The 144,179-nt window shown below is 36.6% G+C and overlaps 1 protein-coding gene across 3 annotated transcripts; it reads right to left on the minus strand.

Moving 5' to 3' along the window:
• Nucleotides 1–4,148: 4,148 nt before the first annotated feature.
• Nucleotides 4,149–121,207, minus strand: Prp4k (Pre-mRNA processing factor 4 kinase). Of its 3 annotated transcripts, none has more exons than XR_014132136.1 (19): nt 121,040–121,207; nt 106,817–106,978; nt 100,144–100,543; nt 93,082–93,269; nt 88,496–89,050; nt 81,199–81,297; nt 78,742–78,829; nt 74,677–74,991; nt 70,888–71,120; nt 66,635–66,788; nt 62,060–62,197; nt 58,659–58,773; nt 51,930–52,036; nt 48,278–48,409; nt 40,686–40,927; nt 37,629–37,728; nt 34,491–34,538; nt 23,258–23,611; nt 4,149–5,076 (listed from the first exon to the last, which is right to left on the minus strand). XR_014132136.1 is itself a non-coding variant. In XM_081764489.1 (15 exons), the coding sequence occupies exons 1-15, from the start codon at nt 121,042–121,044 to the stop codon at nt 40,724–40,726; spliced, it is 2,895 nt and encodes a 964-aa protein (XP_081620615.1). In that variant the 5' UTR covers nt 121,045–121,206; the 3' UTR covers nt 40,268–40,723. The 3 variants fall into 3 exon arrangements, 1 of the variants encoding a protein (XP_081620615.1); XR_014132135.1 differs by having other exon boundaries at nt 34,451–34,538; XM_081764489.1 differs by lacking the exons at nt 4,149–5,076; nt 23,258–23,611; nt 34,491–34,538; nt 37,629–37,728 and having other exon boundaries at nt 40,268–40,927; nt 121,040–121,206.
• Nucleotides 121,208–144,179: the final 22,972 nt, after the last annotated feature.

The following is a 144,179-nucleotide window of genomic DNA, read 5'->3' on the forward strand; positions in this document are numbered from 1 at the left end:
GTAGCTAACAGTGAGACGTAAAAATATTTAAATTACTACACTATTAACGTTAATTTACCTGCATTATTTACTTTGTCGAGACATTGGTCGCCTTTGTAATGTTGTCAGTAATTTTGACACATATGTTGCTAAATTCATACTCTTTTTCACGCAATGAATGAAATTTCTTTCGAGTTTCATATATCCCTAACATTATCTTTGCATTTTACCAGGATCTATTAAATTATCGTATACTTTCTTATTATCGTATATCACATATTGTACATCGTACGAGTGATAAAATTATCGTATGATTCGATAATTATCGTACATGTTGGCAACGCTGGTCGGTGCCATCTCAGAATGCTTTGATGACCTGGCGGTGTAGTTGCAAACTGTTTAGAGAATTCAACACTTCTCATATTACAAAACAAAGAATGCTTTCGGTTGCATATATGCCATTTTGGAAACTAGGGTTGTGCTGCCATATGTCGCCACGAGCAAAGTTCACGAATATACGAAATTAAACTTTCAATATGTTCTTCTGTTTCATCATTAGCACTAACGTATTGTGTTAGCAGTTTTTAAGATGAATCATTTATAATTACCCTATATTTTTCTAAGTTTTACAGTAAAACTCTAAATAGTTTTTAAATTTAATTGTAATGCGGTTATGCTATGAGTTATTTATGAATAACATTGTTTAGGGATGTATGTGAGATATTGTAGTTATAACAATAATTAACTATTTGTTAGAAATTTAGACATTCATAATTTTTACACCAATACTTATGAAAATTTTGTTCAGAGTGAAATGAAAAGAAATAAGTTTCGGTTAATGCTTTTAATGCGTGTAATTTAAAAGGTGTCCCCCAAAAGTCATGAAATATAATTGTTTGCCACGCAACTGCAACACGTTCGGACATGTTGAGTTAGGTAAATGGGACCTTCAGCTTTGCAGCGCACGCTAGGTCAGTTTGCTCCGAGTATCGGTGGTGTCAGGATCGCCGATTTAGTGTATCCCTATTTTGAGACACGTCACGGCGGATACTTTCGAACGAAGTCGGGAGATCAAGTTCTGCAGAAAACACGACAAAACGGCTGCAGAAACTCATGAACTGCTTAAACAAGCCTACAAGGAGTCTGCTCTTTCGTATGTGCAAGTTACACATACGAACCAGAAAAGGGTGGACGATGACCCCGTTCTGGACGGCCACCACCAAGCCAAACTGGTGAAACTATGACTCATGTGCTTGAGCTGTTCAATACTGACTGTTCGGCTGTTAGCTGACACTCTGAACATTCCGAAAGTCGTTGTGCCTCGCATCATTACGGAAAAATTGAATATGAGAAAGGTGTGCACTAAGCTGGTCCCCAAATTGTTGACAGACGAGAAAAAGGCCAATCAATTGTTGATCGCGAGTGAACTGAAGGAACGTGTTGAAACTAAACCGCATTATTTGCACATTATTATTACCGGTGATGAAACGTAGACATTCCAATACGACCCAGATAAATGCTCCAGAGTGCTAAATGGCACACCTGGCGTTACCGAAACAGAAAGCGAGGATGAGCAAATCAAAACTGAAGACCATGTTGATGCTAAGAGTGTGGTTCACACAGAATTTGTACCTCAAAAACAAACAATTACCACTGCCTCTACGTGTATGTTCTGGAAAGATTGCGGAAAGGGGTGAGAAAAGACATCGCCGGTACCTGGCTGCTGCATTACAACAATGTGCCCAGCCACAAGTGTCTGCCTCCGTGAGTTCCTGGGGAAGCGTAACATGACAACGCTGCCGCAGTCACCCTATAGTCGTAACCTCGCTTCGACCGACTTCTTTTTGGGCCCCAAAATCAAGCAAGTACTCAAAGGGCACCGTTTTGACAGCATTGAGACTATCCAAGTAGCTGTAACAATACCTTTAAAAGAGATCCCCGTCGAGGCCTTCGAACGGGATTACCGGGCATTGGAAAGTCGGTGGAAAAATTGTGTAGGTGCTCATGGACAGTACTTTGAAGAATATTAACCCTTTGCACAGCTTGTTAATAAATTAAAAAAAAAAAAAAAAAAAAAAAAAAGATGACTTTTGGAACACACACTGTTTGTTTATTCGTATTTACAGAAATGTTTCAAGTACCGCATTATGACTCAGCACTGCCAAATTATTAACAAGTACATACTTTATTTTATGTTGAGTTTTCAGATTGTCTTATAGCATGAGCTTTGTAGAATAATGACAATTATGATTTTAATATTCAATTTGGACCTAGGTTGGATACAGAGTGTTTTTTATTTATTTATTTAGAAATTGCAATGCCACGACTTAGAGATTCTAAGTCGTTTTTGTTTTTTGACTGATGCTTAAGTAGACTTACTGTATTAGTGGTGAAATAGTAGGTACGTACCTCCAGGAAATACTTGTATAATTATGTTTTTTCAGATACAGATAGATATTTAAGACATTTCACGTTCTTTCGTCAGCAGAAATATAAATAGTGTAGTTGGTAACGATGAGAGTCAAACAGGGTGTAACGAAAATTATACAGTGGTTGTTTCCAGTCCATAGTGCCACATGACGAATCTGACAAGCGGCAATAGTATACACGTTGGTGAAGTGAACGATGTCCGATATATATATTGGACTTCAGTTTATACGTGATAGATGACGAGAACGTTCGTGTTGAAGGATGCCATCGAAGATCGATTCCTACGGCGCTTTCCGATGTTAAATGTAGTTTAGTGCCATTATCAACCATTATCAAGATTTGGAGGGAATAAGGTTCCATCATGTCGAAGACGGCATAGAACGTGTGTTAAATGAGATAACAAGGGTGAAGAGTGGGGTGATTTTTGTAGGTAAGAAACAAGCTAACCTCCATTGTGCTACAGACTGTACTAGCAAATATCCGAAAAATCCAGGCTCTTGTCATACGGAAGAATCCAAATACACAGAGATAGATTGCATAATGATATTAGAACATTCCACAAGAAAATTCACACATCAAAAGGGACGTGTTTAGGAACTCTGACCAAAACATTGCAGAACGTTCAAACTGTCAATGGCATTACGGGCACTACCTACGAGGCGACGTGAAAAATACAATCACAATGGACGAGGCATACATGTACTTTGCTTGCTACTCTTTACAGAGAACATGATGTTGAAGACTTGCAAAGATGGCACAACGAATGTAGGGAAAGTTGTGACACGGAATTCATGATCGTTGCTGATTTTTGTAACAATGGGAAGTTGCATGGTTTTGGACACCGTGTCGCCAAAATGCCAAGGCGAACTCCAATTATCAGGTTAATGTGACACCAGTTTATAGCTATGACATTACTAGTCTGTATGAGAAGGAAACAAATCGGATATGGTTGCATCAAGACAAGGCATTAATCATACCTCTCATTCGACGGTTCTCTTCCTTCAATAAACGACAAGAAATTCCTATCTGTGCTATTTCCTTCACCCATATTCCCAGTGAAAACTTCAGATGCGTCACCGATGGACTACTGTTCTACTTTCTCCTCAAACGAGTCATGGCACAGTGGAGACACCGCACCATGTCAACTTGAGAAAATCTATGAAGAGGAGTCGTTGCAACTGGACAAATATACACTGCAAACTAGCCTCCTCCAATGGAAATTTCGACGGCAGATAGTCAAAATACACGGGCATCAAATAGAGCGTCTGAGGTAGGTGCTTATCGAAATCGTCGCTATGGACCGAAATCAACCTCTGCACCTAGTTGCTTAGCATGAAACGTTGTTTTACTCAACTTTAGTACGAATAGGAGTTTCTTTTATCATTTATTGAAGGAAGAGGACTCGAAAGGTATGATTGATGCCTTGTCTTAATGCAGCCATATCCGATTTGTCTCCCTCCCATATCGACTAGTAATGTGATAGCAATAAACTGATGTCACATTAGCCTGATAATTGGAATTCGCCTTGGCATTTTTAGTAACACGATATATCTTATTTTCTCACTGTTGTAGAAATCAGAAAGGTTCATGAATCCCTTGTCACAACTTTCCCTACACTCGTGATGTCATCTTTACATGTCTTCAGTATACTTTTAGTTAAAATAGTTAACCCGGAAATTAAACTATTTGTGGTACCTTCCTTATATGCACTAGGGATGCAGAAATAATAAAACAGTCTTAGCTTACTATACCATCTATAAGTGAATAGATGATATTTTTTAAAGTTATTACCATCCTTTATCAGAAGGTACAATGAAATATTTTGAAAGCTTTGGAGAGAAAATGAACAATCAAAATTTTAAAACTGAGCAATAACGAGCAGATTTTCAGCAAAATTATTGAAGAAATTACATTCAATCATACACCATGGATACGATTAGGTAAGATTATTTTGTTATTTTTAAACCACGGTAGTCTTGGTTTGTGCATATGTACTTGGATTTTGAATGGGGTCTGTTCAAAATAACTCTCTCAAGTATGAGCCAGATACGATAAAGGCTATATAAAATTATGGGTCATCAAAACCTGTGGCACATTCTATATCTTCATGTTACAAGAGCTTCTTACAAGTCGTCGATTATAAAAAAATAAATAGTATTACAACAACACGAAGATTAATTGTAAATATCACATAAGTGTTATTAAGTTATCATATGGAGCTTCAATTTTATGCTGCATACAATTATTCCACAATGGTATTATTTATCTTGTACCTTCTACAAAATACGCCCCGACTTCCATTCAGTAATCATATACTATACAACCGTATAAGAATGGTGTAAAAGCTCATTTGCTACACTGATTATCATCCATTATGGTTAAAAGACTGACTTTAACACATTCGTAAGAAATAAACTAAAATGCTTCTGATCTTTGGTTTATTATACATCTCCAGTAGTACTCGATCAAACCTGCTTTCGAAGTGCTTAAATCGCTGCTTAGAATTAAGTAAACGAACAATATTCCGATGATCAATATTGCTCTATGTGCAAATGTCTTCGCTTCATCAATCATTTGCTGACTTTGCTTCGCACCATGATGAGGATATTTTTTTTCTAGGTTTAAGTCATCTTGCTATACCCTTAAGAATATATCTTCAACATTTACCTGCAAATAATAGAAGACAAAATATAAGTTACTCGGTTTATTATTATTATTATTATTATTTTAAAGAAAATAATCTTAACTAAAGGTCTTTATTACACTTCCTGATCACTTCTTTGAACTTCAGTACAACTTCAGACATTTTCAAAAATTTATAATGGAAATCATATAGCATCTACAAAATGCTACGAGGGTAAGTCAAAAATTATGCGTAATGTAGCTATAACTTTTCTTACATTATTCATAGCTGACCTCTGTCCTAGTTTATTTTATTGTTTGCTGTTGTGGTCATGCTATGAAAGTTTTATATTAATTCCTCTATTTATCTTCTGTTTGTTGTAGATAGATCATGACCACTCCATTCGACGCTTGCACCAAAGAGGAATAACGAGCAGTGATTCAATTTTTATGGTCGGAGGTTTATCAGGGCCGCAATCCATCAAAGAATTTCGGCAAGAATTTCGGGAACAAGTGTCTTGCCACAATGGAGTATGTACGAATGGACTGAAAAATTCAGCAATGATCGCACAAGTGTTACGCACGAGGAAGGAGCCGGACGAGTGACTTTACGAATTTCAAGTCTGTTGTGGATGATTTCGTACGCTGAACCATGACTACTATCCAGATGATGTGCCACTTCATCGACAGTCACTCGTCTGTCTAACAGAGCCATGTCACGTCACTGCTTGTTGTTCCTCTTTGGTGCAACCTTCTAATGGAGCGGCCATGATCTATCTGCAACAAACGGAAGACAAACGGAGGAATTAGGATCAAACTTTCACAGCATGACCACAACAACATAACAATAAAATAAACAAGGACAGATGTCAATATGTACAATCAGCGGCAAAAAACCTGCAACATAATCATGTAAGTTTATTGTGAAATGACGAAGTCTTTTGCTCCAAAATAAGTGTTCACGGGAGGACGCCGAGGTTTATCCTGGCGTGATTCGTGCCACTTAGACGTTATGTTGATTCCCTGTGCTGTTAGGCGTAGTATCACAATAAACTTACATTCTCATGTTGCAGGTTTTTTGCCGCGGATTGTACAATGTAAGAGAAGTTATAGGTACACTCATGTCCAAAATTATTGTCGCGTGTCTATAAATATGTTGTTCTAGGAATATAATTTGATAACGAATTCGCCCGGTATTTCTTATAATGTTAGTATGTGTATAATCGGCAAAGACATGTATGTGGCAAATTTCATGTCAAAAGAGCAGTAAATACGAATAATAAAACGAAACTAAAATTTGCTTGTCCATTTAGCAACATTTTATTTTACTCATTATAATTTTCGTATTTATAATTCTTTTCCTATGAAATTGAACACAAATATACATTTCCCGATTATACACCTAGTAACAGTACTAAAAGTACCTTGAAAAATCATTACCAAATTATATTCTTACAAGAAGACAGTTATAGATATGCGACAATAATTTTGGACATGAATGTACATAGAGACTAATTTTTAACTTAGCCTCGTACTAAAGGCTTGAAAGTTACAAATATATATGTAATACAGTAGAAAAGGGAGCATAGTGAAGATACAAAAACTCAATCTGTACTAAACTCAACCTTTTATGATTTCTATCATATAAATATTGTCTAGACACTGTCCATTTTTAAACAACAGGAAAGTTGTCTTCGTCCGTACTTGAGGGAGATATGAACCATAACTACAAAAGGGACATCACAAAAGTGAAACTAAAATAAATAAGTACAGTAAAAAAATAAAACCAGTTCCGAGTCCCAATTGCAGGAAAAATCGTCTATTAACCCTTACAATAATACGCATGGCAATTTACAATATAGCTAACGAACTCTTCATTATTTACTTTCTTATGGCTCGATTAACGTTTAACAGTACACATTAAACTCTCACTAATCTGGTACAAAGAATAGTGCTGCATTATCGAAAGTGCCCCAGAGTGCTTCGAGGGTAAATCAATAATTATGCGCAATGTTGCGTATTGTTATGTTGTTATGGTCATGCTAAGAAAGTTTTATACTAATTCCTCCATTTGTCTTCATTCATGGCTGCTCCACTAGAAGTTTGCACCAAAGAGGAATAACGAGCAGTGATCCGGTTTTTTTGTGGTCGGGAGGTGGGTGTATCAGGGACCGCAATCAATCAATGACTTTCGGCACAATACGGAAACATTGTATTGACGCAACGGAGTGTCTACGAATAGATTGAAATTTAAAAAACGCACGAGGAAGGAGCCGTAGATAGTGGAAGAGCTCGTTGTTCCTCTTTGGTGGAAATTTCTAATGGAGCGGCCATGATCTATGTACAACAAAAAGAAGAAAAATTGAGAAAGTAGCATAAAACTTTCATAGCATGATCACAATAGAATAACAACAAAATAAACGATGACAGAGATCAGTATAAACAATATAACAAAAGTTATAGCTACATTGAGGATTTTTTATTTACCCTCGTATAATTACTGCTTCAGTTTCAAATGTGTCTCCAATACTGTTTTGCTCCAAATATTTGAACTACAAAGCTAGACGAATGACTGCTCAATTCCGTGAATAATCGGACTGTGACAATTTTTGTTTTGCTGAAAATTGATTCGCTGTTGCTTTTATTATTATTATTATTATTATTATTATTATTATTATTATTATTATTATTGAGCCATCCGAAACCTTTTTATTTTTCCAAAAACTCATTCATTATTTTCATTTTTGTTTTGTAGGTCAACAGCATCAAAACGACTGACTAAAAAATCGAATTTTACATACAGATGTGGTAATGACTAAAATCACAGAGCTGACCGAAAATATAGACTGAAAATACAATATCTCCGAGGTACAAAAGTAAGTCTACAGACACTTAACGTTTAACAAGTTTGTGCTATGCGTATTTGTTCTACGAGGGAAGGCTAGAAAGTTAGTACCCTCACTATAAAAGAGATGTGCTGATAATGTAAAAATCTGCATCATGATAGGTTGGCATCTCAATAATGTGTGTGCTAATTTGTGTTTTTACAGGTCCTGTTGAACTTACGTTACAGCCACAGAATAGGTAGCAGCACAAACGATACAAGAGATAACAACTGTATATGATGAGAAATGCCTAACTTCTAATGACACAGTGAAGCGCTGGAAGAGAATATTCAAATGTGGTCGTACAATCTACAGGATGACCCAAGAGAGATAATCATCCCTCAATGGCTACAGGCTTAAGTGTGGTGGCAAAAGTTAGAGCTAATAGTGATGGAAGATCGACATGTAACTATCACTGTTTAGCTAGGAAGGTGAAAATAGTAGGAAGTCCACCCACACCATATTGCATGCCATACTGCGTCTGAGCAAGCTGGCAGTATTTTAATGTCCAATGTAATGTGGGTCCCTATCACAACGGCATGGCGGGTCCTAAGTTGTGAATCGAGAAGACGGCACCTAGAAACAGAGGTTAGCTGCGAATATAATTGAATAAGCAGTTGCAAACAGACGGCAAGGAGTAGCCCTCCAGCTTGGGGGTTTGGTGTGAGGCTAAAAAAAACTCATCCTGTAAAAAAAGTCACTTGTTCAGAAACATTCATAGAAGCCTCGAACCCCTTTTAACTTGGCACGACCTTAGCTAAGTAAAATTAACATGAGATTTAGAACATAGAATATAAGAACTCTATAGAGCAACCATGTTAAAATCCGCAACAAGTGAGTTAGAGAAATATAGGATGGATCTAATAGGAGTTCAGGAAGTTAAATGGGAAAGAGAAGGTGCTGTGCAGTCCGGAAATTTTATGTTCTTTTACGGAGATGGAAAAAAAAATATCAACTAGGAACATGCTTTTTCGTTCACAAACGAATATCAGCAAATTAACAGATTGAATTTGTTAATGACAGACTCTTTTATTACTCTTAAGGATCGGTGGTGTGATATTATTGTTTTAAATGTACATGCTTCAACAGAAGACAGGGATGACGATATAAGACAGTTTTTACGAAAACGGGTATTCGACCGATTCCCGTGATACTGTATGAAAATTCTGTTAGGAGATGTCAATGTAAAGGCAGGACGAGAGGATATTTTCAAATTATAATAGGGAATGAGTCTGCATAAGTAATGACAGTGATGAAATGAAATGAATGAAATGGTGGAATGAAGAAAGTGGGAGGAAACGGAAGAATCCCGAGAAAACCCACGAGCACGGTGTTTGTCCACCACAAAGTCCACACGGCGCGAGCTGGGATCGAACCAGGGACCCCAAGCACCGGAGGTGAATGCTCTACCACCCACCGCGCCCCCCGTAATGACAATGATGTTAAACTCGTAAACTTTTCAAACCCTTATCGTGAAGAGTATAAAATTCCCGCATCGTGACATTCATAAATATAGTACCTCGACTTCACCAGATGGAAAAAAACATAATCAAATTGATCACATTTCAGTAAACTGAAAAAGACAGCATAATTAATATTCGGTCATTTAGAGAAGCTGACAGTGACACTGATCACTACCTAGTAGCAATGATAACAGGGAGATTATCGTTCAATAAAGGAAATACTCAACACCTTATGACGGACGAAATTAGAGGAGAGCCACACGAGGGAGGAACACTGAAATGTCGAATAGATTCTCGGGTTTTAGAAGGTTCGGAAGGCACTAGTGTTGAAGATACTTGGGATGAAATTAGGGATAACATTAAAATTTCAGCAAAAGAAAAATTGAGGCACGCGGAAAAACGAAATAAATGAAAATGATATCTTTCAGATTTACGTCCCACAGTTATGATGTGAAAGCTAAGGGAGACGGTGATGATAAATGAATGAAATTGTGGAATAAAGGAGGAAACTGGAGAACCCCAGAAAACCCACGCACACGGTGATTGTCTACCACAAAGTTCACTTGGCGTAAACTGGGATCGTTCAGGCACATGGAAATACGTAGGACAAACTATGGTTCCACTAGGAATGCACTAAATTAGCAGAGAACAGAAAACAGGCAAAACTGCGTTGGCCACAAAATCCGAACGATATAACTACACAACATTTCGTTGACATTAGGCGGGAAACTTACAGAACTTTTAGAACAAAGAAATGCCATTTTTGAAAAGATAAAATTAATGAATTTTCAGATAGCAGTACAAACAAAAACATTCCGGACCTGTATAAGAACATCAACGAATTTAAGAAAAACTATCAACTTTGCGCTTATATATTAAAGAAAGCCGACGGAACAATTTTCACTGACACAAATAGCACTTTGAATAAATGACAGATTTTTTTTTTTGACGATTTACTAAACACGCAGCCAAACACTAATATTCATGGAGAAAAGAAAATGTACACAGCAGAATCGTATATTCCAGAGCCTAACCGAACAGAAACAGAAACTGCTATAAAGAAATTGACGAAATACAAATCTTCGGGTGTATACGAAATTTCGGCTGAGTTAAATTTAGCTGGAGGGGAAAAATTGTGGAACGAGATACAAAGTCAATCTCCTTGTCTGTAACAAGGAGGAATTGCTACAAGAGTGGAAATAATCAATCACTGTTCCAATTCACAAGAAAAGCGACAAAATTATTGTAATAATTATCAAGGCATTTCTCTTCTGCCAACATCCTATAGGATTCTCTCAAATAATCTGTTAGCAAGATTGGCCCCATACGCAGATGAAATTATTGGAAACTATCAGTGCGGATTTAGGCGAAATCGATCAACTATTGATCAGATGTTTACCATTCGACAAATACTCGATAGAAATGGGAATACACTACCTTGATACATCAATTATTTACTGATTTTAGAAAGGCCCATGAGTCGGTTAGGAGAGAAACATTGTACAACATTCTTACAGAATTTGGAAAACTGAAAGAAAGGTTAATTGAAATGTGTTTCGATGAATCCCAGAGAAAAGTCCGAGTAGGAAAATACCTGTCTACGAGCTTTTACGTCGAGAATGGCTTGAAACAAGGAGACGCGTTATCGCCATTATTATGCAATTTTGTTCTGCGGTACGCGATAAGAAAACCAAAGATAGCAACTAGGGCCTAGAGCTGAATGCTCTTCACCAGGTCACGGCGTATGCTGTTGTGAATCTGATAGGGGATGATAGAACAACAGAAAGAAATGCAGAGGTCTTACGCTTGCAAGGACATGGGTTTAGGAGTAAATGCAGAGAAAACTAAATACATGGAAATTCGTCGGGATCGTAATACGGCAAATTATTGATGCGTTAAAATATCACATACTTTTGATAAAATGGATACTTTCAAATATCTAAGATCAATATTAACAGACCAAACCCATATCCACGAAGAAATGTTGACTGAAAGCAGGGAATTCATGTTATTATTTAGTTCAAAATCTTCTGTCGAGGAATTTGAAGCGTAAAATATATAAAAGATAATCATGCCTGTTGTGCTGTATGATTGCGAAACATGTTTGCTTACTCTGAGGGAAGACCGCAGACTGAAAGCATTTGAGAATGAACTCCTGAGGCGAATATTAGGGCTCATGAGGAACGGGAATGGGAAGTCGTGGAAACTTTATAATGAGAACTGCATAATTTATACCATTTGCCAAACACTATTCGGATCATCAAGGCTTAGGTGGGCAAGACATGTAGCCAGAATGAATGAATGTAGGAATGCTTTCAAATTTTTAACTAGAAATCTAATCGGAAAATGACCTTTAGGAAGACCTAGACGCAAATGGGGGGGGGGGAGGAACAATATTAAGATGGATCTCGAGAGAAACAGAAGTACAAAGTAGAAACTGGATCAAGTTGGCATCAACGGAAGTCAACTGAAAGCTCTTGTGAACGCGGGATAGAACCTCCGGGTTCCATTAGCCATACAGTTATGTAGTAATATTCTAATGTCTCAAAACTACGAAGACAGCAAGGCAGCTGTAAAAAAATGTTGGCATCTTCAAAATATTATTTGGTTTGTTGAAAAATAAGCTAAATTGAGCTGTCTGTGGTGTTTTAAAATGTTTATCTGTTTTATTCGTGGTGTGCGTGTTACGGGTATGCATGACATCACACCACCTCCATATTGTGGAGCCAACTGCCCTGCGTATGTCTAGGGAGCAGTATCAAAGTAGTCGCTAAATACTACTAACTCACTCACTCACTCTATGGGCTATAGAATCCGGAGGTTCAATGCCGAATCTTTACACATCTTATCATCTTAATCGTATTTCTTACATTTGTAGTCTTCCATACAATCATTAATTACAAAATCAATCTATCTTCCAAACTGTATCTTCATAAGCTCTACTTTACAAATAATGAAATCTTTGTTTTACGTCCCACGATTACACCGGCTAGGCCAAAGGAGACTGTAATAATGAAATAATGAATGAAATGGTGGAATGAAGAAAGTGGGAGGAAACGTGAACCCACGCACACGGTGTTTGTCCACCACAAAGTTCACTTGGCGCGAACTGGGATCGAACCAGAAACCCCAAGCACCAGAGGTGAAACCTCTACCATTGAGCCACCGCGGCCCCTCTCTACTCTTATAATCTATATCTTCAAAATCTCTATTTTAATCATCATACTTATTTGCACAGGCTATTTCTCATTACAACGCAGCAGTTTGTGCCTTATTTGTGAGCACTTTTTTGATCATTTTCATATCCTAACAGACTACAAATAACATTGTCTGGGGAGGATGTTGCTATGCTACTTGAGTGATTGACCAAGGACTACTACACGATCACACTGCAGAATGTAGCCAAGGAAGTAGATATTTTGGTAGAACACGCCCATTACGTAATGCATGATATTAGGCTACAGGAAAGCGGTGCCGAAATTGCTATCCGAGGACTAAAAAGTCATGCGATTAGGCATCGTTCTAATTTAGCACCAGCATTATCTTGAAAGGCATCCTCACGGGCAAGAAGACACTGATTCATTTCAAAATCATGGTCACAATTTCCTGGGACTACAGAGGTGTCCTGCTTGTGAACTTTTTGGAACGTGTTGAGATTGTAATGCTAACAAACACTGGGACACCCTCGCACATTGCCTAATGCCATTCGACGGAAGCAACAGGAACTACTGTCGGACAGTGTTATTGTTTTGCACGACAATGATCGTTCAACGTGCCAAAGATGACTAAGGACTGGCTGCGGCGTTATGGCTGAGAGATACTGGACCACCCATTCTACAGTCCCGACTTAGGCCCTAGTGACTTCCATATATTTGGCTTCCTGAAGCGTCACCTTGAAGGAACATATTTGCAAACGGAGCAGGGAGTGCGTGATGTCGTGACAACATAATCAATAACTCTGTCCCCCACTTTCTCTACAATGGAATCTTTGCATTACAAGAGCGATGAACATTTGGCTTGATCTTTGAGGTGATTATGTGGGTCATTAACGAACATGATATCCTCCATGTGAAAACAAGATATTTTGTTCTCGTACGGAATGTACCTACCTTACTTTTCAAACAAATCAAATAATAGGAATAATTTAAGACGAGGTACGTAAAGGATTTCCGTAGGAAAAGATCCAACACACGCATACACCTACTGAAAAAATTCTGAAGCAAATGATCACATCATTTACATGTATGGAAAAATATATGAAATTATTAATCTCAAGTTTCTGTCCTCTAAGTTGAAGCAGCAGCACAACACATACAAATAAATGAGGGTGACAGAGTTGGTGAGATGAAGAAAGAAAAAAAAAAGAGAGAGAAACGGATAAACCTCAGAAAACCCAGGAGTACTGTAAAATCCTCTTCAAACTCTGTAGTCTTAGATCGTACTAGGAGATCTCATCAACCCCAACTTGAAAGTTTTCTCAAATATAGAAGGTGGTAATGAATGAAAAGGTCCATTTCAAATGTGAGTTGTGTGAGACTGTTACTTGTGCCGCAACACCTACAGGCGTATCTGATATGGCAATGTCAGGGCATCAGCGCAGGCGCAGGTGGTAGTGTGCTATTGACTTCTTCACCCATGGACGTAACATAGAAAAACAATTAGGTGCGATATGCTTTCTTCACGCTGAAAGTTCTCACACCCAAGAGGCATTTACCGGAGAATGCAGGCTGTATTTGATGACAAATGTGTATCGAACAAAAATAGTGAAGCACAATTCGCGGCCAGAACAATTGCTAACTATCATTCTTGATACGACAGTGACTCTTATTGAAAATCCTTATTCAAAACGACAGACTAACTTTCCGGTCAGCCATTAGTGAGCCAGCGCAAGTGTTATAATACGGTAGTGTCCAGAACAATGCCAAGAACACACTGGGTTACAGAGAAAGTATGGGTCCAATAGTTGCCAGTGTTTGTTAGGGAAATAATATGTAGAACTGAACTATCATTGACCTATTTAATGGGATACAAAAATCAAGGTAAAAACTTCATTTGTAATTTGGTTGTCGGAGATGAATCTATATGCTCCCATTACCAACCGAAATCAAAACTGGACAGTATGCAGTAAAAGCAGTCACCAAAACCAAAGAAACATCAGTATGGTGAGCGTATTCTTCGATGACCGTGGTTCCTGCTAGTGGAGTTCCTTGCAAAGTGAACCACGATTAACGCAAACACGTACTGCAAAATACTTCATCGTCTGAGAGCAGTAATAAAAATAAGCGACGCTAAAAGATCAACACAAACAGTATTTTGCTTCACGACAATGCTCATCCCCACGTAGCAAAACAAAAACAGGACCTGTACCAATATTACATATTTTACTGCTTTGCGTGGACACGAAACAAATATTTTTTGTATCAGACAAGCAACTCTTGCCATGGCCGGTCGCAAACCCGTGCTGAGAAAAGGGAAGGGACCCCAGGTAAAACACCTCGTATAATGCATTCCGTTAATACACCCTGTCTATCAGCACCCTGGGGAAAAAACGTCGCTCTGTAGAAGCACGGTGCTTCCTTACAGTGCTCGGTTGCAGGGTAATGGACATAGGTAAAGGTGTTGATGAAAATTCCTTACCGAGGGAGGTGAGATGTCAGCATTTGGTGTCACTAGCCTCCCAAAGGAGTCTAACATAGAGCAATGGGCTCGGTAGTGTATGTCATATCTCACAGCCAAGTTGATCGGAGAGAGGAAGGCAATTATTACAACCCTTACTAGGGGAGAGCGATTGGTGCTTCCCAAATGGCAATATCTTTCTGGTATAGATGGTCTACATCAGATACTGGTTCTGGTGTATATCTTCTGTAAAATGAGGTAGGCAGGCCATTTAACACCCTGTTGAATCCTACCGGGAAGTGAAAACGTTCGGGATATCTCCCATATGGGTGAGTAATGTGTACCTTTGGGTCCAGAGAATGAAGGTTGAACGAATGTGAAGTACCCCTTGACGCTGTTGAACGACGAGAGGTAAGTGGGGCCAGAATATGAACCCCCTGGGATAGCCTAAGAGTTCTTGTTTTGGATGGACTCTACCGTGCTGTGGCCATACCGTGAAATCGGTAACTTGGAGACGTACTCCAAGGGAGAATTGAGTTCACCTTATAATGCTAGGGTGCCAACCTCCTCATATTAGTAGGCCTCTACTCGCTAGGGAGGCTCCCACAACCAGTAAGTATAACTGGGAAACACTAAGACTAGTCTCGAGCCGTCTATTTGAGCCGTGGAGTCTAAAGGCTTAACCCATTACCCTCATCAAAAAGAGACAAGTCCAGGTATGACGATTGGTTAACCAATCGTACCTGTGAGCCGTGCGCAGAAGTGTTGACAATCATAAGGCAGTCATTAATTATGAAAGGTCGGAACGGTGAGGTTGGTAACCATCCTAAAACGGGTTAATCTGAGTATCTATATCACAAAGAAGTATGATAACGAAAAGCGAAGTAGACAAAGATTACGTACAATTACACACTACTGTTTGAAAACTGTAACACCCAGAAAGCGGCCTAAATGAGACCAAACTCTGAGGATTAGTAGATCAGTATACCAGCAATAAGCGATTAAGTTTGCAGTGAGATAGTGGACAAGTAGGACCAGCAGCGCTCTCGCTTGTAGTAGTGTTATGCTACGCTCAGTCAATGAAGAAGCCAAACGAAGTGAAAACATCAAAGCAAATGTCAATAAGCCTCGCCGACGTCAAAGAGCGCAATATCAGCATATGAGTACATTCAAACGGGGCAAAATGATCAGTCTCCGAGAAACGTGTATGTCATATTGCGACATTTCGGTTCGTACAGGGCAAGCTGTTATGACAATGATGCGTATGTGGAAACAGTACACAGACGACGGTGGTACGAGGCAGAGAACGGGTACTGGACCATGCAATGCGACCACAGCATGAGGTGACCGCCATCTTCCCACATGGCCGTAACAGATGTAGACTTTTGTGCGTCAACGGTTTGATGGTGTCGGTGTGGGAGGGACTAGTGACACTCCTGCCACTACGTTGCATGACCAGAAACCACAAACGGCTCAGACTACAATGGGCACGAACACTATTGCTAAGTGGCGAAATGTTCAACCTATCCTACATTTTGCATTCAGCATGACAGAGACAATGTTATAAAACAGCTACATATATCACTTATGAACCCCTTAACAGAGCCTCTAAAAAGCTCTGAAAATACGAGAGAGAGTACTGGTAAAGTTTCGTGCTTTGACTTGCGATCAAGTTTTCGAAAAGCTGACGTTTTGAACCTTAAAAATCCACTGATGTGCTTCATCTTCAAATGGAATTAAATTAAAGTGTACATGGTCTTTTTGTCCTCAATTCTACAGCCAATCTCTAATAATATGGTGTTTAGTCCTTAGCAGATTTGTCTGCTATTGAAGTCCTAAAAGAAACATTAATAGTTACATTATGTTCTCGAGTGCACTTAACTTTTAACGAACGAGGACTATTTCATCATGAAGACAAATTATATACTTTCTTTTAGTACCCCCCAGCTTGTCTAGTGGCTAGCGCGTACGCCTTTCGTAGGCCAGGTTCGATTCCCATTAGGAGAGCCTTGCAATCTGAACGAATTACGGTGGTTTAGATTTCATGTTAAACTGTAGGTACAATTGTCAAATAACCTCAATGCTGAAAAGGGGTTCTAAACTTCAACAAACACACCAATCGAACTTTTTCTTCCACAATAACTTACTCCGGTAACAAACTATGATTATAACTGCATCGCATTTTCGTTTGTATCGCCTTTCTATGTTTTGTGTGGCAAATGAACGAACTGTGATGTGATATCGCTTTAAAAAATAGCTCTTTACATATACAGGGTGGTTGTAAATTCAATATCTTTTTTATTTAGATTATCCTGGAAACTAGCATCAGCTCTAGCTGGCATGTAATACTGTTTACTAATGTGAGGTTCACCATTTACGATTTCAGAAATTGATCCATTGAAAACCATAAAGTGGCTGGTGTATACAGCGTAGAAGACAGAGCTAAAATTGCCACCACGTATGAAGTTTGGAGGTTGATGGTGCGTCCGGGACCGACAGAATGGCCTGCACGCAGCCCCGATATAACCCCATGCGACTTCTTCCTTTGGTGTTGAGCTAAGCAACGAATGTACAAGTTAAAACCAAGGGATACTAACAGTCTTGAACAAAATATCCATGAAGTGTTTGCAAATGTTCCAGTTGAGATGCTAAGAAGAACCGTGGATTCTGTTCCTAAAAGATTCCAGAAGTGTGTGGAAAAAGCGGGTGCACACCCTATTAATGTATTCGATGGAAATAAAACTCTGATAGGTTGTTTACTTTCTGAAATATTCACTGTTACAAGTAGGCACTGACTTTACAACCACTCTCTATGTATCAGTTTCTTCTACAGTGCACACAAAAATTAAAGGAGTTTGCTAATGCAGGGAGCACTGGTTGATAAAACTGGAAATTTCGGTATTTCAGAGCGCATTGTGTTACCAGATTATCATTTATCTAATCAAAAAATCGTTTTAAGGCAACGTTTCCTTTTCGAGCGTCACATATTCTACTTTTCCAAAATATCAAATCAACAATACACGAAACTACTTAAGAACAAATTACAATAATAAATACATTAACAACTTGCAAACCGTCAGTACTTAGCAATGTTTGGATTCATCGTATCAGTCATTGCATATATACCTGAATCAAAATTACGGAAGTCTTTGCTAAAATTTTAATGAAATTCTTACAAACGTATTTCTGATAGGGGCTTACGAAGTATTTTACGTTTTATATCCACCTTTTACCTTTATCCAACTTTGCTGATGTGTGAAACATTCTCACAACTGCTAACACTGTAAGGATTTAAGTTCCACGCAGAATCATATTCAGCAGTAGCGGTTCGTGGTCTGTACAAGCACCGGTTGCAATGTTGCAATATCAAACGTAGGTAGGTACGTGCAAACAGGGATGAATTCAGGGGTAGCCCGGGGGGAATGTCCCCCCGAAGAAACTCAAAATTTCAATCACAAAATGTAGAAATTACTTCACCCAAACTCCCCTTCACCCTGAGGAGTTTACATTCCCCCCCATGTGAAAATGTCTGAATTCAACACTGCCCGCAAGTGTTCCCCTCCCCCAGCATTCTTGAGTCTTATCCAAAAAAAAATCAGGAAATATGAAGGGGAATACTTTTAAGCTCTATTTGTATATTATTGATTAAAGTATTTCTCTAATATTGATTTAAAACAGAGGTTCAGCCTACGTTTGGCCGATTTCGTTCCTTCCCCCTCCCGGGCAGAATGGACTCACCCGACCTGGCTCGTGGCGTCCTGCAGTGTTGTGCAGTGGCTTCCTGGGAACGGAGTTGTTTCGCCGCGCGGACGACAATAATGCACAAAACAGGACCATTGTTATGAGTGTTGTGTTAAATTTGTTTCCGTGTGTGAGTTTTCGCTCTGTGACCAAAATGCCGCCCAAACTAAGCCGATTTTGGGTAGGATATGTTGCGGCTTTTTATGACGCCCACTTTAGTGTTTCTCTCATTAGAAAACAGTGCAAGAAGAATGGTTGCAACATCAGTTTAAGTGGAATAAAAAATGTTAAAAGCTCCACCATTTGGATAACCAACGAAGTTGCCTAGGAAGCGGAAATGCACCAAGGCTATCTCCACCATGCAGAGGAAACTTCGCAAACTAGCAATGCAAGAAAATCCGTCAACACAAAGGTGTATGACTAATCGTCTTGACGTGTCTTTGGGGACTGTGAGCCGGACATTACACCATCAACTCAAGCTGGAAAAAGTCATGAAAGCTCGCGGCCATCTTCTCACGGATGCCCACTAAAAGGAACGAAAGCGTAACGCCCGGAAGCTGTACGAACGGCATCCGGCAAAACAAAGGTGGATGTACGTCGTAACGCTCGATGAAGCATGGGTTTACCTTTCCGACTGCGGCAAACCGAGAGCCATCATGTACCGAGAGAAAGGCGCCAAGAACTTCAGAAGGTGGGTCCGTGTCTGTAAAGAATCCTTCCCAAAAGGGTTCATGGTCGTTACTGGCTACTGTTACCGAGGTAAACTGAAGATTCGTAGGGTGGCGAAGAACTGCAAAATAAATTCGCAGTCTTTTCAGGAGCAGATCATGTGGCCGATCTACGAGCATGAGATTCCAACAATGTACGGAAATGACGCCAATCTGGTGCGCATTCACATGGACAAGGCCTCATCACATACCTCACGATCGTCCTTCGCATTTTACAGGGAAGCAGGAGGCAAGTGGTATACAGGTGATACCTATCAATGATATACCTTTTAAATCTGCAGATGCAAATCCTATGGACTATTGTGGATTTGAATTGCTGAAGCGGGCTTTGGGAAAACTGCGTGTAACAACTTGGAAGGACTTTGAAAAGCAGTGCAAAGGGAATGGGACAAGATTTCCCTCCCAGTTCTTCACAGAAGCCTATTACAGTGGAAATTACGCTGTCGAGTTATTGTTAGGAACCAAGGGAAACACATCGAGCACTTACGGACCTGGTGTCATGAATTCTTCTAAATTTTTAGGTAAGTCGAAATTGGCCAAATGTAGACTGAACAACCTCTGTATATAAGCTATTTCCTTTTTTTTTTTTTTTTTCAAACAACCACTATCGATGTACGTCTATACATTATTTATATACCAAACTTCTACACTCATGTTATTAATACGTAGCATGTGCTGTAAGCCATGAATGTTGGCGTTAACCCAAAAAGAAGAAAAAAAGCAAGAAAATTGCATATATTCTTGCACGCAGTTAAACAACATTATTTAATCATATAAACTATGCATTATTTTAAAATGGAAGTTCTTTCCTCGTTCTTTTCGAGCTTCTAATTTTTCTATGACTTCATTGAAATCTGAAATGCTGCTCGTCAAGTTTTTCTGAATAGAAAGCATCGCTACTGCAAATATTTTCAGCTTTCTTTTCTTTAGGGTACAGAAACACCTCTCTCCTCCAACAATATGCATTTTGTTACCATTTCTTTTATGAATATAAGGAACAAAAAGTTCATTTTCAGAAACCACGTATTTTTGTCTGCTGTTCTACTATAAAGAAGCATGAAATCTTAGATGTTTTTCTTCGAAAATGAAAAAAAAAAATAATAGTTTAACATTCCAACAAATTAGGCTAAAGAAGACAGATGATTATTGAAAGTGAATGATTTGAGATTAATTTTTTATGTTCTCTGCCGGAAATCGAACACGGGATCATGTGCACGAAAGACACAGAGCCAGCAACCAGTGGTAAGATATTTTCTTCTTCGAGATTCGATCCCCCCCCCCAAGAATAGGATATTTTTTATTTTAAAAATAAAACTTATCCCAAGAATTTTCACCTTTGTATTATAAATGTTAAAATCTATTGACTTCGAACGACCACCCCCCCAAACTTTCAGCCTAGATCCGTCCCTGCTACCACCAAATCTGTATCTGTTCTTTGCGAGTTCGCGTTTTGTGAATAACTCCTTTCTTCCGAGCGTCTGTATCTCTCTCACCCTGTCAACTGAGTCAAGCGCTGCCAAGCGGAGGAATTCGTAGCTATTACAGAAGCTGTCCAGTTTCAGAAGGTGCAACTGCAAGCGGGCAATACGGCAAGATAATAGGAACGATGCAAGAATAAATCTACTTCTCCATGTTAAGAGATAGGAGCTCGCTTCCATATGCTCAATGTTACTGCTTCCAGTGGCAACGCTCTGCAACTGGAAATGTAAATCATTCTCTTTCTTTCAGTTTTTTAATTTATTTTTTAAGAAATGCATCAATACTGTTTTGGGCTCAAGAGCAAAGGTTTATTTTTTACTGATACACTACTTTAATACTTAAAAATAGTTTTAGTATTAAAACAAATATACGGTTGCGCAACCATGCAACATATGGTACTAGCCGCCGCTGATATTCAGCTGACTTCAAATTAGTTTCTCCATTCGGTCTATTTATTTATTTGCAGCCTACCTTTCCCTTATAGAAACGAAACTATGTTATATGGACATGATTTAGAATCCGAATAACATGAGCCCCTATCAGAAGTCGAATCTTTCCCTTATAGCAACTAAACTATGTAATATATGGTCATGACTTAGAATCTGAATAACATGAGCCCTTATCAGAATTCGAATCGAAGCTGGCTATACACCCCTGAAGATAAACACACTGATAAATTAGCTGCGAAAAAAAAATCTCGTATACGTTAAAGAAAAGGACAAAAATTAAAGCTTCTGTAGTTTATATATTATATGTATATATAAAGGGTGCGGCAGAAATAGTTAGACGATGTAAAATGAACATAGAAAACGTAACCCGATAGATAACGTGCTCATTGTTGTTTTGTTTTGTAAAGTGGTTTAAAGCATTGTGTATGCATGTAGGTTTGTTCGACTGTTCGGTGCGCATGCGCAGTATGGGAAGAATTACGTAAGCCTTCCGTTAGTAGCCATGGAGCGTTGGTAGGACGAACATCGCGCTTTCGCAGTGGAGTGTTTCTTCAAGAACAAAGACTCTGCAACAATTACGCAGTGTAAGTTTCGGAGTCATTTTAACATTGGCAGAAATGGACAAGTACCGACACGACAAACTATTCTTAATTGGGTGAAAAAGTTCCGAGCTTCGGCTTCTGCAAGATCAAAGAAATTCCCAGGTCGTCGATGTTCAGTGAGAACACCAGGCAACATAGGAGTGTGCCTGAGGCAACATGTCAGATAGGAGTGTGCGGCGAATATTACACTAGGACCTACACTTCCACCCATTCAAAATTTAGATGATTTACAAGTTGCTCCCTGAGGATTTTAATGCTCGCGTACAATTCTGCAATACAGTGTTGCAAATGATTAATGAGAACCCAAACTTTCTACAGAGATTAATCATGTCCGACGAGGCTCATTTTCACATTGATGGGTGTGTAAATAAGCAGAATTTCCGTTACTGGGCACCCAGAAATCCAAGGTTGTTGCATGAGGTGCCCCTTCATAGCCCTAAAGTAACAGTATGGTGTGGTGTTTATTTTGATAGGATTATTGGACCATACTTTTTCAACGACGAGGATGGTAGCACTGTAACTCTCACGTGTGCTCGATATGTGGACATATTCGAAAACTTTCTACTCCCAGAACTGCGACGGCGTCGCCTTAGACAGATGTGGTTCCAACAAGACGAGGCCACGTCACACACAGCAATTGCATCGAACAACATTCTTGGGAGGATGTTTCCAGGACGGGTTGTCTCTCGTCGCGGCAATGTTGCTTAGCCTGCACGCTCGCGCGACCTATCGACATGTGACTTCTTCCTATAGGGTTACTTGAAGCAACAAGTGTATGCAACAAAACCTGCAACATTTCAGGATTTGCGTGAATCCATTCAACATGCAATCCACCAAACCCCGCTGGACATGGTTCAACGAGCTGAGAGTGCTGTGAGGTGACGTGCAGAGATCTGTTTGAATAACCATGGTGCACACCTCACTGACAATTTTTAAGACGTAGTTACCATATGTAATGCTTTTGTATGTACATTCTGGACATGTAAAACTTTTGTTCATAAAAAGTCATTAAAATATTTAATTTGCAAAAAAAAATCGTCTAACTATTTCTGCACACACACACACACACATATATATATATATATATATCGCTAATTCTGAATCTTTACTGAGAGATTCATATATCATTGAACACGGTGAATTTGAACTTTACATGGCTAAGAGCTTACAATTTGCCAGCAAACAGGAGAACTGTGTCGGAAAACAAAACAACTATCAAATCAATTTCATTGCAATATAAATAAATTAAAATCATTTACTTACCCAAATTTTAAATCATATCAAAATGCCGAAAACATCTTGAGCTTTTAAACTCCTCTATGGATTTCCTTAGAAAAAGATTGTTCTCTCTCTCTCCAATTTTCTTTGAGGTAGAAGGCATCCTCTTGGCGAATTATTTAACAGGTTTTGTACTATGTGCAGATTTATTATGTGCTCCTGCATTTGTTTTCGAAACGAAATTCAGCAGAATTCAGTTCAGCCATTTTATCTTCAAACTCTTTTCACCAGCACCAGCTAGCAGATTTAAACGAAACCATCTTGAACCTTTCTGTATCCAAAACACCTATCAACCTGTTGGATGTCGTTATCTTTATGCCAACAACGCCTTTTGTGTTGCTAAGAGAAAACAAAGTATCAGCTAGAATTTCGATAGCAAAACAAACCTCAGTTGATAATAAAAAAAAAACATGAGATCGATAGGTATTTACTATTCACTTCTCACGATTCACAAAGAGCTTAAAACTAGAATATAAAATAGAAGTACTACTATTAACAACTCATCGTAAGGATCAGTTGATATATATATGCGAGAAAAATAATAAGATTTATAACACATTTTCAACAATACATCAGAACAGCCACAATAATGCACCGCAACCATACATCCATTCCATTTTGTATCAAAAGGTACTTCGATATATATTTATAAAACTTCTTGATAGATAGAGCTAAGTAATAAAAACAAGGTCCGAAATCGACTCCCACTACTGGTTTATATATAAAGATTCACTATATAAAACAGTATTTACAGAAAATACTACAAAAGTGCTTTCATCTAATTTATCAGGTTGAAATTAGGTAATTCTTGACCGTGTGGTCGAGAACAGGATCTCCATAGAGCCCCAAAATAGGCAGTGAAACGGGTTAGAAGTCACAGAGCCCCGGAGCAGGCTAAGCCAGGAGGAAAAGGTATAGCCAAAAGTCCTGAAGCAGACTAGAGGCTCTGGGTGTAGGTTAGTCTAATAAAGCAGTAGGAGGGACACCAGAGAACTGATACTGGTCTGCTGGTTGCTGCCGAATTTATAGGCGTCCAGAGCACAATGGCGCTGCTGCAGTCCTGTCGTCATGTGCTTTGTAGGAGGTGCCAGTGATTGAAATGAAATGAAATTTTGAGTTTTACGTCCCACGGTTATGCCGGTTAGGCTAAAGGAGATGGTGATAATGAGTAATGAATGAAATGGTGGAATGAAGAAAGTGGGAGGAAACGGGAGAACCCCGAGAAAACCCACGCACACGGTGTTTGTCCACCACAAAGTTCACTTGGCGGGAGCAGGGTTTGAACCTGAGACCCCTAGCACCAGAGGTGAACGCTCTACCACTGAGCCATCGCGGCCCCTGAGGTGCCATTGGTCTGCTGCTCGTAGTAATCCCACATGGTGTGTAGTAAATCCATGTGGTGATGTTCACAAACAAGAGTACATGGCATTGTTTGTATACATAAGCATGCGGTACATTACAATATAAAGATTGACAGATTTGATAGTACGAAGGTTGTTGCGAAAGCTCTAAGCCTAACTGAGAAATATTATAAATAGACATGTAAAACTTTTCGCGCATATATACAAGGTGGCCCAAAACAGTGGAAACGCCCTAATAAATGGTAAACTATGCAAAATATAACCAAAGTAACAGTGTAGGTGGGGAATACGGTTAAGAGAAAATGTTTTAAGACAATGACTCCGCCATCTTGAACGTCTTTAACGAAATGGAAACCGTAACACAACACATGATGTCATTTTACATGGTATCTACTGAAATTCCAAAATGAAATTTCGTGACCTTTCCTTTACCAAACCATAAACATTCGTAACATTCTCAAGAGCGATTTTGGATGCGAATTAGGCCGAATTTTCATGAATGCGATAGAAGCGCGCTTTACTTGCGATTTGGTAGCTTCTAAAGCCGACCATAGACATTTTTGGTGGCGAATTTTGACGTTTTATAGACCAAAATTTTCAAGTCTGTACTTGTATTTCTACAGATTAAAAAATAAATAAATAAATAAATAAATAAATAAAAATAAATCGTGACCCGAAAGCTAAATTTCGTGACTTTTTATTCACTTTCATGACCGTTTTCAGATTTCGTTACTTTCGTGGTAAGAGAACGAAGCACCGGAGTGACAGCAGACTATTTTAACTGCAGTCATGCGGAAAAGACTTCCATTAGCAATGCTATTGTGTTCAAAGTGCTGAAGAAATTCCACGAAACCGGATATGAGATAGATCGACCCAAAACTAGTACACCACGCATGGCAACAATTGTGGCAGTGTTGGCACCATTTGGTGAAGTTCCAAGAGAAACACGTGTAGTGTAGCTCTGAAGTGATGACATTCGTCGCACATTACTCATGCACATTGTGTCAATGAATACGGGGCACACTTATAAGCTGCAATTTCACCAACACCTTACAGAAAATGATCCAGATTGTCAACCGGAATTTGCTCGAAGGGAAACAGAACAGGCACGACAAAATCCGACGTTCGACTCTGTTGAATTATTTACAGATGAGGTAAACTTTTCAGACAAGATTAACAAACAAAATGTGCGGTACTGGTAAGATAGTAATCTGCATTCGCTTTACGCATCCGCAGGTGTTCCCGGCGTGTGCGAAGTCGCGTTGTGGGTGTGTACTTCATCGACGGGATCCTAACAGAGATGAGTTATCGGCGCATGTTACAAGACGGCCTCTTTTCATCACTGTTGTCGGAGGATGCTGTTTTCTAGCATTATGGCGCTCCACCCCACTGCGGTATCTGTGGGCGTGAGTACATCGATTAGCAGTTTCCTAATGAGTGGATTGGTCGGCAAGATGCTGTAGAAGGGCCACCTCATTCCCCTGACCTAACCCACTGGTTTACTACCTGTGGAGCTATGTGTAGTCTGTTGTGTATATGGTGAAAATTAGGAATGTTCGGTATCCAAAAAAAATGAACTGTGGACCGCCAACGGTTTGCGTAAGGTTCTGCGTGACTGGAACTCAGAATGCATCTGGCAATCGACCATAATGGGGAACACATTGTACACGTCCTGTAACAGTGATTTGTCCTTGTCGTATAACTAAGGAGGTTACATATGTAGGATCGACATGGTGTACGACCGACACCGGCATAGGATAGAATGCTGCATACGATTGAAATTATGATTTAGAAAAAATATTTTTTATAATAACGCAATATTAAATAACAATCATTTTCCTGAAGATATATCGGGGGAATAACGTACGATCGACACTGTTTGGGATATCTCCATGCCCTACACTTTGAATATGGGAGTATAAAAAAAAAAAAAAAAAAAATTGTGATGAATAATTCTTAATAGTTGATTCAAGCTCTTTGATACCGACGAAATAATATTTGTATGATACTTTTAAAGTGATGCAAATTTTTATGTACGCTAAGTTGGAACACACAAAGCACCTACATCATTACTTAGGTTATATTCTGCAATGTTTATAACCTATTACGGTGTTTCCACACTTCTGGACCATCCTGTATATTGCATCTTCATATCATACCAAATTTGGTGTTAATATCTACTTTTCCTATGTTATTGCAGGTAAAGAAAGATAACAGAATGAGCGATTGTGACCAAATGGTGAAACTAAAAGCAAGACCTTTGTTGATTACTTTCATGTGGGTTTAACGCTTCAAAATATCCAAGCAAACCTGATAACTACATTAGGCGACCCTTCTTATCCCTTAGTTAAGAAACAGCTGAATTTCGGAGGGAGGCAACCAGCATTGAAGATTACTCTCCACCAGGAAGGCCCGTAGAAACACCAATCCACGCAAATATTGACGAAGTCCATGGTAAGTGACATACATTACCTCTGATTGACTGTCAGGCAGATTGCCGAGACAGTTGGTTTGTCAACTGCAAGCGTTGAAAAAAAAATATATCACCCATCATTTGGGAATGAAAAAGAAAAGTTTCAGTGAGACAGGTACCCACATTTTTAACCTCTGACCAAAAGAAGATTAGGTGTAACATTTCAAAGAATAATCTTCAGATTTCCAGGCTAATTCAGATTCCTTTCTGACTATTCGTAACAGTAGATACAGATCTGGTTCCAAGCTGAGTCAAAGCAAAGATCTAGGCAACGGAAACAACTTTTTTCGCCAACCTCCAAAGAAGTCCCAGTCAGTAGCTCACCAAGAAAGGAGTGGTGATGGTAGATTATCTGCCAAAGGGGGAAACAATAACTGGGGATTATTATGCTTTGCCTTTCTACAAGGCTGCGTGATAACATTCGGAAGAAGCATCGTGGGAAACGGATAAAAAAAATGGTGTTCTTTTTGAACAGGACAATGAGCTTATTTACAAGTCGGTCGTTGTCATGGCAGCAATTCACAACTGCGACTTCGAGAAGGTCTTCCATACTCCTTAATTGTCCGATTTGGAACGTTCTGATTTTCATGTGTTCCCAAACCTCAAAAAGAAGCAGTAAGAGTCTGACACAAAAGATGATATTCTGGACCGCTTCCGACAAACCTCTTTTACCAGTGACATAAACGCATCTGAGTATCGACAAGTAGTGTTTTGAATAGTCAGGGACTATGCTAAAACGTACCACTATAATTGGAACTCAAAGTTAGTTCTTACGTTTGTTAGATTTAAAACTTTTGTAACAACTCTCGTATAAGGGTAATTATACAATCCAGTAGTTGCATTACCGGTCGTGTAGCTCGGTAGCAAATCACCCAGTATTATGCTTATGTTCCTGATAAGTGAATGGATCCACTACCGCAAGAGAACGTTCGCACGTCTCTCAACAGTTGTCCATTTGAAACAAAAATCTTCTACAATTCTCTCCCGGTGAAACAGTGGGAACATTTAAGTCAAATTGATTTATCACCTGAATTTTAAATACAGACGTAAATTTTGTACTGAAGTATTTTTAAAATGTCCCGATTATTTAGACAAATATAATGTGGAAATTCATGCTTCAGTTTCGTTAACAACACTCTCCATGGCTTTGGATTGGATATTTTAACAGAAGAAAGAACACTTATCAAAGCTTTAACACACTGTATTTTACACTATAATGTGTTATAGTTTCGGATTATAGTGTCTATATAGTACCTGATGAAGGATACGTTAGATATCCGAAACTGTAACACACTATAGTTTAATATACAGTGTATTGAAGCTTTGGCCAGTGTTTCTTCAGTTGCGTCCCATACGTTCGATGTAGAAGACAATATTATCTTCGGGGAGATAATATCAGCATTTACCTAATATAATCGAAACTATATATAACCAACGATATAGAAAGTAGAACTCTCCATTGGTCCCAGAGTAAGAAGTGAGTCCATGATAGTGGTTTTCGTCTCTGAAGCGAGAAGATGAAGGTTCAATTCCAGGCTTGTAAGACTGAAAGCTTACATTATCGACTCTCACTTCCCATTATCATTTACTTTCATCTATAATCCATTTGTCTTCAGTTTACAGAAAACAATTGTGGAATGTTAAAGGTTTTATTTAATTTCACACAGCGAGTGTTATCATATTGCCTATGTATTAGGACTATAAAATCCACTGTACTTATCAGGGGCGGATCCAGGATGTGATCAAGGGAGGGGCTAAACCATATTTTGCCGTTTTATCCAGTGTAAAGCAGGATTGAAGCCCATTTTATCCAATGTATACCTGAGCGTCAGGGGGGGGCTATAGCCCCTATAGCTCCCCCATTGAATCCGCCACTGGTACTTATTATATATCAGGTTGTCTAAAAGTACTGAAATATTTGCACATGCGGTGTTGTTGTGTCCCAATTTCAGGGTATATGAGTCGCAGCGGGTCAGGTATAACGTCATTCAACAGCTAACAGTTGAAGCCAGTAGATGTGCAAAGTGTTGGAACTGTTGTAATCAGATAAAAGCTATTGCGCTGTGAAGATGAAGAAACTACGCAAAACTGGGTGCATTTTACAATTTTATTTCGATAAAGGCACAAAATGCTGTGCAGGTCCCATACATCACCAAAAGCAACAGCCAAAAGATGGTTCAGTCGATCTGATTGGAAATTGTGATGTCCAAGATGATCCCTGAGGGGTGACCAATCACTGCAAAAGTAGAGCAAGACCAGCCATAACATCGCACTGCAAGCAATCATAACGTCGCCATTGACCTAAGCACTGTTAAACCATTTTGAGAAAGCTGGCTACAAAAACAGCTCGACGTTTGAGTGTTACATGATCCGACTCAAAAACATTTACTGGATTAAATTTCTAGCTGCAAATCTCTACTGAAACATAATGAATTCGAGACATTTCTGAAGCGGTTAATCACGAGTCATGAAAAGTGGATAATCTACAACAACAATATGCGAAAAAGATCGTGGTCGAAACGAGAAGCTCCATAGTCTGTGGCAACGCTCACACTAAGAGCCCGGAAGGTTATGCTGTGCGTTTGGTGTGACACCACAAACTGCTTCCGAAGGGCAGAACGATAGACTCGAACATGTACTGTCAACAATTAGCCTGAGTTCAAAGTAGCAACTCAAAAGAAACAGCCAGAGCTAGTCAACCGAAAGGGTGTCGTATATGATGCTGACAAGGCAAATGAAATGAAATCTAAGTTATGCCATGTGGGCTAAATGAAACGGCAATGATGAGAAATGAATCAAATGGTGGAATGAAGAAGAAAGTGAGAGGAAACGGGAGAAACCCGAGAAAACCCACGCACGCGCTGTTTGTCCACCACACAGCCCACTTAGCGCGAGCTGGGATCGAATCAGGGAACTCAGCACCATAGGTGAACGCTGTATCACTGAGCCACCGCAGTCCCCTTGGGTAGAAATAGTAGACAGAGGTATGCACGGATGTTTGACTTGAATATGATTGATGTCACAGGATACAGAAAACTATAAATGAGATATTTATAATTATTTCGTTAGAAACTAATTTGGAAAATGTGATTGTTACAGAACAAATAAGCTCTATATGTATTTATTTAAAGATTTATATAAAAGATTATTTGACACATTTTTAGCTTAATTTTTAAGGAAATAAGTGAAAGACTTACTTTGGTTGTCTTTGTGAGAGCTTTCCCAACAATTTTAATCACTTATTCCGTGGCTCTGTTCAAAATCGATTTACTTTTTAAACACATTTTGCACTTCCGGTCCTAAAATTGCACGAGGACCTCTTGCTAAACTGGTTGTTTGTGTAGAAACGTTTTTCACGCCGATTCTTTATAAAAGAACTGAAGATTTAACTAGTTTTTTGTACACACTAACACTGTGAGAAACAAGTAGATACATTAAATCTTCAGTTCTTTCATAAAGAAATCGGAGTATTTTTCTTTCCTCTCTTTCTGCATGAACAATGTTAATCGAAAGGTCTTATTTCTATTTTAGGATCCTTGTACTAGAAGTAAAAAATGTGTTTATAAAGTGAGTTGATCTTGAACAAAGACACAGTAAGTTACTGAAACTGACTGGAGAACTCTTCCTGACCCAATCAACGATGTTAAGTATTTCACTTATTTTCCAATAACAATATCAGGGCTCATAGTGGTCTGGTCTCTTGTAAATAGTTGAAAAGTGACCAAAAGCACACGAAAAAGTGACCAAAATCTCATCATGCCCCTTTTTTCCTTTGCCAATTTCTCCATCCTCTCTCTCTCTGTTTGTTGTTTTGTTTCATCTTTTCTTCTTTACTTCTTCTTTTTGAGCTTCCTCCTTTCTTAGGTTTTCTACGTATGCTTTGTAGTTACGGTAAGCAGACTTAGCAGATGTAAGAAGCTTCTGAGTAAGTGGAACCAGTTCTGGCCTATTTCAGAATTTCTTCATCCCAGACATTATATTTAACTTAGCATTGAGAGTTCTCAAAGCCATGAAATATTCAAATTCATCACCTACTCTTAAGAGGAACATGCAAGAAGCATAACAGAAGACGAACATGATGAACCGCACAAACGTACATACACAACGTTGAGCGGAGCGTTAACTATTACGAAAGAAAACTAAAAGACTAGTATGATAAAAGAAAGAAAACACAGAAGGATTCTCAACCCCACTTTGAGAGCTTAAGCATCCACCAACCATCCACTGTGCTTTAGAAAGAATATAAGCTGAAGTGAGAATAAAACTGACTGGTTCACATGTGGCAGCAAGTACTGAAGCTTTCAGAAGAGTAATGACTAACAAGTTTCTGCCTTTTTCCATTTATTTTTGTTAGAAAACTGCCAATGCAAAACATAAATCACACGAAAAAGTCACTTTACCTCCCAAAAAACTAACTTTTAGTGACCAACTTGAAAAAAGTAACTTTAGTTAAAAAAGTAACTCGCTATGAGCCCTGCAACAATAAAAAGTATACATTTGTTTCTTCATTACCTGCGGATGCAATATGTAATTTCCGCACAGACCTCTAGGTACAGAGGACCCACGGACCGAAATTACTTTGCCTATTAAAAATTAACAAATGCAATTAATCCGTTCTAGCCACAAAAACATTTTTTTTTTTTTTGTGCTGATTAGTAGAGTATGAAAATAACCTTTTTAAAATAACACTAAACGAAACCAACTAGTATACGGGCTAAAAACACCAGAAAGTACATAAAAAGAATGAAAAGTAGTTTTTGATTACAGTAGTTTGATAGATAACGTTTACCATAAACGTGAAAAAGCACTACTGGATGCGTGAAATTGTACGCATACGCGTATGTGCGCATCTATACGCCGAAATATTGTTCGCAAGTTCAGGGAAAAATTGCTCATTAAACTTGTTCGCGAACCGAAGAGTTCGTAAACCGTGGGTTTCTGTATAGATTTTTGTACTTATTTGTGCAATTTACATTTTTAAAAAAATCTCACGAAAATATTTCGTATCACTGTAAAAAAAAAACTTCTTCCCATTAATACAAGTGTAATGTTACTTTCTTAAAAGGTTTTCATCAGTCCTGAACCCATTTCTTCACGCTCTTCTTCAAAATATTACGGAAATCAGTGAACACTAAACTTTTACCGTATAATTATTAATTATTTAGAAAATCTTACAGTAGGGCATTTTGTGCTGTCCATGTATTCTTCACTGTCAAAGAGTATATCTTCATAGGCTTCCACGACAAACGGAGAAAGAACAAATATCATTTAAAGAAAAAGATTACTTTATTTTGTAGAAAATTACGAAAAAAAAAAAAAAAAACGTTTTCTTCTGATTTCTGCAATACATTGTAAAATTGGAAGTAAACCTGATGATCACCTTTCAAGAAAATCAGCAAACCATCTACTTCACTCATATCAGTAACAAATTATTTGAATTGCTGCCTATAAAAATAATGTCATCTATATACGGTGTGGCCCATACGTCGCTCGACATTAGCACTTTCCTCACTCTTCACTGACTATCATGTTACCTACTTAACAGAAACTACATGTATAAGAAGTTATATTAATGTTAATAATGGAAGATTTAATTAATATATATATATATATTGTGCATTGTACAGTTTTCTAGAATTTCTTACCACATTTCGATTCACAGTAACTTTGTAACGAACATATATTACAGTAGAAAATGAAATGAAATATTTCAGTTTAACGTCCCACGATTATGCCCTTCAGGCTAAGGGAGACGAAGATTAATGCAAGTGGATGATGATGGAAGAATTGGGAACGAGAAAGTGGGAGGAAACGATAGTACTCCTAGAGAACTCATGTGCACGATGTTGTCCACAACAAATTTATTTGGCCGGGGATTGAAACAAGAGACCCACGTACCAGAGGTAAGCGCTCTACTACTGAGCCACCGTGCTCCCCCCCCCCCCCATTTTCCCAGATATTTCAGCAGAATTAAGCTGTATTGCACACCTATCTTTAGTTTTACCTGACAACACTATGCACGTAGAAAAATGATATGTTCTAACGCAACGGTAGTTGAGGAGCGTGTTGCAAAAAGAGGTCTTGGTTGCAGAAAGCATACGGAAGCAAAGTTTCTAGAGACAGGAAGTATCGCTTTACGATCTAGATCAGGAATTTGAAGGCAGCTGGATTGGCTGCAAAGGACTAACATTATGACACGTAAGGTCTCCAGACCCAACTCCCGTCAGAGTTGGCTGTGAGATATGTCACGACAAAAATATAGGCGGAAAAGCAGAAAGATCGAATGACCTGCGAACAGATGCCTGCAGTCATAGTGAGCATTTCGACTAACCGGTGCCGGAAAACCTTTCTGGGTTTCAAATCAAGACCGCAGGCATATACATACAGGGTGTTTCAAAACAACACCGACAATGTTTGGGAGGTGATTCCTGATACCAAGGTAAGACGAAAAGTATAGACCGATCTGGGTGCACAAATGCTTCCTTTCGGAGTTATAGCCTGCCAAAAACATGAAAAAATTGAACATTAAAGTTCCATAGCTTCAATACTATGGGACCTACCGTAGTCGGGTTAATACTTCACTTAAGAACTAGTATGTGCCCTATCCAAATATCTGTGTTTCAGAATCCTGCGGTACTTCCGGAACAACTTTTATAGAGGTACTTGGTGAGTACTTCAAGTGACATGCCCCTAGCCAAATTACCTCTATAAAAATTGTTGCGTGAGTGCCGCAGGATTCTAAAACCTGTATTTTTGAATTACTCACATATTAGTTCTTAAGTGAAGTATTGACCCGACTACGGTAGGTCCCGTAGTATTGAAGCTATGGACCTTTAAGTTCATTTTTTCATGTTTTGGGCAGCCTATAACTCCGAAAGGAAGCATTTGTGCATCCAGGTTGGTCTATACTTTTTGTCTTATCTTGGTGTCAGGAATCACCTCCCAAACGTTGTCGGTCTTGTTTTGGAACACCCTGTATATGTGAATGGTGAGGCAGAGACAGACTGAGAATGTCAGACATGAAATGTTGCCAGGCAGAACTTAGTACCAACCTAATTTCACTGAAATATCTTACAGTAAACTGAAATGTAGGAAGAACTTCTGGAAAACTCTGTATACTACACAAAGGAGAATAACATTATTTTTCATATCTATTACATGCATGTACTTACATAATTTCTGTCAAGCGACTATGAGCTGCCCTGTATATTATTAACATGCAACTAAGATTTAGAAAAAATATCTTTGCAAAACAAAAAGAGGTACATAATTTAGAACAATCACTTACAACATGCAATTGATAATAATAATAATAAAACAAAAATTAAGATAAACGTGGAATACCTAAACAGATCGCTCCCAGGTGATTGTTTTTCAAACTTACTTTACATTACGAGCGTGACAACGTATCTCCTATGTAAGCCTGGCGAGCCTGTGGGAAAGGGAAACATTTATTTAGTATCATGGTACAAAAACTACAATATGAAAAACAAAATGTCCTTGTTTTGGAAGGGTAAACCTTGTTAAAAGGCTCTTCTCATTTACACATAATGACACATACTATACAGACATCCACACATACACAAATGCTACTTAAGAGTACAACTAAACTCACACATAAGCACCACTCTCTACCACACACTGCAATTAACACTCTTAAACCTTTGTATAGTTTCATAATGGAGAGAACAAATTCGTGAAAAGAAACAATATCGAAACATGTGTGTCCAACTGTTGATAAATACTTGTGTTTTAAATAAAATTAAACCATATAATTTTTATGTTATCACATATATATATATATAATTCACACCTCCTCTCTTGTATCAGAAAGATTGTTGATAAACTACGGGAAGTAATATAACAGAAACACAATACTTGAAAGTGAATTAGATTTTCACGTTTACTATTTCGTGAACTACCTCTGACTAACACTTCATTAATTTTCTTCTTCTTGGTATTTAAAATTTAACTCATGTGACAAAGAGCGAAAAGGAAGGTAAATACTCCGTTTTGTCTTTTTATGTGATCGTATTTAGATTCTGTATCCTCATATAATCCCCTTTTGTGTCGCTTACTATGAATACAACTAAAACAAAGTCATTTACTGAAGAAGTTCATCTACGAATATTAAGAAACTGATTTTAACGTAATCCTTTTCAAACTAAAGTCAAGTGAAATATTTCAACTTTACGTCCCCGATTATCCCGACTAGGCTAAAGGTGACGGTGGTGATGAGAAATGAATGGAATGGTGGATTGAATAAAGTAGGAGGAAACGGGAGAACCCCGAGAAAACTTCCACGGTGTTTGTCCACCACAAAGTTCACTTGGCGCGAGCTGGCATCGAATCAGGGACCCCACGCACCAGAGGTCAACGCTCAACCACTGAACCACCGCGGTCCCAGAAGTTTCAATAGAAATGAAATCATACAATATTGTGACAGTGACTGTTAAAAACAGTCATATAATGTACACTTATTCACCAAAACTTATCATTTTGTTGGTATGTTAAAATTTCTCTCGGAATGTACACATAGTTAATGTTTGTTATACAGTCATCTTTTCACCCAAAACACACAAGAAAACAGTACAACGTCAGCTTCGAATTTTCCTCCCAAACCTGCAAACTGCTATTATAAATTAAAGTTATTTGCAGCTCTGATATATGATAAAACAATAAAATGTAACTCCATTGAGGCTCTGAAGAGCTTCAAGAAATATATCGATACTTTAGTAACTAAATTTACGTACGTAACGTACATTTTTGAATATTTTGCTCAATTTAAGTGATATAATTTATACTCTTTAGTAATATAAAATATACACAAAAAGGTGTTTAGCCCGCACTACTCTGTTCAAATATAGAATTCATTCAAGAATTAACTCACACCTGTAACAGACTTGCAGTAGGAAGTAGAATAGCGATCAAGATTATTTTCTGAAACAATCCATACCACGCATTAAGATAAGAATTTGTAATGCTTTATATTATTATTGTTATTATTTTTACAATCCGCATTACTTCACAATGTCACATTTTGAATAATTAATTCGACTGACAGGCTCTCCAAATAAAACTAAACTAACTCTATGGCCTATGGAACCCGGAGGTTCAATGCCGCATTCACAAAAGCTCTCTATTGATTTCTATCCTCAGCCAAATGGATCCAGTTTCTACTTTGTATTCCTATTTCGGCGAGATCATCTTAATATTATCTTCCCATCTGCCCTAGGTCTTCCTAATGGTAGTTTTCCAATTGGACTTCCAGTTAAGACCTTGAAAGCATTCCTACTTTCTTCCATTCTGGCTACATAACCTGCCCACCTAAGCTTCCTAGACTTGATGACTCTAACAATGTTTGGTAAACCGTATAAATTATATAATTTCTCGTTATAAAGTTTCCATCACTCCCCATTCCGGTCCTCTTGGGTCTTATTCTCAAATACATTCAGTCTATGTTCTCCTCAGTGCAGGCGACCATGTTTTGTAACCATACAGAACAACAGGCACGATTATCATTTTACATATTTTAAGCTTCAAATTTCTCGACAGAACTCGCGGTCTCGAAGAGACCCTGAACCGAACAACACGAATTTCCTGCTTTTAGTTGATATTTAATTTATTCGTGAATATGGTTTTCGTCCGTTAATATTGATCCTAAGTTTTTGAAAGTATCCACTTTATCAAAATTTATTATTATTTGATAGTTTAATGCATCTATAATTTACAGTATTACGATGCCAACGAATTTTCATGTTTTTAGTTTTCTCTGAATTTACTTCTACACCCATGTCTCTGCAAGCGTTTAATAAGACCTTTGCATTTCTTTCTATTGTTCTCCTATTATCCCTTATTAAATTTACATCGAATACTTAATTGAATACATTGTTCTTAGTTCTATATTATACTGAAATCTAAAAAAGCGATAAATGTAATAAGGTTTGCCTCTTACTGAATGGTTATAAATTCTTGAAGTTCAATATACTAGCAGTGACGAAGTATTTGCATATAAGGTTAATTAGTTGATTTCATGTGACTGATAGTAAAACATAACAAACAAGAAAACAAAACATGTAAAAGTCTAACTGCACATTAGCTGTCATATCGAAGCTCTCAAAACTGAATTCCTTACGCAATATATAATATTCATGCTTCATTTCGGATTTCCCATAATTATTGCAACGTTATTTTTCCCTTTTGTAATGATATCGCAATCTGTTCAATATGTATCAGTCTAACATATACTAAAACTATAAACAAAAAATAAATAAATAAATAAATAAATAAAATAAAATAAAAAATAAAGATACATCTATTAATTTCTACATATGGCTCTCATATTTTGTAAAAAAAGAAATAAATAAAAAAGTTGCAATTTTTAATTCAAAATATGTTTTCATCAATATACTGTTGGTTATTTCTCACTTTAAAAAAAAAGTAGTTTTTTTTTTCTTAAAAAATAATACCGGAAAAACAGTCAATGCAAGAGGTCTACCCTTCCAGTTACTATCAAAAATACCTTTAAACAGCAAGTAACTGATACTTCTCGCCTGAAGGCAGCACACGCAACCATGATGAGTAACATTTAGGCATAGACACTCTCATGGCTGGCTTGTTTCCTGGAAGAAGAATGCGTAAAGTGAACGTAGTAATATAATATTCAGCACATAACAAAAAAAAGTACACTAATAAAGAAGAAGAAGAAGAGGAAAAGTATAACAAGGGCAAAATGTAACCATTCGGGAAAGAAACGTACAAATCATTTCAAAAACCAGGTTCCCCATTCAGATAAACACAAATTCCATTCAAATATGCTTGATAAGTGCACCTCAACGTGATTGCAATTGCTATAGACGTTACTGTAACGTGTCAACGTTATACAGGGTGTTACAAAAAAAACTGTCATAATATTTCGGGAATTGACTCCTCACATCAAGAAAAAAAGTTCATATGTATCTGTGGTCGGAAGTGCATAGTTTCGTAGTTAGAAAGTGCCGAAAACGTGAAAAAATGAACTTTAAAGGTCCATAGTTCCACTACTATAGGACCGATCGTAGTTGGGTCAAAATTTCACTGAGGAACTAGTATGTGAAATATCCAAATATCCATCTTCCAGAACCTTCCGTACTTGCACATCATTTTTGGAGAGGCTGTTTGGGAGTACTTGATCACTCTCCATCTACCTCTCTAAAAATTTGTGTGCAACTACTGGAGCATTCATAAACATGGATATTTGGATAGTTCACATACCAGTTCCTCAGTGATGTCTTGACCCGGCTACGATAGGTCCCATAGTAGTGGAGCTATGAACTTTTACAGTTCACTTGTTTTACGTTTTCGGCACTATCCACTTTCGAGCACAAGTCTAGATGATTTCTTTTCTTATTTTGATATGAGAAATCTGTTCATAAAATGTGACCCATTTTTGTAACACCCTGTATACGGTTGATACAGACTATATTTACTTAATCCTTTAAGATATCATGGAAGTGTCAAATTAGTAATATTTAAAACATGTCTTAACAAGAACCCAAATATATAGTCTTACTTTGTATCATGAAACAGTTGTACTTTAATCTTACAGTTTAAGTTGCGCTGACACCTTTCTCTTAAAAAAACAGGACACATGACTGATGAACACATGTATGAAGGCTCCTGCCTACTTGTGAAACCTTTCTGAGAAAAATAAAATAATTTCACTTCGTAAACATGAAATTTTACTCTAGAAGGGACAACGAATTAGTATCATTGATAATACTACAAACATTAGCATCATACCTTCTGTAAGAAGCCTACTTCGTTACAGTTTTGAGAAGTGACATTATTTTACTTTTCTTCACATGTGTCCCCTTTAGCAATTTTTTATAAGTCATCGACAAAAGTATTAGCGCGCACAAACTTTTTAATTTAAATACTATGCTTCGCGACACAAGGTATGACTGTATATTTGAGTTATCCATCATATATCCTATAGTATCTATGAATTATTATGCTTTGATAATGTTTCTCTGATTACAACAAACTTCTTCGGCACTGAAACATATCTACTACTGATTACTTTCGCAACAATCACGGCGTACTGAATGAAATATTTTAACGCCCTACTCTTATGATGATGCTACAGACATCGTCAGTTTTGTTTCAAGTTGTTTGTTTTATTCTTCAAGCAAACAACTGTAGTGCCATCTGTTGACGAGGAACGAGTGGAACGCGACACAGGAAGTTATCCTGAATTGTCAAACTTTTTGTCGTGCTCCACTCGTTCCTCGTCAACAGATGGCACACTGGTCGTTTACTTGAATAATATAACAAACAACTAACGATGCTTGTACAGCCTTCAAAGAGTGGGGGATTGCAAATACATTTTAGAAATTGTATTTGCAATAACTCCTTCATTGTTCGTTTTCAGCTACAGAACAGGCACTATTATTTTGAACCACAATCTCCTAGTGTGCCCAGTATGTTTTTCTTGTGAAAGCGAAATAAGGACACGTAACAAGCATATTTTGCAACACACACAGTAATCTTTTAACTTAAACCAAAAACAGAATGATAAAAAAATACATCTATTTCTAACCCCACACCCATGTACCAAAACTCACCCATCATGTCTCTTTAGTTACCAGACATTCTACACTTAATTAATGTGCTGAAACTATAATCAGAAAGTCGAAAAGTCTTCTTGAGCAAGCTGATACTTTCAAGCTTAGCGCTTCACATATTCAAAACACTGAATAGTATTAGAAAAAACATCTACTACATACTCAAAACGTTCCTTCATAATGATGCTTCAATGATTTCCATGTAACTAAGTCAGGTTTAACCTATCTCTAGGCTTTCAATCATGTCAGCCACAAAATCAAGGCAAATTTCTGCTTAATTAGCATTTAAGTTAATAAAACTTGCTTCAACCCAAGGAAGAAAGAAGAAAAATATACGAAAGAATTCATAAGTAAGAGAACGTTCTTGGGAATTAAGAATACTAATACATTTCCAATAAATATTTTTTTTATTAATTTATATACCAGTAAACACTTATAACAGATCAAGGAGTTTACGATCACGTTAGTTTACATGAGGTATACAAAAAGAATTCATCATTTAGCATTATATATTCCGATTGCATATACACATTTAAGTTCAAAATGTGCACCAATGTTTCATTTGTTTTTTTTTAAAATCCCTTTTCCTTTGAAAGAAAAAAAGACTGAACACTGTAAAATAATACAACGGTATCATTTGAGCTGATACACTGTCAAATATTCACTACGAAAATATATATGTTTGTATATTTATATATTTATACTTAAGTATAATGCGAACTGTATTTTATTATGCTTAGACCTTTGAAAATTATTTACAAACACTGGGTTTGCACATTTTGGAGATTTTGAGTTTTAGGTTTATATATTTAATATATATAATATATGTTTTAAAAAAATCAGGAACGTTCCACGATGAAGTACAAATATCCTGAAATAAACAGAATACCAATCGCCACCATCTAACAATACTACAATACAATTATTATTATTTTTTTTTTCTTAATTCCAGGCACTCGTGAGGCAGTAGTTACCTCGGAGTCAACATTCAACCCAACGCCACGCTTCACGCTCATATTTTCTCTTGAATGAACGGATGTGTCAACGCGTGGTTGATCGAGATACGCTTCGATGAATCAAGCATCAAGATCCTTTCGAGCAAGTCCTTCAACTGTCCCACTTTCCGCATTTGGTCTTCCGGGAGATTTTGGTGGCCAATCAGTTCATTTAATAAATCCCTTGTTGGGTTTATCGTTGACATCACAACCACTTTTTCCTAAAAAGAAACAGAGAAATCAAATTAGAAATAATAAAATTTAATAGCTCAACATTTGTACAACGGTAACACTGAAGTTGCTAGATACGTTAACAATATTTATTTTTTAATTGGTGTTCTTCACCACCAAAGCTAAGACATAAATTTTAGAACAGTTTAGAATGGAAGAAACACGTGTACTACCAGTGAGAATCAAACCCAAAAATCCTACATAGAAATTCAGCAAGCTAAACATATAGCCACAAGAGAACCGGCCCGTGGGTGGGGAAAGTGGGATAGTTGGCCCAAGCTCCACGCTATGACGAAAAATAGATAGGAGCTTAAGAAAAAGTAACAAGTTTACTATTTCTAATTCGTTCTAGGAATTCAAAATATTTTGAGATGATGAACCATCATTTAGCACGACACTTTTATGATTGTACACCATTAATATCCCGAAGTGCACTCATAATATTAACCACGGATACATTACAGATAATTCTGAAGTGAATGTCCGACTTAAACTTTAACATGGTGGGAATTTGTTGAGAGATTAACGCGCAGCTACATGAATTTGTATTTGTAGATTTTTCAATTCCAAATACATGTGTCCTATATTCAAAATAAAATACTAGGTATTAAAAGGTTTCCGAAAGTACATGTTCGAATATTTGGAAAATACCATGTTGTATTGTATAACCTGCGTATTATAAAGTCAATTCTTTTCATTATTGTTATTATTTTTCCCTTTGTTTTAAATATTTAGTGGGATATCACTATTATTGATTTGAAAAATCAAAGTTAGCACGAAATAATTTCTTCATGCTGGATATTGGATTCTAAGCTGCATCATTGATCGCACAATTTACTTTCACCTCAGATTGTACAAGCCAAGAGGAGACGGCTTTGACCACAAAAAACCTACATTCCAAAACTGTATAACGTAGTTAAACGCCGTTATCATGTGAGTAACCAATAGTATTGCCGTTATACCTGATTACAAAAGTTTGTGAACTTCATTCTATACGGTGTCCCAACAAGAATGCTGGATTTGATATGCCCAAAAAGACCACAGGTGAAAATTCCGATATAAGAATGTCGAGTTTGATATTGAACGCATGTAGTTTCACATAAGATGGCGCTACCTGCCAATCCTCCCATGACACAATTATTTTGCTTCATGAGAAATTCCCGAGCCGAATACGCGCTCGCAACGGTGATCAAAATTGGGCACCAAGGTCATGTGACCTTACTCCTTGAAACAGCTTCTTTTTTTTTCATTTATATATATATATATATATATATATATATATATATATATATATATATATATATATATATATATATATGGCAAATTCATTGCAATTTGCTCACAAATGAAAGGTAAAACATTTTAGAACCCGACGAGAGAAAAGGTCTTGGCCTATTGTGGATGAATTAAGAAAAATAAACTTAAATATCGCGCCGCTGTGATGGTGCATTATGTACGCGTGCGATACAAAACGACCATTACCCTGCAAATTGAAGTTCAAACACACAATAAATGCCTCATAGGTGTCTCTCAAGCTGCTCTGTCTACTTCTCTCTCAGATCTCACTTTTGGGAGTTGTCTATTGCATGCTAGTTGTGTGTGTGTGTGTTGAAGTGAGGTGTAAAGTATTCCCTATTAGTCAGCATAATGCCCCGTACGAAAAGGGAATTGGGCACCGAAACGAGAGCAAAAATAGTTACTTTACGTGAAGAAGGTTATACAATATGGGAAATAGCCGCAAAAGTGAACACACCTTATACTACAGTGCATGATACCTTAAAACGATTTGCTGAAACAGGGGAAAATCGCTCTCGAGCAAGATCTGGAAGGCCTAGAGCTACTACTGCAAGGGAGAACAAATACATTATAGTGACAAGCAAACGCGACAGGTTGAAAACAGTGCCCCAAATACATGGTGAAGTGAACGAAACTCGCGAAAAGCCGATCAGCTATGAAACTGTCCGGACGCGGTTAGTTAATGCGGGACTAAACGGTCGTATGGCAACTAGGAAACCGCTCTTGCGCCCTCAAAACAAAAAGGAGAGATTGCTGTGGGCAAGAAAATTTGAAGCTGGGGGCCAGAGCAGTGGAACAAGTGCTTATTTACTGACGAATCAAAGTTTGAACTCTTCAGTCATAGACGCACGGTTTTCGTGGATCGCTCCAAGGGCGAAAGACTGCTTCCATCGTGTATTTTGCCAACGATAAAGCACGAGGGTGGTTCTGTGATGGTGTGGGGTTGCTTTGGTAACGATCAAGTGGGGGATTTAGTGCAAATAGAGGGTACAATGCAGAAAGAACAGTACCATCAGATTTTGATCAAACACGCAGTGCCATCTGGGAAGAGGCTCATTGGTCGTGGTTTCATCATGCAGCAAGACAATAACCCAAAACACACATCCCGACTTTGTAGAGGGTATTTGTCAGCAAACGAGCAACGGGGAGATCTCAAGAATATGATGTGGACCCCACAATCACCGAATTGCAATCCAAATGAGCTACTGTGGGATGAGCTTGACAGGGCAGTTCGAACGATGCGTCCCTCTAGTGAGAAACACTTATTTGAGTGTCTTCGCAAAGCCTGGACAGCAATCAAGCCCGAAACTCTACAGAAACTCATACGCCGAATGCCCAAAGTCTGTAAAGCTGTTATTACAGCACGTGGAGGCTACTTTGATGAATCAAAGATTTAAGTTTTTTGACAAAACAATGGTCCATTTCTGTTAAATTTCTTTATTTTCCTCTCAAATACCTATTGTGAGTTCCAGATAAAAAATAAATTCTATTGATATGTCTGCTTTTTCTCGAACACACGTAAAGTATACATAAACCTACTTAGTACGGAAACTTTTCGGGGATATATTTCTGAAATCACAGCTTTACACAAATAAACCCAGAACAGTGCAAGATCTTACAGAAGAAATTGAACGTGTCATTAGCTAAAGGCATACGTGTGAAAAAGTGATTATGAATTTCATCAAGAAAGTATGATGTTGCGGAACAAGTCGTGGAAGACCTATGCGAGACATTTTCCATTCTTAAATCGGAACATTTACTGATGTAATTATGTAAAAGTGTTTTCCATTGTGTAAAAGTAAAGCACTTATTAGGGTATATTAAACCTGGCGTTCTTGTTGGGACATTCTTTATTTAATAATTCAAGCATATCCAACAGCAGCTTGGTGAACGAACCGTCAAAAGGTCGCACACTTGGGCAGCAAAAACGCCTTAAAATTACAATGTAGAGCATCATGTGATACAAAAGGACAACAAATTAACTTGCACTGTACCGCTCTAAAGTAATTGACACGGGTCAAGCTCAAACGCTTTTGCATAAATTTTCGTGATGCAAGAAAGAAAGTGACAGATTTTATTATCGTTTCTAGATGATATATCGTCATTGATGATTAAACATTGGTCATTGTTACGAAACTGAGGGGAAAACAAAAACCCAGCACGAGAATCTTTCTAGATAATGCTCCATAAGGTGAACTATAAAAGAGTTCTTTTTTCAACCTAGTCAAACAAAATGTCACATTGCCACGCTACGGAGAATATGTAATCAATCCGAAGAAGAGTTCTTTTTTCAACCTAGTCAAACAAAATGTCACATTGCCACGCTACGGAGAATATGTAATCAATCCGAAGAAGAGTTCTTTTTTCAAACTAGTCAAACAAAATGTCACATTGCCACGCTACGGAGAATATGTAATCAATCCGAAGAAGAGTTCTTTTTTCAACCTAGTCAAACAAAATGTCACATTGCCACGCTACGGAGAATATGTAATCAATCCGAAGAAGAGTTCTTTTTTTCAACCTAGTCAAACAAAATGTCACATTGCCACGCTACGGAGAATATGTAATCAATCCGAAGAAGAGTTCTTTTTTCAAACTAGTCAAACAAAATGTCATATTGCCACGCTACGGAGAATATGTAATCAATCCGAAGAAGAGTTCTTTTTTCAACCTAGTCAAACAAAATGTCACATTGCCACGCTACGGAGAATATGTAATCAATCCGAAGAAGAGTTCTTTTTTCAAACTAGTCAAACAAAATGTCACATTGCCACGCTACGGAGAATATGTAATCAATCCGAAATGGTTCGGTAGTTGGATCGAGTGATCTTAGTGAACGTCCAAGTCGGATTAATATTCAACAGTTCTCCTGGAAACACGGCCACACAATCGAGTTTTAAGGTCTTTAAACACTGAAGAAATGACTTCTGCCTGTACCTGTACCTCGCGCATCATGCTTTCTTTTACTTACTACAATTAGAAGACAGAGAAATGAAGTATCACTTCCTACTTTGATGATGTATCTTAGTGGTTTATATGTTTCAACTAGGGAAACACTTAGAACCAAGATTTAAGAGATGGTTTCAATGAATGAAAAAAGTACATAAATTATATCAAAAACCGTTTTAAAACGTATTAACAGTACAGCAATGCTCTCCCGTGTTTTACTTTTGACTAAAAGTTTCCAGTGTTACCTTCGTATAGTACCAACCAAATACATACAAAATATACATGTACTAAATAAATTTTTATTATACACTGATGGAAAACCATTTAATATCTCGTATAGATTATCCGATTCGAACGAAATTTGCACCACAGAATGTGACCTGTAGAAGGCATGCTAATCATAGTGACTTTAGAGGACACGCGGCTTGTAATTTGAAGGTTATCGGACCACATGACGAGTATAGTTGTGTGGGATCATAGTCTGTATCTGCAATGCCAATGATTTCGAACGTGGTGCTGCGTGAGGGCGAGTGGTCCTTCTACAAATTGTCGCTCAAGCGGGCTGTGACGTGTCAAATGACCCATCGATAGCGTACACGATGAAAAGCAAAAGATTTCATAGCGGAGTACCTTTTCCCCTTCTCCAGTGTCACTGAGAATCACCGAGCAGAATGATCATTACACTTTTTGATTTGGTTTGAGTTTAGCGTTCTCTTCAGCAGCGAGGTAATCTGAGACGTGGACCTATAGTTTAATGGGATCCAAATGACATGCACTCTCGCCGGGAATCAAACCCGGGTCTTCCACACCAAAGGTGAGCACGTTATCCACATTGTCACGAGGGAGATCGAAACATCACCAGCTGTCCTAACTGATAGCACAGGAACTGTTAATGCAGCTGTTGTGGTTTCCACCTGCGCACACGAACAATGAACAAGAGGTTGTTGGATGCGCGTGTTTCACACTGAAATTTTCCGATACTGATTTCTTTGGCCTTCCATGGCTGAGTAAGTAATTTTCCCTGACTCCCGACACTACCATTTATGGCGAGGTTTACGAAAAAAAAAAAAAAAAAGGCCTCACCATTCCCTCAACCGTCCACCGCTCTTTTTTCCTTCCTTTTTTTAAATACAGTACAAAATTATCACTGTAATGTAAGCAAAAAGCTAGTACTCGCCACAAAAACAAAATACAGGGTGATTATAATTAAAGTATCACTTTCAAAATGCGGTATTAAAAAAGGTATCACTTTCAAAATGCGGTATTAAAAAAGGTATCACTTTCAAAATGCGGTATTAAAAAAAAAAAAAAAGAACTGGTACAAGGACTTCAAATTTGAACTGAATATCTTGAAGGGGAAAAAGGTATGGCATGCGAAAAAAAGAAGTTCCAAAGTGTACCAATTGATGGCGCTGTACGTGGCATAACAAGAGTGGATTCGGCTACAAGTGACATTTTGGATCGAAATACGACGGCTTTGGCATAAGTTGAACATTAAACCAACTGTACTGTTTAATGTGCATGATTGTTTCGGTTTTGTAACGGAAAAAATTGGTTTCCAAGTCATTCAACAGTTGTAGCACTATTTGTGGAAAGCCCATCCACCACGGCAAGGTCGTACCACATTGGATGGGAAAAATCGGGCAAAATCCGCATAAAAAGCATATAATGATTCGGTTTTTAATTGTCCTTCGGCCAAAAACCACATAAAAAGCAACAACAAAAACGTGTTAATTATCGCTAGGCTTGCGCAAGACATGTTTAATATGCTGTCCACCATTTTCCGTCCTAATTTGAAATGATAAACACAGCATGTTCCACAATAGACCGTAGTGTCTCAGGGGTCACGTGAATGTGTTGCCTTCAATTCAGATAAATTTGCAATTGGGTCGAACACATTTTTAAGATAACCCCATAGCCAGAAAGCACAAGGATTTAGGTCCGGTGATCTTGCAGGCCAGGCTGTTTGAAAATGACACCTGCTAATTCTATCATTTCTGAAATGCCTCTTGAGCAGTTGTATTACTGGCTTTGCAATGTGCGGAGTAGCACCATCTTGCATGAAAATGATTCTGTCCAGACATACACGCTGTTGAACTGTTGGAATGAACGGCTGCGCAAAGGACTCTCACAGAGTTTACCATTGATGGTACAGGTAATGGGACGCGCAGGATCCATCTCGAAAAAAATGGCCCTAAAATAAATGATGCCGTCAACCCACACCACACAGTTACCTTTGCAGAATGAAGCGGTACTCGTGCATGTGCGAATGGACCGTTGCCTATATCCTGCAATTTTATGTTGACAAAGCCCTGAAGATGGAAATGGGCTTCGTCTGTCCACAAAATGTTTCATGGTCATTCAATGTCCACGTTCATGCGAGCAAGGAATTCTAGCGTAAAAATGTGTCTTCTGGCAGGTCAGCAGGAAGCAACTCCTGAACCTGGGTAATGCAGGATAGGAAAGGATATTGCGTACAATTTTATGCAACGTGCTTACAGGCATGTCTAAAGATCGGGCAATTCCCCGATCACTGCACGTTTGCATACCACTGCTCGTCTCTTCCTGTAATGCTGTGGCCACACCTACTGGCGTCGAAGTAATTGATTTCCTCCCTCTGCCAGATTTCACTTCAAAAGAACCTGTCTCTTCGAATTTCTTAATCAATTTCTTCAGACCCTTGGCAGACATTGGACCACAGCCTTTTTTTCGTAGCCTTTAATGACCAGAATTTCTTTAAAGCTGCTAGCGCACAGTCGCCGTTCTTGTAAAAGAGCTTCACAAACAATGCGCGATCCTTCATTGAGAGACTCATAACAAACGAGTCAAAATGCAATATAAGGAGAACACCACGTACGTCGCGTTTTGATAAATGCAATGTGTCGTGCGCATGAGTGTATTTTAATATGCACAGTATATCGCTTACAGCGCTATCTACTGCTACACTGTGGAACTTCGAAAGTATATCAATACATCCAGATCAGATTAGTTCGGTTGACTTGTACGATGCATACCACCCTTGATTTCTTTTAGAAAAAAAAAAAAAAAATCAATGAAGAACGAAAATATGTAATTACTAATATAAAAGTGCTTACCCTTTCCGTCACTTTGTCAACTTCATGATAGAGAAAGTTACAATTTCCATCAAAATGTTGATCTTTGAAGGCTCCTTTTCTGATAAGTTTATTAGGCATTTTGCCTTTTAAGTCCATAAAAAACTTTAACATCTGAAAAAAGAGGACTAAAAATTAACACTTATTTTAACTAATCCAGAAAATTACGATCACTTTCACCTACTAAGCCATCAATAATAGATTAACTGAGTTAATAACATATTTCTAAATATTTTTTTATAAAGCATACTCTTGTTCAATAAATGACTATTTTGCATACAGCATGCTTTTTTTTTTTAATACTGCCTTATTCAGTTTGCTACTGATTGAATACAATCAGTTCTATGCTGATTTTCTTCCTTCTTTCAACCCGACGAGCGTCATGATACAATAGCAGGCCAAAAGTACTTTGGAAAGAACAGGAACGGAACCGAGTAGTTTTTCTTTCTTTTTTCCCTTTATTTATAATAATAAAACAATGAATATTTTGTACGAACGTTACATAAGGGACTACATATTGAACACATTGGTCTGGTATAAGTAGACACTTGCAAATAACACGGTTTCGTGGATACATCGATAGAATGCAAATGACCGATAACTGTAACATAGGTGATGTGAGCATACAGTACAACAAGTAGCTCTATGGCCCGTAAACGTGGCAGTGAGGAGCTGACAGTTCGTCGAAGATAGCATAATTGACAATTAGAATGTGGCGGAAGATCGCACGCCATCAATGCTGTATTACGTATTCCGTTAGCAACTGTTAACATGATTTTAATGCAGCTAAAACAAAATGGAACAATATGTGTCGACTCAATTACAAGTAAACCGTAACCAACCCTGAAACTTGCAATAGTCTGGAATTAAAGGAGACACATATCCAGATCTGCGAATAACGTCACATCCAAATTTGGTAAGTCATCGCAGACCGTCCAATGGTATTTGTATAGTGCGAATATGTACCGACGTGTAGCGAAAGAGAAGCCTCTGTTTGCAGAACTACAAATAACACGGATGCATAATTAAGTCACCGCCATATGCAGCTAACCACAACACTTCTGAAATCATACTGCGTTCTTCGATGAAAGTTGATATCGTTAATTCTCAACAGGGATGAAAATGGTCAAAAGACCTCAATTTCACCATTCTACAATGAAATACGATATCATAGTGTGGAATGCGTTTTAGAAAAATGGTCACAGTAAATTAATTGGTTGCAACGGGCAAATAAAAGCTGAGAAATACATCGAAGTATTGCAAGAAGGATAGCTACTCTTCTTTAACACAAATGGACTGTTACGAAATGCCTACAATTCACTGATGACAAAGCACCATGTCATACAACAGCAAAGCTGACGATCCGCTAGCAGAGGCAAAACAGTTAAAACTCTGCCGTGTATTCGGGTAATTCCCGAAAAATAAACCCTACAGAAAAATGTTTGGCATTTCCTACAACTAAACTGCACTAACGGCAACATAGATCAGCAAACGAACAGCAATTACTTGAGGCAATTTGTGACGAACGGTACCATCTGTCAGAATATAACACGCCACGTAGGGCTGAAGCTTTACAAGCTGCCAACGAGGGCTAAAGTAAGTACTAATTCCAGCATCTCGGATGGTTCTTCTGTGCACCTGTATGTAACAATGGCTACGGAGTTTCACTCGTCTAGCTCAAAATATACAGGTACAAAAAATGATGTACAAAGGTACTAAGGAATTTGTTTCCAGAGTTTTGCTGAAAATCTTTCCTTCTTACAACATAATTTTTAAATGCAGATTGTGAGCAACGCAGCTTCAAGTGGCTAGGGTACAGAACTTCACGATTACCGAAACTATCGAAAATATCCATATTAACAAGTTTTAAATGAGCAAAGCAATAATGCGAATAATTCAATAATTATCAGTGGTCATCAAATCAGATCTGATCAGATTTAAGATGGTAAGGGAAATGCAATTAAAATAAAGCATACCAACATGATAATTACGGATAAAAGCATTCTGGTGAGATTAAAAATACACACCATTAAACTCCTTGTTAATAAGGCATAGAAGAAAGAAGAAAAAAAAATATTCGGTCACGATTATCGGTTGCCCGTTTGAATACTTGCACATATGGTCGATCGTTAATCTTTTTTTTTTTTTTTTCCTCTTTCTTCTATACCCTGGGACAAGACAACAGCTTAAAAACTTGAAAATATGTATTTAGTCTTTTCAAAGAGATTTTGTCCATATCTATTAAACTTTTTATTCTCATTTCAATTTATATATAGCATGATAGTTGTATAATTTACAGAATTCAAACAAGACACTGGTAAATAAGTTAGTAAAAATATTTACGTTTAAGAACTGCTGGTAGTTCTCCCCGCAAGAAAAACATCCAAGTATTATATTGTTAGATTATTATTTTCCAAAGTGGAATGATGAAATATAATTTTTGAATCTTTAGAATATATTAAATGAAGACCTACTATTTATAGAATATGTTCCCAGCGTTCTATTTCGTATTACATTGTACTCAGAAGAGAGATTAGATTTAACATATTAAGCAATTTATTTCCATTCACAAAGTATTGATAAAAAAGTATTATATACACTTAAATGTGTCCGATTCGTACCAAGAGGCTCTAAAGAAGTTAAAAAGTTTACTTTACAATAACCATTTTAGGGTGCTTACAAACCGTATGTAGGACAGAGAACAACTGGACACTAACATTGCCTTTTAAAACATCTTTCTGAAAATAAAATCGCATCATTGCCAAAAACCGAATTTGGTATTAATGAAACTCTCAAATAGAAAGTCAGCGTATCTACACTTTTCAATTTTATTATTACACGCATTTACAAAAACCTTTAAACAAGTTTCACTAAAATTACATACCATATCTTGTCAAAATAACATGAATATACGTGTTTCAAACATAATTTTACCTTCCGCAACTATGCGTGCTTCTTGCTACAAAATTAGCGACCTGGAAATAATGAACACACGGAAACAAACCACATAAGTACTACAAGGAAGCATCGCGTCTTAGTAATGAAAATCTTTAGTTCTTGGGTTATTCTATATCTAATTAAACATATCGTTTCCGTTTGGCTCACGCATTATTAGAGATTAAAAGAAAGAGGATACACTAACAGGGTTCTTATTAATGTGAAAATTTAAAAAAAAAAAAAATAAATAAATAAATAAATAAAAATAACTTGCCCTGTTTCACTGAGTCTGAAATTTACAGCTTTGAAATTTACAAAACATCTGTACAAGTTACCCAGCGTCCGAAAAGATGAAAGAAAAAAAAAAATGTTGCTCATTAGAGATAGTTTGATTGCATATCCATAAGTTATTCTAGCTTTCGTTTCAAACGTTCAACCCTTGGTCAAGACAGGGCAAAATATACATAAACAAAATTGCGATAACATGGAAACCCATATTTAGAACTACACATACAACTTTTTTATTTATTTATTTACGTATTCAGATAACGAAAATTATGTAGGAGAAATGATATGCGAAAAACATAATTTATCAATACAAATCTCATAGCTTTCCTCTTATTATCTCTTAAATCTTGAGGTCTGTGACAGTACTTATTACGCGCATTTTATTATTAAAAGATAAAAGAATACTCACCTGATTATTAGTTTTTCCAGGAAACATGATTTTACCTGTATATAACTCATATATGGTACACCCAGCTGACCACATATCTATTCCAAAATCATATGGAATGCCTAAAACTAAAAACATTTTTTTTTATTAATGACAGTTATGGGATCACTAACACAAGTAGATTAAGAAGAAAAGAACAATGATACTAACTTAAGTGGTATTAACAAGAAATAATTGCAGTTTTCTTCAGTTTGTAGTTTTTTTTAGTTGATACGAGAGTGCTTCAGAAAGTAATGCCTCCAAGCCCACTACTTGGCCAATAGTACTGCAAACATTCTAAACTGTTTATCATTAATACACTGAAGTTTAAGCTATAGAATGTCACTTGTTTCACCTTCCTATCTCTTCTCGTTAAAGAGTAATGGAGCAATCTATGGCATCCATTGGTGATGTCCGGTTTAAAAAGCGGGTTGTTATGAAATTTCTGACTGCGGTAGGTTGTGCACCCAGGAATACTCATGGCCGGCTACGAGTCGTGGATATGCCATTAAGACCCGGAAACGAAGCGTCAGTCGATGGAATACCGCCACACGTCCTCTAATCCGCCAAAAAAATTCAAAGTTGTCCCATCTCCTGGCAAAGTGTTGTTGACATTCTGCCTCATCCTGCCTATAGCAAGGATTTTGCGACCTGCGACTTTTGGCTCTTCCCGAAACTTAAGGGTCACCTTAAGGGGAAGCGATACAGTTGTGACGCTGTGGTGGAAAGCCGCAGTTCGGCAATTGTGTCGCCGGTAGCCACTACAATTCTTCCCCAACGGCATGAAAAACCTTGTTTCGCGTTGGCAGAAGTGGCTTGCCCGTAATGGGGACTATGTTGAAAAATGATGGCACCATTTGTAGTTGACATTGCACGTTTTCCACTGATACCTGTATCGGTGCTATCTGTCAAACATAAATAAAGCTATCACCTCGGAGGCATTACTTTCTGAATCACCCTAGTATAAGAACCTTTCAAACCATTATATCTAACTTATTTACAGAACTGAACACAGCCCTTACCTTACACGTAACATGTGTGTCACTGTTAAAAGTGTATGTATCGCCCTTAGAAGACTAACAATTGTGGATATGATTACAGTATTATCATTCTCCATATACAGGGCGACCCAATAAAACCTTCCACATTTTAAAAGCTAATAAAACAAAAAGTATTACATCTAGAAACTTGTTTATTCGATAATATAAAATGGTATTGATAACAGTTTGCAATTACTTTGTTCTCTTGTGTACTGAAATGACATATCAACTGACAATACAATTATTGTCAATAATACCCAATAAAATCACTTAAAGTTCGCTATTCCAAGTGAGATTAACTTGCATTGGATCGAGAAGTTCCGAACAATGGGTTTAGTATTGAAATAATAATAATCTAGCCAACCTAGAAGTGCTCGTATGTCTGAGAATATTTAGCAATTACAAACTATAGTCTTCAGAAATCGTCTTCAAATTGTACAGGGTGGGCCAAAAGTCAGGTGACAGATCTTTAACAGAAAAGTCAGGTGGACTAGAGGTCTACATTGGTCATAGATGATGAGTGGGAGTGAAGAACCTAAAAAAAAAAGTGACCACCACGACCGCCATTTTGAATATCAATTTTTTTTTTTAATTGGAAGGTAGGCATGTGGTACATGTTTTAAGACTGCTTTTTGATCAGGAATGCAATGCTGCTGTCCCATTTTATCATATTACAAACCGTTGATGAATTATGCCCTGTTTTACCGTTGCAGATTCCAGTGACTGAACAATGGTGCGACGATCCAGGAACCTACTGAGATCATCCTGATGTGTGGAAATCGCAGCTCGCGTGTGGTGGCTGCGGAATTTAATGCGTTAAAGCCCGAAAGGGAGCCCATATCCCACAAGGATGTGGCCAAACTCATTAGCAGATTCCGAGAGACGGGTTCTATGGTCAACAGACATCGTAGTGGTAGTCCGAAAACGTCTACAGATGAGAAAACTACAATTGCTGTCCTCGGATCTTTCAGTATGTGATAAACTCATTTGCGCATTATTTTTGGTGTATTTAGTTCCTTTTTATTTTTAAAAGGACTGCTATATTTACACCAGCGCTATGCATTCTCGCACGGATAGCAACATCCTGCAGACGATGTGGCTATGGCCTTGGCAACCAACGGCAGCCAATCACAGCCCTATCTGCGATTACGTCATCTGGTAGGCGTAGCTCGCGCAAACAGCGAGAACAAGAGAGAAACCGCGGGAAGCAGCATTCATTGGACGCGAAAGTGTCAACTAAAGAACTGTATAAAACAACGCTGCTGAAATGGATTGATTTGAAAGTTAGAAAATTAGTATCTGTTATTATCTCACATTTTAGATTAACAATACTTTTTTTTTTTTTTTTTTTTTTTGGCATAAAAGACCTATTCATTGTAGAGGATATGTAAGTATTATAATTTTATTAAAGAAATACGCCTATATTCCTGTGTATCATTTGCTATAGTTGCGTCTGTGAGATTATGCCTCATGTTCTTTGCCTTGTGTGCATGGTGCAATATATTGATACAAGTGAATTTTTAAAGTGTTCAATTAATTTTCAATTTCAAATATTTGTCGATTTTAAGTCATTACTCGAATTTTCTTCTATGTGTAGTTAGCGGTGAAGGAAGATATCATTTTGTGATAACTTGTTTCTTCGTTAACGCTCGGAAGAAAAATTCAATTAATGGCTATCTAATGTGATGTTTGCTCTACTTGGATTACCATCCTATGGAGTAAACGCTACAAGTAAAAGCCCCCAACGAAGCACACGGCGTTTATCCTAGGAATGTGGAGTTAGTCGAACGTCCATTCCGAGGATCTTTCCATTTACAAATGGCACCCATACAAGTTTCAGCTTCACCAGCATCTCATAGAGGACGATCCAGACCGTCGGGTGCAGTTTGCACAATGCGCAACAGCAAAGCTGGCAACCAATCCAGATTTCCCTTTGTCTGTGCTGTTCTCCGACGAGGCAAATTTTTACGTCAACGGAGAAGTAAACAAACAGAACAACCGCTACTGGAATGACAATAACCCTCATTGGTTGGATATATTAGGGATGGTTGGTGGTCAGAAGCTTATGGTATGGTGGAACAGGCGTGTGGTACACATCATTGTGCATAGGGCATTGTGTCCGAGCATGTATCGTGATGGTATAAAAAAGGGATAAAACAAGCCATAATTCATCAACGGTGATATGACAAAATGGACAGCAGCATTGCATTCCTGATAAAAAAAAAGTCTTAAAACATGTGCCGTGCCTACTTACTCAAAAGGGCGGTCGTGGTGGTCACGTATTTTTAGTTCCCCGCCCCTTATTCATCATCTATGCCCAACAGACTTCTGTTACTAGACTGTCACCTGACTTCTGGCTCATTCTGTACTGTCAACTCCGAACAAAGTGATTACAAACTGTTTTCAATACCCCTTTTATATTTTTAATAGACATTTCTACCTAAAATACGTTTTTGTTTTATTAGCCTATAAAATGTGGGGGGTCATATTGAATCACTTTGTATAATACACAAATAAATAAACGATCTGTTCCAAAAGAATAAAACCTATAACTAATTATTGACAATAAATGATATATTTTCTAGCGTTATAAAAATTCATTTTTCACGATAACTACGCATGAAAATTTACCCTCAATTATGTCACTTGGTTCTGCTTCGTATCATTTACTGACTGATGTACATCTTATCTTTAAATAATATTGCAGTCAAAACGAAAATGAAAGTTTACGACTTAATCACAATTAAGGATAGATACACTTCAGTATCAGTTTCATATTCATAAGTGGCATGGTAGTCATATAGAATCAATATATATATATATATATATATTTATATATATATATATATATACAGGGTGGCTTAAAAGTAGATATTCACCTTGCATTGAACAAGTATAACATTCTAGTTTAGGGTTTATTTGCTTCGGCTCTTCCAAGCTTAAGATAAAAGTAAAAACATATTACGAACAAATAATAAAGAAACTACGTCTATCAGATGGATAATAATGAGAAATGGTATAAAATGCAATGAGCTGATCAGTACTGTACTGTATACCTACTTTTGGGCCACCTTGTATATATACAGGGTGGAAGGTAGCAACACCAAAACACTTTGGGAGGTGTTTCCTTATATGAAATTAAAGAAAAAAGTTCTAATAAACATGGGTCGAAAAACGTCTCCTTTCAGTTATGAACCGCCGAATATTTAAAAAAAAAAAAAAAAGTTTCAAAACGCCCTGCCTTAGAAACTATAAAACCTGTCCCAAGCGGTTTAAGGAATTACTCAGGAACTAGTATGCGCTCTATCTAAATATCCATGTTTTACCATCCTTCGTTATCGGCAAAACGAACTGTAAAATGGAAGTTGAGGTATAGAGATACTTCTTTACGTACTAATGGTGCGTTCGTTTCTCTGGTACCGGTGAATTCTGAAACATGGATATTTAGACAGAACGCATACTAGTTTCTGAGTAATTCCTTAAACCGCTTGGGACAGGTCCTATAGTTTCTAAGCCAGGGCGTTTTGAAACGTGATTTTTCGAATATTCGGTGGTTCATAACTCTGAAAGGATACTTCTCGACCCATGTTTATTAGAACTTTTTTTGTTTCATTTTATATATACCGTATTTGCGCGAGTATAGGCCGCACTTTTTTCTTTTCTTTTTTTTTTTCAAAATTTTGGCTTGAAAAAATCATGGCGCGGCCTATAATCGAGGCCTACATTTCCCCTCTCAGATCATAAATCGTCAATTTAAAAATAACATGTAGACGTATCTTGTGGATTGAAATGAATACCATTACAAATTACTACAGTTACGTTTGTAAACTATCAAAGACTTAAGAAAATAGCAGAAAAACATTTTGTTCACAAAAATTTTCATTTTGTACCGTTAACACTGGAACAAAAAACTTGTACACTTAATACTTTTATTAACAGGAATACGTATCTTTGTTATAATATACACAGAATATTTATATACAGTGACTGTTCTTGAGAAGAAAAAAAAAAAAAAAAAAAGCAACTTTGTTTCGCAAAACTGGGTCAGGTTGTTTGTACCCGCCCAAATCAAGCATAATCACTTCCCACCCTCTCAGCATCACCAGCGTCTGATTCTTCACAGTTACTAGACGATACAGAATGCTGCTCAGTCACTATTACAAAAAGAGAAGGTGATCTTCACGAGTCACCCTTAGTTATGCAAGAGTTAAAGAAGAGAGATGCATCTCAAAGTACTGTGTAATTGAACTTCCTCATAAATTTAGTACTGCGGCCTATATTCGAGATTTACTTTTCCCATTCGGCTTATATTCGCGCAAATAAGGTATATATATATGTTTTCGTTCATTTTTCTGAAACCTAGTCATGGGAATTTACACTCACCCATATCATGTTCAGCTCAATCGGATATATCGTTTGCTAGTCTCATTTCCGGATATTTTTTTTTTTTTTTCGTTACACATTAATAATATTGCATTTTTGGTAGAATTTTCGGCCCTAAGCCACAGAGCATAAACATTGAAATGTAGCTCAGATAAAGCAAATTACTTTCAGATATGTAACATAGTATTTTGAATACTAATTATAATTCCTCTTACTTTTTCACTACTTCCTGAATTTTTCAACTTGTATCAAAGTAATATTCTTTCAAATACTCTTCACGCATTAAAGGATGTTTCAACTGGAACCAAATGAAAATTTCCCAGTAAGTGTAAATGAACTGCACTTCCCCCACTGCCAACGACATGCGAATTCCAGAAACTGATGAGCAGATACGAATGACGACAAATCCCACCATGATGCGACTATTCGCCCGCAATTTTGCGAATAAAACATCGTCTGCAGTGGAACGGATGCAGTTTCCAGAGCGGAAAATGCCTACAGAAGTACTGTTTAGGGAAAAATACATGATGAAATATAAATTTTCCTAACCCTGCAGCTATAATGAAAGTGGTCATAAAAGCACAGCAATTTCTCCGGCGGTTTACAGGTGCATCACTTCGTTTTGTTGATGGACGAAAAATCTTCACTATAGAGAAAAATATTGGGGAACATCCAAAATGCAACATCCTACCGTAGTGATGGTGTCGTAGGGTTTCTTATTATCAAACCACAAAGCTCCACTTCTGCGTAACTCGAGTGGAAACGCGTAATGTGAATTATCAGTCTGATGTTCTGATACCTGTAGTGAAACTTCCAAGGCATATCCTCTTTTTCAATAGAGTTTCCCAACAGGATTAAGCGCAAGTCCATAACGCAAAACAATGATCTGTGGTAAAACTTGAGATGCCAAGGTTTGCTCAATGTGACATCATGATACTGTGTCCCTGAAAAGTGCCCTTAGGCGAGCAACAACAGCGTTATTTTTGGAAGTATTACCTGTACCATTAACAAGTTTACGGGCCCGGGTGACTGCTCGCGAGGACATTTTGAATAGCATGTACCTATCGCTTGTACGTTTAGCTGTAACCAATAAACTTCTGTATAGAACATCCATGCTCCACTTGTTTGTGCGTACCACCTACTGACATGCGCATCAAAACCTTTGCCTGCACTAAGTACTTTAAAACTGTATTGTCTATAAGGAACACAAAAACAGTATTCTTTCTTTCTCTTTTATATATATGAAAATACCAAAGGCTTGAATAAATTGTAAATTAATAATACTTACTGATTTCTGGCGCTCTGTAGAATCTGCTTACAAGATATGGTGTGATTTCATTTTCGGCTACATGTGACGCAGAGCCAAAATCACAGAGTTTTAAAACCAATTTACTTTCACTAACCTACAAAGAAAGAAAGAAAGAAAGAAAGAAAACTTATATTAACCAACTTAAATAAAAATAATTTTTAATAAGATATAAACTTAACATAAAAAGAATCGGAATAAGTTCACACTTGTTTGCGAACACACATTTCTCCACTGATCCACTTATTTTCTCAAGTTTGTTTCCACGAGTTACTTCTTCAACTGTATGCATATGGAATTCTGTGAATAATGAAATTTTACTACCTATATCTTTATATATCTGTTTGTTGGTATATGGTGCCTTTTCTTGCTAGTTTGAATTTAAATGATCACTAAACACACATGACAAGATGTGTAACTTCCAGGAACTACACAAAATGGTTAGGCAACCGAAACGACATTTGGGATATTTGGGTTGCACAACTTACCCTTCCTGACAACCAGTGCAATGCCTGTTTGAAAACCAATCAAAATAGCTACCCCGAAACTGAATATAGGACTCACAAATATTAAATGTTGTATATGCACTTTCTTAATTGTAGAATCCACTACAGGAAAGCAAAGGTGGTACTTACATAAGAAAATCACAAAAAATCCGTTTTTTCCCAAGGGCTTTTTATGAGAGAAGCCTACGTCCCAAAAAAAATCACCATAAAAAATTACAAACAATACAGATAAAAGTATTAAAATCTCCTTTCAGTATTACAAACAAAGGATTAATTTTAAGATGGTACCCTTAAAATAATGATGACTTAAATGAAAATGATTATGAAATAAATTATTGGAAGATGGAAAGAAACGAGAGCACCCACAAAATTCTATGACCGGATTAGTCCACCACAAATTCATATTAATGAAATCCTTTCTATAGTCATGACTTTTTTTATTACATTAGTTGCCACGGATCAATAAAAGAAAGTCCTAAAATAATTCGATTAATTGAAAAATTATTAACAAAGCAGAAGTTAGGATGCCGTTTATACCACTTAATTCACTGCAAATTCGACCGAGAACGGATTTCACACACAAAAAAGTCAATATATTAAATTAACAATTTCATTAATTAAAAATATATTTTATAAAACAAATTATGTAACTCCTATTTTCAGAGCAAATAATTTCAGCATAAAAATAAATATTCAATTTCCAGAACAAGAAATTTGAAATTTTATGAGAGAATACGTACACCACACAAGTGAATTTTATCTTGTACAGCAGGTTGTGTGTTTTAGCAAATGGCCAGCCCTACAAAAAAATCAAAACCCTCCAAATTAATGACAAAATCATGTATAAAAGGGGCAAATGTTACAGTACTTTGCGAGCAAGAACAACAGCCTCACAGAAACTACAATTATTGAGTATTTAATAAGAACTTACAACAGATTCTAATTGTGGCGCTTATCTAGTGCATACAATTATACAATTTTTCCCATGCCTATGAGTAGGCAAGTTCAAAATACAACCTGTATCTTACTTGACCTTTTTACTACCTCAACGAGTGACATGTAAAAGTGACACCATTATTTCGACAATATCCCACTTCACACTATTCAAGTTGAATTGCATACAAAAGCACATATTATATTGATAAAGATTTCATTGGTCGTTGTCTCATTACTAATGTACCTATTCTGGTACATACACCTGTATTACTCGTTAGAATAGTGAGCTCAGCAAGACTCAAACCCATTCGATCTTGTAAAGTCCGCAGCAAAAAAACCTGCAACATGAGCATGTAAGTTTATTGAAAAAACGGCAAAGTCTTTGCTCGAAAATAAGTGTGCAGGGGATTACGCTGATGTTTCTTCTGGTATGATTCGTGCCACTTGGACGTTATGTTGATTCCCTGGGCTGTTAGGCGCAATTTCACAATAAACTTACATGCTCATGTTGCAGGTTTTTTGCTGCGGACGGTACATTCAACGAGTGGAAATTATTATTATTTAACTATATAACTCTACTAAATGAAAATTGAAAAATCACCGAACATTTTACAGGTTATGCAGTAAGTATCTGAACTTTCCGTTTAAATTTTAATGGAATTCACCTTCTGTGAATTACGTGTTTAAAAATGTCAGTTGTTTAGTCATATTTCTCACAAGAACGGAGAAAAGAAAAAAAAAAAAATCTTTTGTAACAAAACTATACAATGAAGTGAATAACACTATTTAAAGTAATAATACGAGTTCAATAGATTAAAAGAGCACAACTTTTGATTTATTTACTTTTTTTTTAAAAAAATCGTTTTCCACCATTCGCATACCGTCCTTTTTATTTTATTTTATTTTATTTTCAATACAATGTAGGCTTACTCTCTTATTGTAAGTACCTGTAAGTAAAACTTCCTGCATTTAGAATATAATAAAACATTAGTACCAAATAATTGTACACTAACGTCATATATATATATATATCAGTATTCTGAAAATACTGATAAACATGTAAAGGTATATCATAATTTGGCCAATCTGTTTCATTATTATCTACGATCAATAAACCTATCTTATTTTCTTCTTCTATAGCACCCAAGATTTTTTTTTTTTTTTAATTTGATTTTCTTTCAAAGCTTTAACACATTTTGGTATTTCTCTAGTTTCTTTGTTTTTTAGGATAATTATCTTTTTATAGCCTTTTTGATCATAACTTTTTTGAATTTGCATTGATTTTTTTTTAAGTATTATTCATACCTTCTACGAACAGCCGTAATACTTGTTAACTTCTCTTAAGTAACATACTTTACAATGATGTAACTAGATCAATACTATTTAAAGTGATAATACGAGTTCAAAAGGTAATTTTTCACAGAATTCTGAAATTTAACAAAATTCTTCTTTTCTGTATTTCCTTGCAATAGAAGTATCACTGAAAATTAAGACTGAATCCTTGAACTGAACCTCAGCAGTGTGCACTTCAAGAGGAAAACACCGAATATTTTCGTGAAATCCGATTGCATTCCCCCTGACTTTTTTGAGAAGCATAGCAATTTCTCTCACCCTAGTCATATTTCGAACCATTTCTCTGACTTTCCATGACCCTTCTTGATTTTGAAAGACAATGGGAATGAAGATATGGAACTTAACCTTCTACAAATTGTGAAGATCTCAACTTGGAAGATGGAAATCAGAAAACTCAGTTGATTTTCCTTTACAAAGATCTTTTGACTTATTTTCGTGACTAGAATTATGGTGTAACATCAATTTTGAAGTATCCTGTACACATACATACTATTACTTGCTAAAATTAAATACCATATAAATGCTTATGACATACCTGTGAATATAAATATTTAAATTCTTGTGTGTTTAGATATTAAAATGACTTACCAAAATATTGTCCGGTTTGATATCGGCGTGCAAAATATTAGCTTTCTTCATTAATTTTAAGGCTAAAAACAGCTGCTGAGTATACGACCTTACAGCTTTAACATGTAAACCAACATCTTTCCCGTACTTCTTCAACACCTATAATTGAAAATAGTTTAATAAAATCACAAGTTAATTCAATACCCAAATTTATGGATACTGTTTATTTTATTTTATTTTATTTATTTATTTATTTATTTATTTATTTATTTATTTTTTTTTTACTCCATATGTTAAGAACTAAGTCAAAACAAAATCATGGATTGACAGTATCTTCTGGATGATTTATGCTACACTACATGACGGTCACAAAAGATACTAAGAACATGTGACAACTTTAAACAAAACTTCCTACTCATTCCTTAACAGATTATAAGGAGTCACGAATAGTACTTAATGTAAGAGCTGTTCATAAGTGGAATGATTATATTTAAGTACACTGTCACCAGCAGAACTACAAAGGACAAAGCCTACAGTTTAAAGTAAAAGGAGTGCAGTTCGTTTGATACTCTCCTATCAGGAATCTCATGTACGAATTATTATTTATACATATTTCTGGGCATTACTGGCATTATGGCCTTAAGCCCGTCATGAATGAGGGATGACGTCCCTTGGCGAGTATACTATCCGGGGACGGGGAGAACAAAAGACTGTCTGGAACCTTACGTTACCCGGCATTTGCCTGCTGTGAATGAAGAAAACCCAGAAAAACCTCGCTCAAAATGACTCGCTGAAAAGTTGTATACCCTGGAATTGAACCCAGGATCGTTCGCACTTCATGTACCAAAGGAACACGCACTAGCCATTAGACTAGCGAGGTTACCAGTTCACAAAATAACATATACGTAACTTTTTTTCGCGTAATTTCAATAACCCAAGTAATTGTAAATATATATATATATATATATATATATATATATATATATATATATATATATATATATATATAAAAGAGAACGCACAAATCCTTTGTTCCCTCATCACGCTAATACGGCTGAACCAATTTCTTTTATTTTTGGGGGGTTATTAGGATTTGGACCCTAGATGGTTTTTATCATATCACTTTAATTTTTAATTACCAGTGTCTTGAGATAATTGACCATTCAAGTGTCCATAACGTACAAATCCTTTGTTAGTTCATCATAGGTAAAAATAAACGTATTTATATGCAACCCGCATGACCGTGTCACTCGGCGGGTTAACATAAATGACAGGCGATATAATGTTAACATTTACTGCAATCTACTATGGTTTTTATCATATCACTTGAAAGCGAAAAAGTAAAAATTATCTAAGTAACAAAGTTTATTGCGTTCCGGGGTGACCGCAGCGAAGCGGGGCGGGTTAACATAAATGACAGGCGATATAATGTTAACATTTACTGCAATCTTCTATGGTTTTTATCATATCACTTGAAAGCGAAAAAGTAAAAATTATCTAAGTAACAAAGTTTATTGCGTTCCGGGGTGACCGCAGCGAAGCGGGGTGAACGCTGCTAGTATTATATATATAAAGTACAATAAGAAAGGTATTTTTTTAATGTACGAGAAAGTACTCAACAAAGCGGATTAAAAAAAAGAAAACTTTTCCTTAAATATACAAAACAACTTATAATCAAAATACTCTCCACTACACTTCTTTAACCTGTAGTTCAATTCACAGAAATATTCTTCAAGCTCATCTGTTTTGATGGCTGACAGCTCCTCCCTTGTTATCTCTTTGGCTCTTTTACGTACTCAACTGGCTGTCCTTTCATGATCCTCTTTATTCTTTTTTTTTATTATTTTTAAGTCTCAGTCGCTTTGGAGCTGTTCTTTTAAAGTACGGTATATTTCCACTTGACGCTCCTTGTGCATATTGTCAAAACCCGAGGCACAAATTTCGCAGCGGCCTTCTTCATTCCCAAACCTTTCGTTAATCTTCACTGAACCGAGCTCCAAGAAAGGTAGTCCAAGTAACTTATCCATCTCTTCAATGGTCCGTCGTTGGTCTTCAAGTACAAGTGCATGAGTTTTGTCGACATTTTCGTCCATTCGTAAAGTTAACTGAGTGCAAAACGAGGTCGGTCATTAGTCTATATTTCACTTTGTTTGAAACGAGAAAACCACTCGTACACTTGAGTGTTTCGCATTGCACTGTCCTTGTAAGCAGTTCAATATCATAATTTCTGCGGCCTTTTTTTCTAAGCAGGAAACAAAATTTTACACCTGCACGCTGTTCTTTTAAATAGACCATTACAAACAAAGTGAGAGCGAAACTGCTTTCACGAAGAAAGAAAGAAAGAAAAAAAAAAAAGACTAACGAGAAACATCCCAGGCGAAATCACTGGGTGTAATGAATTCAGAGCGAATTGCTTGACACAGATCGCCTAGCGAGGAAAATACGTACTACGGAAGTTCCGCCCAGCACAGCGTTATTCCGGTTTCTTTTGGGTACCCCTCGTACTTCTATAAGTGACGAAGTATTTCTAATCACAAGTAAGATAAACTTTTCATCTAAATGAGTCCACTGAATGATTACGTCGTTTCACGTCATTTCAAGAGATTTCTCTTGTGTGTTCATTCTTCTTGCACATCAGCAAGTACATTTGATGTTACTATTCTATTTTAAATGTACTACTTTTACAATTCAATAAGTATACGAAGGGTATCAAAGACTTGGTGCAGTCACCCAAGAGAGGAACCTCGGACATTGTTTCTTCTTAGCAAAGCATTTATTTAACAGGTAAATCACTCAAGATGCAATGATTGACAAACTTGAAGCACGCCGTGTTATCAGGTTCTTGTCTCCAAGGGAAGTCAGCGAAAACAAATTCAAGAGATAAAAGCAGTTAACGTAAATGGAAGTCCATTCTATAAGATGATACCCAAGTGGAAAGAGCAACTTCATGACCACTTTGGATGTCTCGAGATCTGAGAGACCATCTTTCACAGATGATACCATCATGGTGGAGATCATACTGGAAAAGAGGAGGATGACATTGAAAGTGTTATGGCTGCAATAGATGTTAGTTATGGATGCGTCTGTAATATAATTCTTAACCAGCTGCATCTTCAGAATATGTCAGCACGGTCGGTACAACGCTGCTTACTCCTTTTCCACAGAGAATTTGAGAGGAACCGTCAACGGAAAAGTTGGATCGATGTAAGCGAAAGAAGAGATTTTTTAGGCCAACAAGTCACAATGGATGAAAGTTGGGAATATCTTTATGATCTAGAAACAACGGAAATTAGCAAGCAGTGGAAACATCCCTCCTTCCCCATCCCCAAAAAGGCAAAAGTCTGCAGCCAAAGTGATGCTGTCCGTGTTCTGGGAATATGAGTGCGAATCATCGTGATAGACCACCAGTCAGATGGTTTAACTATCACTAGTAAATATTATTCTTATCTTCTAACTCGGTTACAATAGGAAGTGAAGATCAAAAGTCGAGAAATGATCAACAAACATGTAGTGCTGTTCGCGGAAAATGCACCGGACAGCTTATTCAGCCAATGCATTCATGGTGAAGGTAGAACAGTTAGGTCATGAAATCTTGCATCACATTCCATATTCACTGGATCTACCATAACTTATTTCATTTTTTTTTTTTTTTTTTTCAGAAAGAAGCGTCCACTTAAAGGACACGATTTTAACAGGAGGGATAACGTCATTTCTGAGGCTGAAATGTGGTTTAAACCTAAAGTGCAGACTTCTACAAAAATGTCTTACAAAAAGTGAAGAATTGCCGGTAAAAATGTCACAAAGCACGATGACTACGTAAGAAGGATTAATACCATCACTATCTTAAAAATATGCACAACTGTTTTCTTCCAGGTAATTGCACGACTTTTTGTTACCTCCCCCCCCCCCCCTATACATTATACACATTTCACACGTAAAATGAAGAATCACTTTACACAAAAAATAATGATTATCTTTACTACTTTTGTTTTAATTGAACTTCAAAATTACTAATCTTTATGTTCTCAATGATACCGAAACGACTTTAGTCCGCGTCACCCGAATTGGTGTGTGGCATCAGCCAATAAGCTCGCAGTACGCTATTACTAAACCATCGGGGAGGAATCTAATCATTTATAATTGATTTTGTTCGTATTTGTGGACAATTATGTATGATTAGATTCCTTCCTGAAGGTTTAGTAACAACGCACTGCGAGCTAATTGGCTGACGCCACACGGGCCAATTCTGGTGACGCGGACTATAACTGCTTCTACATATTTCGAATAACGATCCGGTCATTCTTCGTCAACAGAACGAAGTTTACTCAGTCACGTAGAAGGTTGTTTCAACTTCATGTGCAATTCCTTAATCAGACAAATATTAATACTGAGATTCATTAAGTTGAAGCAAGGAAATAATATGACTTGTATCTTCCACATAACTGAAACATTGTTCTCCGATGAAGGATAATCGGATCGGTATCCGAAACATTCAGAAGCAGTTAATCGTTTCGCATGGTCACTGGGAACATGAAGCTTAGTAAATTTGAAGTTAATTTAAAACAACGTTTTATGCTATACATTGCATAACCTTACCTCTCGCAAATTCATGCTCAATGGTTCGAACACCATGCAGAGATGTTGTTTATGAAAAAAATGTCGAAAAAGTCTTAAACAGTGGAATCTATCATCTGGATCGGCATCGTTCAGTCGTTTCAAAATTTCTAATTCCTTCAGTCCAGTCTTATGCCTGAAATATAGAACAAACACGATTAAAATTTCCTTCAGGATAGGATAAATAATTTACCTATCTAATTACTTAGTTTACTAGGGACAGTTTTTTCCACCGAATAGTAACTTAAGTGTATGCTTACCGGGTCGGCCTTAAGTCACCTGGCAAAAATGCATTTGAAATGAATTATTTATTAACTACAAAACTATTAAATTCTTACAAATTATAACATTAATTTAGGTTAACCAAATGAAGTGTTCGAAGTGTCCCCTATTATTTTCAATGTAAAAGTTTCACCTTTTAAAGAACAGAAGAACATAACTGAAATTCTGGTACTAATTTCCCCGACTTTCAGTGAATCTGCATGAAATGCACCGCCAACTTTGCCGGCAAGCATCCAGAAATATTCAAAAGCAGGGTGTCTACTAAAATTCAAAAATTAAATTTCGTGACTTTTTCGTGACCTTTTCTTTACCGAACTATAAAATTTCAAACTTAATAACAGTACTTAAACAGTAATAACAGTACTTAAAACTTAATAACAGTACCTATAATCTTTAGCATTTATCTTATTTATACTGTCAAAGGCTGTTCCCTACAGCGATAAAAACTTAGTGCCTCCTCACAGTTGAATAAACTGGTTAGAATAGGAATCGCCACTGCTCAATGGTGTCAGCTGAAGGACAATCTCAGGTGCGGATTACAGTCCATTTTATACAACTTGTCCTTTCTAACAGTTGCTTTCTGTTTTTTTCCTTCCTGCACGTGGTCATAACAATGAGGCAAGAACTGTTTCTATGGCAACAGCACACGTTCAGCCAATTACAGTGGCTCATTTCTCTCGCTCCGTAATGGTAAACTTTCTACCGTTTCCGCACGTTGCCAATTTGAATATAAACAAATGCACATTGTTTTAGTCGAATGTCAACTTGAGTAGTGGGCCTCCTGGTTATTGAGAGCATTCTTTTAGTTATCTTTTGTGTTCTTTAACTTTATAAAAATGGGATTTACTTGCAGTGAATAATTTCGTATTTCAATATCCAACGCGAAAGCTGGGAACACAACATTGAGCACCCCGTGCGCGCAGCGAGCTGTCAGAAAGGACAAGTAGTATCAATTGCACTATAGGCTGAATTTTCATGTATGCGATAGAACTGTGCTTTACTTGCGATTTCGTAGCGTCTAAAGCCGTCCATTTTAGGCGGTGAATTTTGACGTTTTATAGAACAAAATATTCCAGTCTCTACTTCTATTTGTACAGATAAAAAAAAAAAAAAAAAAAAATCGTGACCCAAAAACTAAATTTCTTACGTGACCGATAGACACCCTGTAGACCCGTGGACGGGGCTTCGTCTGAGAAGCGGGAAGAATGACACAGTATTGCGCAAATGGAAGACCATTTTAGGCGGTGAATTTTGACATTTTATAGAACAAAATATTCCAGTCTCTACTTCTATTTGTACAGATAAAAAAAAAAAAAAAAAAAAAAAAAAAAAAAATCGTGACCCAAAAACCAAATTTCTTACGTGACCGATAGACACCCAGTAGACCCGTGGGCGGGGCTTCGTCTGAGAAGCGGGAAGAATGACACAGTATTGTGCAAATGGAAGAATAGCAATTAGATCTGTGTTGTATCTGTCGTTTAATTCTTCTTTTCTTTCATTCATTATTTAAACTTTTTGTTAACCTATAATAAAGAACGTAAGTATGTAGCTGTTATTAACTTGTCAAATATAATTAATTGAGCTGAAGATGCATTGAATTCAATATTCCCTCGTTGTTGGTTATAAGCGTAGTTCTCCTATTATAGTTTTTTTTTTTTTTTTTTGTTTTGTTTTTTTAATGTTCTTTACAATGAACTTATATTGCTAAAGTTATTGCTTTAATATAACTTCCAATATTGTAGTTTTTTGCGGTTGTTTGTGGTGAGGTTGGAACAAAATTTCGTTTTGTTTGAACCACATCAAAATTTGCGGAAAAACAACACTTGTGTCCAGATAGCTTTTTAAGCGATTAGGTTGCCATTAGTGAAGTTATCAATGAACAGATGCTGGACGAAGTCCAAGTTCGATTCCCGAGTTTGGTTATCACATTGTCTTCTTTTGCCACCAGCAATAAACATAATAACCAGGTATTGTAGTTTTCATACTTTTGGCTTTTGGAAATGACCCACTTAGGATGGATATTTCATTCACACTAGCCTAATATTTTCTTCTTTACAATAACTTATTAATAGCAATTAACCGGTCATTGTATTTTTCTAGCTTTATTTTTTTTTATCCTTCTTTCCTACAATCCAATAATAAGCCATTATGGGCACAAAGTTGTATTTTTATTTACTAATCTCAATATATAAGTGTATGAAGAAATAACGATCATGAGAGTATATATATACACAGAGGGTTGATTAATTCGTGTGTCAATTTCATTTGTTCACTGTGCAAAAGTGGTATGAGGTAAAGCCGTGTAATTTAGTGTAACTTTAGACGAAGGAAATAAGTTTTGTTTCGCCATAGAAACATATTACTTGTACTAAAGATTGAAGAGATATAGGGTCAAAGGTCAAATTTCGATTTTTTTCCTTATGGGATTGCAATGGTAAGTTCTGAAAGAGCCTGAGAAAACGTAAATCGGAGTGATAACAAAGAAAAAGCTGTATGTTATGATTCTATGTCGCAAGCCGACCAAATATGCGTCAATCAAGTGTCATGGTCAGAGGTCACTGTCAGATCAAGGTCACAGGTCACCTTGAGAACCCATTTGACATGATGAGGTACGGACATTGCGTTGCGTTCAGTGTATTCAAATGGTTTCTCAAGATGACCTGTGACCTTGATCTGACCGTGACCTCTGACCATGACACTCGATTGACGCATATTTGGTCGGCTTGCGACATAGAATCATACCATAGAGCTTTTTTTTTATCACTTCGATTTACATTTTTTCAGGTTCTTTCAGAACTTACCATTGCAGCCCCATAAGGAAAAAATCGAAATTTGACCTTAAATCTCTTCAATCTTTAGTACGAGTGACATGCTTCTATGGAGAAACAAAACTTATGCCCTTCATCTAAAGTTACACCAAATGGTACGGCTTTACCTCATACCACTTTTGCACAGTGAACAAATGAAATTGACACACGAATTAATCAACCCTCTGTATATATATATATATATATATATATATATATATATATATGAAACATGATTACTGAAACATAAACATACTGAATATATCAGAAATACTATCAGTAAGTTTTTAATTCAAAGCACAATGATCTGTTGTATGATATAGTAACGAGTAAAAAAGAAAATGAACAAATGCTCCGTTATATATCACTAAGTTATCTAAGTTTATGCAAATGCTTAAAGCAGCGTTTCCCAACCTTTTTCAAGTTGCGGCACACTACAGGTGTAACTTGAATTCTCGCGGCACACCCATATATATATATATATATATATATATATAATTATTACTATTATTATTTGTAAATATAAAATACGGTGGTATTTTTATGTGATTACTGATCTTCTTCTTACAGAGAAAAAAGCTCGATCACTGATTTTCCCCCGTGGTAAATCATTATGCTTATTTTTTATTCTAATTTTAAAATAGAAAACACTTGCAATGAAATATAAAACTCGGGTTTTTAAAAATCCATTTTCTCTTTTGAAAACTGTATCTAACCTTTCACTAAAAGGGAAGATCAGTAAGTAAGAAACAAATAAACAAATCTCCTATACTTTTAAAACACAAATGTAGGTAATTTGTGTGCATGTTTGTTTTCTTGAATTTATTGAATGATATGTTAAAATTTCAAGTTACGAAATAGTCTGCAACAACAAAGAAGCAATAATGGTCATGACAATAATAAATACGTTTTTCAACATTAAAAATGTACAGAAAAGTAAAGCAGTATGAAACTTAAAATTGTAGATTTATATTTTAGTAGAGGTTCATAGTAATGTGAAATACAAATATACATTTTCCTCTATATCTTGGAATTTGGTTCCTATAGAATTAATAATTTGTTTCGATTTCCTCGCGGCACACTGGTGTGCCGCGGCACAGCGGTTGGAAAACGCTGGCTTAAAGACTTTCCACACAAAATACTTACATAATTTCATTGTTGCGTATAATCTTCACAGCTACATCTAGATTCCCTCTTGCTCCATCTCTTGCACGTATCACATTTGAGAACACACCTTGTCCAGTGTAACCATACACAACATAACGTCCATCTAGCACTTCACCGATACGAACTCTGTAATAACCCTCAGCGTCATCCCAATTATCTGTTAGACTTGGATTTTCAGGTGCTCCGTGCAATTTTTCCACTGCGCCAGGACTCTGAGAAAAAAAAAAAATCAATTAATTTATTTGCATATATTTAGAAACAATAAATAAAAAGGAAATCTTTCTGTTTTACATCTCACAGTTTGACCTGTATGCCAAAGACAGGTGATTAATGAAAGTGAACGAATACAGGGTGTCTACTAAAATTCCAAAATTAAATTTCGTTACTTTTTCTTTCCCAAACCATAAAATTTAGTAACATTCTCAAGAGTGAATTTGGGTGCGAACTGGGTCGAGTTTTCATGCATGCGATAGAAGCGTTGCTTTGCTTGCGATTTGGTAGCGTCTAAAGCCGACCATAGACATTTTTGGGGGTGAATTTTGACGTTTTACAGCACAAAATTTTTCAGTCTATATTTGTAGATATATATTTTTAAAAAAAATCGTGACTCAAAAGTTAAATTTCGTGACATTTTCTTGACTTTCATGACCGTTTTCTGATTTCGTGACTTTCGTGACCGATAGGCACTCTGAAATAATAAATAAATGGTGGAATGGAGAAAACCCATGAACACTGCGCTGTCCAGCACAAACTTATATGGTTTGGGATCGAACCACGATTTCCAGGCACCAGAGGTGAGCGAACTATCACTTCGGTTACTCTGTTTAAGGAATAGGATTGCATTTGCAAAGGCAAAAACAGTGAAGCCTGCAGTGTCTCTGGAGGTGTTGTGGAACGAGTTAGTGCAACCTACTGATACGAGTCCGAAGAAATCAATTCATGCTAGATGAAGGGAACTTGAAATTCCACCTAGAACGTTATGGCGTATTCTACGTAAACATCTATCCACGAAGCCATACCGAAAAAGTTTCACTCAAATGCTAATACCGGATGATGACAACTTTTGCGAGAACCTAGTTTCTACAGAGGAGGTGACGTTCCATGTAAATGGAAAAGTAATCCCATACAATATGAATACTTCGGGAACGGAAAATCGACAAGAATTTGTTGACTTAGTTCAGGACTACCTTGCAATGAACATATTTTGTATTACCTCCTTAAAAAAAATCTCTTTCATGGAGGAAACAGTTACGAGATTTATTTTCCTTGATATTTTAACGTCAAGGTAAGCTTATGGCATGTAAGGTTGAGTGGGTCCCACAGAGATGGTGTATGTAAATAGAGCTGCATGTCTGAGCACGTCCCGAAGTTCAGTAGGTGAGCGAAAATGGTCCGGAATGGAGGTTACGAAGAGTGAACAACGTGTGAGTGGGGATGGGAAGTTCTTCCACACCCGCCATATTTTCCTGATCTTAGTCCATGCAATTATGATCTAATCCCCAAAGTGAAACAGCCATTGGTGGAAAATGTTTTGCTAACAAACCAGAGATTGTGACTGCATTTCAACGTGAGGTGGCTCATGTTAGCGCTTCACATAAAACAGATGGTATCCAACGGACCATCGATGAACTTAGAAATTACTTTGAAGGTTGCTAAATATTCAATGTAACTTGTGAGACCTATCCTGTGTATGATTGTAAAGTATATATACGTAGTTTTGTATAACCGTTGTTCATACGATTATAAACCAATGTTGAGCGGTTGCCCATGTTTTGCTTGTTCCCCAAGAGGGCCCCTTTCATCCAGCCTTCCTCTGGTAAGGACATTCGACGGCCCATTCCATAGCTTTCCAATGTGTATCTTCGATCTGCCTGTTATGTTTCATTTGAAAGAAAACTAAATCGTCGCTAACTACTACCATTTTTAGTTTATGAGGATTAATATTAAAATCTTCAGTGGTGTTATGCTTCTATTGCTGTCGGTTTCAATAGAGATAAGAGCAGAGATTGAACCTATTTTTAAAGCTGATGTCGGTTTCAATAGAGATAAGGGTAGAGATTGAACCTATTTTCAAAGCTGATGTCGGTTTCAATAGAGATAAGAGCAGAGATTGAACCTATTTTTAAAGCTGATGTCGGTTTCAATAGAGATAAGGGTAGAGATTGAACCTATTTTCAAAGCTGATGTCGGTTTCAATAGAGATAAGGGTAGAGATTGAACCTATTTTTAAAGCTGATGTCGGTTTCAATAGAGATAAGGGTAGAGATTGAACCTATTTTTAAAGCTGATGTCGGTTTCAATAGAGATAAGGGTAGAGATTGAACCTATTTTCAAAGCTGATGTCGGTTTCAATAGAGATAAGAGCAGAGATTGAACCTATTTTCAAAGCTGATGTCGGTTTCAATAGAGATAAGGGCAGAGATTGAACCTATTTTCAAAGCTGATGTCGGTTTCAATAGAGATAAGGGTAGAGATTGAACCTATTTTTAAAGCTGATGTCGGTTTCAATAGAGATAAGGGTAGAGATTGAACCTATTTTTAAAGCTGATGTCGGTTTCAATAGAGATAAGGGTAGAGATTGAACCTATTTTCAAAGCTGATGTCGGTTTCAATAGAGATAAGAGCAGAGATTGAACCTATTTTCAAAGCTGATGTCGGTTTCAATAGAGATAAGAGCAGAGATTGAACCTATTTTCAAAGCTGATGTCGGTTTCAATAGAGATAAGGGTAGAGATTGAACCTATTTTCAAAGCTGATGTCGGTTTCAATAGAGATAAGGGTAGAGATTGAACCTATTTTCAAAGCTGATGTCGGTTTCAATAGAGATAAGGGTAGAGATTGAACCTATTTTCAAAGCTGATGTCGGTTTCAATAGAGATAAGGGTAGAGATTGAACCTATTTTCAAAGCTGATGTCGGTTTCAATAGAGATAAGGGTAGAGATTGAACCTATTTTCAAAGCTGATGTCGGTTTCAATAGAGATAAGGGTAGAGATTGAACCTATTTTTAAAGCTGATGTCGGTTTCAATAGAGATAAGGGTAGAGATTGAACCTATTTTCAAAGCTGATGTCGCTTTCAATAGAGATAAGAGCAGAGATTGAACCTATTTTCAAAGCTGATGTCGGTTTCAATAGAGATAAGGGCAGAGATTGAACCTATTTTCAAAGCTGATGTCGGTTTCAATAGAGATAAGGGCAGAGATTGAACCTATTTTCAAAGCTGATGTCGGTTTCAATAGAGATAAGGGCAGAGATTGAACCTATTTTCAAAGCTGATGTCAGTTTCAAGAGAGATAAGGGCAGAGATTGAACCTATTTTCAAAGCTGATGTCAGTTTCAATAGAGATAAGGGCAGAGATTGAACCTATTTTCAAAGCTGAACCCACATACGCGTAAAAATAGATTTTATTACCAAGATTTATTACCGTTTTCCCTCTATATCACGATCAGCGTTGATGCAACAAGAAATGGCAATTTCTACCAATTCCGACTCAATACAGATTTAAGAACAGAGATGAAACCTCCTTTTAAATATTTAAACCAGGAGTATCGGATCTGTACCACTTCCAGTATTAGCAGAAAAAAATACCGGTGGAGATAGAATCTATTCTTGACACACTGGACTGCTTCTCGCTATTACGCACTGAATACGTTGGAAGTCTTAATATTTTGACGTGCAGAACATTAATGGCGCTGTCTCGTTTTGTCCGTGGACCGAAAGACTTATATGAAAGCTACATTCTATCACCAAATACTCTTTGTACTTACATTGTACTCTTCACTGAAGATATCATTTTCCGCAAACATATCCCATTCGCTTTTCTTCACTCCATCCTTGCGGTCCTTCTCCTTTTTCTCCTGTCGAGTCTGTTTATCCTGTTCTGAAATGTCTTTAGCGTCTTCCTTCGACTTCACGCTTTCTTTCGTTTCATCCTTATTGTTATTATTATTACGCTGCTTTACATGATTCGTCGCACTGTCTTCCATAGCAGAGTCAGATAAATGACGAGCTTCCAATGGACTACTAATGCCGGACAAATTTGTAATGGACATGTTAGAATCTTCACTTCCTGCCCCCAGTTTCTGGAAAGATATAGTTATAACATAATTACTTTCCACACACATGCATATTATTGCATACAACTTAACGATGCTGAATACCCGAGCCATCTTCGTTTGTTAGTTTATTCGTATACATGAAGCTTCGTGAAAATTAAATTTTATTACGTATAATAAATAATAACCAAATCTTAAATTTATACAAGGCTACTACAAATGATGATCTTGATTTCGTTCGCATTTTTTTGTTGAAAGTATAAGGTGTAGAGTATTGGAACATAGCATAAAAACAAACTAAAAACCTCACAAAGTTCTAGTTACACATTACAAGTGCTGGTCTCCTTTAGTCACACGATAGCTCCAACTCCATCGACACACATCGGAGCATATCCTGGTCAACCCTACCCACAACCACTCTAATCCGATTCTTCAGATCATCAATATTATCTGGCATGGGTACTTCCATATGGTACACCAAGCTCTACGCCTGCTTGTACAGTAGGTTTGCTGGGACTTCGCACATGAGCTTTCCTTATGCGTGCCTACGGTCAAACCGGTGTACTAAGGCCTCTCGCGATATCTGAAACGAAACTTTTTTTTTCATACTATAAAAGTTTACAATCTTATACTTTCAGTGCGCTTGAAGAAGAAATCAGTAAAATCATACATAACTTAATTCAGATTCATTAAAAAAAATCCCCATATAAATCAATGAGCTAAAAAACCAAAGATGGCGATGGTACCCTACACTGTTAAGAAAATGTATTTTTTCTTTTCAATTTTATACGATTAAATATTATAACTAGAATCATATATACAATATCAATATATATATATATATATATATATATATATATATATATATATATATATAATCAATTCACAGAATGTACAAATCGCACTTGTAATTCCACGATCTACATGGAAAAACATCTATAACACTTTATCTCCCATAAATGTCTGTCTTCAAAGAGTTGTAACATGTTTCCTTCATTTGTTCATTGAAATTTTAATGAAGTTATGACATGAATAACAAACGAGTTTCAATATTTGTAGTACAGAGATAGAAGTTTGATACGTTGTTTAAATAAATCTTGTTTTCTGAGTGTCTTTTCAGGTAAGCATAAACGTGTAGAGATTTTTTTTTCACGCTTCAACAACATAAAGCGTTGCTCCCGAATAACACGTAAAGAAATTCATTATTTCACGTCTGCATGTCCAGTTATTTAGTAGAGTATATATTTCTATTAAACTGTACTCAACTCTTGCCACCGTTTGCATACTATTCAAATCTAAAATAAGTAGCCCTAATGGAATTCTTTACTGGTCTTAGTGAAAAAAGGATTTCTAGCAAGCAATGTATGTAGTTTATCTCGGTGCCACGAGTTCAGAACTCAATCCTGACAGTTTTGTTTCTGCTGTTTTCCCTCAGTTCCACCAGGTGAATGTCGGAGTTGTACCTTTAAATATAAGCCATGGCAGACTTCCTTCAATTCACTTCTTTCCCCATTGTTGTTGCTGTTTGTTGTTGTTTATTAAAGATTCAATTGTAAATTGGCCCTGTAGGCTGAATCTGGAATACGTTAAATAAACAAATATAAGAACACTAAATTCTAACAAAACAAAACAAACAGTTCAAACCACCATACGAACACTAATGATCTTCATTCACTCAGAGAACTCAGTGAGTTAATTCTTAACAAAATATCCCTTGTTTGTACTGAAAGGTGCGATCGTGAATAACATTTTACTACTATTGATCTTTACTAAGAACAAATTCATAGGAAAGAGCATACGAACAGTCTACAATGTAAGAACTACCTTATTTACCTAGAAAGAATTGACCTCGCTTTGTCAATAAGAGTAAGGCGACAGTAACCCCTACTAAAAGCATACACGAACAGTAATGGCAATTTAACCTCTTTCCTGTCAGACCGCTTCAAAATCTATCGTATGAACCACGAAGCTCAGAAGTATTTTGTTGATACTAACTATGTATAAAATAATAAAAATAAAATAATAGCACAGGGTTTACACTTATTTTGCGAGCACAAATTCCCTGACTATTCCAGTTTTTTCAGGTCACAATTTACAAATTTCCAGGTATATATGTAGTGTAAATATGCAACTATATTTTCCCTACCAGAGGTCCCTCTCTATTATGCATGTACATATATAGTGTTTGAATGTGTGTAAATGGAGAAGTTTTGCAAAAGTTGACTAATTTATTTCATGAAACATCTCCTACTAAACAGCAGGGTGAGGTAAAAAAAAGAAGTAGTTCAGACAAATAAAATTTCGTTCTTAAAATCCCCTGACTTTTCCGGTGTTTTCAGCTTTTCATGATTTTTTTTTTTTTTTTTTTTAATAATTATAACGATAAGACGACTTTTCTGATTTCTCAAGGATTTCCAGGTTTTTAATTGAAAAATTGAGCTAAACGAGTTTACCAGCAACACGTGCATAATATGCATATTGCAGTTAGCAAACGCTTCAGTCCATTGAAAGAACTTACTGGTCGCATTTTTCAAGCGCACGAGCGATCCTTGAAACGAGTATCTTAGAGTACAAAAGGTAAATGAACAAACCTAACAAGTTTTGACCTATCCTTCACTATGGATACATAAATTAGTTTAATGTTATGTTTTTGATCTCCAATATTGACCGTACATTCAACGGAATGGCGAATCTAGACGGTTTTCTTCGTCTAATGTACTATTTTTGAAATTTAAAAATTCTTCACTAATTACAGAAACAATGTCTACTTTATCCCAAATTAAATATTCAGGTAAAAGTGATATATCAATATTTCAAAATTATTTTTGACTTTATCAACGGTATTAATGGCGATAAATCCACGAAGTTGAAAGTTAAGTCGCAAAGCGGCGAGAACCGGTTGCCGCAAGTAGTAGTACTGTTGTATGACGAAACGTTGAAATAAGTTATAGGCGCGGCGACACATTACGGTAAGTACAGTCATCGATGAAAGAGATAGTAGCACACTTTACGTACAGATTATATATAAATATGCCATTTTATTTTGTCGCAGGTCGTACATGCCGAAGTTAAGTATAAGGAGCAGTTCTTAGGCCACTATTCCTCAATGATGTGGCCGTCTCGACAAATCTTGCCGTAAAAACACTTTCCCAATACTCTGAAGTCTGCTCGAGAAACCTACGAGTTTTCAAACAGAAAAGCCTAAAACGAATTTTGCTCCCTCGGCTCAACACATAAAAATGTGAGTTACTTGAAAATAGCATATAAACTAACTAACTCTATGGCCTATGGAACCCGGAGGTTCAATGCCGCGTTCACAAAAACTTTCCACTGACTTCTATCCTTAGCTAACTGCATCCAGTTTCTACTTTGTATTCCAATCTCTGCGACATCCATCTTAATATTGTCCTCCCATCTACGCCTAGGTCTTCCTAATGGTCGTTTTCCGATTGGTCTTCCAGTCAAGACTTTGAAAGCGTTTCTACTTTCTTCCATTCTAGCTACATGACCCACCCACCTAAGCCTCCTAGACTTGATGACCCTAACAATGTTGGGTAAACCATATAAATTATGTAGTTCCTCGTTATGAACTTTCCGCCATTCCCCATTCCCGTTCCTCTTAGGTCCGTTCTTCCCTCAGAGTCAGCGACCATGTTTCGCAACCATACAGAACAACAGGCATGATTATCGTTTTATATATTTCAAGCTTCAAATTCCTCGACAGAATTCGCGACGACAAGAGATTCTGAGAAAATAGCATATACTAATATTATTTACCTTAAGCAATTCTTCTCTTTGTTTTCTCCTCCTCTGGATAATTTGCTCCTCATCTTCCTCCTCTTCGTCTATGTCAATGTCACCAATTCTGCAATAGGATTACAAGGTAATAAATCTGTCTTTACTTAAGATATGTAACGTTTAAAACTACATTGAAATAACATATTTAAAAAGTAATAGGTAGAGACTGCGTCTATGAGAGGTTTTCTGAACTGTTTCAGCTATTTATTCTGTGGTTGTTTCAACAGATATGTCACTAACACGAAGATCGAATCACTTAATGAAAAAATGAAGACAATGCTAATTTGCTGTAACTGTACCACAGATTAGATAAGTGTTTGCTTTGGTTAGATTTTATTTATACGGGGGCCGTTCGGAAAGTAACTTCCGATTGGTTAAAAAAGAAACACCAAAGTAAATAAGAATAATTCATTATATGCATTTGAAAACTACTTCTTTGCTCTATGTTTCAACATAGTTTCCACAAACATTCAAGCAATTATTATATCTCTGCAATTCCATTAGCATAAAAATCTCTCGCCTGTGCCTTGGGCCAGCCTGTGACTGCATCCTTCAGCTCTGTGTCAGTACGTCATTATAAACACGGTCCTGCAAATTTGTGGAAATTCGTCGGAAAGCTCCGAGATTGTGAAACGTCGATTTATACGAATTTTTCCATCAATTTTCTGAACGAGTTCTTCAGTGATCACTGATGGCTTGCCACTTCTCTCTTCGTCATGAATGTTTGTTCGCCCACTTTTAAATGAAAGAACTCATTCACGAGCAACTCCTTCACTCATCACACTTGGTCCATACACGACATAAAGTTCCCAATGAATAACTGCTGGCGAATATTGTTTTGCCGTAAGAAAACGTATAATAGCTCACACCTCGCACTTGGAGTTTTCTTTAGCAGCACACATTTTGAGACACTACAAAAGTGGAACTAGTGATCAGACAACCTTCACTCTACCACGGCTGGATGCAGACTGATCTACCGCGAACGTCTGTGCAAAGATAGTAGCGTTTCTCCCACTACTTCACGCACAGTGATTAATAAAAGGTTACTTTCCGAACACGCCTCATGTTTAAGTAGCATACATGTATGTAAATACTTTATTTAAAGGATATGTAAGTCAGTTTTTCTTTTGTTATAATTCTACTTTTCATAGCTTCGGAGTTAAAGTGATATAAACCTGTAACGAAATTTTCAGGAGTACGAAAGGCCATGAAAATGAAGAAAAAACACACAACATATCTAAAGTACTAACCTATATGTATTTCTTAATGCAGAATAAGTTTTCCAAAATTTTGATTATATACACGCAAACCTTAACGATGATTAATAAGGCTTAATACATGTTGTATATTGAGATCTTCACTTGCTTATTGTTTTAGTATCGGTGAATATTTCAAATTTACATTCCAAGTAATGTACGAGGGTGATTCAGAAAGTAATGCCTCCAACCCAACTACTTGGCCAATCGTACTGTAAACATTCTCAACTGTTTCTCATTAATGCACTGATCTTTAAGCTATAGAATGTCACTTGTCTCACCTTCCTATCTCTTTTCATTCCAGCGTAATGGAGCAATTCAAGGCATCCAGTGATGACGTCCGGTTGAAACAGAGAGCTGTAATTGAATTTCTGACTGCGAAAGGTTGTGCGCCCTACGGACGAGTCGATAGTGACGAGTCGTGGATACACCGTTACAACCCGGAAACGAAGCGTCTGTCGATGAAGTACCGCCACACGTCCTCTCCTCCGCCAAAAAGTTCAAAGCTGTCCCATCTGCTGGCAAAATGTTGAATTACTGCCTTATCCTGCCTATAGTCCGGATCTTGCGCCCTACGACTTTTGGCTCTTCCCCAAACTTAAGAGCGAACGATGAAATTGTGACGCGAAGTCGGAAGCAGCAGTTCAGCGATGGTTTCACCAGTGCAAGAGTGTTGCCTGTAACGGAGACTATGTTGAAAAATGATGCCACCATTTGTAGCCGACACTGCAAGCTTTCCACTGATTAGGAGCTATCTGTCAAATACAAATAAAGGTATCACCTTGGAGGCATTTCTTTCCGAATCACCCTCGTATTTTTTGCTTGAAGAATTTCTCTTTCTATCTAAAGGATCATCCAAACAATTAGCAAGCCTTAAATTGATGTGTGTACCCCCTCCCCCACGCACACACTTTACACACTGACTGAAGCGTATAAAAAATAATTATTATTTTCCCCCGTAATCTTAATGTAACTTTCTGTCTTCTTAAAACCACCAACATGGATTCCAATTGCAGCTTTAGTTATACTGAAGCTTGTATTCCATGTGTTCTATCAGTCAATAAAAATATATCACGATTTTAAAAAAGAGACGAACTTTTTAAGACCTTGTGTATGTATATTTTCATACAAATTAAAACTTTTTATTAAGAAAGGAGAATAGAGAAACTAAGTTACTTACTCTGACGACGACGACGATGATTTTTCTTCTTTGAGACCTTCAGATAAACTGTCTTTGAACTTATCTGATTTATCACCCGTTCTACCCTTATTTTGAGATCTGGAATACAAGAAGAAAGTAAATAAATATACAGAAAAAAACTGTCATTAGCGGAATCGAGCGGGACTTGCAAAAATTTCCGTTAAAGATAGGTTTCCGATTAACAAGGTAGACCTACGGAAAAAAAGAATGTACATATAATGAACGTACTGAGATAAAATAAGATGATATACGTAGCTACCTTACTCAATTCACAGTACTTATTTCTACTACAAGTTAATACATGCAAAACTTACAATGAACAGAAAGAAATAATGTACACAAGTTAACTTATTTTTCCCAATAGTCAAGGAGAAGTTTCAGTATACACTACTGCTTGGCTACTCGACTTTGCAAACACACTTTAGCCTGAGAAACCTCATTAAGCTTAATTATCATTGTCGTTTCTGCGTAAGGCTAATTTTTGCAGTTCGTTTGCACTTTTGACAGCATCTTGGTAAGTCTTTAGCCTACACTTTTCTTTCAACGCAATGCCGTATTTCTCCTCTTCTCCTATCAGACTTTTCGTATGTTTCTCTATTAACGGTTCTATATCCGTTCTCTCTTTTTCGGTTCGCACATCACTGTCTTTCTGACAACTGGTATATCTAATTTTTCATTCTAAAAACTTTCTAAATGCCGCACTTCAAAACTTGGAATTCTCCGTTAAAGGACTTATTTTGATTTCCGATATCCACGTAACACAGTTGTTGTTTAATAGAGGAAATTTAACATGCTTTTCGCCCCTAAATTTATGGGACCGTGATATATTTCCGTTTAATACAGGGTCCGTGTAAGACAGGTTTTACTGTACTTCCCTCATACAAATGTACCGGTATACCAAAAAAAATCTGAATTATTTCTCATGCTAGTATTACGTAAAAAACATAGTGTTAATTCTTCCTTCGTCACTATGCATTTTGTATTACACTATCTTAGACATACAAGATCAGTGGCGTCAATATGAATTCAACACTAGAGGCTTAAATCTCAATACACGTTAATTTAAATTTTTGGTAGTAGGATCAAATCCTGTTATATTATACTTTGGTTTGTGTTCACTGGAAAGTTTCTACATCAAAATACAATTCTGCTTTGTAAACTGTTTCTTCAACACAAACCAAATTTTTATTGCTAATAAAAATTGGAAACATAAAGATTGGAATTTCTCTGAAAGCGCTTAAGTTTTTCCATTAAAAAACCCTGGGAGGCCACTACAGACTGTTTAAAAAGAAATATCAAACTTATTATACCTAACAGAACTAATACCTCTGTACATTTACATTAAAATGTAAATAAATAAAATCATCTAGCTGATAATAAATAAATTTAAAAAAATTCGCTTAATTCATACCCTTTGTACAGCGTTGTAATTCAATTTCTTCTTTGATGTTTTGGGTGTTGTGTCTGTGATCGGTAATAGTCATCGACATGCAACTGTTTTCACTTCGTTATCCGCAGAAACAGTGGATTTAACTCGAGTAACAGACACCATCACACATATTTTAGGTAAGTATTTAGTAGTTAGAGATTGATGTAGTGTCAGCGCTGTATATTCAGGTAAAGACGAATGGAAAGGATTGCTGGAAACAATCAATGCAGTGAGCAGTGAATGTGGTTTCATTATTAAATCATGGCAGCGAACAGTTTGAGAAAATGCGTCCGTCAAGTTAACATCCACAGAATTTGGATCAAAGCACGAGCAAATATATTTTTGGTTCCTATTTTATGTGCCCAAATAAAAGTTAACGTCAAATTTTTGAAGAAATGGCATTGCAGGCGCTATCTACTATTTCATTTCATGAAGAAAAATTGATGAAAGTAACGTGTTAATAAGTTTGAAAAAAATATCAAATGTACTTTAACTATACTAAACTATTTTAGTTATCTTTGTCGCCTTCTTTAGTAGCTCTAGGAACTTCACAAGAAAGTTTTTCTACTTCTCAGAATGTCATTTACAAGTCTTCGTATGCACAGTTAAAAAAAATAAAGTTTAACTTATTAAAGTAAATTCTTACCGAAACACCTTCTTTTGAACAATCTACTACTGCGAACATTCCACATTAGGATTTCTTTTTAATGACGTACGCCGTCCGTCCAAAAAGTTCAGAGACTGGATTAATGAAAACTACAGAAAACTTTAAGACGAAGGTTTTAAAGCTTCATGTATTCTACATAGTCTTTCCTACTCGAGTACAACTCTCAGAATATTCATACAACCATATGGAACTGTCAAAAAAGTCCTTCTTCGGGATGCTATTCAACTCGTGTGTCATTGTGACTTGAATGTCAATTGCGTCGTCGTAGCGTTGACCCTTCATGTGAAGTTTGATTTTGGAGAAAAAAAAAAGTCATTCGGCGCCAAATCAAGTAAATATGGAGGATGGTTTAGAACTAGCACTTGTTTTTTCGCTAGAAACTGCATCAGCACTATCTTCTCTTCATCAGAACATTTCAGGCAATGTGTTGAACCCTTGATTTACAGTTGTTCAGTTCTTCTGTGATAGCTCTGCATGAAATATAACGGACAGTTTTCAGAAGATTTTCTCAATGTCTCCGTTGGCCGAACTTGTAGTAGGATGACCTGTTGTTATAGTCGTCGAGCGAAATCTGCCTTTCTTTAAAATATTTAAACACTGAAACATTCATGCACGACTTAAACAATTATCGCCGTAAGCCTTTTTCATAAGACTCGAATGTCTGCGTAGCTGTTTTCCCAAGTAAAACATGAAATTGATTCACTACCTATTGCTCCATTGCAATTTCATGACAACAGCGTTGACCCACGAAGCTCATACGTCTACTACTTAACACTGCTGATCATAACTGATTGACCAAATGTACTGTTGTTTACGTGTTAGTTCAAGCTGCCACCGTAGTTACAACGCTGACGTCGCTTTTTATGCCGGAAAGAAAATCAGTGTCGGAACATTTTGGACAGACGGTGTATATAATGTAGAACCACAATAATTTTGAAGAATTGTGTTCACCATTGAAAAATACATGTAAGGTTACTGTTGCAGTTATAAACTTATAAGATTACATGCTCTTTTTGATGTAATACTCACGTGAAATTCCTATTGTTTTTATTTTCTAAACACGATGCTTCCAATAACTTTCTGATCTGTAATAGCATTAAACCGCTGCAAATAAAAATTGAGGTCAACTGCCGTCTACTCGACTAATAAAGTCGATTTTATTTACGTTGTATGTAATTAATTTGTTATATTGATAGATTGAATAAATAAATAAATAAATAAGCTTATTTTATGGTTATTAAAAGTTGTTGCTAGACATTTAGTAGGGATGTGGTAGCGGACAATACATTGTTGGTTTGATAAATTTAAGAATGGCCACGAATTCCTTCAGTATGAACCGCAAACGAGACCTCCACAAACCGAACTCAACGAGGCACTGTAGGCGGCTATTAAAACTGAAAATGACCAAACATACAAGACACTGAGCGAAGTATTCAAAACTGCAATGCAGCAACCACTCGTCAACAGCTGCATCAGCTTGGGTAACAGTAAAGTGGGAGAATGATTTTCACACTCGTAGACTGTAGCTCAGAAAGCGACACGAGCACATGCCTGAATTTCTTTTGTCTCGTTAGGGGAAGGATCCCATTTCTGGCCAGTGTTTTCACTGCAATGAGAAATAGGTTCTATACGATACTCCACGGGAGTGGTTTTCAACCTTTTCTGATTGACGACACATTTTATTCAACATCCACAACATCGCGACACTGTTGATTTTTATTAATAATAATATAAATTATAACAGCGTGTAAGACTGCAACTGTCTATAATGCAGTGACTATAAGGATCGAGCAATGTGGCTGCCGCTGGAGGCGCTGACTGGTACAGTCTGTCTCAAAGTTGTTTTTTAAATAATTATTAAGTCTTCATCCCGGCGAAATTAAAATACCGCTAATTTTACAGTAATTATGTGAAATCTTCAAATAGATAAAATATAATCGAAATATGGAACAAGAGCGCCCTAGACAATATTATTTTACATGAGAAACCGTTATCACGACTCACTTATCTGCTTTCGATTTCGAGCCATTTTGAAAATCGGCATTTATTTTCGCGTTTCTAAACAGCTGAAAACGGAAAGCCACTAGGTGACTTGTGATAACGGTACCTCACGCAAAATAATAATATCTAGGGCGCTCTCGATCCATATTTCGATTATCTTTTATCTATTTGAAGATATCACATAATTACTGTAAAATTAGCGGTATTTTAATTTCGCCGGGATGAAGACTCTTATATGTTTCGTGATTTTTAACTTGTAGAATTTTGCGGCACACCCTATGGAACTGCATGACAACTCCTGTTTCGCGACTCACGGGTTGGGAACCGATGTTCTACAGCACTTTCATTATTTACTGTTACATCATCATCCCACTTCCAAACAATCAAACTCACTACTTCATCAACGGAGGGTATGTTTTATGTCTGACTGACTGCTCGAAGTATCATGCATCGCAAACTGCTGTTACCTGGACAGATAATCAATGTAATTGTGTCCGATCTTGGTTTAGAGTTTAGCGTTCCTTTCCAGCACCGAGGCTATACACGACGTGAAAGTACAGCTTAACATAGAATCCGAACCAAGTGAGATCCCACCGCAAATTGAACACCGTCGTATGCTAACCATATGACCACGAGGAACCTCAATTGTGTTCTAGCAGCATATGACATGTGCTCATTTAGATGTGATAAACGAAGAAATAACGGATTTTAGACCACATCAATTCCTCTATATATATATATGAATTCAATATTATACATCGGCACGGTAAGCCCAAGATCTAGATTCGAATCTCGATCGAATAGTTTTCTTCTTCTTCTTCTTCTTCTTATTATTATTATTATGGCATGGAATATGTTCACTTACTGAGTCAATAATGCTTGTGAATCACAGAGGTATTATTCTGCTTCAGGACAACATAAAGCCACATGTTGGCGTAAGACTGCTGAAAACGTGACTGGAAAATGGTAATGTTTCTCCCATTTTCTCTGGACGTTGTACTATCTATCGGGTTACCATTTGATCCATTCGATAGACAACTGTCTTCGGGAAAGAATGTTTCGAACTCTTGAGATGGTTCACGCACTGGACGTGTTCCTCAGTCCATATTCCGCTAAGTTTTACCACCGTGGAATCCTTATTTGACAATGTAGGGGACAGTTTCTTGCTGCTGGTGAGAACTTTCTGATTATCTAGATACGTCTTACCTAATCTCCAGATACGTTTTGCTCTTTTAGGATCAGAATATGATAAAACTTCTTTAGGAATCTGAGACCTTGATACTATTTGATCGGTGCGAAGTTTGTAATGTTTTGTTTATAAGCTGGTAGTAAATGCCCGTTATTCCACTGTTACTTAGTTTGTTCCTTCGCGTTAGTAAAATACAGTGTAGTCTAATTCTGCACAAATTTTGTAAAATTTGCAGTCGAAACACGATGCAGTGTCTAATGAACCAAGTTCAACATCTCTTTCATATATATTCGGTCTTCGAATTTAACAAGGATCAAATACACTAGGAGAGGTGAAAACAATTTGATTTGTGTACGGACCTAATACCATTACTGAATGTACGTCAAGAAAATAGTTCTCTCGTTTCTGGGAAAATTGATTTGACTTATCTGATGTTCCAGACTTTGACAAGGGTATCTTAAATGGACTCATGAAAATTTACGTCAAACAAGTGGAAACTGGTACAAGTTAAGAATTATGACCACTCAGTCATTTAATGTTATTTGCATTCTGTGAGTAAGGTGCAAATATTGGGTAATGCACTCTCACATTCAGCCAAGCGATCAAAAAACTACTGGAAAACTTTTCCGGAAATTCCCTATTTCCCCTGCTTTTGTGCCTACAACGTTACACTTTTCAGCTCTCTCTCTTCTCTAACCATATTCAAGGAGATGTGGTGTTTCGTGATGAAGCTGCTCTTGAAACAGTCCACTGATTTCTTCACCTTAAAACCACGGCTGTTCTTTAGATGCAGTATTGAACTTCTGCCTCAACATTGGCAGTTTGTCACTGACAATGGAGGCGAGTATATTACTTACGGAATGAGTATTGTGTGTAAAACTACACACAATGTTTTATTGAACCGGCTATACTTGTGTTCATCAATTATTGTAGTACTGCAAACTACGTTAATAAAGACACTACTAAAGTAACTGAACTGAGCATGATTATCAAATTGAACTCAGAAATGCGTCTAGATATTTATTAAAGTCGAAAATTTCAATGAGCATCCCATTCACCTTCGTCAGCGGCTGAATTACATAAACACATACTGCTATTTCAGTCACATTTGATGGCTTCCATTATAGAATAGAAAATCATTTCAGGTATGTTATTATTAACTATTTACTCACACATTTTTTCAACTTTTTTTCAGTATATTATTGACAAGCGTAGCTATAAAGGTTAAAAAAAAAAAAAAAAAAATCATAATTTTGAAACCCCAATATGTGATTGGAACAGGAATATCAACATAACGAAAGCTATTATAGATATCATGGTAAGGTTTATAATTTGTTTTTACGATGCTAGAGGTAAGCTTAACCAAACCTAAATTATGATTTTTTATTATATTTTGAAAGACGTGTGATTGAAACAGTAGATGTGTTTATGTAAACGAATAAGCCAATGACGAAGATGAGATGCCCACTGAAAAATTCGGCATTAATAAATATTTAGAAACATTCCTGAGTTTAATTTAATAATTGAATAAGACACATTGATGCTATAAACTTATGCATCTATTCAAATCTAATGCAACAGTATTTTACAGGGTTTCTACTGAACTGGAGAAATCTATTTCCCTGACCTTTGACAGGAAATTCCCTGACTTTTATGACAGATGGCAGATGACATTGACATATAAATAAATAACGGTGAATGTTTATATATGAGAACATTTATTCTATAGACATAAATAGTAATCAGTTGCTCATACGTACATTCCACTTACCTCCCATAAAAATAGGTATTATAATGGTTGGCTAAGCTGAAATTGGTGTACAATTAATGTTAGAAAAAATGTATTTTATAAAATTTCCCTGATCCTCTCTGACATGCATCATTTTCAATGAGTTTTCCCTGACTTTCATGATTTCCCTCACCAGTAGGAACCCTGATTTAATATTTCTTAAATTAATAAATTATAATTAATAATGGAAAATTTACTTGCCTATGATGATGATGATGACGGCTCCTCCTGTCCCTACTCCTTGGGGATAGTGAACGCGAATGCCTGCGCCTTCTGTCCCGCTCTCTTTCCCTTTCCCTATCCCGCTCCCGTTCCCGCATCTGGTCTCTCTCCCTCTCCCGATGATGACGATCTCTCTCCATGTCTCGTAAGTAGTTCTCCCTACCACGGCTGTACGATCTTCTTGGACTTCTACTGCCCCTTCCAATACTCGATCTACTTCTACTCCTCCTCTGCATATGAGCGTCTCTCCTGTGATCCTCACCACCTTCCCTCCTTGATGACTCACGTCGTAGTCGCTCTGCTGATCGTCGAGATCTGTCGTCACTTCTATAATGATCATTTTCCCTGTAGTCTCTATGCTTCCGAGCATCTCGGTCAAGCAACCACTGAGTTTCTGGTGATAACCTGTGTCGTCGTCTTTCTCTAGGGTCCCGTTCTCGTTCATCTCGATACCTTCGTCGTTCTGAAGAGTCTCGATGTCTCTCGGATTCTCTAAGCGGCGAACTTCTGCTTCGTTTCTCTCGACTTCTGCTTCTATAAAATAGAGGGAAAATAACCAGTTGAGAATGCTCTAAGAGCACTGCCAGAACAAACTTAAAAATAATTAATTTTTCTTATTAACTTCTACAGGCTTTATTCTATGTACTTTATTATTAAGCTCATTAAACAATTCTTGTAATATATCTATCTATTTATAATTTCCTTGAGTATTAAATTTTTTCACAAGTTTTGTTTATGAGTTCTGTTAACATGTTCTACGATATGTTGTTTTGCGAAGATGCATGCTTAAAATTGAAAAATTCGTAAAATATCATCTCTGTATGACTAACGGTTCCAGAGATATGGCTCCTTAAATCTCCCGAACTCGGATCTTTTTTGGCCAATATCTCGGAAACTATAAGAGTGACGCGAAAAATTCAGATAGTTTCATTTCTTTCAGATAGTTTTTGATGCTCTACAGAATAGAAATACCTTCATTTGGATGAATTCAATAAAATGGTCCTTCGAGCTGCTAAGCGTTAACGCACAAAATGTACTATATGGAGGCTTCGTTGTATCTGAGATACGAGTCTCTCATTTCCCTGTGTAAATCGTGTATGACGGACGCTGAGACAAAAGTTACAAAATATCTCTGCAGGTACATTGGGCAGTAAGTAGATATATATTTTAGCATTTATGTAAAGCTACAATGAATAATAACCATGATGCTTTATGGATTATTCAACAGAAGACTTTGCCTTTATTACAAGGTAACCAGAAAAGTTCTTGCCGTTCCAAAGCAGTGATAAACAAAGAGCAATACAGTGGATAGTACATACCTTTAAGTTTCGAAATAATTTCCATCAGCATGCAACATATTTTGCCAACGTTTCTGCAGCTACACAATATACTGGCGATAAAACTCGACGGTCCTGGATGTAAAGAAGTCCATAACAGCGTTCGTCAGGATTCCCTCAATTGCGAAGTATCTCCACGGAGGTGGCTATCGAGGGGATAATACGGTGATAATCTGTTCACGCAATGTCCGGTGAATATGATTCATGGCAGTGTCTCTCAGCCAAGTCGCTCAAGGGTCCCCCGGGTCCTCTTTGCCACATGTAGCTTGGCATTATCGTGCAGAACAGCACAACCCTTGCGATTCACCAATGCCGGCTCCTTCTGCAGCAATGCACAGTGCCCCCTTTGCAACTGCTGGGAGTAGAGGTCAGCCGTGATTCTTTGACCAGGTGGAAGGAGCTCATTATGCACCACTTGCCGACAATTTCACCATAGAGAGAGCATAACCTTTCGTGGGTGTGAGGAACGGGATACGTGGCGACAACCAATGTCTGGTACGCTTGAGAGTGTCATAGACTTTTCGTCACAAGTGACTCGGCGATCAAAGGTGGGTGTGCTCTGGTGCCGAGTGGGCAAGGACAAAGAGGTTGTCACTCGTTCCTTGTTGGCTGCCGACAATGTGTGGGATACGCATTTGCTTAATTTGTACGACTTCCTTATCCTTTCAAAAAAATGAAATGAAATCTTTGAGTTTTACGTCCCACGGTTATGCCGGTTAGGCTAAAGGAGACGGTGATTATGAATGAAATGGTGGAATGAAGAAAATGGGAGGAAATAGGAGAACCCCGAGAAAAAACACGCACACGGTGTTTGTCCACCAAAGTTCACATGGCGGGAGCAGGGTTTGAACCCGGGACCTCATGCACCAGAGGTGAACGCTCTACCACTGAGCCACCGCAGCCCCGACTTCCTTATCCTATGCAGGTTCAGTCTGACTGTTTCAGTGGAAACGTGGAACCTTTCTCCAAGTTCATCACATGTTAGACCATTGTCCTCCTCGATGGCTGCTTTCAGAGTCTCGTCAACCAATACATGCGGTCGTCCACTGCGAAGTTCATCCGAAAGGCTTATATCTCCCGAACGAAATTTCTGGAACCAATGGTTGGGAGTGCGTTCGTTCACGAGATTCTCCCCAAATGCTTGGCATACGTGACGACTTAATGCAGCAGCTGCAATGCCCACTTTAAAGTGATATAACAAATGCATGCGAACAAACTGTTCCGATAACTTCATTTCTCTTCGACACTGGACAAGCTATGACTGCTGTGTGCGCGCAACGTGCCTATGATACCGAAGGTCGATGGTTAGACTAACTCTGAAAGCTTGGCAAGCACGTACGACTCATTTCCTTCCTCTCTGTAAGCGCATGACTAATGGGACGTCAAAAACGACAAGAACTTTTTTGGTTACCTTGTATAATTGTGAAGTTCAACATCTTTCAATTAAAGGCTAAAAAAAATTGCTATATTCAAAAAAGATACATTGAAGGCCCATCACACTTTACGCTATTTACCCATTTAAATCATGCTCACTTTCTAAATGAAATGAAATCTATAAGTTTTACGTCCCACTGTTATGCCGGTTAGGCTAAAGGAGACGGTGATGATGAGAAATGAACGAAATGGTGGAATCAAGAAAGTGGGAGGAAACAGGAGAACCCGAGAAAACCCACGAGCACGGTGTTTGTCTACCACGAAGTCCACACGGCGCGAGCTGGGAACGAACCAAGAACCCCAAGCACCGGAGGTGACCGCTCTACCACTGAGCCTCCGCTCCCTTTCTAAGACACATTATGAAGACAGAGGAAGATGTAAATGATATAATATGGCCTGACTCAAAGTTTTTAATTTTTAATTTTGGTAGAAGTATGAATTGCTATCTCAATATTGAATTGTCTATAAGTTTGGATTTAAATATACTGACTTTCCTGAAGTTAGAGTTGTGAAGAGCTATGCCTACTAAATCACTTTTAGAATAATACATGGTCAGTTATTCGGTTTCCATCGGAGTGACTTCCAAAACGGCGTTCGCTACTGCTTGATTCAAGTGGCTTCCCAAGTGCCTCACAATGTTGATTGAATACCGAAAATTTTGACCTCCTACTTCCATTGAAAATCGAACCCGGGTCCACATTTACTACGGCAATATCTATGATTTCTTCAACACAATATGACTAAATGGAGTATATGTCTTAGAAACTATCAGAACTCAATTGAATCGGTCAGAAAGAATGAAGTGTTGTTTAAATTATTTTACTATGTACGTAACTACCCATTGTTGTTCCGATATACAACAATGTAATTAACTTCACAGGCAGGCTGCGAACGGAATTCTGTTTGTAAGTACTCAGATATTTGTAGGTGGCTCGGATTGTACAGAACATTCGACTATTGAGACTCAATTTTTGAAACTCTATTGTATTAAGAATTATAACCCCACTTCCTCTTTTTTTTTTAATAGTGCTTTTGTAAGCAGTAACAAAATCTACTAAAAACAGTAAAGAGGATCACGCGATTTTATGTATTGAATATGGAGAGCAACCGATAAAATTACCATTACCTAAGATGTGATCAGAATGATTATATTAACGAACTCAGCTGAGATATTTGCTGCAAGCTGTATATCCTTTTATTATAGGCAACCAACACTTTTTTGTTACTGTGTCGGTTAAAACAGTATCTAGGAAATGTTTTGATTTTAAACGGGATATGGACAGCCACCGTTAAAGTCATACCCACCTGTGAAGATGCTAACGGATTGACTTCATTAACGAATTCTCCCGATATCATTGCTCTACTATTAAAAAAAATCATAAATTCGATTTCGTTCAAGAGTTATTGTGTGGAATAACGGATCTACGTACATACTAACATTACATTAAGTTTTACGTCCCACGGTTACGCCGGTTAGGCCAAAGGAGACGGTGATAATGAGAGATGAGTGAAATGGTGGAATGAAGAAAGTGGGAGGAAACGGGAGAACCCCGAGAAAACCCATGAGCACGGTGTTAGTCCACCACAAAGTCCATACGGCGCGAGCTGGGATCGAACCAGGGACCCCAAGCACCGGAGGTGAACGCTCTACCACAGCCACAGCGCCCCCTCGAACCAGGGACCCCAAGCACCGGAGGTGAACGCTCTATCACTGAGCCACAGCGCCCCCTACTAACATTACAATCTTAGTTTGAGTGGAAGTCCAATAGTGTAATCCATATACAGTGACCATACCTGCTTCGCCTCCTCTTTCTAACTTCCTTGACTGATGCATCCATGGACTCATCGTCAATTGTTATGGTGAGATGCTCTGATAGAGACTGTACTTCTGATGCGACTTCCTTGCGCGTTTGGCTAGGCTCTGCATCGTCATCATCATCTTCCTCCGACATATAGGCACCTAGACGAGCTTGTAGCAATTCCTAGAATTGAATAAACACAAAGATATAATATAAGGTTCTACACGTGCCGGCTGTAAACAAACTTACACGACAACCACGAAGATGATGTTATCAATCATCATCAACGATCGACAAGTGACGAAGACTACTGAAGTCAGGAACATTTTTGGACAAAAGGAGCCAGAACACCGCAGAAGGCATCGATCTCCACCAACTGACCACCACCTCTATTCTCTAGAACGCCTGGTCTCTGAGAGTTCCTCTCTCAATGGTCGCCTGGGCTCTACAAAAACCGCACCACTCTCTAGGACGCCTGGTCTTTGAGAGGTACCTATCAGGGTGGAAAAAAATCATGATTTTTTTTAAAAAAATCATTTTTGTTGATTTTTTTGATTTAAATCGATTTTTTTGATTTAAATCAAATCTTTCTCCTCGTATAATACAAGTCGCGAACTGAAGAAAAAGCATTAGGAATTAGTATTAAATGCTAATTACGTAATTTAAGTGAAAGTATTGGGGTTGAATTTTGAATTATCCCCAATCGTTAATCTATATCAATCCCAAACAATGTTTTTAACCCTTTTAAATTATGGCTCTTTTTAAAGGTAAATTATAGACTTTCAGTCAAGCAGCTACAGCACCATCCCTATTTATCCTAGGATCATGGTACATACATCACTCTCTTTAGAATAGAACAGCTTTTGAGACGATAACGTTCACATTTTTTATCATGTCCCTGAAGCGGAAAATTTTGAGACTAATCAGCATTTTTCTATACTTTTTAAAAAAATGTTGATTCCCTCTGGATTCCCCTGTGTTACCGCACAGATCTCAAAATCAACTGGGAAATACTAAGGGGTGTACTAAATGTGTGTACACAATTTCAAGCTTCTATCTTGAGTAGTAAGGGTGAGGAAACTATTTAACAATGAGTTAAGAACATTCCCACAATGCCCCAGATGACCCGGATGTAATGTAAAAATTTCTTCAGACATCCCTATTTATCCTAGAATCATGATTTGTACATTATTCTCTTCAGAATAAAACAAATTTTCAAACGGTACCCTTCAAATGTCTCCATCATGTATCTAGGGCGGGTAAATCACGAAAAAAAGGAATTTTCTGTTAAAAATATCTTTTTTGTTTAAATTTTTATCTCTGTGAACCCCTCCCCCTGTTTTAAGGCAGAGATCTGAAACAAATCTGAAAAATACTGAGGGGAGCACTGAGTAAATGTGCAAAATTTCAATCTTGTAGGTACAAAAGTAAGCCCGCGAAAAATAATATTCCCAAATACCCCAGATTCTCGTATAAAACAGGATCTCAGGTAACAGTTTCCTGAGACATCCCTATTTATCCTAGAAGCATAGTACGTATATCATTTTCTTCAGAATAGAACAGCCTTTCAAACGGTACCATTCAGATGTCTCCATCTGAGGCGGGAAAATCACGAAAAAAGCTATTTTTTGTTAAAAATATCCTTTTTTAAAAAAAAACATTTTTGCCCCTCTGGACCCCGCTGTTTCCACGCAGAGATCTGAAAACACCTAAAAATTATTAAGGGGTGCACTGAACGAATGTGCAAAATTTCAGTCTTCTGAATGCAAAATGTAACCCGCCAAAAAAAAAAAAATAATAATAATAATAAGCAAACAAAATTATCTTTTTAAATTTATGACGTCATCACACACTATGCTTCAACGCAGAAAGGCGTGAAAGCATATGTAACGTGTTCTAAAATGCCCCCAGTCTTGAAGAAAACGAAGCCTTATTGGTACTTTTTCAACTGAATAATGAAAATTCTATTCTATCACCTAAAAAATAGGTGATATAATTTAAAAGGTTAAGCATTAAGGAAAAAGTACAGCAACGTTTATGAAATACACTTTTTTTTCACAAGTTACTGATATTTGGTAGGGGCCTATTTTTAAAAACTCAGAACTAGCTTGCGGCATGAAATACATAAATTTCGCCTAAAGTTATAAAATTTAAAAAAAAAATGGAGAGGGGATAGGACCCCTCTAAATACGCCCTATTATCTGGGAACAAACGAACAGACACGCACAAAAAATAATTTTCGTCTTAAATGTCGATGGTGATTTCCCCGCTGGAATACTTAACGATTTTAAAACCCAAACCCAATGTTACGAAAAGAAGAAAGCAGGATTGCTCCGTTACCTGTTCAAAACGGGATTTTCCCTAATCATCCTCTGCATGACACTTGTTTTCATACTTTACTGTACATTTGAGTCTCATTGTATTATGATTGTTAACTTCCATAATCGAAACAACAGGACAGAAACGGGATTTTACTTATTTTCACTTTAAATTAATTTATTTAGGAATTCGATTTAAATCAACGATTTTTATTAAAAAAATCAAGTGATTTAAATCTTGATTTAAATCAGACTGATTTAAATCAATCCACCCTGGTACCTATACACACTACTTGGCCGCAAGAGCCTTCGATCCTGTCACCCTAGGACGCCTGGTCTCTGAGAGGCACTGGCCGTAAAAATCTTGGATCCTGTTACCTTAGAACACTTGGTATTTGAATTTCTACCAACACATCAAATATCCAAGAGGAACTTGCACTTGAACTATAATTATCATTACTACTGTATATAAGAAAAAAAATATAATAAAAGTGATGAAGTCCAAAATTCCCGTGTACCATTTTTAGCTTTACCATAAAAGGCAGAATTTTACTATATATATATATATATATATATATACCGGTATATAGCATCCAACATACGGACACCAAAACTTTAATATGTGGTTCTTTCATCATGGAATCTAGTTCACTAAATAGTATATATTACGGAATTCTGCGTTAAACTTTTAGAAACATCTTAAAAACCTTGGGGGGAGGTATGGAAAATTGACCTATTAACCTTCTCCTCCTACTACATGGTAGTGAAACAGATACTTTCTCCGAAATCCGGTGTTGCCAAGAAATTCTAGCTAGCTGATAATTCTCGACCAGAGGAGTGCGTATTCCTCTCTGTCACTTGAGAAAGGTTTTAGGGAAAAAGAAAAAAAAAGTAGCGTAGAAACTCCGAATGGTTTGTGTTGTTTTGTTATTTGACACTTTGAGTGGAAAAATCTTCCTTCTTCCTTTGGAGAGGAACAAAATTCGAACTGAACGGCAGCTCTCGGCGAAAATAGGGGGTGAGCAAAACCTGATCTTCTCTGTCACATGAATAAGGAATGAAATGTCTTAAATGTTTTGGCGAAGAAAAAAGTAGTCTAGAAACTTCGAGTGCTTGATGTTGCTTTGTTATTTGACACTTTCAACCTGCTTTCAACAGAATATTTCTTTTTCCATTGAGAAAGAATGATCTATATATGCAGGCAAGTTGGTCAGTGTTTGTTTATTTCCCCCTTCTCTATATACCCACATGTGTAAGCCATTAATCACAGTGTAATGGGGACCAAAGCTATGGCAACGTCGTTGAACATAAGTTAAGTTACAATGTCACTAGTAAGAGGACATGATTGTTCGGACAGTTCCGATTACCACCCACTAAGGTTTTTAAGACTCTGCCAGTTCTATACGTAATCTCCATTCACAGAATTCATATTTAGATATTTATACTCATAGAAGAAACTCTAACAAACAAACTTTAAAAAATAATAAATAAATAAAACAAATATTGATGAAACTTCCAATACTGTAGCTGCTTATGGAAATGAACTGACGCATGATTAAATATTAACTACGACTTACTTTGTAATACGCAACAACAACTTTAGTGAGCATCATCGGATTCATCTTACAAAGAATTCCGAGTTGATGCTTACTGTGTCATTTTGAACTTTCCGACAATTCGAGAAGTGATTATTTATGAGTAACTGAAACGTCGGTTGTTCGCATGGGAAAAATAAGTTTCTGGAAAATTATTTGAAAGGTAAATTTGAATCACTCGCTCCCCTCAGCATGCGTATTTGAATCAAAGTGAAACGATAAAAAATTAGTTCGACACAAGTGCTAGATTGTTTCAAAATTAATTTTAAACAGTTCAACCGTTTCCCCACTTTGTTCATTTTATGAATACGAAGTGGAAAATTAAAATACTTTAGAAATTGCTTCCCTCCTTTAGAATTGGAATTTCTGTAAATCGTAAGTTATATCTTACACATCCATTTAGAGGCTCATGACATCCAATATTTTTAATATTATTTTGAATCCTTAGTTTACAAATTAGTATAGTACTAGTACACGCTGGGATACATGTCCACTTAATGAAGAGTTTATCTACCGAGTTTCATCTTTCTAGTTTCACAATTATTTACATTAACTTGGTCTAACTTTCGTACTTATCATTTAATAATTGCCGAAATTTTCAGTGGGAACTCCCCATCTCCCTAATCAAAGTTTTCTTCAAGCAGCAACAACAATATTCTTAATTTCATCATTGTTATGGTATGAAAGTATCAAACAAAAACCTTTCTTCTAGAAATAAAAATATAATACAAATACATTGCCGTTATCAGTAACAAAAGTAGCGCTCCTAAATATCTAAACTTTTGTAGAACAACTCAAAAGCTTTTCTTGAAGTTACTCAAAACTTTCCCGATTGGTGCAGATGTAGTACCGTATACAGTTACAATGTTGAGATTACAAACAGTACTAAGCGACTTGTAAATAATGTGATGCATTCAACAGATTTCCTAACCCTTTTGGCTTCGTAGAACGACTATCACGAACTAATACACTATTGTCTCGTCTTCCGCACGATACAATTAATTGACACACTCCTACTAATTATTTTTTCACACTGCACTAATTGAAATTCCTCTAAAATAATTTTTCTGTACATCTGCCTATGATTCTGTAAATCAACAAATATTTAAACTAAGTCGTCTGAGTACTTTTAAGGAAAGTTTGAGTTTTCTATGAACTTGAGGTTTTAAAGAATGCAACTTTGTTACTGGCAACAGCGATGTATATGTATAAACACATTTTTATTACTAGAAGAAAGGTTTGTGTTCGATACTTTAATATTGTGATTTCTCAACAAGTACGCGTTCTCAATCTATGTTGTGATTAACAGTTTACAGTTGATGCTTTAAGAAAACTCCACTGAGAAAAATGGAAGTTTCCATTGAATTTTCGGTGATCACTAAATGATGACATATACCAACATGTCCAAGTTAATGCATGTAATCATGCGTCTACAATTTACCTGTATTACTTTGATCAGTAACAACATATGAACGTACATGCTACTCTTAATTTATGTTCCTATTTGAAGTAGCAATGTTTTTTTTTTAATCCAACTCAACTATTTTAACCACCTTTTTGTAACCTTCGTTTCATGGAGCTAAAATGAGATTTTGAAGAGGCCTCTTCTTACAATTTACAACAGAAGGATCCATTCTCACTGATTCATCATTTTTTAAACTGACATGCAAATATCGTAACTACACAAAATATCATTTGTACCTACAAATATTTAGTTACTTGTACATACAGCATAACCAATTAACTTTTATCTACGGTAGACCAACAATTAATACACTGCAGGTATAAACTAGTTAAGAATGCTCCACGAGCATTGCCAAAACAAACTTAAAAAGAATTATTTTTCCTTATTAACTTCTACAGGCTTTATACCAATTGTTCCATGTACTTTATTATACTCATTAAACAATTCTTGTAATATATATAACCATTTAAAATTTCCTTGAGTACTGAACTTTTTAACATGTTTTATTTTAAGAGGTCTGTTAAAATGTATTACAATATGTTGTTGTACGAAGACACATGCTCAAAATGAAGGGCTCAAAATTGAAAAAAATCTCAAAATATCATCTTTCTACGACTTACTGTTTCCGAGCTATGGTTTCTTAAATCTCCGGAAATCCGAAAATTTTGGCCAATATCTGGGCCAGTTGGCCAGTGGTCACCGCTTACTATTTGGTGCCAACATATTCACCATCCTCTTAGGTACTGATCAACACAAATATGATCTCTCTCTATAACATACGGTTCCCGAGATATGGCTCCTTAAATCTCCCGAAATCCGAACTTTTTTTCAGATAGTTTTTGATGCTCTATCAAATGGAGGGGTCAAAATTGAAAAATTCGCAAATAATACACAGGCACACACACACATAGACATAGAGAATTCAGTAACCAACTTCTTGAGTTCGTCGAAAATGTTCGCAACTGTAACAGACTTACTATTGCAAACACTTTCAGTTTTATATACGCACCCTCACTTAAAATCATACGTTCGTTATTCGATTTTCACTTCTTTACTAGAGTTGCCAAATCCAGTTTGGTGCTGATGTACAGGCGTAAAATTTAGTTATCGGATAAACTAGTACAAATGTGAGGATCTGTATAATTATTATGGTTGTAATGAAAATCGTAAATTATTGTTAATATATTTACCTATCACCAAGTCCTACTAACAATCTCAGCTTTAAAAAAAAAAAAAAAAAAAAAAAAAAAAAAAACTATGGCCACAGGAAATATTTCAATGAATGTTACTTTTTCTACACTTAGTAAGATTTCAACATGTCTTATCACACTTGACTAAGAAGAAAAAAACATCTGTACAATTTTTCCCGATTGCGAAGGTTCGCTTGGGGTCCCGAACCTGGTATCTTTGGTTTAATGTTTCCGAAGATACCCGAAATTGAACTTAGAGAATTTTCAGTTCAAAACAGCTATAATCGACCTTTTTGGAATAGGCTGTACATGGCAAAAACGCATTCCTTGTAAATCTAATTTCGTGTAAAAATTTATATATACAAAATTTTGAATATTTTATTTCCTGTTTGAAGTTGTTTCAAGACTAATGAATGTTTATTTGGAAACAAATCATCATGATTATTGACATGGCAACTATTAAAGAGAAATATATATATATATATATACCTTTTGTCTCATAAGTTCCTCAAGATTCATATCATTTTCGAGAACAGCCACATCGATTTCATCCGAGTCGCTATCTTTGTTCTGACTATTAGCGTCATCTTCCGATTCAGACGATTCCACGTCTACTTTACTAGCTTTCTCCTTCAGTTCATTGTCCTTATTAAGTTTCGTTTCCATACTACCGTTCACAATGTGTTCACTACTATTAGAAAGGTTCTTGCTGGAGTTCACAGTCACCACTTCACTATCATTGGCATTGTCACTATTACTTTTATTGAATTCAAACAATTTTTCTGTGCTGTTGTGCTTTGTCCTCTGCGCCTTGCCTTGATCATCGGTTGCTCCACTACTCTCATTTTCACTCTCCTTTCTGTGCTTATGCTTCTTGTGATGATGTCTTCTACAAATAAAGAACAAGACTTCAAACAAAACAAGTTAAAGAGAAGATCTAACTAAATTATTTGCGCAAATTCTAGAAGTCTTGACGGAAAATCAGTCGTGTTTGAAATAAGTTAGGAACTAGGAATGGGCAAAACCGGTTTTTATAAAAACCGGAAATCGGTTTCTAGAAAAACCGACATTTCGGTTTTTACAACCGAAACCTGATTCGGTTCTCCAAAAACCGGTTCGGTTTTTCGTTGAAACCGGTTTCGGTTTTCTTCAAAAACGGTTCGGTTTTGATCGAAACTGGTTTCGGTGAAAACTTTTGGAAAGCTCAAAACTATTTCTGTGGAAACGGAATTGGTTGCCAGAGAACAACGAAATACTTTTCTGATCAGAAATAGAACCAATTTTGGAAAAAACCGGAACCGGTTTTGAAGAAAACCGAAACCGGATCCGGTGAAAAACCGAACCGGTTTTGGAGAAAACTGATAACCAGTTTTTTGAAAATTTTCAAAAACCTGTTTCGGTTTTCCTAAAAACCGAAAAATCTGTTTTTGTGCCGACCACTATTAGGAACCGATCTTTTATTGACTTCCTCAAGCATCATCAGAGATGAATGATCCTTACGAATACGTATAAGGAGATATCAAAGCTTTGTAATGCTTGCAATATTTACGAAGTGGTCTGCAACCAGACTGTAACCCTCTACATGCACGCAGATAAATATGGATCAACAAGTTTATGAAAATGCACACTTCTACTTTTCATTATCAAAATTACGATTGCACTGATATAAGAAAATGAAATGAAATCTTTGAATTTGAAGTCCCATGGTTATGCCGGCTAGGCTAAAGAAGACGGTGATGATGAGAAGTGAATGAATAAAGTGGAAAGAAACGGGAGAACCCGAGGAAACCCACGTACACGGTGTTTGTCCACCACAAAGTTCACTTGGTGCGAGCTGGAATCGAACCAAGGACCTCATGCACCAGAGGTGAACGCTCTACCACTGAGCCACCACGGCCCCTGCACTGATATAAGACATAGTTTACCTGGATTAAGAGTTCGACACAAGATTTTCTACCCTTGGGATTCTTGAGGGTAGAGTACATGTCCCTGACAATTCTATATACTAAGCTCTGAATATGGTCACAAACAAACATAGGAATGACTGATTAATTTATATTTACATCTTCAACAGCGAATACACATAGGAGAAGAACTACAACCTGAAGTGGGGTCTGAACTATTGTACTGGTTGTATGCTCTTCCGCCGTGAATCGATCTTGGATCTTCGTGCAGCAAAAAGTATGTGCGCTAACTAACTAGCAGACCAACGAGGGAACATAGCAATTTACAGAGTGATTCATTATAGGGTCTACAACTTCACTCAGTCATAATTCTTTATTGGAACCACATACAGACTTGGTTTATATGTCATTATACTGCAAAACACTTCTAGTTTTCATTCTTTTTTTTATTTATTTTTTTATTTTATTTATTTTTATTATTTTTTTGACAAATCCATTATAGCTCAATGTGTGCACCTGCGGTCATCCTGGACACATCCCAACGAAGTCGATTTCCTGCTGAACAGTAGCCAGCATTTCGGGGGTAATGTCCGCGATGGCTGTTGTGATGCGATGTTTCAGTTCATTAACATTATCAGGTAGGGGAGGGATGTACATCTTATCTTTTACAACTCCCCACATAAAGAAGTCAAATGGCGTGTACTCTGGAAACCGTACAGGCAATTGGTCCACCACGACTTATCCACTTATCTAGGAAACGCTGATCAAGAAATTCCCTTACGTCTATCAGATAGTGTGGCGGGGTGCCACCATAAGCGGTTATCGTGGTCATCTTCATCTAATTGTGGAACAAAGAATGGTCCATCCCCTTTTACTCTGGAAACATCGCAAAACACGTTCACTTTAGGGCTGTCACGAACCAGCTCCACGTGCGCCAGTTGCAGATCCGGGGGGGGGGGAGAGGAAACTTTATATTCCTTTATTTTCTTATTTTATATATAAATAAAACCCATCCCAGAGTTTGGAGCTCTTTACAGTAGCTCTAAATAGCAGTATTATAACCCACCGCCTCTCCAGAAGTCCATCCTGTACCCGCTCTGACGTGCGCATGTGGATTTTCAGTGCCCCAAATACGACAATTGTGTATGTTGACTCGGCCGGAAAGGTGAAAAGTTGATTCGTCACCGAATACCACATTTTACAAGAATGACTCATCACCGCTAATGCGATTAGCATAGTAACATAAAATTCATGTCAAGTATGTTTATCCGCTTCACTCAGTGTTTGAACCAAGGGAAGTCTGTATGGCTTCATGGACAAACGTCTACGCAATACACGCCAAACATTTGTCTGCGGATACCACTTTCTTGTGATGCACGTCGTGTAGATTTTCGAGAACTGCGGACAAAACTCTCCCTAACTGTTTCCACTACATCGTCAGTCACGGGTGAGCGCCCAGGAGCCTTTGTGTGTCGCATAGAACCTGTTTCAACAAATGTCTAGTGCCATTTGTACACTGTTGGTCTGCTGGGTGGTTCCTTGCCATATTGTGTGTGAAACTTATGCTGTACACTCGTTGCTACCAAAACACGCACTTTGCGTACCAGTGAAAGTCTCAATTTACAACGACTGACCGGTGTCGCCGTGTATGGTCAACTCCGCAACTACTCACTACATAAGTCAAACTTGAAGTGTTTTGGAGTATAATGACATATAAACCAAGCCTATATGTGGTTCCAATAAAGAATTATCACTGATTGAAGCTGTAAATCCTATAAAGAATCGCCCTGTATTCTTGAACTCTTTAAACCTACAACAACACACTGCCTTCGGATAAGAGCTTGAAAATACACTTTCTTAGCTTCATTCCCAGTTAACAGTAACAACGCCCTCAAGTTCGCCGCTGTTTGGCATAACCTCGTAAGCCTCACGCGACAGGAAATCTGAGTTCACTTGTCAACACAAACGAATAATGTCTTAATACAGTTAAACCTTCACAATGATGACCACGAAAATTATTGAAAATTTTACTCAAAATCGCTAACAAACGTAACTGAATTCCTACCAAGACTTCTACAATAGCAGACACTTGACACAATGCACCAACAAGCAACTTTCAACCGAAGAGATAACAGCTTTGAAGTGCAATGATATTGAACTCAAAGGTTGTCTTAAGCGACTTGTACACGGTCGCAAAAAGCTTGAACAAGATTCTCGAATGAAGTTAAAACCCTCTTGTACACGATCACAGAAGTATTGAATTGTGTTTTATATGCTTGTCGATAGGTGTCAGCTCAAAACAAACGATGGAAAATATGCAAACAGATGAAAGTGAAACTGCTTATTGATTAAGTTCAGATCTGCGCGCAAATAACTACAATATTAGCGTTTCTTTCCTAACTTTCTGCAGGCATTTGAAATTTAATAGATTACACGAAACATTTCAGAAAACACGTCAGTTAATTTTGTAAATATGTCAGCAAATCTTTACTTAGTATTGTGCCCCTTGTATACGAATGTAGATTAGGTTATCTTAGCTTACGTTAAGAAGAATACAGTCCTGCTTAGGTATAAAATCGTCCCTTGTGCTCCGATTTTTTATTTTATTCTTCATGTGGCGTACGGATAACAGAATAACACCAGAGAAAAAATTTCTCGAACAGTTTCCAAACATCGTGGAACTTCTCTGTTAAATCTAAATGTATGTAAAACAAAAAATAAAAGGAAAAAAAAATCTTTAAACGACACATCTTCAAGTAACTGGGTTTACTCTTATGAGCAAAAGAAGAGTAGTTACCGCCTAGGATACAAAGATCACTAAATGTTAAATCGGTAATAACTGTTCTTCATATTTATATTTTTTAAATGTGAAATTTTTATTCTGTGTATATTTATTTCATATTTCAAAAACAAAAATCACAACAACTGTATCAACGAATTCTCAACTTAGTAAGCTTCATTTCGTATTTGGTACGTGAACTTCATTGACGCTTACGCAGAACACCTCCTTACTCACTGCATTTTCGAATTCAACAAAAAAGTTTTCTCAAATATAACTCTTCCTTCTCAAATTGTTAAAGACATAATTGAAACATTCACACTCACTTGGTGGAATGCGTCTGTACGAGTGTTCCTGCACAGTTTCAACCGATTATTCTATGGCCTTGTTCACCAGGTTGAAGTCATTCACACGATCGAATCACTTTATAAACACGTTTCGCATTCTTGACGCAAGATTTAACTTTAATGAAACCTACAAAACATTTAATATGTAGAAGTTTTAATACTGTTCACGCATGTGTAATAATAATAATAATTTTAAAAAATTCTTTACGTGCCTCAGGCAAAAATTATTTTATTCTTTCCGTCTCCCAACATTTCACTTACTTCAGGAAATGCAAGCTTCTTCAGGGTTCTCACCTTATGAATAATTAAATCGGGAAGTGAATCACATTCTGGCTATTCGGTTCCTTCCTCATCAACATTCTATCGCATATACTTCTAAAATTACTACAAAAATTCGTAAAATTCCGTTAATCAACTATCAAACGCACATTTGCAGTCTCACTAAGAATAACAACGAATTTCACATTCAACTTTTTGATTCGTAGTAGTCAATCATCATGGTTTGTACGTTTATAAAAAAAATTGCTAATTTACTTTCTTTTCTTTTTCAGTATGAGAAATGTTTGTGCTCTTTTTAATCAACTTTCACTGACCTTGATTAATGATATAATTTTATCTCATATTGGAATGACAAAAAAGAACTAAAGAACACATTAGAAACTAGAAGAATCAAGATCTCGTGGTTTCAGAATCTTCTAAACATTTGGCCAATTCTAACCGCTATTAATAAAATACTATTCCTCGATACATTGTCACAAAAAGAAAAGTCGACATATTTTACTACTTTATGAAAATCAGAGAACCGGAATTAAAGCCAGACCAAGGATCTCTACACAAGATTCAGAATTATATTATTAACCTAAGAAATAACACAAATTGTGTTTTAAAAAAAAATTAAAAAGTGCACTAAAATGTCTTACTTAAAAAAAGCAATTTTTCATACTATACAAACCACAGTGATTGGCTACTATGAACCAAAAAGTTCAATGTAGAATTCGTTATTATTCTTAGTAATTGCAAATGTGCATTTTAAAATTCAATAATGAAGTTTGTAGAAAATTCTACAGTGTAATTTTAGACACATACACAGTGAAATATTGATGAGGAACGGACCAAATATCCAGAATGTGATACGCTTTTCAATTAATTCTTCACAAGGGAAGAATCCCCGAAGAAGCCTGAGTACCTAAAGCAAGTGAGATATTGGGAGAGAGGAAAAATAAAACAGAACATTTCTGCCCAAGGTACGTAAAAACTTTTTTTATTTTTCAAATGTTTAAAGTTAACTATGCGTTCATAAAGAAAAGAGCTAATAGTGCCGAAGAGAGCCTAACATTGTTAGTGTACACACGAGAATCGTTGAATTTGCAGTTCTGTTATAAATCGCCAACATAAACAACCAGTTTCTGAGAACTCTTGCCTCAAACGTATAAAATGCGATTATAAATTGATTCGATCTTCATGTGAGTGACAACCTGTGAACAAAACCACAGAACAAATGGCTAAAACTGTACAATAAAATTATTACAGAACAATCAATAAAATAAATATTTAACTTACCTTCTTAACAACTAGATTAAAAATGCATCAATTAGTGGCTCTACGTAAACATTACTTATCTACTTAAGTTGCAATGAAAGTCACAGGGGAAAATAGTGCTTGACATAATAACACTGAATAAAATAGAAAAGAAGCACGAATCATTCACGTCTTATAAAACTACCTAATTATCATATCTAAAACATTATACTATACTACAGGTCTACACGGGCTCGGGCCGTAAATTTTTAAATATACAACCATATTTCTCGGGCTTTTTCGGGCCTAACTTTCTAAATATACTGTGCAATGATACATCACCGTTCTTTCTGAAGAACTTTTAAAAGCACAACTGCAAAATTAAACAGCTAAGTGCTGTAAATAAAAATACAATTTTGCGTTAATTGTAATTCGGGCTCAATTGAGTATCACACGAGCTCGGGCCTAAATGCTAAAACATATTTCGGACTCGGGTCGGGCCTCAATTATAAATTCACGGGCCGGGCCGAGCCCGGGCTAAAAATTCCGGTCCGCGCAGACCTCTATAACACACACAAAAACTAGACATTCTTATGAAATATTTTCTCAATTACCTTTCTGATCTGTCCGAAGATGAATGTTTTCTATGTTTATGATGATGTTTATGTTTCCTTTTCTTCTTCTTTTTTGAACTACTGTGATGAGTTCTGTCAGTAGAGTTTGCTAGAGTTTCACTAACAAATTCAACTGAATCGCTGGATTCTGAGTCAGATGACCTGTAATATAACAAACTAGAAATCACCAGGCTATATATTATACAGATACTATTAATACAGGGTCTTATAAAAAAAGAAACACTCATACATGATTGTGTAAATTACACAAAAATAAATAAATAATAAGTGAGTTTATAATTTTAAGGTCAATTGATTCGAATATGATCTTAAAAAAGTACTAGTGGGTGCTATCAGGGCCTTTTTATTTCAAGTGTGTCTCTGCTGGCGCTGCTGTCGATGTGTGTTTTCCCGTACCTCCCTCGAAAGAGGAGGGACAAGTTGCTGCGGCCGAGATCTTTCAATTGTTGGATGCAGAAGCGATGCCACAATGAACTATTTCACGGACTTCGCTCTGTCTTGTTAGCCATTCTAAGTAGCCTACCATCTTCACTTGTCAAGACCAAACGACTGAACGGCAAATTGCCAACACAGATGAGGCCATTCACTTCTTTTCTCTAAGCAAACTGATTATTTCATCCGCCAGAGGATGCGGTCGAAATATGTTTCGCATATTTTCCGAGGGCACACCTGAGATAGACAGGCTCTAAAATTTAGGAAACGAAAACACCTTACCATACATCCTTCTACTAAAAAAAAACATACTGTTTCAAAGCTACTCTCGCTTTTTCCTCAGTGTAACTTCTCAAGATGCGCTGCTGAACTTATGACTTTTTTTTTTAAATTTAATTTTGAAAAAATCAGTAACTCGAAAAAAAAAATACCTTTTAATATTAAAAACCAGACAAGTTCACTTCATATTTCCACGTTAGGATGGTCAAAATTATTTAAATGTTCTCGAAAAGACATTAAATGGTAGAAAAAAGCTTCACTATCACAAGTGTTTTTGATGTACTGGAAACACCATCAAATTAGACTGGTAATTATAAAATGTTGTAATAGTAGATAGTTCAGTCTCAAAGTAACAAATGTACACTCATGTATAAAATTATTGTCGCATATCTATGTCTTCTAGTAAGAATATTATTTGATAATGATTTTCCGGGTGCTTTTAATACTGATACTATGTGTATAATCGGGAAACGTATATTTGTGGTAAATTCCATAGGTAAAGAATTTTAAATACGAAAATTATAATGAGTAAACAAAATGTTACTAAATGGACAAGAAAGTTTTATTTTCGTTTTATTATTCTTATTTACAACACTTTTGACATGAAATTGGCCACGTAAATGTCTTTGGCGATTATACACATACTAACACTGTAAGAAATATTGGGCGAATTCGTTATCAAATTATATTCCTACAACAACATATTTATAGACATGCGACAAAAATTTTGGACATGAGTGTACATTAAGTTAATCAAAATCAACGCAAGTTCTTTCCACACTACCAAATTACGAAAGTCTAAGTTGCTGAAAATGTTTTTTTTACCAATTGGTTAAAATATATTCAACATAGTTTCATAAAAATGTACAACAATAATAAGAAAATTTGTTATCATATATACTGATTGAAGCAATAAGGCATATACTCATAAGAAATGTAAACCTACCTTTGTACCTAGTGTTGAAAAGAGTCGGAGTAAAATGGGGAATTTTCTGGAGGTGGGAAGTTTTTTTTATTAAGGTTCGGGGAAGAGAAAAAGGAAAATATTAGATTTTAGTATTTTTTAGCCGTTCCTTGTTATACAGTCGTTGCAAAATTAAATTTCAGTAACAAATTTTATACAATATACTGTTCTTGTTACACTCAATGTGTATCTACACTTATTGTTGCCATTCACTATCAACACCGTCCTACTTCGAACATTGATATAAGCGAACATACTAAACGAAATACAAATATATATATGCTTGTGGAAGTAAAAATATACTAGAACTATACATTTACTGATGGTCTAATTATACCCTCTTCATGAAAATTACGTTCACTCCTTTTGCCAATGCACTGTCAAATGCATTATACTACAATTTAGAATGCTTTAACGGAAATGAATGATTCTTAAATACCTTACAGATGAAGGAAGATTTACAATATACGCAAAAATCATTCTATTTTGTTTAGACATTCATTAGATAGCAATATTTTGCAAACAACATTACTAGACCTTCGTTTTAGATCTATTGTAAAACCAACCAGAATTTTTTAACTTTAGAAGTACAGTTTTGTTTAAGAAAAATCTTAAAAGACACCCACCATTCATTTTTTAAAAACCTTGGATTCTACACATGGCTCTCAGAATACAGCCTTTTAAGAAGTGTGGGTCCAGTTCTTATTTAGAGAAGACAAAATCCCCTTCTACATTGTGGAGTTAGGTGCAAACCGAGCTCTCTGTTCCCGCTTGGTATACCTTTAGTTGCACGAAATGTAACGAGATGAAGATTGTATTTAGCAGGGTTGGCTTTTAAAAAAAAAAAAAAACGTTCGTAAAAGTGTAAATGTTTGCAAATACCTTGATGAACACACATTTGTGGGTTATCACGTTCCACTCCCGTACATTATTCGTAATATATATTCAGACCTAAATTCCCCATTCATTACTCAAAAAGATTATACTACAAAAGCAACTATATATATATATAAGTTCATAAATGTTTGTTTTGTGATTTTTTGTAGTTGTCATTATTGTTATGTAATTGCAATCAAAGAAAAATTCTAAATATTGTTTCGTTTCAATGTTTACTATTGATTAAATACATCGAAATGCCGTACTTTTTTTTGTGTGTGTGTGTGTGGGGGAGTCATACATACCCCACGAGAGGCATTTAGTGAAATGAGAAGTATCTTTGGTATCTATTTATGTATAAATGAGTCTGTGCCAAAGAGGACTCAAATAATTCGTATCCTTAATCAATTTTCTTACTGATATGCAAATTAAGTCGTTGTATTTCTTTAATTTGGACCAATAACAGTCGTTTGTTAACTAACTTGAACTAAATTAGTTCTTCTGTACTCCGTAGTACTTTGAAATTGTCCATATGTAATTCTGTATAATGGTTTCACTTGTGCAACTGTTTATCTTTTTGTCCTTCTGAAATGACTCTTGACAGTTATATTAAGAAGCATGTAAAGATCAGAAGAACGTACTTTTTATCAGAATTCCTTCGTGAGTGAGTCGGCAGACGTATCGCATTTGTGGCTAATTAGTCCTGGTTCCGAGTTCAAATGGAGGACAATTTCTCTAGGATGTAACTCGAGAAGAAGCGGTTTTTATTCCACTTTAAGCTTATGTGATCCCTTCCAGTATAACCCGGTTGTTGCATAATAACATCAAGGCGAAACAAACTTATTTCTGTCCATATATGATATGAATACATAGAGCAAATTATTTAAACCAAAAAAACCTGGTTCAAACCAAAAAACCGTTTTTTTTTTCCTTCGGTTTTTTCAATAAGAACCATGTTTTTTGCCAACCCTGGTATTTAGCGTAGTTTTAACTACAGGAAATAACTTAGCTGACAAGGTTTCAACTTTGATTGATAACCATAACCTGATTATTTTCTAGCTCGCATAGACTCAAACGCGAAATACGCGTAAAACTTTTTCGCTGAACGTTGAACATAATTTATTCCGTATCGCTATTCTTTTAATAAACGTGTGGCCTAAGTTATAGCTTGTGTGCATTACACAGATTGCTTCTTTTAGCCTTCCATTTGTCAATGTTATTTTAATAGACAGTAATTAATTTCCCAATTTGTTTTAAAAACTGCTCCTTCACTGATTCCAACAAATCTTCGTTAAAAGTAAACGAGTAAACACCGTATTTTACTTAACATTTAACAGATTTGTTCCAAAATTTTCCGCTAATTCTCGTCTCAATAGTAATTAGTGGACTTTTCTTTTAGCGAAAATCAAAGTTCAAACTCCAAATTTGATGGCCATAACTTGGGAACCACAAGTTAGCACGAGAAAATATTTCATATGTTCACCAAGCAAGTCAAGGTTTACCTCCATGCCAAGTCTGGTCTTGATCAAATGTGTTCAATACCTCGTGTACAATATAAATTGTTCTTGAGATCGATTATTTAAAAAAAAAAAAATCAAATAAAGGATGTTTTTTGAATGAGAAATCAAATAAAGGATGATTTAAAAAAAAAAAGGGAAATCAAACAAAGGACCAGAAAAGTAACAATTCAGGAAACTAAAATACGGAATATTCGTCATATAGAGTATGGTAAATGATGAAAATACTTTGATTTGGGATGTCAAGTCTATACGTCCCATGATGATCTTCACATGGGGTGCAAATTATAAAACAACAAGCAGAATGCCCGTTCTTCGCATAAGAAGGAAAGTTTATATGTGCTTGCCTTGTACTTCTGTGTTTGTGACTTCAATTGAGTCTATTTCTTTTATCTCTGGGAACGTTTTCAGCACTGTTTTTGTTACTGTCACCGGATCCATATCTTAATCTCTCTTGCTGTAGTTCTTCTTTTAAAAACAATTACTACAAAGTTTTCTATTGACTCAATTCTAGTTCTTGATTACCCTTAAATGATTGTCCCTGCAATTGCAGGCAATCCGATCTAATGTGGTTGCCCCTCAATTCTTTTTTTTTTTTTTTTTTTTTTTTTTTTGTTAGTGTTTGTTTTGTAAATCTTAATTTACCTGGCAGATTTAAAACTCTACAAACTTTCTGAATTTTAGGTTTTAGGTGGTTGTACACTTATTTTGGTGGTAAGGTTGACTCAGGGTTAAAAGCATGTCCTTTAGCAACCGTGTTATATGAAGCTATTACCATAAATTTGCGAGTTTTACTGCACTGCAATAATATAAACTGATGGTATGATTTTACTCAGGCAACTCACTCCTTGTTTCAATTTCTAAGGAACCCTTAAGGATTTATAAGTACCCACACTTAATTATTATAACGCATCTATACCTTACTTTACACCACTTCATATTTCTTTCTTGCTTTATCAGTTTAAGGCTAAAACAGTCACTGCAAAAAACCGTCATTAAAGTGGTTTAAATAATTTGCTCTATGTGTTTATATGACATATGGACAGAAATAAGGTTGTTTCGCCTTGGTCTTATTATACAACAAGCGGGTTATGCTGGAAGGGGTTACATAAGCTTAAAGCGAAATCCAAACCGCTTCTCGGCTTACATTCGAGAGAAATTGTCCTCCATCTGAACTCGAAACCGGGATTAACTGGCGATACGTCTGCTGACTCACTCACGAAGGACTCCTGATAAAAATACGTTGTACTGATCTTTACATACTTGTTAATATAATCGTCAAGTCATTTCAGAAGGGCAAAAAGATAAACAGTTACCCAAATGAAACCATTATACAGAATTACTTATGGATAATTTCAAAATACTGCAGTACAGAATAACTAATTTAGTCCAAGTTAGTTTACTACGACTCTTATTAGTCCAAGTTAAAGAAATACAATGACTTAATTTGCATATCAGTAAGAAAAGTGAATAAAGATACTTCTGACTAAATGCCTGTCGTGGTCCCCCCCCCCCCCTTCCCAAAAGTACGGCACTTCGATGTATTTTAACAACAGTAAACATTATCAAACCGAACCAATATTTAGAATTTTTCTTTGATTGCAATTGCATAACAATAATAACTACATGTTTAAAAAAAACAGAAAAGAACATTCATAAACTTATAAAAAGAACAAAGTTGCTTTTGTAGCATAATCTCTTTGAGTACTGAATGGGGAATTTAGGTCTGAATATAATACGAATAATATACGGGAATGAAACGTGATAACCCACAAATGTGTGTTCATTAAGATTTTACGAACCCTTACACTTTTACGAACATTTTTCGTTTTTGGTTTAAACCAGTTGTTTTTTATGAAAAAACCAGCTGGTTTAAACCAACCAACCCTGCTGTCTAATAAATTAATATACATCGGCAGAGTATTTCTGCACAATGCACAGGGTTACGAGAGTGAAACAATTACAATTATATCTGTTGACAATTCTGAGTACTTTCAATCATGTTTACCAGCAGAAAGTTTATTTCTGTCACAAGACTTATTTCCTACATACTACACAAGCTGAAACTGCGAAAAACATATTTAACCATTTAAGTGTAAATTATATTAATTACGTAGTACGAGTCGAATCGCTGACTCGCCATTTTACTCCGAGTACCAATTGCTAGATTATATGGAAAACCTGACAGAAAAAAAAAAGTTTAACCATAGTTTGCAACGCTTAAGAAATGCACCTGCATCTTTAGAATAGTTGCTCAGTTAAGGGATTACAAAGTATTTATAACCACAACATACAAACACGATAAAACTGTTACTTGTAATGGGTAGCTATTACAGGTTGGTGGTGTGTGTTTCGTGTTTTTCGCATGAATAATCGTTTTAGTCCATACTCATTGTGCTTCGCGCCTGCAAAGTACGGACGCACTCCCCACCGTCTCTGCTCTGTCCTGAGGCGGAATAAATACTAATTCTTGCTTACCTAGCACAAGTTAGTACATGTTTTTTCCCCATCATAACAGTCTTTGTGTGTGTCACTGTTGCTACCAGCCTACTCTAACGCAGAATAAGAGAAATTTTAAATGTTCTTTTAAAGTTTAACGTCGCACGATTATGCCTTTTAAGTTAAAAACGATGGCTGATTAATGAAACTGAATTTTCTTGTGCTCTCCACCAGGAACGGCACAAATGCAATTCTCGCTTTTTAGCAGCCACATAGCACAAATTGGTCTATGTTTTTCGCATGAATAATAATTTTCATGCCACATCAGTTTCCACGCATACAATCAATCTATATGTTCCTTTCGATGCAAGGTTACAATAGTTTGTCAAAAATAAAAATAAATTAATACACAAATAAATAACTTTTCTTGCTTTAAGTAGCCAATTCTTGGACAGACATCCTGGACTGCAGCTTTTCTAGCGCGTGTCTATATTATTGCGTACAGATTGATAATATGCATGCAAACTAATGACATGAAAATTATTCTTCACGAAGAAAAAACCTACTAATGTGTGCTACGGTAAAAAAAATGAAATGAAATCTTTGAGTTCTACGTACCACGATTATGCCGGTTAGGCTAAAGGAGACAGTGATAATGAGTAATGAATGAAATTGTGGAATGAAGAAAGTGGGAGGAAACGGGAGAACCCCGAGAAAACCCACGCACACGGTGTTTGTCCACCAGAAAGTTCACTTGGCGGGGGCTGGGATCGAACCCGGGACCCCAAGCACCAGAGGTGAACGCTCTACCACTGAGCCACCGCGGCCCCCCGTGTGCCACGGTAAAGAAAAGTCAAGTAGGTTAAGGTAGACAACTGCTTGTGTGTTGAATTTACAAGTATCTCAGTTCCTATAGCACTTATGATAGTTCACGCTACACTTTTTAAACACAAAATGAAGCTTCGTACATTTTGCAGAAATACTCTGCCAGCGGAAAGCAACTTTGGTACTGATTAAGAATAATGAAAATTGTAATTTTACGGTTAAAATGAGGGAGTGGCCATGACAAAGATTGTTCAGAATACTATATTTCACTGTTGGAGCGTTTCTGCACAACGTAGGAAACCAATATTTTGTTTACGAGTGTATTGTTACTAGTGTCAAATCATTACAAGGACTACAGTAGGGTTAAAGTGAGTGCGATACCAAGTGTCTGTTGCACTATCCTTGTTTATACGCATCTGTTCCTTAAGAACGCACCAGTAGTGTGGGTCCCTCTGCTGCGCTCCTGCCCTGACGGTTTAAGTGCCATTCTCGCTTTTTAGCCATATAGTACAAGCTGATATTTTGGCCAATAGTTTTTATGGCACATGTTCGGATGCGTATTCATTACACTCCTAAGGGAAAGCCAAGAGAATCTGCACTCATGAATACAACTCCCAATCTGAGAAACAACTTTTGATACACTACGAGTGAATTTCGTGATGAAATAATTGCATATGATAGAACAACACGTGATCATTTCCAGGGAATATTGGGATTAGAAATCAGATCTCTGGGCTGCCGGCATCCATGGCAATAATAACCTGTCATATATGAGGGATAACACCCCTTGGCGATCATACTGCCCAAGAAATTTGGAAGGAAGGAAGCAGAGCGGCCTGGGACCATTATTTTAGGTACTGTCCCAGTATTTGCCTGGTACGGATGAGGAAAACCAAGGAAAAAACCCACTCAGGATGGATGGCTTGGAAAAAAAAAAAAAAAAAAAAAGATCTTTTCGATTGAGTACCAGCAGCAGGAACCAAATACAAGGAGGCTCTCAAAGTTAGAGACTACGATACAGAGAGCCATTCCAGGGCACATCAATTTACGCGTAGTATTATCAATCTGCACGTATTTGAACATGCGAAAGGGTAATAACAGCCCAGAACGTCTTAGGGAATCAACTCATGCAAAAGAACTGATTTTTTTGTTTAATGAACAATTATTAATCTACATTATTTCACACTGGAAGTTAATATCTAGTTAAGTCACACAAACAGGTTCTGACGGAAGAAATTGAGTGAATTATACGAACTTTAAGCATCAGACAAACGAAAAGAACAATAAAGATCATCACTGTACAGTGATTAATTACAGAGAAAGACGAAGTTTAATCTTGGACTATAGGAAGGCGCGTAGTGAGGCCATGTCAGGTAAACCAACAATAGAGCATAATGTGAAATGAAAAAATGAAATCTTTGAGTTTTACGTCCCACGGTTATGCCGGTTAGGCTAAAGGAGACGGTGATGATGAGAGATGAGTGAAATGGTGGAATGAAGAAAGTGGGAGGAAACGGGAGAACCCCGAGAAAACCCACGAGCACGGTGTTTGTCCGCCACAAAGTTCACTTGGCGGAGGCTGGGATCGAACCCGGGACCCCAAGCACCAGAGGTGAACGCTCTACCACTGAGCCACCGCGCCCCCCTAATGTGAAATGAAATCTTTGAGTTTAACGTCCCACGTTGATGCCGGTTAGGCTAAAAGAGACAACGATGATGAGAAATGAATGAAATGGTGTGTCAGTGTTTCAAAATTCAAACTCATTGTCTTAGCAACTAACCTTTGAAGTGTATGATGCAGTAGGGGAGAGCAAGATCGCTACTGATTCTAGCAACATTCTACAGTGTCCCACAACGTACCGGTATCGCCCCTTTGGTGATAGGTGCTATCTTATTTTAGGGTGGCATAAATTTGTAAAACCTACGGAAGAAATATGTGAATTGATTTCACACTAGGATTGTACAGTTAATCAATATACACTGGGATCTTACCTCTCACATGTGTAAGAAGGTAGAAATATGAAATAGAAAGTGTGTTGCTTACCACATAGTACCCCATAACGAAGATGTAGATGTTACTAAGTGTTATGTAACTAAGGAGAGTCTACAAAGTGATCGTAAAGGTGTCACACGCAAGGCATGCGTTTTTATGCCATATGAAGTGTTTTTCCACTATCCTAGTTTATGCATATACCTACTGTCGCTGACGCGCCTGCTTCTTACCAACGCACCCCCGCGTGGATACTCCCTACTGCGCCGCTGCCCCGACTCGCTTAGTAGCATTCATGCTTTTAGTGGCCACCTAACGCAAATTGATTCGTGCTTTAAATTTCATTTATGTTTTATGCAGCATGCCCACATGCTGTATTTGTAATTTGTCCTCTTCAAGTTAATCTGCACCCATTAATACAACTTCTTCCATACAGTGATAAGGTATGGAAGCAAGATCATAATTCAACTGAAACATTGTTTTCAATATTTCTGAAAATAAAAGTCCGCAGTGCAAAGTATAATGATACTTCTTTTGTGCAGTAACACTATATGAATACATACTAACTCAATGAAAAATACACAAAACAGGAAATTAACATATATCTGCGAAATACAAATATAACTGAAGTAGGGAAAGGGAAGTAATTGTGAATAAGGTATAATTAACAGAACCATACGTAATTACTGGTAGGTAAATGACATTTAAAACAGTCTTATATTTCTCCGATTACAGGGTCTATGAGCAAAATCTTAATATCTACTACAGTCAGGGTTTGCCCAAGTGGGCCCAGCCCGAAAAAACCCACCGGGTTTTTGACTTTTTTGCTAGCGTATTATTGGTACAACTAAGGTGATCACATTGAAAGTTATTTCTATCAGATTTTAAACTTTATTTGGGCGAATTATATGCTTTCATGTTAAGATGTTAAGATAGACAACAATATTCAACATAAGACCTTTATAAAGCTCTAAATGCACTGAATGAATGAATAAATAAATAAATTAAAAACCTCACCTTAGCTTGAGATTATTGTAGAACAAATTAATGTGCGGATTATGCTTATAGCCTATTTGAAGTAAAATAAACGATTGTATTATAGAAAATACTTTCCGTGAACAGTGTGTTACCTAACTCGGCGCCGCAGAGGGACGTTATCCCTCATTCGTTGATGGGTTTAAGGTCATAGGTGCCGGTACTAACAGTAAATATGTAAATACATTAGTAAAACTATTAGTATTATTTCTAACCTTTGATGGTAACATTAAAAAATTTGGTTTTCCAACAACAATTAAGTTCAATCATTTGTTGCTAGCCTTCAAATAAGCATTCTGTAGAATCAACACTAGCAATAACGTAAAAATTCTTGTCAAAATTAAGAAGCTTAATGCTTATCATCGGAGCTCCGAAGACTACGTAACACTTACTATTTCAAGTGCTGCATTCAAACTTCAGTATTAATGGAAGTTTCGATGTACAGTAAACACAGAGAAGGCTATGACAGTAAAGCAAGCTGCATTTTCAGGGAAAACCTGTCGTGAAAGAAGTGTACGAGAAATTCCCGCAATTGAACCCATAAATAATCGAAAGTGAATACTTCAACAATAAAACTATTTATTTTACGCTGGAGGATATTTCATTTCATTTTAGACATTTTGAAACATTTACTTTATAAAATATGAATTATAGGCCTATCTTTGTTAATTGTTTTAAATTAATTTTCGGAAAAGAACGGTCTTGCAACAAGTGCTCGGGTAATTCCCGTAATTGAATGCACAAAGCATCGAAAGTGAAATTCAGCAATAAGACCATTTATTTTACGTTCAAAATTATTTAAGACATTTTGATGAATTATGTCTGTTTTAAATTAATATAGCTATTTGGTATTCATATTTGGCGAACGTCACTGAGGCTCCTAGGATGACTCGATCTATATTCGTTAATTTGTCTGCCTTTACCACACAGTGTTCAACTTTTGGTCTTTTAAATTTTCAGGATACAAACCAGAGACACTATATTTTCTGTTTAGATTTTGGCAGCATACCAACGTAAAATTACAAAATGACGCGCTTTTTTTTTTAAAAAATAAAATGGCTGATATCCACTGGCGAAAACCCCGGGGGGATGATGGGGGCATATCCCCTACAATCTTGGAACTGCCCTCCTCAATAATCCGATTGGAAATGTGTCTTTTAGGAAGAAATGTGATGATTTGTGTCCAACTGTCACAAAGAAAAGTGAGATGAAATTGATACCTCCCAGAATAAGCCTCAAATCTGACCGCCTCCCAATGTTGAAGACAACTCTGCTCCCCTACCCATGTTGTCCCGGAGTCCCACACAGGGGACATAAAATGTGACGATATTATTATTGCTTTACAACTTTAAAATCAGATTGGCAACATTGAAAACTGTTTACAGGGAATGATCATATTTGGATCATCCCTTGTAAACAGTTTTCAATGTTGCCGGTCGGATTTTAAAGTTATAAAGCAATAATAATGTCGTCATATTTTATGTTCCCTGTGGAGGACGCCGGGACCGACATGTTTTTCGCCTTCATAAATATTTTATACATCGCATATATCTATCTATCTATCTATCTATCTATCTATATATATATATATATATATATATATATATATATATATATATATATACCATATTACCCGTCCCCCCAATGTTGAAGACATATTTGCGCCGCTGCTGATATCCACGCTACAAAGCGCAATTTTAGGTCTTTCAAGTTGAAATTTTCAAAGTAGAAGCACGAGAGACTAAATTAGCTTTATATATTTTGGCGGCATAAAATTTCAAAATGGCGTCCATTTTTCAAAATAGCGGGTATCCATGCTACAAGGTGCAATTTTCGGACTTTTTAAGCTGATATTTTGAGGGTAGAAGCACAAGACATTCTAAATTTGCTGTATATATTTTTTCGGCGATCCAATATAAAATTTCAAAATGGCGGCATTGTTTTCAAAACAGCAGTGAATAGAAAATTGTTGCAAGTTGTGACAATGACACTCATGAAATGTAAATCATATTTTAACATTTTTACCCCAAAGAGATTGAAATATTTCGAAAAAACCCAATTAAACCCGAAAAAACCCACATGGGCCCAGGTGGGTTGGGTTTTTTCAAAAATACCCGGGTTTTTTCAAACCCTGACTACAGTCCTCTCATATATACACTTATTCATTTTAACCGTAAAATTACCATTTTTATAACGGACTAGTGTAAATCTGCACCAGAGTTTCATTCTCACTTAAACAGAGTGTCTACTAACTCACTCACCCACTCTATGGCCTATGGAACCCGGAGGTTCAATGCCGCGTTCACAAAAGCTCTCCACTGACTTCTATCCTTAGCTAACTGCATCCAGTTTCTACTTTGTACTCCAATCTCTGCGAGATCCATCTTAATATTGTTCTCCCATCTGCGCCTAGGTCTACCTAATAGTCGTTTTCCGATTGGTCTTCCAGTCAAGACTTTGAAAGCATTTTTGGCATTTATTCCGAAGTTGGGCGTCCGCTTTCGTGACGTTTTTTCGCTGTTATCTCCTTTCCACACTTTCTACAATTTGTTTAGGTTCATTAATACGTGCTCTTCACAAACTTTTAAAAGATTTTGCTCGTTATCAACGTATTGCTTCACAAATGTTAAAACTGTTAGTTCATTGCCCTGGTACATTTGCCATGTTGATATCATAAATGTTCGTTTCTTTCCCACAATGCAACTGTTCGGTTACCTTGCGCCAAGTAGTTCCCTCCGCTCGCCGTATAGTTCCATGTTTATAACCGCTTATATATAACAAATAAACATATTTTTCGAGACTCTTATATATTATCAAGTACACAAACGATCAAATTATCCATATCTTTCCTGTAAATTTTAAAAATTTTGCTGGAAACGGACGCCCAAATTTGGAATTTAACCCGCATTTTTACTTTCTTCCATTCTAGCTACATGACCTGCCCACCTAAGCCTCATTATTATGAAGTTCCTCATTATGAAGTTTCCGCCATCCCCTATTCCCGTTCCTCTTGGGCCCGAATATTCGTCTCAGGAACTTGTTCTCAAATACTTTCAGTCTATGACAAGGTGTCTACTATAATTCGAAAATGATACCTCGTGACTTTATCGTGACCTTTTCTTTACCAAACAATAAAATTTCACAACATTCTCAAGTGAAAATTTGGGTGCGAATTAGGCCGTATTTTCATGCATGCGATAGAAGCGTGCTTTGCTTGTGATTTGGAAGCATCTAAAGCCGACCATACCCATTTTTGATGGCGAATTTTGACGTTTTATAAAACAAAATATTACGGTCCATACTTATATTTATAGATTTAAAAAAAAAATCGTGACCCAAAAGCTAAATTTCTTTACTTTTATGACCATTTTCTGATTTCGTGACTTTTGTGACCGACAGACACCCTGTTACGGTATTTAAAACTTTTTACCTGGGTATTCTCAATCTGCTCCTTAAACTCGAAAAAAAAATAATAATAAGCTTCTTTCATACACTATAAGAGAACTAAAATATGAATTCTTCTATTTTGCCTTAGTCATGAGTATTTTATTAGAAAATACGATCTTTATTATTATAAGTACACAAATATCACTATCAGTACAGAATATATTGCAAGTTATTTATACATTTTATTTTAAGGAATTATCTTGCTAAATTCATTATTACTTGCTATTATTCGTATCTACATACTACGAGTAATTCGGAAAAGCTGTTTATTTTGTATATTTTCATTTTAATTATCTTTTGCACCTAACTACATTTAACACGTTTACGAGAAGTATAAAAATTACACTTCGCGTGGCATAAAAAGTACACCTATATACTAGCACTGAAGTAACACTTACCCCATTTTTTTCCTATGGAACGTCAGCTACAATAATTTCTAGCTTTAAAAATCAGGCCTACTTTACCAAATACCTTAAGCAATCACTCACATCAAAATAATTCACATAAACTCTACTATATGACATACACCACAATTGTCCACCATTATGCGATTGCTAAACGTATACATCGTTGCCAGATACTAGAGAGCGAAACTATCCTTAAAGTGTCAAGAAAGGTCAATTTCCGTCACTGTAATTCTTTCTTTTACAGTGGAATTTGCAAATGTGAGGTATCACATAAACGCCCAAATGTTCATTTAAATACATCTACTCAAGAAATGTTTTGTGTATGTTTTCTGTGTCCCATCTTGCATGATAATTTTCGTTAAAAAATTACCTGATTTTAATGAATCTATATCTGTTCTCTATAAGTCTTTAATTATTCGATTTTGATGAAATGGCGTGGGGTCCCTAGTTCGATCCCGGCTAAGTAAGTTTGTGGTGGACAACATTGTGTCCGTAGGTTTTCTCGAAGTACTCCCGTTTCCTCCCAGATTCTCATTCCACCAATCCTAAACAATTAGGATTATCAAGAAGCTCTAAGGAAAATATACATTTGATTGCATCAAAAATATCTTTCAGTTGGTCAAGGATAAGGAAAAACAGGGGTAAACTCATCTACTCCCTATTTCAAAAGTTGCTTTGTTGAAGTCGGGTATGTTTTTAAAATAGAGGATGCGCTCCTACTGCAAGATCATGAAGCCATAGGTCACAGTTTTGCCAAGTCTACTCTGCCATCTTTGTTGGCTCCATTTATAATCAATGGCCCATGAGTTAAATTTTGGGTAGACAAGATTATTTGTATGGGTGCTGGAGCCCCGGAGCACCCACGTAGTCGGCGCGCATGGCTCCACTGAATGTAATGAGCCCGAACCCGAGTAAGCACGAACCTCAACGAGAATAGTGAGCGCTTGCACCACTGAAGACAACGAATCTGAGCACAAATGAGTGCAAGCCCCACTGACGTCATTGAATACGAGCCCCACTAATATGGAGAAGGCACACTTTGGTAACTGAACTTCAGGGCCATTTTTTGCGAGGTGGTGGTGCACATTTAAAGAGTTAATATTACAAACTGGGAGAGCGCAATGGGCAAAAATGACGGAGAAAAACCGTCTTAAAGTTTTCTACTCGCCGCATATATTCTTATCAAATGACGGTGCGGCAGAGTGAGAAGAATCAATGACTCAAGTTCAAAAGGTCCCTGGTTCGATTCTCGTTCAAGTCAAACCTTCTATTTCTTGTTTTTTGCTTCAACCAATAAAGTAGGCATTTGTAACTATAAGTAAAATATTAATTCACCATTTGTTTATAATGAATAAAACAATAGAAATTTTAAAATCATTTGTAAAATATTTCAATGGCCCATGTTAACTAGCAAGAAAATGTAATCTATTCCGTAAATATACTGATATCACGAGTTGTATTATGCTTATGACATTCAACGGTGCCGATATCTCTGTAAATTTGGAGGGCCCATTCATAAAAATGCATACAACAATACATGTAACAATAAAAAATACATATGAAAATACATATTCATAAAAATACATGCTGCCCACATGAGCTGGGGGGTACGAGAGTAGTAGTCCCCCCGTTATGCGCGAATGACTCATCCTCACTCTCTTTTATGACCGGGGTGAAAGGTCAATGACCTGGCCCGGGGGCAATGACCTAGGGGTACCTAGGACCACCCCCTCTAAATTTTGGCAGGGGTACCTTGGCCCACCCCCTAAATTTTGGCAGGGGTACATAGGACCACCCCTCTTAAATTTTGGAAATTGCCAAATCTAAAAATTTGGTATGGTAGCCTAGGACCATAGTATGTACCTCTATCAGTATTGGGTGTCTATGTCGTTCCCTTTCATGGGTAAAAAATTGCCAAAAATTCAAATTTCGGGGGTTTTTGACCTAATTTATCCCCTTTGATGAGGTGTTATTACCCTATATGGTTATATGGGCGTATACAGGGGTCCATTCCCTTTCATAAGACATGGGTATATTAATGCACCCCTTGAAAAATTTGGGAGGGGTACCTTGGCCCACCCCTTAAATTTTGGAAATTGACCAATTTAAACATTGGGTATTATAGTACAGGACCCTAATATGTATTATGATAAATTTGGGTGGTCCACCTCGTTCCCTTCTAGGGGTACACAATTGCCAAAATATAAACGTAAGTAATACGTTGTACCACGTGTTTGGTTTCGACCTAAGTTATCCCTTTGATGAAGTGTTATTACCCTATATGGTTATATGGGCGTATACAGGGGTCCATTACCTTTCATAAGACATGGGTATATTAATGCACCCCTTTAAAAATTTGGGAGGGGTACCTTGGCCCACCCCTTCATTTTTAGAAATTGTCCAATTTAAACATTTGGTATAATAGTATAGAACCCTAGTATGTATCACTATAAATTTGGGTGGTCCACCTTGTTCCCTTTCATGGGTACAAAATTACCAAATTTTAGTACAACCACGTGTTTGGTCTTTTCACCTAATTTATCGCGTTTGATGAGGTGTTATTATCCTATATGGTTATATGGGCGTATACAGGGGTTCATTACCTTTCATAAAACATGTGTATATTGGTGCACCCCTTGAAAAATTTGAGAGGGGTACCTTGGCCCACCCCTTAAATTTTGGAAATTGCCCAATTTAAACATTTGGTATAATAGTATAGAACCCTATTATGTATCACTATAAATTTGGGTGGTCCACCTCGTTCCCTTTCATGGGTACACAATTGCCAAATTTTAGTACAACCACGTGTTTGGTCTTTTGACCTAATTTATCACCTTTGATGAGGTGTTATTATCTTATATCGTTATATGGGCGTATACAGGGGTTCATTACCTTTCATAAGACATGGATATATTAATGCACCCCTTGAAAAATTTGGGAGGGGTACCTTGGCCCACCCTTTAATTTTGGAAATTGCCCAATTTAAACATTTGGTATAATAGTATAGGACCCTAATATATATTACTATAACCTCGTTCCCTTTTAGGGGTACAAAATTGCCAAATATAAACGTAAGCAATACGTTGTACCACGTGTTTCGTTTTTTACCTAGTTTATTCCATTGGATGAGGTCCTATTACCTTATATGTTATATGGTCACGTATGGGGATTCATTTCCTATCATAAGACATAGGTACATTTGTGCACCCGGGAGGGGTACTTTGGCCCACCCCTTTCATTTTGGAAATTGTCCCTTTTATATGTTTGGTATTATAGTATAGGACCCTAATATAAATTACTATAAATTTTGGTGGTTCACCTCGTTTCCTTTCATGGGTACGAAATTGCCAAATTTTAGTACAACCACGTGTTTGGTTTTGGCTCAATTTATCCCCTTGGATGCGGTCCTATTACCTTATATGGTTATATGGTCATGTATATATTGGTCCATTTCCTATTATAAGACATGGGTACATTGATGCACCCCGGGAGGGGGATTCGCTATCATAGTACATGCCTCAACATGTATCATGATAAATTTGGATGGTCCATCTTGTTCCCTTTCATGGGTAAAAATTGTTAAAATATAAACATAAGCAATATGTTGTACCATGTGTTTGGTTTTTCGCCCAATTTCTCCCCTTTGATGAGGTTCTATTACCTTATATGGTTATATGGTCATGTATATGGGTTCATTTCCTATCATAAGACATGGGTACATTGACGCACCCTTTAAAAATTTGGGAGGGGTATCTTGGCTCATCCACTCGGTTTTAGAAATTGTTTAATATAAGCATTTGGTATCATAGTACAGGACTTCAATATGTACCACTATAAATTTGGATGGTCCACATCGTTCCCTTTCATGGGTAAAGAACTACCAAAAATCAAATTTCGGAAGTTATAGACCCCTATTTAGCACGTTATATGGTTTATTACCTTCATATATTTATGTTCCCTTTTAAATTTGGGAATTATCAAATAACAAAATTCGGTAAACGTTTTCTAGGACCCATTGGTATTCCTCTTATGACCAAATATTCAAAATTTAAAGGTTATTGACCGGCTTTATTATTGAATAAGTACAGGATTTATTACTTTTTCATAAGACACAGGTGTATTTGTGTACCAATCTTAAATTTTGGGAGTGGGTACATTTCTTATTGTCATATCAATAATTGGTAATTGGATAGTATCTCATTCATAGGGTAAATCATTGTCAAATATGAGTATGATCACGTGATCAGTTATTAACCTATGATGGGATTAGGAGTCCAGAACATTGGTACATTGAAACTTTGTAGGATAATTTGAGAATGCGTCATTGGTTTTGATTATTCCCGCCAAATATAAACGTAAGCAAGACGTTGTACCACGTGATTGTCCTTGATGAGGTAGTGTACAGGGATTCATTTCCTTTGCTGTGGTACTTCTTAAGTTTGAGTACACACACTTTTAGAAAACAGTTGGTTCTACTCAGGTAAACAATTGACGGACATTATTGACCTTATTGAACATATAATGATATGATTAATTCTAAGACTTAGGTATATCAAGAGAAGTATTCTTTAAATTTGGGAATGGTGATAAACAGAATTTTAACATAAGGCGCGAAATTTGAAACAATACATTGAACTTTAGTCACAGCTCATAGTCTAAGATCATTGGTGGTGATTGATTTGAAATCTGATAGCTAACCTTATTGAATCTTATGACGCATAGACGAAAGGCAATACATACTACAACAGTTTAAAATTTAATCATAAGGTGATGTAATCTGACACTAGCAAAGTTATTGTTAATGCAATTTGGTTGGATGATCACTATCTTTCCTGCAATCTGATTGGTTGATCACTATCTTTCGTGCAATCTGATTGGTTGATGATTTTCAAATCTTTGCTGTATTCAGTTTTAAGTTTTGTTTAACATTTAAAAATCTTGGTTTCGTTCAACATTTTGCACTCACTGATAAATATGATCAAAACCGTTTATTTGTTAATCGAATAGTTAAAAACCGGATAAAGTTTGACGGTTAACCGTGAAACGTAAAATTTTTTGAAACTTTTTGTTTGAAAATTCTTGCTTTCAAATTTTTGTTTGAATTTTTTGTTTCAAAATTTTGTTTAAAATTTTTGTTTCAAAAATTTTTTGTTTAAAAATTTTTCGTTTGAAATTTTTTTCGTTTCAAAATTTTGTTTAAAATTTTTTGTTTGAAATTTTTCGTTTCCAAATTTTTTGTTTGAAATTTTTTGTTTCAAAATTTTGTTTAAAATTTTTTTCGCTTCAAAATTTTGTTTGAATTTTTTTCGTTTGAAATTTTTTGTTTGAATTTTTTCGTTTCAAAATTTTGTTTCAAAGATTTTTGTTCTAAATTTTTGTTTCAAAGTTTGGTTTGACATTTTTAAAAGTTTGTGCACTCATTAGTAAAGAACCGGAACTGTTTAGAGCAAAAACCTCTGGCAACATTGTGGTGCAATAGTACACGTCAGAACATGATAATGCAACGTCATCAGTTTTTCATCATCGTTCGAGTTAGTATTCATGATAATGTCATCATGGCTACTTGTCTGCAGTTTCTAAACACGCGTGATGTGATGAAATCATTTACCAAGATTACTGATTTACAACAGAATGTACCTTATAGAATCTTAGCTAGCCAAAAAATCCCTACAAAGTTTGGATTAAGAATCGTAGTGAAGCTTGAAAATGATAAGAATATAATTTTACCAGCAAGATATTTACCCATGGAAGCACATGGGTATTTACCCATGGAAGCCCATGGAAGCACATGGATATTTACCCATGGAAACAAGAAGAACTGCTGCGTTTCTTAAATTCTGGATCTGTATCTTTATGTTACAAAGGATTCTTGGGTCGAAGTCATCAACTTGAATTTAGTACACAGCAATTGTGATGAAATCATGAATCAGCACATTTCTTTCCAATGACGTCAGCCGTAGTTGTATGAATTTGGTTGGTCGGCATGACGTCAGCAACTGTGATGAAATCAGGAATTCAAACGTCAGCACATGACGTCAGCAATAACTATAAACCAGCAAATACAGTGTCATCCCACGAAATCATTTGAGCAAGTGCTTTTCAGGAGGAAAGATGTGTACTTCTAACGATAAAGAGTTCATCTTCGCAAGCTATTATCCAATAAATATATTTCAAACAAAACATGTGATGATTGGTATCAGTGCTAGAACATTTGAACCTGTGATTCGATTGGGCAAAGCAGAATAATTTGGTGTACAACTGACCTTTGAAGAATGGCACGAATCGACCAAATGAATGATTATTTTCATGATGAGCTAAATGTGACCATAGTCAAATCATTCGGCTCAAATCATGAAGTGGTGCTACGTACAGTCCTCGAAGAGAAGATGGTGTTGTTACGTAAAAAGAGTACATTCTATGTCCCTCGCAACATGATGTATCTAACGGAAACGGAATGGAACAAATTTATAAACGTATTCCAGTGTGTGAAACATGCAGTGGAAGTGTGCAACAAAACAAGTATATTCCTGAAAAAGTACTATTTTGAAAAATGTGTCACGCATATTGTACAACATGTATCTAGATATTGTGATGGTTGTTCGTGGGTGCATACCTGTATTGATAAACAGTTTATTTGTGATCAAATGGACATTGAGTTTCCACCAATTGATATTGCATTAGACCTTAAAAGACTTCAATTGGAATTAAAATTATATGCTAAAGACAAACTAGTGCACGAAGTTCAAAATACATTGTATCGACAATATCCAGAACCACTATCTGGTATGGATGTATGTGGAGTGTAATAAAATGATCCATTTCAATGAATTGTGTTTTTTCATTTCAAAGTACAACCCCATATTCTGACGTGTACTATTGCACCACAATGTTGCCAGAGGTTTTTGCTCTAAACAGTTCCGGTTCTTTACTAATGAGTGCACAAACTTTTAAAAATGTCAAACCAAACTTTGAAACAAAAATTTAGAACAAAAATCTTTGAAACAAAATTTTGAAACGAAAAAATTCAAACAAAAAATTTCAAACGAAAAAAATTCAAACAAAATTTTGAAGCGAAAAAAATTTTAAACAAAATTTTGAAACAAAAAATTTCAAACAAAAAATTTGGAAACGAAAAATTTCAAACAAAAAATTTTAAACAAAATTTTGAAACGAAAAAAATTTCAAACGAAAAATTTTTAAACAAAAAATTTTTGAAACAAAAATTTTAAACAAAATTTTGAAACAAAAAATTCAAACAAAAATTTGAAAGCAAGAATTTTCAAACAAAAAGTTTCAAAAAATTTTACGTTTCACGGTTAACCGTCAAACTTTATCCGGTTTTTAACTATTCGATTAACAAATAAACGGTTTTGATCATATTTATCAGTGAGTGCAAAATGTTGAACGAAACCAAGATTTTTAAATGTTAAACAAAACTTAAAACTGAATACAGCAAAGATTTGAAAATCATCAACCAATCAGATTGCACGAAAGATAGTGATCAACCAATCAGATTGCAGGAAAGATAGTGATCATCCAACCAAATTGCATTAACAATAACTTTGCTAGTGTCAGATTACATCACCTTATGATTAAATTTTAAACTGTTGTAGTATGTATTGCCTTTCGTCTATGCGTCATAAGATTCAATAAGGTTAGCTATCAGATTTCAAATCAATCACCACCAATGATCTTAGACTATGAGCTGTGACTAAAGTTCAATGTATTGTTTCAAATTTCGCGCCTTATGTTAAAATTCTGTTTATCACCATTCCCAAATTTAAAGAATACTTCTCTTGATATACCTAAGTCTTAGAATTAATCATATCATTATATGTTCAATAAGGTCAATAATGTCCGTCAATTGTTTACCTGAGTAGAACCAACTGTTTTCTAAAAGTGTGTGTACTCAAACTTAAGAAGTACCACAGCAAAGGAAATGAATCCCTGTACACTACCTCATCAAGGACAATCACGTGGTACAACGTCTTGCTTACGTTTATATTTGGCGGGAATAATCAAAACCAATGACGCATTCTCAAATTATCCTACAAAGTTTCAATGTACCAATGTTCTGGACTCCTAATCCCATCATAGGTTAATAACTGATCACGTGATCATACTCATATTTGACAATGATTTACCCTATGAATGAGATACTATCCAATTACCAATTATTGATATGACAATAAGAAATGTACCCACTCCCAAAATTTAAGATTGGTACACAAATACACCTGTGTCTTATGAAAAAGTAATAAATCCTGTACTTATTCAATAATAAAGCCGGTCAATAACCTTTAAATTTTGAATATTTGGTCATAAGAGGAATACCAATGGGTCCTAGAAAACGTTTACCGAATTTTGTTATTTGATAATTCCCAAATTTAAAAGGGAACATAAATATATGAAGGTAATAAACCATATAACGTGCTAAATAGGGGTCTATAACTTCCGAAATTTGATTTTTGGTAGTTCTTTACCCATGAAAGGGAACGATGTGGACCATCCAAATTTATAGTGGTACATATTGAAGTCCTGTACTATGATACCAAACGCTTATATTAAACAATTTCTAAAACCGAGTGGATGAGCCAAGATACCCCTCCCAAATTTTTAAAGGGTGCGTCAATGTACCCATGTCTTATGATAGGAAATGAACCCATATACATGACCATATAACCATATAAGGTAATAGAACCTCATCAAAGGGGAGAAATTGGGCGAAAAACCAAACACATGGTACAACATATTGCTTATGTTTATATTTTAACAATTTTTACCCATGAAAGGGAACAAGATGGACCATCCAAATTTATCATGATACATGTTGAGGCATGTACTATGATAGCGAATCCCCCTCCCGGGGTGCATCAATGTACCCATGTCTTATAATAGGAAATGGACCAATATATACATGACCATATAACCATATAAGGTAATAGGACCGCATCCAAGGGGATAAATTGAGCCAAAACCAAACACGTGGTTGTACTAAAATTTGGCAATTTCGTACCCATGAAAGGAAACGAGGTGAACCACCAAAATTTATAGTAATTTATATTAGGGTCCTATACTATAATACCAAACATATAAAAGGGACAATTTCCAAAATGAAAGGGGTGGGCCAAAGTACCCCTCCCGGGTGCACAAATGTACCTATGTCTTATGATAGGAAATGAATCCCCATACGTGACCATATAACATATAAGGTAATAGGACCTCATCCAATGGAATAAACTAGGTAAAAAACGAAACACGTGGTACAACGTATTGCTTACGTTTATATTTGGCAATTTTGTACCCCTAAAAGGGAACGAGGTTATAGTAATATATATTAGGGTCCTATACTATTATACCAAATGTTTAAATTGGGCAATTTCCAAAATTAAAGGGTGGGCCAAGGTACCCCTCCCAAATTTTTCAAGGGGTGCATTAATATATCCATGTCTTATGAAAGGTAATGAACCCCTGTATACGCCCATATAACGATATAAGATAATAACACCTCATCAAAGGTGATAAATTAGGTCAAAAGACCAAACACGTGGTTGTACTAAAATTTGGCAATTGTGTACCCATGAAAGGGAACGAGGTGGACCACCCAAATTTATAGTGATACATAATAGGGTTCTATACTATTATACCAAATGTTTAAATTGGGCAATTTCCAAAATTTAAGGGGTGGGCCAAGGTACCCCTCTCAAATTTTTCAAGGGGTGCACCAATATACACATGTTTTATGAAAGGTAATGAACCCCTGTATACGCCCATATAACCATATAGGATAATAACACCTCATCAAACGCGATAAATTAGGTGAAAAGACCAAACACGTGGTTGTACTAAAATTTGGTAATTTTGTACCCATGAAAGGGAACAAGGTGGACCACCCAAATTTATAGTGATACATACTAGGGTTCTATACTATTATACCAAATGTTTAAATTGGACAATTTCTAAAAATGAAGGGGTGGGCCAAGGTACCCCTCCCAAATTTTTAAAGGGGTGCATTAATATACCCATGTCTTATGAAAGGTAATGGACCCCTGTATACGCCCATATAACCATATAGGGTAATAACACTTCATCAAAGGGATAACTTAGGTCGAAACCAAACACGTGGTACAACGTATTACTTACGTTTATATTTTGGCAATTGTGTACCCCTAGAAGGGAACGAGGTGGACCACCCAAATTTATCATAATACATATTAGGGTCCTGTACTATAATACCCAATGTTTAAATTGGTCAATTTCCAAAATTTAAGGGGTGGGCCAAGGTACCCCTCCCAAATTTTTCAAGGGGTGCATTAATATACCCATGTCTTATGAAAGGGAATGGACCCCTGTATACGCCCATATAACCATATAGGGTAATAACACCTCATCAAAGGGGATAAATTAGGTCAAAAACCCCCGAAATTTGAATTTTTGGCAATTTTTTACCCATGAAAGGGAACGACATAGACACCCAATACTGATAGAGGTACATACTATGGTCCTAGGCTACCATACCAAATTTTTAGATTTGGCAATTTCCAAAATTTAAGAGGGGTGGTCCTATGTACCCCTGCCAAAATTTAGGGGGTGGGCCAAGGTACCCCTGCCAAAATTTAGAGGGGGTGGTCCTAGGTACCCCTAGGTCATTGCCCCCGGGCCAGGTCATTGACCTTTCACCCCGGTCATAAAAGAGAGTGAGGATGAGTCATTCGCGCATAACGGGGGGACTACTACTACGAGCCCCCCATGATCGGCGCCCTTGACGCCAGTCGTTGTGTAATAAATGTTCTTGACGCTTCGTGTCTACATCTGTTGACAGTGTGCGATTTACAAAGGAGTTGAGGGGGAAAGTCCCCTTTGCTAATACTAGATGTTGCTATAACGAAAGTAGATTTCCCCGCTCCCCCTCATTCCCCTTGTAATTGTCACATTGTCAACAAATGTAGACACGAAGCTTCAAGAACATTTTTTACACAACGACTGCAGTAACAATAATATTTACGGAAGAGATTAAATTTGGTTCCTAGTTAGCATGGAACATCAAAAGAATTTACAAGTGATTGAAAATTTCTATTGTTTTATTCATTATAAACATATGGTGAATTAATATTTTACTTATAGTTACAAATGCCTACTTTATTGATTGAAGCAAAAAACAAAAAAAATAGAAGGTTTGACTCAAAACGAGAATCGAACCCGGGACCCTTTGCATTTGAGTCGCTGACTCTTCCCACTCTGCCACACCGTCGCTTAATAAGTTTGCGCGTCGTACGATATATGCCTCGAGTAGATAAGACTGTTTTTCTCCGACATTTTTGCCCATTGCGCTCTCCCAGTTTGTAATATTAACTCTTTAAATGTGCACTACCACCTCGCAAAAAATGGCCCTGAAGTTCACTTCACTTAGCAAAGTGTGCCTTCTCCTTGTAAGTGTAGTGAGCCCAAGTCGAAGTAAACACATGTCCCAACGAAGTTAGCGAGCGCCAGTGATTTATCCAGAATTTTGAACTTAGGGGGTTTTCAAAAAATCTGGGGGTGCAATCTTGTATTAAGGTCGTATACTATTATCTTTTTAATTAGCTTTTTTTCCCCAAACTTTGAAATTCGTTGATGCAACGAACGATTGCATTGGATTTCCTTCCTCAGCCAGAGCAAATTAGCGTCGGCTTTCTCATGCTTGGTGTGACGTCGAGATGAAATCGTTGCCAATCGATTGATCAAACGTTGTTGTGACGATCACAGGCGTGTAAAGGTAGATTTCTATTCAATCTTGCGTTGCGTGCTTTGCTTGAAAATTTATCTTGTCAGTAAATTGTTTTATTCTATTGGCACTTGAAAAAAAGGGGGTTCAAGATATTTTAAAAACCAAAAGAGTAAGATTTTTAATGGTGTCTTCTCGTTCTGCCTAAAGGCCTTCCAGCACTTCGTAAAAAATATTTTATATGATCTTATCTTTAGGCAGAACGGGAATTTCCGTTCTGCGTAATCTTTCAAGACGAGGAATTTTGTCCATTGAGGTATTTCTTCTAGAGATTTTTTTCCCGTAATTGTAACAGATTCTGTAAGAAGAATAACTATTTCTTTAAGTTTTATCATAAATCTTAGATGTTCTTACTCTACTTGTTCTTCTAGGAAAATGACTAGATACAGTTATGTTATTAACATTGTTACTCACATCTATTTCAGTAAAAATGAATGCGATTAAAAAAAAATATATATCTGCAGAAAAATGGAAAATTGATTGACTGAGTTGCAAGAAAGCCATTTGACATTGTAGCTGAATCGCAGATAAACTTAATTCGGCCTAGTATCAAGTCATTTCACAACAAAAATTTTATTCAGTTTTCCAGTAGTTCACCTCCAACATGCTAAGGCTCGCAGTCAGGAGCGGCTTTAGGATTTTAATTTTGGGTAGGCCCGCTCCCTCGCGTATGGATTCATATGCACATTTGAATGATTAATGACAATAGGAAATTACTTTTACAGTAGTGGTTGATGCTGTTTATTGAATAATTATTTATCATTAATATCAAAAGTGGAAAATATATTTACTCTTTACTATATCTTTTAGTATTTATATATTTTTCAAAATTTTGGGTAGACCCGTGCCTAGCCGACCTACCCGCTAAAACCGTCACTGCTCGCAGTGCGTAAAAGGTGCCACAGTTCACATCGTCAAGACATGTTTGGCCATATATTAAGCAAACAATTGAAAAGGATGTGTAAGACGGCCCTTATCTCCGATTATCTGACCTTTTGATTTGATTGAAACTACAGAAAACATACAAGAATTTCAATATTGATATTGATATTGGTATTTTTTATTGCTGCTATTTACATTGGCAATATAAATATGCAAATAGAAGTATATATGATACTATTGCATATAGTATAGAATTATGTATATAAGACAAATCAGCTGATAAGATGATGCCGAAAAAGGAGTTGTGATGCAAAACACTAACGTTCTTTCTTAAGGATCGCTTTATGCATCCTCTTGCATTGTTTACTTAATATATGGCCAAACATGTCTTGAGGAGGGTGAACTGTGGCACCTTTTACGTACTGCGACTCTTACCATGTTAGAGATGAACTACTGAAAAAGTGAATAAAATCTTGATGTGAAATAATTTGACATTATACCGAATTAAGTTTATTTTATGTTCGTTTCAGTTACAATGTCAAACTGCTTTCTTGCAACTAAGTCAATCAATTTTCCATTTGCCCGCAGTTTTTTCTTTAAATCACATTAATCTTTACCAAAGTAGATGTGAATAACACTGCTGATAAAGAACTGTATCCTCGTCATTTTTTCGAGAAGAACAAGAAGAATAAAATCTAAAATTTATGATGAAAATTGAAGAAGTAGTTATTCTTCTTACAGCCTCTGTTAGAATTACCAAACAGATTATTACGTATGCAGGACAAAATTCAAGAGCACAAACTCCAAGGAAAATTCAGACAAAGCGGACTAAATTCAAGCGACAGAATCATAGGAGCAGATTAATAAAAGAATCATTACTTGTTCTTCAACTGTTATGCATCTAAAATGTTATCTGAAATCAGAGACGGATCCAAGGGGGCGATCGGGGCGATCGCCCCCAGAAGAGGGAACTTTCCTATTTTAAATATAAATAAAACCCATCCCAGAGTTTGGAGCTCTTAAAAGTAGCTCTAAGTAGCAGTATTACAACCCATTGCTTCCCTCAGAAGTCCGTCCTGAATCCGCCTCTGTCTGAAATTCTTCAATTTACGGAAATAAATTTAAAAAGAAACATGCTGAAAATCCAATAAAAGACGTAAGACTGTTATAGTAAGTAGCTAATGTATATATATTTCACATTTTGGTCTTTGCTTTTAAAAAAATCGATCAGTGTTTCAGAATTAAAATAAATATTTATACATTACTCAAAATAAAAGACTGTTTATGCTACCACACAAGAACGACATTTTTAAAATTAAATAGCATCACAGTCACCTTTCGTAATTAAAATGAATGCTCTTACTGTAATATGGTAAACGTATTTCAAGTGTATTAAAGGTATATTAAATAGAAATACCTAGAACTGTTTATATGGGTATGTGTAAAAGTAATTAAAGCAAATCTGCCCTTCTATTATAACATTTTTGTTTTATATTGAGTTTTCAGCATTTTAAAAGAAAGAAAAGTTATTTCAGTTGAAAAAATACAAATAACATTTCAGAATATATGATAATTGAAGGGAAAAAATAATCATATACTGTATGCCCTGCTATATCCAATATATACTCCTGTGATTTTGTCCCTTGGATTTTGCCCTCGTGAGAATTTTCCTTGCATTTTGCTCGCTTGGATTTAGTTCCCGCCCTCGCTACTACAGCCGTTTTATATATGAGTTCCGATCTACATACAAACACGCTAGGAGTTAAGCTTTTCGGTGCTGCATTTCTCTAAATGGTTCCTCCTCGCATAGTATTCCCTGTCTCCAAAGATTAGTCAAAAAAGGAGTTCCCGTTCTAGGATAAGATCATTTAAAATATTTCTACAAAGTTCTGGAGGGATTGACAAAACGAGAGTTAATCTTTTTAATATTGCACCCCCCTAGTTAGAGGAATGTAAGGAATTTATTTCCGGGGGGTGTCCGAAAATTTTAGGGGGGTGCTGGGGGTGTTAGGAGGTGTAGATAAATCACTGGTGAGAACGAACTCTAAAGAGGTTACTAAGTACGATCCTCATTGAGGCAGAGGCAGATCCAGGTCGGACTTCTGGGGGGAATGGTGGGTTGTATTACTGCTACTTAGAGCTACATCCCATCCAAACAATGGGATGGGTTTTATTTGCATATAAAATAAGAAAGTTTCCTCTCCTTGGGGGGGCAATTGTCCCTATTGCCCCCCCTGGGTCCGCCCCTGCATTGATGGATGTGAGCCTGAGCCCGAGCAAGCGCGACTCTCATTGTGAATAGGAGCGTGGGCCCCATTGAAGATAATGAACACTAACTTGTAAGCTGAACATGTAACCATTTTGAACGTTAAAGCAGATATTTAAATAAAAACAAACGCAATAAACACTACAGACTCTATGCACAGTCGTTTTCAGCTTTGTATTAAAAATTCGGCTAACGTTTAGTGCTAATTTCCGTATTTAGTAACACGTATGAAAGTAACAGCAATTTATATCGAAGAAAGACCAGCCACGACTTTTTCGCAGGGTTGTCTAAACACATTAGGAGACATCCAGGTAAAAGAGATCTATTCTCTCTTATATTGATTTCACTGCATCATTAACCTCATTAACAGCATGAGTCCTATTGTTTTAAGGACAATGCTTCATAACTTACGGCATCCTATGATAAGTATGCAAGGGCGCCAAATTCTCTGTAAATTTGGGGAGTCCATTCAGATGCAGAAGGTAAGTTTATATATATGAGGAGTATAAGACAAATTGCATTCAAATTATGCATAATATTGTATATTCATAAATACAATACGGGGGCCCACATGAGCTTTGGGGGAGCCCGAGTCCCCTCGTCCCCCCCCCCCCCACGATCGGCGCCCTTGGCTGCATGGAAGCAATGGACAGACTAAACCAGTATTTGTTGAACAAAAGAAACAAGTGTTGCTAACGAGGTTAGTATGTAACTATTTTTTATTAGTAATATCCCCAACAAAAGTGTACTCCATGATTTTCGTTCTATTTTTTGCAATAATGTACACTCATGTCCAAAATGATTGTCGCATATCTTTAACTGTCATCTTGTAAAAATATAATTTGATTTGACAGGGTACTTTTAATACTGACACTGTGTGTATAATCGGGAAATGTATATTTGTGGCACATTTCATAGGAAAAGAATTATAAATACAAAAATTAGAATGAGTAAAGCAAAATGTTGCTTTACTCATTCTAATGCAAAATGGACATGAAAGTTTTATTGTTCTTATTTACTGCTCTTTTGACATGAAATTTGTCACATACATGTCTTTGCCGATTATATACATACTAACGTTATAAGAAATACCGGGCGAATTCGTTATCAAATTATATTCCTACAACACCATATTTATAGACATGTGACAATAATTTTGGACATGAGTGTACATACATCCGTCGAACATCATCTGGTAAAGTTGGATGCGCACAGTGTTGCTGGCAGTCAAGAAATTCGAAGAAAATAAGTATTTTAAGCTGATGTCATAAAATACTATTTAAGTATCATTCTAAACACAGCATCGATTTGTTGCGATATTTCAACACGTACCGTGTCTAAAACTACGGACGAAGTTTTTATGGCATTGTATTTTGGAAACGTTTCTAATTAAAGGAAGTTTTTCATCATATTTGTTTTTACACGTAACGCCATGATTACCCTTCTGATGTGTGTTCTTACTTATGCAGCGTATTTCATTTCCTCAGAAAAAAAAAAAAAAAAAATATGACAAAGAGCCACACTTTCTTCATGTGTAATTCGCAATCACGGCACACAAAAACTTTGTAAACACTCTGTATGTGGGTAATATGGGTAAAATTCCAACGCTTAATTCATTAGTCATCCTTATGTTAAACTAGGTAACGGCATTTGTAATATAAATTTGATTTGATTGATTGAATTGGCTGAATAAAATAATAATTTTGAGCTGTATCTGATTGTTCATTGTTGTTTTCTAGTGCCACAATAAGAAAACATCATGATTATATCCTTAACATCAGTCCCATCTTTATAGATGGCGTGGTTATCGTACAGCATCAGTCCCATTTTTATAGATGGCGTGGTTATCGTACAGCATCAGTCCCATTTTTATAGATGGCGTGGTTATTGTATAGCATCAGTCCCATTTTTAGAGATGGCGTGGTTGTTGTACAGCACCAGTCCCATTTTTATAGATGGTGTGGATATCGTACAGCATCAGTCCCATCTTTATAGATAAGGTGGTTATCGTGCAACATCAGTCCCACCTTTTTAGATGGCAAGGTTATCGTACAGCATCAGTCCCATTTTTATAGATGGCGTGGTTATTGTACAGCATTAGTCCCATCTTTATAGATGGCGTGGTTATTGTACAGCATTAGTCCCATCTTTATAGATGGCGTGGTTATCGTACAGCATCAGTCCCATCTTTATGGATGGCAAGGTTATCGTACAGTATCAGTCCCATTTTTATAGATGGCGTGGTTATTGTACAGCATTAGTCCCATCTTTATAGATGGCGTGGTTATCGTACAGCATCAGTCCCATCTTTATGGATGGCAAGGTTATCGTACAGCATCAGTCCCATTTTTATAGATGGCGTGGTTATTGTACAGCATTAGTCCCATCTTTATAGATGGCGTGGTTATCGTACAGCATCAGTCCCATCTTTATGGATGGCAAGGTTATCGTACAGCATCAGTCCCATTTTTATAGATGGCGTGGTTATTGTACAGCAGTAGTCCCATCTTTATAGATGGCGTAGTTATCGTACAACATCAATCCCATCTTTATAGATGGGGTGGTTATCGTACAACATCAGTCCCACCTTTTTAGATGGCAAGGTTATCGTACAGCATTAGTCCCATTTTTATAGATGGCGTGGTTATTGTACAGCATTAGTCCCATCTTTATAGATGGCGTAGTTATCGTACAACATTAGTCCCATTTTTATAGATGGCGTGGTTATTGTACAGCATTAGTCCCATCTTTATAGATGGCGTAGTTATCGTACAGCATCAGTCCCATCTTTATAGATGGCGTAATTATCGTACAGCATCAGTCCCATCTTTGTGGATGGCGTAGTTATCATACAGCATCAGTAACATCTTTATAGATGGCGTGATTATTGTACAGCATCAATTTTTAGATTTGCAAAAAAAAGAAAAGAAAGAAAAGAAAGAAAAGAAGTTAATTTCTTCGAAAACTACACATGAGGAATTTCACTCACTCATGTCATTTTATTCAGTTCAATGAGGCCTATCCATTAGTATCGCTTTCTCTATATATTCACCTCATATTAAATTCCATTTTTTGCATCTATGGATCTGTGGGTTAATACCACCTGCATAAAAGACTGAGAAAGTGAAAGCAAACAATCTTTCCACCTCATTAATGGACTTTATTATCATCCGAAAAGCAATACTCCATAAATTTTTATTCAATTTTGGGAAGAGAAACTAATCGGATGGAGCCAGATCGTGTGAATATGGTTGGTGTGACAAAGTTATGTAGCAAGTTTGGCGCACAAAAGGGAGTATCTCTCTGCTGTTGGGTGTGCCGGTATATAGTTTGCTAACAGCAACACACTTTTCGAGAAGAAATCGAGTCTCTTTGTCTCTTGATTATAGTTAACGCACTTACTTGCCTTTGATGCAGGAGACCTGGCTTTGATTCCTGGTGCGAGCTCATATGCGGTCCCCCTGAGGTTGAGAAGCATATGCTTTTTTTTTTAAATAAATTGTGTGAATCAAAATGTCTGTTGACCTCAACAAAACACTTTTAACCTCAAAAAATAGTTTTACCTTTTACCCTCAAAAAGTTCTAACTTCAGTATGTATTTCCATGTATGGGGTATGGATAGGCACCGTTAAAATCACCGTTCCCCCGTTAAGATGTTAATGAGTTCACTCCATTAACGAATTCGGCCGAGATAATTGCTCTAGTTATCTATTGCAAAGAAACAACAGACTTCAAAGTTCGCTGTTTTCCAATAGTTATTGTGTGGAGTAACGGAAGACTTATTAACATTACAATAGTTCAAGAGTTATTGTGTGGAATAACTGACAGACTTATTAACATTACAGTAGTTCAAGAGTTATTGTGTGGAATAACTGACAGACTTATTAACATTACAATAGTTCAAGAGTTATTGTGTGGAATAACTGACAGACTTATTAACATTACAATAGTTCAAGCGTTATTGTGTGGAATAACTGACAGACTTATTAACATTACAATAGTTCGAGTTATTGTGTGAGTAACGGACGAAAATAACATTACAATATTATAAGCTTCAATAGCGTGATCCTTAATAAAGGAATCATATTTGAGTATTTGAACGCCCCCTACCGCCTTCTTGATAACATCCTATGTACTGTATATGCCACTGCTTGTAGCTTTTAATCCTTTAGCTAACACCAAGACAAACTACAGTATATATGAAATTTTACTTCATTATTTTTCGTTAAGATAACAATACTAACTTTCTACACGGTGGCTTAGCGTATTATCTGTATAATACATGGTAGTACAACACTCAGTTCTGGTCAGATGCAAGAAATTCCTAGTTCGATCTCATCATCTTCATCATCATAGGTATTCTGCCATTATTGGCAAGTCACTTTCCCCACCTGAGAAGCTTCCATGCTCCACAGTCTTCCGTTAACCTCTTCGTCTTCACATACGACTTTTCTGTTTTGATATCCTCCATTAATTGTAGTCTACTTCGCCCTCTCCCTCTCTTTCCTACCACCTTACCCTCTACCACATCCCTCATGATGCAATTCCTTCTTAACCAATGTCCTTAACCAGTTTCTCTTCCTCTTTTCAATCACATCTAAAATTGTTCTCTTCTCCCCTACTCTTTCTAACACCATCTCATTCGTTTTTCGCTTGACTCAGCTAATTCTCTCATTCTTCTTCATACCTACATTTCGAAAGTTTCCAGTCGTTTCTCATTATTTTTGCATAATGTCCATGTTTCTGATTCATGCAGTACAATACTCCACACGAAGCATTTTATGAGTATTTTTCTCAACTCATTGTTCAAGGTTCCACAATAGTCTTTTCTTCCTCCTAAAGGCTTCCTTGGTCATTCCTATCCTTGCTTTTTATTTCACCTTCACACTTCATATCATCAGTAATAATAATACTACCCAGGTATCAATAACTATTCACTTATTCTGTTTCCTTTCCCCATTTCTACATTTGATGTCGACCGTTTCGTTCCAATAGCCCATGTGCATTTGCAGTAGATAACAGCTTTTTTAGTTTCCTCTTTCAGATTTGCTAATCCACGGGTGCTAACTGAGGAGACCCGGATTTCCCAAGTTTGCTTGCATCGCTGTGACCTAGATATATTTGCTTGGATCTTTGTTTGTTTGTTTTTTATCTGGCAACGAAAATTCATTGCCTCCCTCAAAATTATTCAGAAGTCGCCGTCCCTGTTTACATCTCACCAATTCTTTCATAATTTTTCACGTTTATCAATTATCAAAATCCCTTATAACCGGAAAGTAATAATAATAATAATAATAATAATAATAATAATAATAATAATAATAATAATAATAATAATAATAATAATAATAATAATAATAATAATAATTATACAGTGCGATGGTACTATAATCCAGAAATTCTTTGTTGGAACGTGTCCTAGCTTTGGAGGTGGATCCAATACTCCAAGCCACTAAGTCTATGTAGTTTCGAACAGGTATTATTATGCACCCGTAAAAACGATAAGTAATTGTAAAATACTTTCACTTATATTTTCAGAAAAAAATGATAGAACTGGATTATTTTTATAAGAGAAAATAGTACGGATGGAGTGTAAGTTCACATTTTCATGCTACAGCAATAATGTTCCTGGTTAACAAGTAAGTTTATTGAGACAGTGTATAAATATATGTTGAGTTACGAAGTTTTTTTTTAGGGGGGAGGTCCGAACTAGTGAATCCCACCCCGTAGGTACTCCCCTGACCTCAAGCATTTATCAAACTTTGGAATGACCAATCTACAATTGCTTCGAAGATTATGTGTACTGCAACCACATATGAGGCGATAGATATAGGTAATTAAAATTAATTGTAAAAATCTCAATTAAATCTTCTTAGTAAAAACTCATGTACAGTGATTTTATTGATGGTCTATTCTTGGTTCATTGCAACAATAACAAATTACTCACTCAGCCTTCTCGGCGAGTCAATTTGGAAAACTTTTTTTTATTCGTACACGAAAGGGTTAAGTTGGTAAATATTTAATGAAAAAGGTAACAATGATCGGAAACATTACTCTGTGAAATTTGACACTTTCCCTTTATGGGACATTCATTTACCTTAGGTACAGTACGTAAGGTAAAACTTGCCAAAGCTTGCTAAGATTCTGTTCTTAGCCATGAGTGACACCAGCATCGCATCGCCACTGCATCGCTCTCCACACGCAGACTTGTTTCGGTCATCAAAACGTGGGCGATTTTTCTGTTGCAAATGGATCGGGGGAGAGGAAGAAGAGGGGGGGGGAGACAGAGATAGAGAAGAGAACCTCAGCGAGGAGAAATGTAGCGGAGGCGTCAGGAGATGTGAACCGTATTCTAAAATAGCAACTCTTAGTGATTTCTTTTAAATAAAAGTGGTGCCAACTCATCCAATAAATCTCTAAATCTGTTGAGAGACGTTCAAGTTGTGAAATTTGTGCAATAGTATCTTTCTCTCTGCATTGAGATGTCTTACTTAAATATTCTAAACACATTTGCTTTTGGGGCTTTTTGCCAGCAATGACATAATGCGGCGACTGAAAGTATAAATAGGCGGTGAAGGCCGGAATTTGATCACATTTCGCTACACTTGTTCAAGTTCACTTAGATCATTGGTTCTCAACCTATTTGGAATGACGACACACTTTGTTGAACGCGCACAACATCACGACACACTTGATTTTTTAAAAATTACTAATAGTATACATTAGAGTAAGGCTCTACGCAGTAGGGATGGCCTTTTTCGAAAAATCTGTTTTTCGATTTTCGGAAATTTCATTTTTCGTTTTTTCAAGAAACTTTTCGTTTTTCGTTTTTTCGAGAAAATTTTCGTTTTTCGTTTTTCGAAAAAATTTTCGTTTTTATTTTTTCGTTTTTTTGAAAAATTTTTCGTTTTTTGAAAAAAATTTCGGTTTTTGTTTTCGAAAAAGTATTTTTTGAAAAAATGTGGCCATCCCTACGCGCGCACCCAGAAGTTTTTGTTGGGAGGGATTCGGAGGGCGGGAAGTTCAATACTACAAGTCACTACGTCTATGTAACATTGAACAGGTATTATTCTGCACCCGAAAAAACGATAAGAATTTGTAAAATGCTTCCATCTGTATTTTCAGGGGGAAAACATGATAGAACTTGATTGTTTTTATAAGACAAAGAGTACAGATGAAGTGTAAGATCAAATTTTCATGCTACATCAATCATTCACCAGCTAAACAAATATAGTTTTACTGAGAAAGTGTACAAATGTATTTTGTGTTAGGAAATACATTTGCGCCCCTGGCCCGTGGCGTGGGTGCGCCGTGGCTCTATGTTTCTATAAAATAGTGAGTCTATGCATTACTGAACATTGTTGTTGCCACTGAAAGTATAAACTGGTACAGTCTCTTGCAAAATTGATTTTATCTAATTATTAAATGCTACATTATTTTCAAAATATAAAATTTCGCTACCCACCAGTGTGTTCCGGTACATCCATTGGGAACCACTGACTTAAATTAGGTAATGCTTGGTCAGTACATCGACTCTCATCACATTTACTTCTAGCTTTCTACACTGGAGCTCGTTTCCTCTTAATTCAATCAAATTTCAATTTCTTCAAGAAGATGGGCTGAACCGAAAATTCTATGCCCAAGGAAATCGAACCTGGGCTCAAGAACATAGAAAGCAATTGCTCCAACCACTGCATTAATTTAAAATTAACTCAATTAATAGAGTTTTCTTTTAAGTTTGAGTTTCTAAAGCAGTTTAAAGCAGTTTGTTAGGGGTTGGAATGGTTAATAATAATAATAATAATAATAATAATAATAATAATAATAATAATAATAATAATAATAATAATAATAATAATAATAATAATAATAATAATAATAATAATAACTATTACTCAAACAATAAAATTTGGTTAAGAAAACTAATTGACTCAACAGAGTTAGAACCCGAGTCTGCTATTTGATAGTTTCGTTCGATACCACTATGCTACCAGCCCTTCATGTAAAGCTGACAAATTAAACTACGCAGGACATCCGTTTCCTAAGTATATTTTATTTCAAAATATCACGAAACCCATATAATATTCCTGTACGTCTTGACACAATTTAAGGAATTACAAAATAACGGCAGCCATCTTTTCTTGTTCCTAGGCTGCGGGCGGAACCAACATTACTCATATAAAACCTCAACCTCAACTTGAGGAAAGGTTTCGAGACAT

This window comes from Thermobia domestica, chromosome 7 (assembly GCF_964235325.1).
Source record: "Thermobia domestica chromosome 7, izTheDome1.hap1.1, whole genome shotgun sequence".
Taxonomy (NCBI): Eukaryota; Metazoa; Arthropoda; class Insecta; order Zygentoma; family Lepismatidae; genus Thermobia; species Thermobia domestica.

Bases quoted from the DNA above. Each gene is read 5' to 3' on its own strand.
- Prp4k (XM_081764489.1), bottom strand. The intron at 58,774-62,059 runs GTAAGTCATTTT...CTTTCTTTGTAG, and splicing joins TCAAACCGGACAATATTTTG to GTTAGTGAAAGTAAATTGGT. The intron at 48,410-51,929 runs GTGAGTATTCTT...CTCTTTTTTCAG, and splicing joins CTGGAAAAACTAATAATCAG to ATGTTAAAGTTTTTTATGGA.